General features: G+C 40.2%; 3 protein-coding genes across 20 annotated transcripts; all 3 read right to left on the bottom strand.

Moving 5' to 3' along the window:
• Nucleotides 1-17,276: 17,276 nt before the first annotated feature.
• sertad4 (SERTA domain containing 4) lies at nt 17,277-46,874 on the bottom strand. Its single transcript, XM_054796958.1, has 4 exons — nt 46,347-46,874; nt 25,148-25,319; nt 22,642-22,757; nt 17,277-21,782 (listed from the first exon to the last, which is right to left on the bottom strand). The coding sequence occupies exons 2-4, from the start codon at nt 25,299-25,301 to the stop codon at nt 20,949-20,951; spliced, it is 1,104 nt and encodes a 367-aa protein (XP_054652933.1). The 5' UTR covers nt 25,302-25,319; nt 46,347-46,874; the 3' UTR covers nt 17,277-20,948.
• Nucleotides 46,875-55,841: 8,967 nt separating this feature from the next.
• On the bottom strand, nt 55,842-116,574 carry syt14a (synaptotagmin XIVa). Of its 9 annotated transcripts, none has more exons than XM_054795940.1 (10): nt 94,769-94,862; nt 83,341-83,388; nt 78,695-78,847; nt 75,184-75,408; nt 70,978-71,249; nt 69,186-69,635; nt 66,603-66,792; nt 64,643-64,720; nt 59,506-59,832; nt 55,842-59,430 (listed from the first exon to the last, which is right to left on the bottom strand). In XM_054795940.1, the coding sequence occupies exons 1-9, from the start codon at nt 94,845-94,847 to the stop codon at nt 59,519-59,521; spliced, it is 1,809 nt and encodes a 602-aa protein (XP_054651915.1). In that variant the 5' UTR covers nt 94,848-94,862; the 3' UTR covers nt 55,842-59,430; nt 59,506-59,518. The 9 variants fall into 9 exon arrangements, with proteins under 9 accessions (XP_054651915.1, XP_054651919.1, XP_054651918.1 ...); XM_054795944.1 differs by lacking the exon at nt 94,769-94,862 and adding exons at nt 92,586-92,730; nt 93,940-93,956 and having other exon boundaries at nt 55,842-59,832; XM_054795943.1 differs by lacking the exon at nt 94,769-94,862 and adding exons at nt 92,586-92,730; nt 92,945-92,959 and having other exon boundaries at nt 55,842-59,832.
• Nucleotides 98,002-116,607, bottom strand: LOC129192196 (L-serine dehydratase/L-threonine deaminase-like). 10 transcript variants are annotated; one of them, XM_054795950.1, is made up of 10 exons: nt 116,100-116,430; nt 115,408-115,564; nt 115,288-115,324; nt 115,058-115,197; nt 114,851-114,939; nt 110,330-110,563; nt 110,086-110,216; nt 107,809-107,895; nt 99,023-99,102; nt 98,002-98,947 (listed from the first exon to the last, which is right to left on the bottom strand). In XM_054795950.1, exons 2-9 carry the CDS (start codon nt 115,552-115,554, stop codon nt 99,032-99,034), a joined length of 936 nt encoding a protein of 311 aa, XP_054651925.1. In that variant the 5' UTR covers nt 115,555-115,564; nt 116,100-116,430; the 3' UTR covers nt 98,002-98,947; nt 99,023-99,031. The 10 variants fall into 10 exon arrangements, 5 of the variants coding, with proteins under 5 accessions (XP_054651925.1, XP_054651926.1, XP_054651924.1 ...); XR_008573373.1 differs by lacking the exons at nt 98,002-98,947; nt 99,023-99,102 and adding exons at nt 104,625-104,670; nt 109,715-109,999; XM_054795951.1 differs by lacking the exons at nt 98,002-98,947; nt 99,023-99,102 and adding an exon at nt 103,419-104,670 and having other exon boundaries at nt 110,185-110,216.
• Nucleotides 116,608-117,176: the final 569 nt, after the last annotated feature.

Below are 117,176 nucleotides of genomic sequence, written 5' to 3' on the forward strand. Positions count from 1 at the left end.
TCCAAGTACCCAGGCCACCGGCACAATGGTGTCCGGAGTCGTGTCCACCTCCGCCGGGCCGTAGACTCTGGATAATGCGTCAGGCTTCACGTTGCGGGACCCCGGCCTGTAGGTGATGGTGAAATTAAACCTTGTTAGAAACAGCGCCCAGCGGGCTTGGCGAGAGTTGATTCTATGAGCAGCTCTTATGTAGGCTAAGTTCTTATGATCGGTGAGAACGATGAAGGGTGTGGCTGCGCCCTCCAGCCAATGTCTCCACTCCCTCAACGCCAGAACGATGGCCAGCAGCTCTCTGTTCCCCACATCATAGTTCCCTTCTGCTTTGGTGAGGCGACGCGAGAAGAATGCACATGGGTGGAGCTTCTGGTCGACCGGGGACTTCTGGGAAAGGACCGCTCCCACTCCTGTATCCGAAGCGTCAACCTCAACGAAAAATTGAGCAGATGGGTCAGGGTGAGAGAGAACGGGAGCAGAGGTAAACAATTGCTTAAGCTTAGTAAAGGCTCTTTCAGCTTCAGGAGACCAAATAAATCTTTGATTAATGGATGTTAGCCTCGTCAGAGGTTCCGCTATGGAACTAAAGTTCCGAATAAACCTTCTGTAAAAATTAGCGAAGCCCAGGAACCTCTGTAAAGGCTTTCTTGCTGTGGGAGCTGGCCACTCGACAACCGCCTGGATCTTGGCGGGGTCGGCCCTAAGTTTGCCACACTCCACAATATACCCTAAGAAAGAGACGGAACTGGCATGAAAGTCGCATTTCTCCGCCTTGACGTAAAGTCTATTTTCCAGAAGGCGTTGGAGTATCTGGCGGACCTGCTGAATATGTTCCTGTAGGTTATGAGAAAAAATTTAAATGTCATCAAGGTAAACAAAACAATGCTTATTTCTAAGATTCAAGAGAGTTTTATTGTCATATGCATAGTAAAACAGCAGTTATACCATGCAATGAAAATCTTATTCTGTTCATTCTCCCAAGAAAAGAAAGAAAAACACAAGAAAGAATAAGAACATAAGAAACATAAACACATAAACATATATACCAATAAATTAAGCAACAACAACAGAAGAGACATTAATACAGATATAAATAAATAAATAAATAAATAAAGTGCTATGAGTGTGTGCGTGTGTTGCGTGCGGCGTGTGCGAGTGCTTCGTTGAGAAGCCTGATGTTTTCTAGGTAGGAGTGTGAATAATGAGTGTTGTGGATGTGTGCTGTCCTTGATGAGGTTGTGTGTTCTGCGTAGGACTCTAGTTTTATAAATGTCTTGCAGTGAGGGGAGGGCTGCCCCAACAATGTTCTGTGAGGTCTTGATCACCCGCTGGAGTGCCTTCCTATCACGTGTTGTACAGTTACCGTACCAAACAGTGATGGAGGCGGTAAGGACACTTTCGATAGTGCATCTGTAGAAGCAACTCAGGATTGTGGTGGACATGCCAAATTTCCTCAGTCTTCTCAGGAAGTACAGTCTCCTTTGGGACTTCTTCAGAATTTGTTGGGTGTTGTGAGACCAGGTGAGGTCCTCGCTGATGTGTGTGCCAAGGAACTTGAAGGTTTTCACCCTCTCCACCTCAGTCTCATCAATAAAGAGGGGTCTATGCGGCTCCTTTTCCCTTGTTCTTGGGTCGATGATCATCTCTTTAGTCTTATCTGTATTGAGAAGGAGATTGTTAGCACGACACCAAGCTATGAGGTCCGCCACCTCTCTTCTGTATGATGTTTCAACACCACCAGTGATCAGTCCGATGACTGTAGTGTCATCCGCAAATTTAATGATGCTGGTGTTGTTCTGGGAGGCCACGCAATCGTAGGTGAAGAGCGTGTAGAGGAGTGGACTCAGCACACACCCCTGTGGGGTCCCAGTGCTCACAATTCTTGAGCTGGATGTGCGGTTGTGGACTCTGACTGACTGGGGTCTGCCTCACATGGTCGCTAAGCACATCATTAATTAAATTTTGGAATACGGCAGGTGCGTTAGTTAACCCAAATGGCATGACCAAGTACTCGAAGTGTCCCATGGGAGTATTAAAAGCCGTTTTCCACTCATCCCCATCCTTAATACGAACCAGATGATATGCGCTCCTAAGATCCAATTTGGTAAAAAATTTTGCGTTATGTAAAGAGGCAAAAACTGAGTCCATAAGTGGCAATGGGTAGCTGTTACGGATAGTAATCTCGTTGAGGCCGCGGTAATCGATACAAGGGCGGAGCGATTTATCCTTCTTCTCGACAAAGAAAAAAACGGCTCCCAGTGGAGACGAGGAAGGTCTGAGAAGTCCCGCTGCTAAGGATGAAGAAATGTATTCTTGGAGTGCAGATAACTCCGGTCCGGAAATATTATACAGACGAGAATTAGGGAGCGCAGCGTTGGGTACTAGATTGATCGAGCAATCGTAGGGGCGGTGCGGGGGCAGGGACTGAGCCTGGTCCTTGCTAAAAACCTCACGGAGATCATGATAACAGCTAGGCACGTTCCCGAGGTCAATCTTTTCAAGGGACTTAGCACAAATGGACACTCTGCTCATGGCGGAGCGCAAACAAACGTTATGGCATGTAGAACTCCAATTGGTTATACGGCTGTTAACCCAGTCAATTGTGGGGTTGTGACGTTTAAGCCAAGTGAGGCCGAGGACGACTGGGGCGTCTTGTGAGGGGATAATAAAAAATCTTATTTCCTCATGGTGGTTACCAGACAACTGTAACGCAACTGCTTCAGTCTCGTGCGTGACGACAGCGAGTTGGTTCCCATCAAGGGAGCGAACCTCCTTAGGATCAGGCAATCTGACAAATCTAAGACCTAATTTCTTAGCAAGATCAGTGTCAATGAAGCTGTCATCTGCGCCGGAGTCTAATTCCACTAATTTGGAGTCTCTGCTTAGCATAGCAATCGTCCATAGGAGTGTCCACATACTCACAGTCTGAGCTCGGTTTGCCCTCCTTCTCCATGGTATGAGATGTGGGGATAGCGCGCTGCTCCTCGTGGTTACTGTCCGAACAGGGCGTGGGGCGACGAGAAGGACGTAATGAGCATCTCGCGATGTGATGATCTGGTTCCCCACAGTAGAGGCAGAGGTGAAGGCGGCGTCTGCGAGCCCTTTCCGCGGCGGTGAGTCGGCGTCCTCCAAGTTGCATAGGAACCTCTCCAGCGTCGGAGCCAGCATAGCTGGGTGGAACGTTAGCATGTCGTGGAGTAGCATAAGTCCTGGCGCGCGTGGAAACGGGAACTCCGACTGGCTGGTCTTCCTCGTGAAACTCGCGGTCTCGCTCCCTCAAGCGATTATCCAGGCGGATTGTTAGATCGATCAAGTCGTCAAGTGTCTTGGAGCGTTTGCGCACTGCTAGCTCGTCCTTTAATCGTGGATGCAAAGCCTTACGAAAAATTCCGCGTAATGCGGTGTCGTCATATCCGCTCTCAGCCGCTAAGACCCGGAACTCCACCAAGAAGGCAGCTACAGAGCGTCCCTTTTGTCTTAAATCCAGCAAGCGATCACCTGCTTCACTGCCCCTTATCGGATGGTCGAAGACCTTACGTATTTCCGACAAAAAGTAGGGGTACGAAAGACGTGCGGCGGGTTTAGCCGTGCTTATGGCAACCGCCCATGCAGCCGCTTGGTCGGTTAGCAAGCTCATAATAAAGGCTACCTTAGCTGCATCCGTCGAGTAGGTCGAAGGCTGTTGGTCAAATACTAAGGAACACTGGTGTAAGAACTGGCTACATGACATCGACTCCCCCGAAAAGCGTGGGGGATGTGGAATGTTAGGTTCGTGAGCGGGAGTTGTGGGCGTCTCTACTGCTGCAGGACTCACCGGAGGATTAGCAGGAGAGGGGGGAGGAGGTATGAGAGGTCCGACAGTGAGTGCTTGCTCTAGGCATTGGTCAATTGAACCAACACTTGTGGCTAGTGCAGAAATAGCGTCCATCATCTCGCGCAAAGATTTGTCATGGCTCCCCACCAGCTGTCCTTGATGATTCAGGGCGGAGCGCAGATGTTCCAGATCTGCGGGTTCCATATTGGCCAGTTATTCTGTCACGGGTGGCTGTAAGCCAAGTGTTGGAACCCAAAATGCAGAGGAAACAAGCGCTGGGTGAAAAAATGTATGTTTATTACCACAGGTAATAAATATACAAAAATACAACAAAAATGCAAAAACACACAACTAAAGAGCTCAGGGCTAAGGCCAAAAAGACTAACAAAAAACACTGCAAGGCAGGAAGAAAAGACAAACACGGTAACTAAGGGAGCTGTAGCAAAACGGCATACAGAGAAGGAAAAACACGCAACTAGGAATCACAACGGTAGCAAGGCAAGTAATACTAAAGACCAGTAGGGAGCCAGGGAAGGAAGGTGCAGGAAGCAGGGTTGGCAAAGGAATAACTGGCAACAGGCTGTTGTCTGGCAGCAGCTGATAAAGACCTGGGTAATTGGTCACAGGTGATTCCCATGAGGGATTAGGTATGCGATGCACTGCAACACAAAACAGACAGGCGGCAGCACAGCGACAACACAGAATGTGACATAGACCTTGGTAATGTTATCAACACAAACATCAAACATTGCAAAACACACACCCAACATACCAGAGCTCGAGACATCTTCCATTTCCCATAGCAACCCTCCGAAGTTCACTCTTTCTTAAATGTACATAACTGTTATGTACATAACATGTACATGTACATACATATGCACATGTACTCTTTTATACACAAAAAAATCACTTTAGTTGCAGAGTTGAGTAATTATTCCATGAATATATACCATTGTAATCATCATGGGGTTTGTTTTTCCATGGAATTATGTTCTTCAAAATTTTCATCGGCAGGCAGACACGAAGGTTATCTACTTTTCACTAATGATTACATGACAGTTTTTTTTTTTTTTACACTGAGAATATTTGAATAAAACACATTAGAAACCAATTTCAGACATCATTCTTTTATTCTGAGTAGAAATCGTGACAAAATTATCAGAAAAAATTAATTTCACAACAAATGCTTTACATGTAACATTTCAATGTCCAAATATAGACACTTTTTTACAACATAGCCGTGCTAGCGCAAAATAAAAACATGAACAGGCTTAATTTATGGTTTGGTAAGCTTCCTCACTCTACATTGTTAGAACAACAATTTCAAATACTACTCAAGTGAAGTTGAAGACAGCAAAGGGTACCCTTGATCTGAGCCATGCACATAAGCAATCAACAAACTCCACGGGAACCTTAATATCACACTTTTGAATATTTCTTTTCATTCCCTATATTAAAAACGGTAATATGTGAACATATAAAACACAGGAAGTGAAGAGACTATCAGCAATTGCTGAGGCTCGGAGATGGGCAGCCAGGATTAAATAAACTGTGTCCTCCAACTTATGTTTGTGGATGTTAAAATGCTTGCTGCTTTACTACAGAACCTCCATTTGCTTTGTTGTTTTAGAAATACTTTCATGACTATATTATTACCATTATTATTATTGTTATGGCGATGATGATTGTGACTATTGCACACAAGGGGGAGGTATTGCAACATGCACACTTCCGCAATGGGTTCAGCTTTCATGAACTTGTCTTGAAAAAGTAAATCAGAGCATGTTGTGAAATTTGTAAATAAGTGAACAGTATTATCTTGTATCTCAGCTCATGTATTGGACCTCATTAGATTGTGCTGCTCTTTCATGAGTTCACTTGCTTATGAATGTCCAGGACCCCACTGCCTTTAAATAAAGTTTGTTTTGCACCCTTTATGTTTTTTAATAGACTGATGGCAGCCAATTCATAAATCAGGTGACTGTTATTAAACACAATAAATTAAACCTGTCCTGTCACAGATACACATTTCCTTCTCTGTATAAAGTATTTGAACACAAACCTCTGCGCCATCTTCCAACAATTCTTCCGTTGCGTGTCTGTAGCTCAATTCATCTCAGGTCTCTGAGGTATCAGACTTTAGTGGTAGACAGCCATGCAAGGAGCTGATACATGAAACAGATGTGACAAATATTTGCCAGATGTGGCTGCCTTGATTTTGTTTGGCTTAAGAGTCAAAAGCTGCGCTCTCACTGCAGGGTATGATGTCCGCTTCAGATTTTTTGCTAAAATCAGATCTTTTTATGTAGATGTTCACATGGAAAAAAAAATGTAGACATATTTGTGTGAAAATGTGAATGCAGTGAATTGAGGAAGTGACACACATGCACGTCTAACACAGCGCCACACTCCATGCAGTGTAAACATGGCCTCAATGCATAGTGTCAGTCCTGGTGCTTTAATTTCAAGGATTTTGTGCAACCAGGGTCAACATTTTGTATAAGAGTAGACCGGTCACGATAACAAATTTTGCTAGTCGATGATAGTGCTACAAATTATCGGCGATAATCGATGTTGTCAACAACATTTTTGGGACCATTTTTTATTATTGTCATGAGAGGTGTAATTCACATATGAACCACAATATTCAAGTATAGTGTACCTGTGTGAGACACATTAGCTTGAGACAGAAGTTGCCTGTATGTAAGTTGTTTAAAATTTATGCCATATAACCGTATTGAATGGTTGCGTTTCTTTTGCCGTGTAGCAAGTGACGCTGTTTTTTTGCACTGTTTTGTTTATATTTGCCGACCAAAGGCCTCAGTATGCGTTGACTGTCGTGACGAAGTCTTCGTTGCCCGAGGAACGTCCCCTGGTAGTTTTTTTTCCAGTTGAGAAAACTGTCTGTGTCGGTCATCGGTGTTCATGTGCTCACCTCCCACACTGGGGCTGTCGGCTGTGGCATTTGCCTCAGAAATCGCATCTGCGTCTTCATTCATATTAGCGTATGCTGCCTCACACAGCTAACTGCTAACCCTCTGTATCCACTCACTAGTAGCCCCGCCTCCAGAAATAGGCTGAATGAGATGAGGGCTCACTCTCTCCTTCACTCCACTACAGAACCAATGCGCGCAGACAGATGAGATGAGTGAACCCTCTTGTCATCCAGCCTGTGTGGAACAGAGAGACAAGCAAATTAAACACACACGCACACATGCAGATGTCAGTTTATTGAGGGTGTCATAATTATCTACCTGTTTTTTTTTATTGTTTGATTATGCGATGTATCGATTATCGTGACAGGCCTACATAGGAGATTAAGAAGGAAGATGGCAGCGGCAGTTCGTGGGGAACTTGCTGCGACGTCTGTTACGAGGAGCGTGTGGGTGAGAAGTCGTAGCCAGGAATGGTGGGACATTGACGTGAGCCACTTCACTGACACAGATTTTTAAAGTAATTTTTTGATGACAAGAACTCCACAAATATACTAATAAATATAACAATGTGACATTTTGACAATAAAATGCACCTGTGTTGCGGCTCGAGTGGCCCATGGTGGCAATGGAGTATAGTATGGGCTGGTGTGTGTAATTTGCATTTTGCACTGTTGGATTTTAAGGAAGTTCTAAGTAAAGCTTCAAAATGCAAAAAGAAATGGGAGTGAGACAAAAAAAAATTTTGAGTAAGCCCTTTAACCATTAAAGTGAAATAAACTGTTCATCAGCTGATCAAAGGTTTAAATCCACAGCTCAAAAAGCCTCAAATCCCCCGAAAATAAGGACTCAGTAATGTGTAGCGGTGCCATCTTGTTAATCACCTCAAAAATGAGTTTGGGCATGCTTGATGGGAATGCTACTCCAGGTGGTGAAGGTGGATTCACGGAGGGCATCCATTGTCTGAAACTGATGTACATTTTTGTAAACTTCCATTGCCATACATCCCCAAATGTTCTCGGTTGGATTTAGATCAGGGGACCACGCAGGACGGTCCAAAAGACTGAGGTTATTCCCCTACAAGAAGTCCTTTGTCAGGTGGACATTGTGAACTGCAGCCTTGTCCTGTTGAAAGACCCAGTCATTACCACACAGACGTCATGAGGGATGACCCCTGCAACATCTCCAGATAGTCAGCGGCCGTTTGACGCCCCTGCACAACCTGAAGCTCCATTGTACCATTGAAGGAAAAAGCACCCCAGATCATGATGGTGTCCCCTCCATTTCGGCAGCCTCTTGGATCTTTTGTGTGAATTTCTGTTAATAACTAATCATAATGCCCAAAGTGGGTGCATGAGAAATGATCTTATTCTATGTGTGAGCCTCAGTGTGTGCATGTTTGTGTGTATTTCTACAGTATGTGCATGAGTTGGCAAAGCAGCACAATTGAAGAGTCCCAGCTGTTTGTTTCCCAGCTGCCATGTTGGACCCAATGTGAAAAAAGTGGACACAGTGAAAGAAGCACAGTAGTTTATATGCTTTTATTTAAGTTCTTAGTTCTGTAAGAGTTTCCTCATCCAAGCAATGTGTATAGACGCTTAGCCTGTGTGTTTTGGAGGCGATTTGAAATCTCTCCCTGGGATGGGCCAAGTTTAGGGTCTGTTACCATTTATAGAGTCGTTATAATAAAAGTCAGGGTCACACCAAACACTCGACAGGGATTTTCCAGTCCTGAACACAAGGCAAGGCAATATTTTACAGAAAGGTTTCAGATTTAGAATGCTGTGGCTAGTGTTACACAGAGGGATACAGTCTAATCTGGACAGAGAGCATTCCTTCCCACATGCGTGGTATTTGCAAGTATTAGAAAGTCCACTAGACAATAATAAAAACTTAAGAGAGAAAAATGTGAAGAACACAAAAGAATTTAAGGACATTTGGTCTTTTAGGGTTCACAAATATGACATACTGTAGCTCACTCAGGCAAACAGAAGCCACAAAATGGAATTGTGCTGCATTTTTTTATGCCACACATTTCTCAACTGTCTGAAATGTGCTCTAGGAATGTTATACTGTGTTTGTCTCATGCTACTTCAGCCAAATAACACTGAAAGTGCACTACTAGTGTGGTAATTCAAGCCCATTCTAAACTTAAAAAGCATTCTAGTTTTAGTACGGACTTTTGGAATGGTGGGTAAATTTGCACCTACAGCCATAAGTACATTACGTGGGTATGCGTATGAGCAGGCTGACTTTTATGTGTGTGTAAATGCAGATGACAACATTGTGTGTGAAGAGACATCAGTGCTTACATTGTGTGTTTGTGTGTGAATGGACTGACCGAATAGAAAGTACAGTGTTCCCTTATTTATTGCAGGGGAGAGGTTCCCAAAATAGCCCACAATAAGTGAAATCCGTGGAGTAACCAACTTTTTTTTATTTTTTTTTTTACAATGATTATATATGTTTTAAGGCTGTAAAACCTCTCACCGTACACTTTATACACTTTTCTCAGACAGGCAATAGCATTTTCTCACATTTCTCTCTTGTTTAAACACTCTCAAAAGAGTTCAAACCTTTGTTTGAATTTAAACGATCAACCTACAGGTCGGGCACAAGAAATTATTAAGTCACTCCCGTGACTCGTCCTGGCGCCGTTCTGCTGTACTGTAGCGTTTTTGTATCCGTGTTAAAACATTTTGCTGCAGTACTCCTGTTGCAGTCCCTTTGAACTGAAGATTCATTTACAAGCAAGCAAGACAAGGCAGGGCGGTATGAAGGAGATTGATTGACAATTGTCTACAGCCAATCAGGACACAGAAAACAATGGGCGGTGCAGACAGACAAGAGAGGAAACAGAGAGACACTAAACTTCCCACCATGTAGTTCTTATTAAAGGGCCAGGCTCGGCCTGTAACAGCGTTCATATGCTGTAATAATTTTTTTTTTTTTAAAAAGGAGCACTTAAAGAATTCTGCAAAACAGGGAATCCGTGAAAGGTGAACCACGATGGAGCGAGGGAACACTGTACTCAAATTAGGATGAGGTGCGCATAAACAGAAACGTAAAGGCAGATGAAAATTACCTGAAACAAAACAGGAAGTGGAACAAATAAAGGCATGAACACCAGAACTGAAAAACAAACTGTCAAGCAGATGGTGACAGCCCCACCCCAAGGGGCGGATCCAAATGTCCCAAAGTTCACCTTCATCCATCGGTGCGTGGAGGCAAATCCAGTGGAGGGTCTTTTTGGAGCTGGATCAGTGAAAGCAAAACAAGAAATATGACAAGACTGCAGACAAATCACAGGTAAGTAAAACACATAGGCGGGGAGCTAAGAGCTCATTGGCTGACATGGAAATGGGACGGGGCTAATAAAACTGAAAGGCGAGGACACATGAAACAAACAAATCAGATTGGAGGATGGTTTCATAAATCTTTAGAACAAAAGTTAAAGATTCTAAAGACATAATAAAGTAAGTCCAACAAAGCTAGACTACAGAAGGGACCAAAGTGGTAACAGACAAGTCTGTTTATTTCCTAGATAGTGCTTTCTACTGTAGGATGTATATCATCTATACATATTGTAAACTGTATTACATTATACTTTAAGTACTGTTTAAATGAGTTGGTCGAGTGATAATCACACGATTTATGGTACGGCACTGAGATTATTTTTAGCATTGGTTATTTATGCTTGGTGACATATATTAAATGGGACCAAAACTGTTCAATTTATACATAAACAGCATCTTTAAAGTCACAAAGGACTTGAAACTGGTATTATTTGCAGACGGTACAACCGCATTCTGCTCTGGAGATACCACACAAGAACTAATAAAAAATAATCACAGCGGAATTAACTATACGAAAAAGACGGTTCGATAATAATAGACTATCCCTGAACTTGCGTAAAGCTAACATAATGCTATTTGGTGAGTACAAAAAGGATACATGTACGCAAATACAAATTGACGGCGTAGACATTGAAAGAGTAAATGAAAATACATTTCTCGGGGTTGTAATCGATAATATGAACTGGAAATCTCACATTAAAAATATACAACATAAAGTGGCAAGATACCTAAATACTGGAGTAAATAAATCACTCCATTGTCTCTACTGCTCTCAAGTATTACCATATCTAACTTATTGTGTGAAGATATGGGCTAAACAACTATAAAAGTACACTGCACTCACTAACCGTGCTACAATAAAGGTCAGTTAGGATAATCAATAATGCCGCACAGAGGGAACATACAAACCCTTTACTCTTCAAATCACAATTATTAAAATTTGCTGATCTGATTTTCAGACAACTAAAATTATGCATAAAGCAAACAACAACATGTTACCCATAAACGTAAAACTGTTCTTCTCAACAAGAGAGGAGAAACATGATCTTTGGGAAAAATTCAATCTAAGACACTTATATGCAGAGACAACACTAAAAACAGTCAGCATTTCTGTGTGTGGAATCAAGTTATGGAACAGATTGAGTAAGGAACTCGAACAACGCACTGAAATGAGCGAATTCAAGAAACAGTACAAGCAGTTGATGTTTATAAAGTACAAGGAAGAAGACACCTGAACCACCGTGCACATACAATGCTATGTCTAACCCGTCTTGCACTCACAACAAACTCTTCATTTCTGGTGACTGGTTGTCTGTACTCACTCATTGTCAAAATGTGTCTCTGTCAACTATTTCATCAGCTATTATCAATTTATTAGCATCATTAAGTCGGTTGTACATTGAACAAATGTATTGCAACTGATGTGACACGGATGAGGGGTAGGATTAAATAAGCTTTGCTTCTTCCTACTCCTTTTTGGAAATGCGGAACTGTGAAAAGTGATGTGCCGTGTAAGTTGTGGGCACGTGCAAGATGAATTAAACCATTACCATAAAAACAGACAATATTTACCACTTATTTAACACAAAGGAAAATAAATGAATGGCCATTTAAAAATGAAGAAAGAAATCATATGTGCAAATTACACTGACGCAAAAAAATGCCTCGCTCCCCCAAATCAAAATTGAAGGCGCAAACTCCACCGGAAACAGTGCAAGACTGCTCCCCTCATCTCTCACCTCCGTGGCCATGCTGCTGTTTTGAAACCTGACACCACAGCGCGGCGCCTTGGTTCATTTGCATGCTAGCAGTGATTGGATGACTACTGAGGGGAGGGGGAGCGAGCTGTGCTGTGAAGGCACTTTGAGGAAACACAGAAAGAGACAACTAATGATTAACAACAATTAAAAACAAAGTTTATGTAAGATAACGTATAAGTAAGTGGTGTTATAGTTAATAGATAGCTGTTTTTCCCCAGTGGGAGCTTTTCTCAGCCACACAAGTACAGAGGGGAGACTGCATCAGACTGCCAGGAGTGGAGTCTTCAGGTGGGACAACGAAGTCTCTGGGTAGAGGACTGACAAAGTGCAATCCACTTATCCAGCTTGAAGGCTGGATACACAGCTAACAACCCATGCCGTGAAGAAAACACACATCAAAAAAAGCTTGCTGTTGCAAGGGAAGAAAAAAAGCCGGCCCAGACCGAGCAGGTGAGTTGAAGGGGGAAGCGTTCAGCCAGGCTTGGTTGTGCTGAAATCACTGCTGGTTTCCAGCATTTTGCCTTCTTTCCTTTCACGGTTCCCATGGGCTTAGCTTGCCATATAAAAAAGCCTGGCCGATTCTGCTGTTCAAATCTTAACTCATTCAAATTTTTATAAACCCGAACGCCCGATCCCAACAACGCATTTATACGTCTTATATGAGAAAAGAGGTGATGACACATCTCTCCACTAATGGATTTCACTTCAGATTTTAAGCCATGAAAAAGGAGACAAGGTGGCAGAAGTGCATTGAAAAGAGCTCGGCAGAGATCGTGAGAATGAAAACAATCACACACGACAGGAAGGAGGAAGTGAGAGAGCATGTAGGAGTGTAGCATGCAGAAGGTTACACATTGAAATTTTAATGCATGCATGCACACGCATGTGCGCACACATAGTTCAGTTCCAAATGTGAAAATTGTAAATAGTTCATGGTGTTCTATTTGTAAAGAAATTGTTATTTCGATGTAAAACAACCCTTTTTTGTGTTGTTTATGTTGGTATAGTTTAGATAGTTGAGCTGCCACAAAAGAAAGAAATACTTGTGTCAAAGTGGAACTTATGCTTGAAATGTATCTTTTCACAAAAAGCTGGTTTTCTCCCTTTTCTAGTTGGGAATTGATATTTTCCTGAAACTTATGTATGTTCTACTACCGATTACTAAAGAATGGAAAAAGGTAGAAAATGAAGTTCTTTTTTCCTGATGAAAGACAGGAGTCTAATCTTTCTTTTGGTAGGTTCCATGTTTATAAAGCAATAGAAAAAAATACCCTGTGTGCCTTGAAAGACCAGTCAAAATGGTCTAAAATGGCCGGTACTGAAGAGGTAGTCTTTTGAAAAATTGAGTTAATAGAACACTGCGATGCGTATCAGCTTCTATCAACGGCTCCTGCAGTAAACTTTTCCCTTCACATGTTCACATGTCCCGCTCTGAGTTGACGCCCCCTACCTTACCTCCAGAGTTTGTAAGGTATGACCAACACCCCAGGGATGTGAGGACTGAGTGACCCTGAATCCAAAAACACCAATAATTACAGTGTATTCATTCAATTTATAGAGGATCTTATTTCATTTCACATCTGAGGGGTTTCAAGAAAGTTTTTGTTGGCCAAGTGTAACGGATGCCAGCCAGTGTGGCTCGTGTATGTTGGTAAACTCGAGGTATTCAATCGATCGCAACTGTATCGGATAGAGCTATCCTATGTAGTCTGACCGGTATGTGTGCCACCTAGTCTGTGAGTAAATACCTCACTCCCTCGACCTTAAGAGCCGCGCGGTCAGCACTCTTGTCTCCCACTCCGAAGGTCCTGTGTTCGAGCCCCGGTGCGGGTAGTGTGAGGCAGGCGGGTTACACCAGGCCTGAACCAGTCAGGCCATTCCACAACATTGATTAACTGAATGATAAGTTTAGCAACTCTCTACCCATTGAGAGTTGCCCTGACCCACGCTTGCTAAATGCAAGTCCCTCCCTTGAAGATCTTGTTACCAAAAAAGGAAAAGGGGTATGTACTGTATATCCAGCTTCACAACCACTTCCCACTGATGCAAACGTCCCAGTGAGTGAAGCAAATGGGCCCCTCCTTGTTGTCTACATCTATATTTTTGTCGTTGTTGTGTTGTCCATATTTTTATGTTGTTGATATTGTTATGTTTATATATCATTTTATTGTTTACAAACCCAGAGAAAAGGTCATTGGACACAGGACGACTTTAAATTTGGATTATTATTATTATTATTATTTTTTTGCTTTTGTTTAGTTATTGACTTCATTTTTTATGATTGTACATAACAAAAGGGAATAAGAGAATTTTTTTTATTATTATTTTGATTATATTGTTACAGTGTCTTATAGTGGTGCATTTACATTTATTTTTGTTGATAAAAACATTTTTTTTTCCCGTAAAATCTTTGCCCTGTGTTTTTTACCAGTATCAGAACTGGTATCGGCGATATTGGCCCTTGTTGGTATCGGTTTTTCATTCCAACATTTGCAGCACCCACCCCCACTTGTTATGTAAGCTGAATCAAACTGATCCTATTGGGATCGTCTTGTTGGTCTTGACTTGCAGTGGCAAGGAGGAAAATGTGAGCGCTCACAGAGGGCATCTCATTGGTGTCGTGCTTGTCCGTGAAGTACAAAGACACCGTCACAATTAGCTCGTCTATCTTCACAATGTTTTTTTTTAATAATCTAAAGATGGACTGTTAATAAATAGTAAAGGAATTCTCTTTTTGTGGGAAACAGCCCAAGGAAGAAGACGAGGCAATGAAAGAGTCCTGACATTATGTTAGAATGAGACAGAGGTGAAAGGCTTGGAGGCGTGAGACCTCCGAGCCTTTAGAGCCAATTTGAGAACCTTGTGATGCAAAACCAGTCCTCAGCAACAGACAGTTCCCATGGCAACAGCGATCTGCTAAAGTTCCTTGTTGACAAATGACAGCTCTCCTTTCCTCAGCACTCACTTGGCGATGCATGTGCCTTTGTGTGTGTGTTTTATTTGGCAGGACACCATATGGTGTTCATTTTCGTACGCACACACACATGCAGTCTCGCTCACACAGTGGCGGTTTCCTACTTTTCTTTAATGACCTCAGTCGGCGTTATTAATTTATTAATTCCTACAGTATATATACTGTATATTATATATATATATACTGTATATATATATATATATATATATATATATATATATTCCCCAGTTTATATATATATATATATATATATATATATATATATATATATATATATATATATATATATATATATATATATATATATATATATATATATATATATATATATATATATGTATATATATATATACACAGGATGGTATAATGAGACTACGGATGGTGTCCTGGGGGATCTCCTCCCAGATCTGGACCAGGGCATCAATGAGCTCCTGGACAGTCTGAGGAGCAACCTGGCGGCGCCGGATGGATCTAAACATAATGTCCCAGAGGTGTTCTATTGGGTTTAGGTCAGGTGAAAGTGGGGGCCAGTCAATGGTATCAATTCCTTCATCCTCCAGGAACTACCTCCATACACTAGCCACATGAGGTCGGGCATTGTCGTGGACCAGGAGGAACCCAGGTCCCACTGCACCAGCGTAGGTTCTGACAATGGGTCCAAGGATTTCATCCCGATACCTAATAGCAGTCAGGGTGCCGTTATCTAACCTGTAGAGGTCTGTGCGTCCTTCCAGGGATATGCCTCCCCAGACCATCACTGACCCACCACCAGACCGGTCATGCTGAATGATGTTGCAGGCAGCATAACGTTCTCCACGGCATCTCCAGACCCTTTCACGTCTGTCGCATGTGCTCAGGTTGAACTTGCTCTCATCAGGGAAGAGCACAGGGCACCAGTGGTGTAGTTGCCAATTCTGGTGGTCTATGGCAAATGCCAATCGAGCTCTACGGTGCTGGGCAGTGAGCACAGGGCCCACTACAGGACGTCGGGCCCTCAGGCCACCCTCATGGAGCCTGTTTCTGATTGTTTGGTCAGAAACATTCACACTGCTGGAGGTCATTTTATAGGGCTCTGGCAGTGCTCATCCTGTTCCTCCTTGCACCAAGGAACCGATACCGATCCTGCTGAGGGTTGAAGGACCTTCTACGACCCTGTCCAGCTCTCCTGGAGTAACTACCTGTCTCCTGGAATCTCCTCCATGCGTCCAGGTACCGCAGTGATGCCCTGGTCCAGATCTGGTAGGAGATCCCCCAGGACACCATCCGTAGTCTCATTAGGAGCATGCCCCGACGTTGTCAGGCATGCGTACAAGCACGTGGGGGCCACACAAACTACTGAGAATCATTTTGAGTTGCTACAATGACATTTTAGCTAAATGGACCAGTGTGCTGCATCATTTTTTCACTTTCATTTTTGGGGTGTCTTTGATTTCCCCCCTCTATAGGGTGATCATTTTCATTTCTATCAAAGGATGTGGCATCATTTTGTTACTAATACATCACCCACTTATTATCAGGAAAGATATTCAAGATCATTTTTCCCCCAGTTTAGATCTGATGTGTTTTCGAAGTGTTCCTCTAATTTTTTTGAGCAGTGTATATATGTATGTATATATATATATATATATATATATATATATATATATGTATATATATATATATATATACAAGTATATATATATATATATATGTGTATATATATATATATGTATATATGTGTGTATATGTATATCTATATATATACTTGTATATGTATATATATATATATATATATATATATACAAGTATATATACATAGTACTTTCACAGTAACATATTTGAGCAGTGTAAATATGTATGTATATATATATATATATATATATATATGTGTGAATATATATATATATATATATATATATATGTATATATGTGTGTGTATATATATATACACACACAGTATATACACATAGTACTTTCACAGTAACATATGTTATACCTGAGAGAATGGAAAAGACTTGAGGTAGCAGCAGACAAAGATGGAGGCAGCCTGAGAGACAGGATGCCAGCAGCCCTGCGGCACAAGTGTCATGAATAGATGATCTATCATCCTCACCTCACATCACAGCCGTCAACATGTTCTCACCAGACCCGTGATTTCACCTCCGCACGCACATACAATACGTATCACAATGGCTTAGCGGCTTTCAAGCAATCAGAATTAATGTCACCCAAGACCTGCACAATTCCAGCAGAAATCCAGTAATTAGGGCAGTCATGCTGAGCACTATTACTGGATCAAAGGAACATTTCGCTGTCCAATGTCAGTGAGGCCCATTGCACTAGTAGATAAGAGTATTTTTAACAGCCCGTCATAACAAGTGAGAGAAGCCTTCAAAATTGCCCTCGTCTTGGACCCTTAATTTGCATGCTTGTATGAATAATGCAGGAACACAGAAACACACACGCTTAAGGATAAACATAGTTTTAATAGAGAATAGAAAAGAAACCGGTTTGTTTTTACTTTACACCTATCACAGAACACCACCTAGAATGTGACAGAACTCTTGCTCTTATGTTGTTTTTCATTAGACAGTTTCTTACTTTTTTTTTTCTTTCCTTCAGTACATAGCTTTGTGTAATTCCTTCTGTGAAACAAAATAATACCACTGATAGACACAGGATTTTGCACGCTGTAGAAAGGCATATGAAATCGTTTCGTTTCTTTGCTGGACAATTTGTCAGAGTCACAGTTGCCAAACTAGTCATTAGTGATGTTTTTGTGTTGTTTTGAACATTACATGAGAGGCAAGGAAGACACGCTTAACATAAACCGTCTTGATACCTGTCAAAATAACGGGGGTTTCACTCGTTCTAGAAACTTAAGGTGGCATGTGATCTATTATTTATAGCTTTTCTTTTTACATGGGTTTGTCATCACTGTTAAGGAATGAGAGTGCTTTTGTTCTATACACTTGTATTATCAATTAAAGGTGCTATGGATGTCTTTCAATTTGAGCACTTACATACATACATAGTCTTTTGACTACATGAGTGCTTTCACACCAGCAAGTACAGCAAATTGCAATGATATAATTGCAACTGTAATGACAGTGGAGCCCGCTTAGGTCAGTCCCGTAATGCCATGTACGTCGACCAACTCGTTAAGTCCCGGTCCACCGTATTATTACGTCAACATACACAGTTGACGGCTTTTTGTCAAATAAAATGTGACACAAAGGGGTCATTTGTATGAAACATCTGTCACTTTATGGTGACGTGTCTATATAAGAGTATAAAATGATATGAAAACAAAAGAATCAAAATAAAAACAATAAAAGGAATATTTTCATACTTATAGAAAACCTGTTTACCTTCTGAATAATTATTTTAACATTTGAGCCCTTTAGACATTAAATAACACTCCTATAGTCACCTTTACACTCGTATTATCCAATATAGTAGACATATTGGGCGGCTGTGGCTCAGGAGGTAGAGCTGTTGTCTCCCTTGGCATGACACTTCACCCACCTTGCCTCCAGTACTGCCCACACTGGTGTATGAATGTGAATGAATGTTTGGTGGTGGTCGGAGAGGTGCAAATTGGCAGCCACGTTTCCGTCAGACTACCCCAGGGCAGCTGTGGTTACAGATGTAATTTACCACCACCGGTGTGTGACTGAGGAGTGAATGAATAATGGGTTTACTTCATTGTGAAGTGCTTTGGGTATAAAATCTAATCCATTATCATTATGATTATTATAACATGAGTAAATGATAAGAATTAATAATTTAAGACATAAATAAGACTTGTGCTTGTGTGTGTTGCTATAGATGTGTTCCCTTGGGGAGCTGAGTGGCAGGAGGACAGGGCGTGACGTTTGGGTTTCAGAGTTGAGTTTTAGCTTGCCATGGGTTACTGCAGCAACAGTAGCCTGTCTTTTTATCATGGATATTTACTAGGGATTATTGTGCCCGTTGTGAGATCATTGAAACCTGCAATATAATCCTGTTGTTCTGGCAATCAAGTTTGGTGTTTGTGTGTCTCAGCGAACATTACAGAAACATTACTGACACCTAGTGACTGGTGTCATAGCGTGTTTGAATGTGTGCATGTTTTAATGCTGTGTAACTATCCATCCAACCAGTTTCTATATTGCCTGTCCTCATGGGGGTCAAGGGTGAGCTGAGTTCGCCAGTCAATCACATGCCCTGCAACTGTAGCTGTTGTCGTTTCACAATATAGCGATAACGATGAAGTCAACAATACTACAGCACATAAGTGGGCAGATTTTTCATAAAAATGATCCCTGTGGGTTGCAAATTATATGTCGACAATAGCGGTCAACCACCAACCTTCAGGTTCTGGATAACCTGCTTTAAATCCTCCGCCACTGCTGCCCTAAACTTGTAAATAATAACAACATGGTGGGCCCGACTTGATGAGTTGCTCGACTCAAGATGCGCTGTCGACATAAGCGAGACTGACTTAGGTGGGTTCCACTGGACAGTGTACGTTCACTTGCGCCAATTCACAACAAACCCCCCTTTTTTTAAAACAAAAAAACAGAAAACTGAATTACAATATTGATTACAGATTTAATTCATAATGAATTTGCAGCCAAGATGACAAATATTACCTGTCCATGATGAGATTCAATTATTGTAAGGCAAAACAAGAAAAACTACAGCTAAAACATCCCTAGGAGAAACCAAACTACACTTCATCAAGTAGTAACCGATGTTTCCTTCAAGGTCGGGTCAAGTTTGTCTAAGTTCAGTGCAGACACTCAATCACATGCACTCCAAGTGCAAAAGAACATTTTGGATGTGTCTATCTAGTGTCCTTCCAAAATCCAACATTTTAACCACATCGGAAAACATCACTGCATTTAGCAAAATGTCATTTAGGAGATCGCTACTAAAGAACAATTATATGAACACACAAAATACACGTTTCTGTAAAAACACTAAGGCACTTACACGTGTTTTGCCCATGTTTGTGATTGCTGAATCTTGGAAATGGTCTTGGGAGACAAGACAGTGCAATACGATCGCTTCATATTTAACATTACAGCACAACGTATGAAGAAATGTTGAGGCCCAATTTTTTTCCTCGTTTATTCTCACAATGGAGCGGAAAGAGAGAGCAGTGTTTCCCCTGGGGTTATACCTTTGGGGGGGGCGGAGGGCATCATGGGTGGCACACACATGTGCGCATGTGGCGTAGTTGTCATCGTTCACCGCCAGCTAAATTTGACAGCCCTTCATAGTAGAAAGCAAGATAAAGACTCCAAAAATAATCCACCAAATTGAAATCAAGTGGAGACAGAGGGTTCTGCCTCTAATATAATGGTGTTGGTGGTGTTGGTGGTGTTGGTGGGGGGGGGATAGCTTTGGGGGGCGTCATGGGTGGCACACACGCGTGCACACATGCGCGCATGCAGCGTAGTTGCGATCGTTCACCGCCAGTTAAATTTGACAACCATAGTAGAAAGCAAGAGAAAGACTCCAAAAATAATCCACCAAATCGAAACCAAGTGGAGACAGAGGGGTCTGCCCCTAATATCATGGTAGGGGGAACTAAAGACATTTTTTCAGATCACTGAAATAAAGTTGGGGTTCGAGGTAAAGTTCAACTAAAGAAGTTGTTGTCATGAGTGTATTTATATTCTACAAGACCGAGGCTGTACTCACACGAGGTCGATTGCACCGTGCTCAAGCCCACTTCACACACGGCACGTTTGGCTGGCGTGAGTGCGCTGACCCGTGACCAAGCACGGTACACTACCCCTCCTCTGCCACGGTTGCCACACGTGCAATGTAGTGGAGTCGTGGAATGACTGTAAAGCAATCGTTCCTCGCAAGTTCTTAATAATAAGACACGATACATAATAGAAATAAAATACGAAGGTCAAACCCACGGCGCACTCAATTGCTCCTCTCGCAATTAATGACAGTCGCAACCTTGCACAAAAGCAATAATCAGCCAAAATAAGAACAGTAACACAGCGATGTACAAGTACGAAGCACGGACGCTCAGTGTGAGTGCAGGTCAGATGGGGCCAGGAGGAGGGGGAATGGCAGCCAAGTGCAGCACGATACGAATGGATTCGTGTGAGTACCAATGCAAGCAACATCTCATTGTCTGTGACCCCTTTGGTACCAATAGTGAACACTGAGAAGATCTCGTTCTGAAGCAGGGTCCCATTCACAATGTGTGATGCCATGATCTTCCTCTTCGTCTTCCTCGAGTTCACCATCCTCCTCCTCTTCAATGCTGCCTGTCATGCAGCTGTCCGCCTCTGTCCTTGTGTGACCCAGCAGGCTCCTAGTCCTACTTTTCTGTTTCGACTTGCCTTTGCCTTGAACCCAACCGGAAGAAGGTCCTGCTTGTCGTCTTTCACTAACTGTTTCATCCTCCTCTTCCTCGTCATCAAGCTCCTCCTCCTCCTCAGCCTCGTCATCCTCATCATCATGGCCTTCGATGACGGTCAGTCCTAACTTATGGTGACTGGCTATTTGAAAGACGGAGGATGAGTGCGGCGAGGATAGTTCTGCATCGTACATGGAGAACGGAAGCGGAAGGTAGTGTCCCGCAGCTGCGGCTGCAGCATAGAAACAACAACACGTCTGGGCACAGTCACTGCGAAGGTCCCCCTGTCCCGCACGGACCATTCGGAAGCGCTTACGAAAGGGTGGTCCGGCTTGGGGTGCTAAGCAGATTGGGGTGGGTACAGCCCTGCTTAGTGCCTGATTCGTGGGGTTTGAGCCCGGTGGCAAGATAGTGCTAAGAACTGGGTTGGGAGGGAAGCACCAGTCAGTGCTCTGGAGAAGGATTTCAGTTCGTAGACGCCGAAGGAGGTTATTAACAAGCACTGAGCGTCGCAGAAAAGCCTCGGGGTCATCGATGAATCGCATCTTCTCCAGGGAAAGACGCAGCACATGGGCCCGCTCCTCCAAAACTGGAGCCACCTGAGGTACAATGGGCGATTAGATCCATGGAACCAAGGAAATACTTGGTCAAAACACTGATTCTGATTCAGTAACACAACAAACAATAAATATTGAAAATGTTTAACGCATCATTTTTAGTCCAAATTTACACCCTTCTACACTAAGTTCATATCATTTTTTGTCGCTATTACTAACAGGTGTTAGCTGTTAGTAAACAGGATTCAAAACTGCATAACCAATGTCCTTTGTGGACGGCTTTTAAATTCTGGTGAGAATCTGGATAAAGATGTTGAGAACATGTATTTTCCATCTGTTAATGTGAAGCGTTTAATGCCTCAGGTGTGTTTAAATTAAGATAGCTGTGACGAAAAACACACTTTTCTAGTATTTTCTTCACTCAAAAAAATAATATTTAATATACTAATATTAGCAATAATAATTATATTACTATGAATAATATAATTATATACTAATATACTAATATTATTGTTTATTTGTATTAAGAAGACACACAACTCATCCATGTGTTCATGCATTTTCTATACTGCTTGTCCTTATTGGGGATGGGTGGGTGAGCTGGAGCCTATCCCAGCTGACAAGGAAACACTCAATTGTCCAGAGGTGTGAATGTAAGTGTGAATGCTTGTTTTTATGCGCCCTGTGATTGACTAACTACCAGTATAGGGTGGGCCCAGTCTCTTGCCCAAGGTCAGTTGCCATGAGCATCAGCTCACACGCAGCCTTCATGAGGACAAGCGGTATAGAAAATGGATGGATAGATGGATGGATAGATGGATGGATAGGTGGGTTATCAGTGATGTGCTGATGTGTCATTTCATTTTAAGACGGAATATAAGAAGATGTGATCAATACTAACAGTTTGGCAGTATGTCCTGAAACTGAACGAAGCCTCGTCGTCATCGACAAACTTCCTCTTGAAGAATGAGAGTCTTGACATTGACACGTGGTCAGGAAGTCGCCGAAAGGGAGGTTCTATACAGAAACATGACATTGTATGAACACACATCACACAGAAATCATAAGCAATTAACTTAATGTCAGCCTGGATAGCCACAAGTGGTCATGGCCAAAAGCTTTGGCACCCCTGTGTGTCTGTCAGATAATACACATTTCTCCCTGAAAATTGTAGCAATTACAAATGCTTCAGTATTAACATGTTTATTTCTTTTCTTTCCACTGGAACAACACAAAAAAAGCCCAGCAAAAAAAGCCAAATCTGATCATTCCACACAGAACTCAGACAATTGACTGGACAAAATTATTGGCACCCTCAACTTAGTATTTGGTAGCACGCCCTCTGGAAAAAATAAATGACCCAATCATTTCCTGTAACCATCAACGTTTCTTACACCTCTGTGCTGGAATTTTAGCCCACTCTTCTTTTGCCAACTGCTCCGGATCTCTAATGACTGTAACTTTGAGGAGATCAAACCTTGTAGACATAACAACAGAAAATAGACATCAATAAGACTTGTGCTCGTGTGTGTTGCTGAAAATGTGTTCTGGTGCTGGCGGAGATGAGTGGGGGGCAGACGGGAAGTGACGTCGGGGGTGTTTTAGCTTGGTGTGGGTTACGGCCCGCCGGGAAAATACTTAAAACAAACCTCTTCTCACGATGACAGCATTTCACTCCCACGTCACTTTCTGCGAGATTCCGTGCTTAACAGTTGATTCCGTTTTTATTGGTGAATTCCGTAATTCTGTCCGCAATTCCGTTAACTCACTTCTTCTGACGCACTAGCTCGGCAGCTAATGTGCTATATATTGTAGCGTGTGGAACGTGTTCTGGTGATGTCACAGCCAAAATGGCGCCGGTTCAGAAAACTCAGAGTTTATCGCTGGGGATAGATTCTCAAAATAACCCGCAATAAGTGAAATCAGCGAAGTAGCCAACTTAATTTTTTTACAATGATTATATATGTTTTAAGGCTGTAAAACCCCTCACCTTACACTTTATACACTTTTCTCAGACGGGCAATAACATTTTGTCACATTTCTCTTTAGTTTAAACACTCTCAATCCTTCCTTTCAATTTTAATGACCAACCTACAGGTCGGACCCAAGAAATTATTAAGTGACTCACATGTATTTCACTCCTCTGACCGTTTCGTCCTAGCGCCGTTCTGCTGTACTGTAAGTGTTAAAACATATTGTTGCAGTATTCCTGTTGCAGTCCTCCTCCTTCAAACCAAAGATTCATTGACAAGATAGCTAGCAAGCAAGCTAGCGATGACACAGGAGACACGGCAGAGCGTCACAAAGGAGACTGATTGACTACAAACAATCAGGACGAAGAAAACAATGGGCGGTACAGACAGACGAGCGAGGGAAGAGATGGACACTCAACTTCCCACAATGCAATCCTTCTTGAAGGGCCAGGCTCGGCCTGTAACAGCGTTCATACACTCATTTTTTTTCGCAAAACATCGAATCCGCAAAAGGTGAACCGCGATAAAGCGATGGAACACTGTACTTTCATTTTGTTATTGTTTTTTTTTCAAACTTTTTTTGGTGCCATGAGCACTTTAAATTTACCTTCTTGGGGTTGAGTGTGTGCCGTGCATCGAGTTAATATTGCGTATATAATTTGTGCTTTCTTCAGTTATATTTTTTTGCTGCGCCCACATTATGAGTCATTCAATTTAAAAAATGTTGTTTTATTTTGTATTATTATACAATGATTCCCTTTTTTTAATACTTGTACCTGCTAGAGCTCCACCAGACAATGTACCCTCATATCCAACGTCTCCTTAAAGAAGTTCACCAGTGATGTACAGTATGTTCTCTTGAAAAAGTAAATAATAAATGTTTTTGTCGAAATTAAGGTAACTTTACGGTTCCTTTTTTCATATCATATGTCCAATAGCAGGGGCCCAGCCAGGAATTCTGGGCCTCATGGAAAAAAAAAACCTCTCTGGTCGCCCCCTTTTATTTTTTAATAATTAACTATTTTTTGGTCCCAATGGCAGTCAGGGGACCTTGAAATTGTCTTAACCTTTCCCCTTATATGGCAACCCCGGCCAATAGCACTCGTCACAAATACATTTACAAATTTACAGTCAATTCATGTGATTGGTTTCGGTATCGGCCGAAACTCATGGATGATCGGAATCGGAATCAGCAGCATAAAACCCTGATCGGAGCATCCCTAATAGCAATAGCTTGATGCTGCAACACGACTAAAATCATAATTGAAAAAAATTGAAGGTCGACCAGTGCCACACTACAGATTGAGGTCGACTTTGGAGTTTCCACTGTAATAAACATAAGCACACAGTTACTGAATAACACCACATACAATATAGTATTTGAATCTGTAAAAAAGGCAGGGAATAAACAAACATCAATGTTGGCATGTTTACCCTGTTTTGGTTTGTCTTCAGTGTGGCTTGGTGAGGTGGTGTTTGATAGGCAGGTCTTATTGCAGCGCTCCGTCTTCCATACTGGTTGGTATGTTGAGAGGGGATGTTCTCTCTCTGGCTCCAGGAAAGGATTCATGGACAAGACGAGGGTCATCTCTTTATTGATTAGGGTCTAGAGAAGCAGAGAAAATGATGACCAGCTGTTTGTTTCATTTATAAAAACCGACCAATTCTCTATTATGATTGGATTATTAGTATTTATTTGGATTATTTATGCATATGACTTGACTTTTTCATCATGTCACCTTGTCACCGGCTTTCATCCAGTCTTCTCAAATCAAGACGTTTACCAACAAAATGCATCCATTTTGGATGGCTCAGTTTCCAGTGCATACACGCAGCATGACTCATCCTAACAGTTGGCTACAAGCTCTGTGAGCTGCGTGGGACAGTAACAAGTGGGCCACAGATTGAGAAATTACCACATTCACACCACCAATTCCCATGTGATTAGTTGTAGGAGTTAGCAAGATGCTTGGCACCAATTTGTACGGTGAAATGGATCCCACACTTGGGATTGCATAGGGAAGCTGTGTCAACACTTTGCTTGATAATATGGAGTGCAAAGGCAGTGTGCCAGTGGAAAGAGTGAATGAGGTAAAACTAGAGATGTCCCGATCTGATCTTCAGGATCAGGATCGGCGGCCGATCCGCTGTATTTTGAAGATCGGATAATATCGGCTTACGCCACGAGATGGGGCCGATCTGGTTGCCGTATAACTTTCGTAACTCTGGGCCACACTCCAATATGGTAGGTGTGGTAATGCAGCATAGAGCTGGTTGCCACTCGATTCCCGCCAACCACAAGTCCAAGAAAACGCAACACCACCATTCAGACATGTCACCGGTGTACCGTGGTGAAGTGAGTTTCACGTTGGACGTTGGATATTCGGCTCCCTAGCTACAGCGGTAGTTTCCCCTCACTGAACCCGGACTGCTGTGGCATGGTGTGGGGAGCTCGCACGCAGTGGCGGAGCTACGTGGTGGCCGTGGCCACCCTTGGTCACTCTCCGGCCACCCCACTGGTCATCTAGACATTTCAACTTATGGTCACTCCTATGTGAGTAATGGATATGTGGCTCCGCAACTGCTCGCACAGGAAGTGCTGCTCTAACTGCTGGTTGTTTACACTAGGGGCCGTCAATAAATTACGATTGCGCTGAAGAAAGTTTGTTAAAAAAAAATTAATATATTCTAAATCACACCACAAATTGATCTATAACCATGTCAAATGATTAGTCCTACCCTCAAAGTAGTTTTTCATGTTTGTAACAAAAGCTTATTTAAAAATTGGGATTGCATCGGCAAGACTATAAAAAAAATCAGATCGGAAGCCAAAAAATGTGGCTCGGGACATCCCTAAGGTAAACTGATGTGAAAAGTTGTCTTTTTGACCTATTTGAGTCTCACAGTGACGCCTTTCATTTTCTAGAATAAACTGTCAACAACATGACTAAACAGCATTGAAGAAAGGATTGTTTATATGATAAGTATGCCCATTGGCCCCCCGTGGTGTTGGTAGATTCAAGCATCTATTTTCCTGGTTTCCCCCAAATTCTAAATGTTACCACCCCAAAATTCCCATTGAAATGATTGGAGAGGGTTTTTTTTTTTTTTTTTTTTACAAAATGTCTCAACTGATTCAATTCATTCCAGTGTCAAAACCTTTGCTCAATCAGGACAGTTTTCCCAAAATTCCACATTTTCCATGACAAATAACTTTTCAAATTCTTACACATTTGTCAACGAATCAAACCATTCCAATGTCAAAACATTCAGCTAATCAGTACAAACCAGGGGGTGCTCCTATCAGGGTTTTATGCTGCCAATTCCGATACCGATCATCCATGAGCTAGATCGGACAGTCACTGCTGATACCAATCACATGGATTAACTGTACATTTTTCAATTTATATATGATGAGTGCTATTGGTCAGGGGTGCCGTATAGGCGGGAAACGTTAGGAGAATTCAACAAATAATGAAGCTAATAATTAAAATAATAAAAATAACAAAAATAAAAATTATAAAAAAATAAAAAAGGAGGGGCCCAGTGTGAATTTATTTTAATGGGTCCCACAATTTCTGCTATTGGCTATTTGAGCTGAAAATAGGAACCATAAAATTACCTTGATTTAGAAAAACATATCTGACTTATTTTTCATGAGAACATATTTCACTCGTGAAACTGACAGGTGATGATGTGAGAGTACATGGTCTGGTGGCACTCTAGAAGGACTACGTCTGTGAAATATTTTCTTCCAAGTAGTAGTAGCAGGATAGTGAGAGAGCAGTCGGCCTGAAAGAGCCTGGTCATATATACCAGTGGTTCTCAACTGCTTTGGCTGCGGGACCAACCATCGCCCCTCAATGACAAGCGGCGACCCAAATTGCAGACATTTTTCAACTAAAACTTTGTAAATATCTTTATATTTATAGGGCCTGTTTGCCTGTTTTACTTTCTGAAGTGTTGAAAGCATTACGTCCCGCCTCCTCTTCCCGCTCAGGGACAATGCATTTTTATCCACAAATTCAAAAATTATTTCAAGAAAAAGTGTGTGTAAAGGTTTTCTGTACACAGTATATCATAGGAGTTGAATGACAGCATCTGGACTTGGACCTGGATGAGAGGTGAGACATCTTTAAGAAAATCAAGCGAGTCCAATTGCTTTGATTTACCTCCTCAGATAAACAAAAAGTACAATTCAAAATATACGAATTTAAATTTTTTCCGATTAACTCAGCAGTTAAGTTTAAAAGGAGGGTCATTTTTTTGTAGACCACCCCTTAATAGATGTAACAGAACAGATCAAACTGGGCATGAAACTGTACCTGCGAGTCTTCATGGTGCCCGTAATTCCCTCATATCAACGTGAGCTGGAGCGGTGAGATGCTTGTCTTTTTATTGTGCTTTCTTCTCCAGCAGATATAAAGACGATTGAGCTGTTTGTCGAACGTACAGCACGTTAAGACCACACTCGATGTCCTTCCCCTCCCGCTAAAGCTTGGCCAAGTCCCCCAAAAACATGGCACGCACCTCATGATGCCGTAGGAAGAGAACAGCACAGACGCAAGTTGCGTTCAGGGCCATCAGGCCACAATTTTTTTGGACAAGACCTGCGACCCACTGAAAACTGCGTCGTGGAGCCGTTTTCCGAGTGTCACGCGCATACAGGGTGAGTGTTGCCCAGTGTTGGCTGCGACACACCGTGAGCCTCGAACACTCCACATACTCTGTCAAGTGTTTGTTCTTCCAATGCCGTATTAAGTTAAAGCTTTGGCATGTGTTGCAGGATGCAAACTTTACATCGCTCTCACAAATGGCATAAAAGTTCCACACGGCAGACATGTTTTTTTGGTTTGCCGTGTGAAGGTAAGGGAGGGGTGACACTAGACACAGGGATATCTACAGGCTGAAATTAGTACGAGCCAGAGGTGATGGGTTTTTGTGATCGGCATAGAAATGCATTTATTAGCATATGATCACGTACTTTTCCATGGTAATGGAAAAGTCGATCGATCGGCACACCCTCAGTACAAACAACTCTAGCTTTTTAGCTTTTTCTGTAATTCCACATTTTCTGGAACACAAATTCCTTTTGGCAGACTCAGGCATCTATTTTCCTGGTTTCCCCAAATTCAAAATTTTACCACCCAAAAATTCCCATTGAAATGATTGGAGAGGGTTTTTTTTTTTACAACATATCTCAGCTGATTGAACTCATTCCAGTGTCAAAACCTTTGGTCAATCAGGACAGTTTCCCAAAATTTCACATTTTCCATAACAAATAACATACCAAATTCTCTTTGAGCTTAAAATTCCTTCTTCCACATTTCGCAACGAATTTAAACCATCACCATACCGATCACATGGATTAACTGGAAATTCTTCAATTTATTTATGATGAGTGCTATTGGCCAGGTGTGCCGTATAGGCGGGAAACGGGTGGAGCAGCAGCCTCGCTAAGCAGCGCTGACACACACAGCAGTGAAGACTGAGCAAGACCTCCATGTCAAGACACAAGAGAACAGCGCAAATACAGTCTGATATGAACGATTTCTTTGTTTTTGATATTGCGCTTCAAAGAATGATCGAAATTTAAAAAATATCGCTATATCGAACAGCCCTAATGCTAACAATTGCCCACAAATTTAACTCCAGGCTTGGTCACCATGCTGATTGGCACCAATGTTTTGATTACTAACCCCTCCCCAAGGTAATTCAATTTTTCCTTCATTTTATTTTCTATATAGCACCGGATCACAACAAAAATAAGTGCTTGTTTTGATTCCTTTTGTGTTGGTAATTGTCTTTGTATGTTAGCACAGGTCTTATTGAATGCGGCATAAGAGACAGTATGTCCTTTTGATCGCTGTGAATGTCTGTCATTTGATTTAACGATGAGTCCTCCCCCTCATGCACAATGCAAAGCCAGCTGTTCTAAACATTGGCAGCTGCACTTCCTTGTCACTACATTTTCTCTTCAAAGATCCGTCACTTTCATTCCCTCTCCAGACAGCCTCAACAACAGTAAAGCCCTTTGTGACAGACCCAAACTGAGGTAACACGATCCTCACCCCTACTAAGGTAGCAGATTAAAGTGTCCGTTTCAATAAGCTCCCCACTTGGCTTGACTGAACACATTTATATTTGTATATTCCTCACAAGCATTTATTCTTATCCTCGCGAGGTGCCAAGAGCCAGTGAAGCAGCTCTGAGGACTGCTTACATTCTTACCCCAGTCAACATGCTTATACGCACTAGTTGATCCCCACCTATTCGCCATTCAGCATTCGCTGCCTCACATAGTCGAAGATTTTCTTCCTGCTTTAAATTGTAAGAAATTGTTTTTTTTCATGGTAACCTAAATAGAAAATCAATTTATGGCACTACTGTATCTGCAGGGGAAAACTTCTATGTTCGCTTGATCTAATGTACTGCATTCACGAAAAGGGTATTTTGAATGGTAAGTTTAGCTTCAAAGCCCCCGCAGATGGCTCTCTCAACAAGACCAGTGCTAATTTTATCTATTGTTGCTGTGAGTTGTATTTTCGCCAGAGTACATCGAGTCTCAAACGCCACTTGCTGGACTCAGATGGAAAAATTGAGGTATTTTTTTATTGTCCTTTATACAGTAAACAGTACACTAACAGGTGTTTTTTAGATACTCTCAGCTGCGACCTAAAATTTGGGTTACAAGCATAGTCAAAGACAGCTATTTGGGGGCTTGTGCCACAAAGCTGGAAGTGAGCGAGCACACACACAGACCTTAATGAGATGGCAGTATAGCCTCGCGAGGCAATTTATTAGCGTTATTGTTATTATTTATTAGCGATTTATTAGCTTTTGTGTTTGAACTCTTGTGTTTGTCGAAAAGGACAGAAAAACTTGCATTTTGCAAAACCCGCGGTGTCATACTTCCACACTACTGAAGTTGCCACACACTGAAGGTGTGGAAAAGTGTGTGTAAAAGAGGATTTGTGAGCGTGTTTGGCTCTGTACAAGTGTGTGGAAGTGAAGTAGAATAGCTTGACTGCACTAGAGTATATGGGCGCAGCCCTAGTTCTGTCAACTACTGACTGTTTTTGAGCACTTTCTTTTTTGTAAGTTGTCAGTATTTATTTGTGTAACACCCTGTTTTCATTTCACTTAATTGTTGGGTGTTTTTGCAAACCTTTATTATTATATTAAAATTACATTTTGTGAGATTATTTGCTTGAAGAGAATGATATGTGAGTGATGGACCTAACCAGTGTCTCCTTGGTGTAAATTGTGTTTGTTTACAGGTCCATAGGTTTGAGATCCATTTTGTGTTCAGCTCTTTAAAAAAAAAAACAGAATGTTTAATCAGCAAAAAATTGCATGAAGCAAACATCTTATCCAGTCTCATGTTTATATGTGTATTAAAAACTTTAAAATGATCTTTCAAAGGTACACAACATTCACTTATCATGGTCGGGTCTGGAGCCAATTAACCACGGTAGACGAGGGATTGCTGTACTGCACATTGGTAAAGCTTGAGTTGCACAGAAAGTAGTCAGAGACAAACTTCAACATGCTTGAGGAGCATGTTTATATAGCACTTTATATGCCATGAATATCTTTGATATTTACGCTCACACATCACAAACCAACAGGAGCTCAACCCCAGCTTTTTATCAACCCAAATACCAATCTGCACTCATGGTGCAACCAAATATAACAACAAGTAACACACAATGTAACTGTACCCCACGAACTATGTGGGTATCAAAATGGACGACATTTTATTTTGACTATGTTGTGCAGCTAACTGTATGGCAATTGCTCCTCGGCAGTTACCTTTGATAGTGTTTCATAATACAAAGCAATAAAAAGACTTCCGAAGGAATCCACAAAGTCAAAATAAAGATGTGTCATCAATTAATGTAACATTCACCAAAGTGTTTGTCAGCCACCCATGACACAACTGCAACCACCCAGCGGTGGCAGTGATTAGCTGAGTATTTACGAATTATTGATAAAGCTAACTTCAACACCCCGATATTGCTAAAGTGGGTTTATGTCACTCACTCAAGCCCATACTCGAAAAGGTCAAATTCTTAATGCTTTCACTGCAAATTGTATTGTTGTTGTCCATTGATGCCTCATTCTTTGTGTCCTCCTGTATATACTGTATATTGTTACTGCTGTGCAACTAAACAACCAACAAACATATATGTTGTATTGGTTGTTTTTATCATGTAGGGATGTATGAAATCTGTTTTATTTTCCCCCAAATTCCACTTTTTACGTTTTTTTTTTTTACCTTTTACACGTTTTACTACCACCGAGTGTGTGCTTTTTATGTCTGTGAATAAAGCACTAGCATGCTCTGCTAAACTAAGACGACCCAACTAGCTTCCACCCACGCTCACCCACTTAGCTGGTGTTTCATGTGGCCGCTCCGACATGTTTAGTTTGAGAAGGCGTGGGTAAGTGTTTGTGAGGAGATGCCGCCGCGATTGGGCGGCCCGCTGGGGAAATATTACCCCACACAAACATTCCTTCTTCTCACGAAGACAGCATTTCATTGACATTATGTCAATGAAAAACAGTAGATTCCGTTTTTATTGGCCAATTCCGTTAACGAGGAAATCATAGGGCCCTGATCAAGTATCTCCATTTGCAGGTAGAACTGTCTTTCAAACACATACCGCCACTTACGACCACACCTCTCCAACACAGTTTGTTTTGGAGACAAGTAATATCTCAATCAATTTAAAAGCTGATCACTCTTGTTTTAGCAAACCAAGTGCCAAGCACCTTGGATGCTAAATGTATTTTTTTTGAGCAGCTGACAATCAACAAATTTGCTGAACTGAGTCTGACTGATACAGTCTACAAACCACAGACAACAACTACTGCAGAAGACTCCCCCACCAAGGACCTCCAACTAGGGCCAATTATGTCACTACCATTGAGTGTGGCTGCCATGGTTAATTAGCATCTTTTGCCATGTGTGTTTCCCCCCGGAGCTGCTTTTTTACCCGCAGCTATTTTCTTCTCCATCACCTCCCCTCACGTCTGCTGTTGCTACGTTTGCTCTGGCACAAAGAAACAAGCATGCCATCACTCCCTCTGCCCTCCGTGAGGACCTCCATCTTGACATCCCCCTCCCTCCATTATCATTTCTTTCATCCCCTCGTCTCTCTCTTTCACTCCGTCTGTCTGACATCCTTTCAACAGCGGTCACACTTGACAGCTTACTGAACTACGGGGGTAAAAACAAACAAACAAAGGGAATACAGACTTCCTCACACATTCAGCAATATGTGTTGTTTAAGGAACATGTGGAGGGTAGCTGCAGAGACACCACGTTTGTTCATGTTTGTGTGCCAGAAAGCAAAATAGAAACGTAGGGTTGAGGAGGAGAAGCACAGAAAGAGGAGAGAACAGTTTCGGAGACAGCTAGCTTTCGTCTCTTTTTGTCAGCCTCTGGAAGGAATGTGAGACGATTGAGAGTGAACGCCGGATGTGTAGATGTGTGGGCTTGTGTTTGATGGTGTGTATCTGAGGGGGGAAAAAAGAACTTGCGAGTGTGAAAGCATATGCAATGTGTAAGCGTAAGAGACACCGCTTCACCTGTGTTCAGTCACAGCCCCTCCTGGCTTCATCCCTCTTATCTCTCCTCTCACAGCTTCTCTACCTCTGTCAGACGCTATATTGCATTCTTTCATGACTCTTTGATGATGAGAAGTTAATTGCAGTGCCAGGGCACGAGACAAACTGTGGGAGGGAGACTGATCGGGAATGATAGAGAATAGAGGAGAATAAGGCAGGATAGAATGAGGGCTGAGGCACGAATGGATGGATGGAGTGAGTCAGGGAGGGAAAGATAAGTGCCTTAGGGAACCTTGTCATGAGTGGAAACAAGTCACCGCAGCGATGATTTTTCAGACAGACAGCACACACTCAGACATGCACACATGCACAGCTTGTAGTGTAGTGGAACATTTTGATGGGAAGTCAACCAAGGTCAACTTAGCCAGCCGCACGTGAAATCTGATTCTGTTTTTAACTCTGTGATGTGATTGTTTATGGGCGAGCTTCGCAATGACTTTATTAACAGTGGAGTGTCACATATTAGGGTGGGGGTTTTTGTAAAATTGTATATTATCGTGTATTTAAGTGGCCGTTTACATGGGGTCATGTAAACATAGAACACAACTATCCTTTTGGTTGCTCGCTTATGTAACAATGTTGTTTTATAAGGCAGATGCAACATTTTGACAATACTGAAAGTGGACATTTTGAATAAACAAAAAACAATCACATCTTGGCTAAACACTGAAAAAAACATCTTTTGGAGGGAGTGCCACCTGTACTAATTTGGAATGTCTTGTTACTGGCAGAGGTTGGAATCACTCAAATTTTTGCATTTACAAACGGTAAAACAAAAATGCTAATTAAATACAAACCAATGAAGTACATACAAATATGGGAAACGAGGCAGAAATTACAGTAATTTCAAGTCTCATCATGCGCAGTAGGCGTGTCCCAATCTGATATTGATATTGGATATTGGTCCGATATCTGCATAAAAACAAGTACATTATATCTAAAATCGCCGTCAGCACTCCCAGTACAAACAGTCTATTCCAGACTCTGCTGCAGCGCTTCTATCCAGCAGCGCGCTGGATAGAGCCTAAGTGCTAAACTTGCCATGCATAAGTCCCCGGCGGTGGCACACACATCCAAAACATCTGCAGCGCTTGAGAAAATGAGGTTTTCTCACACCTACCATTATTCTCTGTTTGAGTAAAATCACTTCATCGAGGCTTTTCTAACATTCCACACTACAAGTAATAAACGTTTTAGGGATGTGCCGGATACTCATTTTAGACGAGTATCTGTTATGGATAATGCACTTTTACCGAGTACGAGCATGAAACTTGTACAGCCCGCCATTATCCGTAATTGTGATGAAGGAAAATCCTCATTTAGAAAGTTAATTAAAAAATAAAAATAAAATAAACTACAGTGAACAAAGCTGACAGATTATTTTCCCGGATCACATCACTGGATGTTTACATGAATCATTAACTTCACACGGAACATTAAAAAATAATTATTATAATGAATTTATAATATTAAATTATAATAATAAAGTCTCACAGTACACATATAGCTGAAAAATATACAATAAATAAAGCAACTTCTGATCAATCCATGTCAATTTCAGATTTAAAATAATGTATAAATTTAGGCCCCGACCATCTCCGGTTAAACTACGCCCACTTTCGGTTTATACCCCGCCCACTCCGAGTACAGATACGGATACAGATAATTCACATGGGTGAACATATACTGATACAGATAGTGGTGCAGTCGCTCATCCCTAAAAAATATATATGATTCTTGCCAATATTGGATTGGACTGATGTTGGTATGTTGGTTATGGGTCAAGGCTGCAATATCGGTATCGTATCGGAAATAGTGAAACAGTTTTATCGGGACACCCCTAATGCGCAGCTGGTTGCATCATGTACAGGGTGACATTAAGCAATTGTCCAGTCTCAGTCTGTGTTTCCATTATGTTCTGCCTTCTGATTCACTTTACTGTGGTGGAGTTTATTCATACAGTTCCCAAATTCTGAGCCTTTCCCCTTCACAACATCCACGGGAAGTGGATCAACAGCCTGTGTCAGTGATAGCATCAGTGCAATTGTGTGCACATAAACTGTACAGTATGTGCAAGATTTGTTTTGATGTTTCACAAACGCATTTACAATCACCCACAGGATTTTAGTGGAACAGCCCTGACCCAAGCATTAAGTGTCAGTTATCATCTTTGGATTTCATTCAAGTGATTTTCACTTGGCTCATGCTGTATACTGTATAATGTGACACAATATAATCATGGGAAGCCAGTGTAAAAAGGCTGAAATGACTTTTTGGATCTGGTGGGAAGCCTGGCAGCAACATTCTGAATGAATTGTAAGCACTGCAAGCGTGATTTATTTCCACACGTGAAAAGAGAATTCTATGTGGGAGGACACAAAGACATGTGTCATCATTTAAAGTTGAAAGTGTGAAACTATTTCTTAAATGAAACGTGGACATATTGCAAGAGTGGAAAGACATACTGTACATGGTTAAAGTGATTTTCAGAGCTTACAGATGGATCAAATATGACTACATTTATTATAAATAGCGATAAATACAGTATCTACTGTCAATTTTTTTTCGAGAAATCTGTCTGGGTGTACTGATTTATGCATGATGAACCCTTTCAAAAGCAAAACTTTTTAACTACTATCTTAGCAGCTCGTATAATTTATCAGTTATAGTTTTATACAGGTGTTTTCCTTTTCTACAACTTACATTTAATAGAAAACATCCAGAGGAAAACTGATATATAAGCCAGATGTTGGGGATTTGATTTGTTCGCACGATTTGAGGGAGTTAAAAAAAAATTCCTCCTAATAAACCGAGACAGTATTTTCCTCTGCAACCTCAAATATGATAATGGCTTCAGCGTGTGTGTAAGATGTATGAAGAACCAGTCAGTGTATGTGTATTTAGTGTTTACTCCCCGTTCTCTTGGCCAGGTTTTTACTGATTCCGAGCCTTAGGGGAACAGATTGCAATGAAAAGAGTTCATGTCTGTGGTTTTCACATCAAAATACATCCAATCCACGCAAGAGAGTCAGAGCACGGACGCGCGCACACACACACACACACACACACACACACACACCATGCAATGTGGCATAGCTTATTAGTTCTTTGCACAATGGACTGTAAGTGTGATAGTAAGATTTTGTGTTGGTATCATCCAAGTTAAATGAATCAGATCACATACTGTAAGTATGTATAACAAGGGAAATGCTTGTCCGCTCATAATCAAATCCCCTTGGCCTTTGTTACTTGGTGAGTCCTTGGAATAAAGAATTAAACGTGTCTATGAGTTATTTGTAGACATGGGGGTGTATTGTCATGAGCCATTTCAAAGACAAATACGTTACTATGTAATCCCTTATTGTCGTAATGTAAATTTCAAAATTTCAAGTACAGTGGAACCTCAGTTTTCATCATTAATCCGTCCCAAAATGTCAGACAAAAAGCAAAACGTACAAAAACGGAAGTAATGTTTTTCCATAGGAAGTAATGTAAAGCCAATAAATCCGTTCCAGACACCTAGAAATATGAACAAAATTTTTTTTACAGAGAATAATTTTAGTTTTACATGCAGAAAACAATGTGAAACGCATATAAATGAATGAAATGGATAAATGAACATTTAACATGACTTTTACCTTAATTGAACACAGAGAGAGAGAGAGTGGGGGGAGGAGCGGAGGGCATGGAAGACCCTCACTCTCGTCCGTTACAAACTTAACTTTAAATAGGATACTTGCTCACTTGAATTTTATAGTAAACATCAGCAGCAGATACAATCGTCATTCCACAAACTGGCCAAGCTCACTTACTGTCATGTCTGAAACATCACTGAAACTTGTGTTTAAGGTTCCTCTCTTTACATTACAATCCTATCCTAAACTAGAATCTGTCCCTAGTGTCCCAACACTAAGAGAACCACTATCCATTCTTTAAAGTCACTGATTCACCATTGCGTGGATGCTTTGTTTTGGCACCGTTTGACCATCCAATAACCGAGACTGTTCAAAAAGCGAGACGTCATTCTGGCAATCACTGTCGTAGAAAACCAAATCCTTCAAAAACCGGGACGCAAGGTTCCACTGTATCTTGATTGTTTGTCTGTTGTACTTTTAGATGAGTATTCTGTTTTCAAGTTTGTAACTGACAACATGTAACTAGGTGTGTAATGGTACGCCCTTAATCACAGTTCCGTACATACTTTAGTTTTAAGGTCACATAAAACTGCTTAGCTGTTGTTCTTTTTTATTTGTTACTTTATTATTATTATCGTGAATTACAAATCATCCCATCCTCCAAAATTGCTTCTTTTTTCTTTTTCCCCCTTGGTTTTAATGTTTTATTTAACAAACATGAAAAACTGCTGATCGTTCTCCAATAAATACAATTCTCGGTCTAAAAAAACTTTAAAAAATATTATATAAATAGTATGTATAGATAGATAGGTTTTGTCTTACCCATTCGTCTTTGTCCACTTACATATTTCACAGAGAAGGCGAAATGTTCCCAAACGGGAGACTTTAACAACGTGAGAGGGTTTTGAAGCTGGCTCCTGCTATCCAAAGGCTGGACTGCAATGTATTTTTTTTCCGATTAAAACTGGATTTTGGCCAGTTATACTTCTTGCCCGTCACTTGATGCGTACCATGCGGGAAATCGGAACGCATACACGAATAAACCCCTACTTGTACCTACTTGTACCTCATAATTGTCTTGATTAGCTGCAGTATATGTACTGCATGTTTAAACTTATCATATTTCGAAACATCATCATCATCATTTATAAATGATATTCACACTGAAAAATTCTGAATCACAAGGTTATAAGTATATTCATGAATGTTTGAGTACAGAAATTAAGAAATATTAAAGGAAAACTTATATTAGGACTGTGTTAACCAGCATACATAGAACTGCAAAATGTCATGACTGTCTTGTGACAATGTCAGCTCTTGCCCTTGTGGCTGCCGACAGTTGCACTGACAGGGGCCTTGACAAGATGCTACAGAGCTCTGTGGTCTCACTGCAGGCGCTTGGAATCTCACAGGAGGAGTCATAGTTTGATGGCTTCTACCTCCACTCACATGCAGAATGACAAACACATACTGGTTTGAGGCAGGCTTAATCATTTGGGAAAATAGTAAAATTGCTAATTTTTCCCCAAAATATTGATTGATTTATGATTTTTTATTTATTTATTTCAATTGATTTTCAAATACATTTCATATACAATGTCATTTTCCATAGGTCGAGCCAATTTGTCACAATGAATTAAAAGTTGTAAGTACAATAGGGATGTCCCGGTCCGATCTTCAGGATCGGGATCGGCTGCCGACCAGCTGTATTTTGAAGATCGGATAATCACCGCCACAAGATCAGGCCGATCCGGTTGCCGTATATACCGTTCGTAACTCTGGGCCACACTCCAACACGGTAGGTGCGGTAATGCGCCTCAAAGCTGGCTGCCACTCTGAAGAAAATGCAACGGCAGTTAGGATGTTGGCTCCGTAGCTGCAGCGGTAGTTCCCCCTCACTGTGCCAGGACTGCTGTGTCATTGTGCAGGGTGCTTGCACGGGAAGTGCTGCTCTAACCACTGGTTGTTTATACTAGGGGCCGTCAATAAATTACTATTTCGCTGAAGAGAGTTTGTTAAATAAGTGTCATATGTTCTAAATCCCACCACAAATTGATCTATAACCATCTCAGATGACCAGTCCTACCCTAAAAGTATTTTGCATGCCCATTTTTTCCAATTTTATTTTTTATTAGATGGACTTTTATTGGACCTTTTATTGGATAAGAGACCTGACTCACAGATGTTTGTTACAAAAGCCAAACAATATTGTTGCTCATGCTGCGTAATAAAAAAAAAATTAATTCAGCAATACTTTGGCTGCATTATTTTTAATGCTTTGAAGAGCTATTTTCATAACCATATTCAGTTCCACAAATTCATGTTTGTAACAAAAGCTTATTAAAAAAAAAAAAAAAAAAAAAAAGGATCGGTACCGGATCGGATCAAAGACTATACCAAAAATTGGATTGGATGCCAAACAATGTGGATCGGGACATCCCTAAAATACACTTATCTGCTCATTACAGGAGACATAAGTACAACAATCTGTGGCCTTGCCCCTAGGCATTGACGGCATTTAAATGTTACAAGAAAAAGATACTGCATTGTAGTGACAATAGGGTATTCTGCCGGGTTGCAGCTGTAATGCACCTGCCGTGCATTTAGGGGTATCGGCGCTTACCAGTGGGTTTAGTGCCGGCCCTGTAGGTTCAGAAGAAGTGTGGTTGGTACCGGTTGTTTGATGATCCACTTTGTGGTGTCTGCCGTTTTCTTTCAGGACATTTAGAAAGAGATTTGCCCATCCCTGATCCCAACCTTCCGAGTTGAAAATGAATAGTGGTTGAGTATATCTTCCATTACCCGCTTTCTTTTTTGGGTGGGTGTGTGTGTGTGTGTGTGGGGGGGGGGGGGGGGGGGGGGGGGTGCATCTTAGATTCTGTATGTGCCAGCTTGCAGCCTGTCAAGCAGCATCAGAACAGCTGCTGCAGTTAGCTAAGTTCAGGACCCTCGGGGTTTCACCCAGTGCTCTTGCTGAGCGGTGACACGTGTTGTGACAGAGAAGCACGACAAGTCTTCTTTATTGCTGGCTTATTGTGACTGCTGGGAGAAGGGTCTGGCTATGGCCTGTAGATCACGCAGCATGATGTCAAGGTTCTCACAGAATTGAATCAATCGCCCTGGACTGTTCGGGTTCTCTTCAAAGACGCTCCGTCTCTCATCTGAGCAGACGTCATCAGTTCACGCTCAAAAACTACATAGGCGAGCACTAGTGGACAGAGACTAGATAGGACAACCATAGTCACAAGCTGCTAGCGTCATGTTGGGAGCACACTGGAGTGGTGGTTAGCACTGATCCAGGTTTGAATCTCCATTGGAACGCGTGTAGTTTGTATGTTCTCCCCATGCTTGGATGGGATTTTTCAGAGTACTCTGGTTTCCTGCATGTTAGGTTAATTAAATACTCTAAACTTTGCACAGGTATGAATGTGAGTGTGAATGTTTCTTTGTCTAAACGTGCCTTGTGATTGTACAGGGTGTACCCCACCTGTTGCCCAAAATCAGCTGGGATAGGCCTCCAACTCACCTGTGGCCCTAATGAGAACAAGTTGCATAGAAAATGGATAGAAGGATGGATGGAATAAAGCAATTTCACAAAAAAAGAATTTTCTGTTGACTGTTTCCGAAGCTTAAAACCATTTCCAGACTTTTGTGACAACATGAAAATTATGTAGCATTATCGCAGAAATGTCAGCTCATATCAAGGTTCACATGAAAGCAGCTTGAGGTGTGACATGCTTCAGCTGTATGTCATTCATTGTGAGGGTTAAATGTGTCTCAAGTCACTTAGGGTGCATTTATATGACAACAAAGTATGTGAACGGTTTTTCCTGGGATTTTCAGGTATAGCCAATACCGAGACACTCGCTAAAACGAGACACTCTGTTCATAAGACGAGACGATACAAGGGATTAGGTCTACGAGAATGAGGCAAGAGTTTAACTTTACTTTTAAGGAAAGTACAATGGAAAAAAGTTTGAAAAAATCTATGACAATATATTGTAATCTACTAATATAATTTCTACTATGTTATCTTGCATTGCTCCACACAAGGCTACACTCTTCTGCACTTTGTGTGTAAGCGCTATTGGCCCCGCCTCCACCCACTGAGACAGAGCGACTGTATGACTGACAAAAGGGTCACTCCGTCCATGCCACTACTCTATGGAACAAACGCGCCAAGGTGCTGAAACCAATACAGAGTGAACCCTCTTCATGACTTTTTGGAGGCAAGAGACAAGGAAAACAGACACGCATGCACAAGGCAATACATTGAGGCCGGCAAAATCATCAGGTTCATTTTCATCTATCGTGTCATTAATTAATTTATTTATTATCGTCCCAGTGCTGGTGCTCACGAGGAGAAATCTTGTAATGTTGTCACATTACAACTTGTGACACCTCCAATAGCCAACAATGTTGTCAAAACAGTCACACGGACCATAAAAATTGGCTGAAAACACAGTAATATGTATGTTAGACCCGTCGTTGCTATGCTGATGACACTACACGCAGGAGGAGGAAGAATCCAGCACCGTGATTGATCAAATCATTTTGACAGCGACACACTGCTGCCTCAATATGTTACACTTGAGTACCGAAGGCTTGAGATTGGAATACAGTCACCGCTGCCACCACCACAGTCTGTAATATATTGTTAGCAGAAGCAGTGCTATATGCCTCCTCACTGATAGCGTACAGCAATTACCAGCCTCACAAGCTTTTTGTGTACTTTTGCGTGACAAATCAAATCAAGACCATATGATAAAAAACATTCCTGCTATGTAAAATGCATACAGGTGCATACAAGTCAACAGAAATTACACTTTTAAAAAGAGAAAGTTTTTTATCTGTAGGAAGTGTACTTTGGGAGACAAAAAGTGATATTTTTTCACCCCCAATACTGATACTTCATAGGCATTTGTCATTTTTTCAATTATGACTGGTTTGAGTATGACCGACACAAGATTAGATACATTTAGTATAGAATGTCATTTTACATAGGCTTAACCTTTTTTGTTAGAATCAATTAACACTTTTAAAATAAAATAATTACATTTTTGATTTAACTGAAGAAAACATAAGATACAGAATAATAAAGAAAGAAACATAGAAACATAAGAATAACAAATCCTTGGCTTAGACCCTATCCAGTTAAGTAATTTAAACAAAGTAGAAAAAGGCAAACAAGATAAAGGCATTGCATTTTAATACATATAACTAATATATAATTAACTGTGTTAACTGTGACAGTTACAGTGTTCCCTCGCTCAATCGTGGTTCAACCTTTCGCGGATTTGCTGTTTCACAAATTATTTTTAGTGCTTTTTTTTTTTTTATTACAGCTATGAAGGATGTTACAGGCCGTGCCTGGCCCTTTAAGAAGAATTGCATTGTGGGAAGTTGAGTGTCTATCTCTTGTCACCAACGTGGTTCCCGCGGGCACCAGGTAGCCCCCCACGACCACATGAGGTGCCCGCAAGCCTGCTTTTCATTCAGGTTTTCAGTTAATAATGAAAGAACAGTAGAAAGAAATGCATTGTGAAATACAAAATGTGAGTTGTGGACACCAGCATTTTGTTAATGTTCTGGTAAAACAAGCATATTCGCTTTGTTTGGGTTTAAAATAAGCTCTGAAAATAAATGTTACAAAAATGAGTAGCTCTAGGCCATTTTCATTTTGTAAAAGTAGCTCTCACAAGGAAAAACGTCGGTGACCCCTGCTCTCTATTGTCTCTCTAAGAGGTAGATCTTTGGGGCATGGTCATATTAAAAGGCTGGAAAAGTGTGAGCAGCCCTGTGCTATACAGTATAGATACATGTATAGCCTTTTTTCTCCCTTAATAATAAAAAGTTTCATTTTGAAACTGCATTTTGTCTTTAGTTGTGTTGTCATTGACTACTATTTGCATTTGTTTGATGATCTGAAACATTTAAGTGTGACAAACATGCAAAAAAGTAAGAAATCAGAAAGGGGGCAAGCACTTTTTCACACCACTGTATGTCCATTCATACTGTACAATGTATTACTTAACAACGCGTATAAACAATGCGATTGTGACTGGGCTCCAAATGACATGCTTATGCCAGGGCAGCTGATAGCAGAGGATGAGAAGAAGAAGATGTTGCTTCAGCAGGGCAACAGGTGGTATTACAAGGTAATACAAAGCGGCATTGCCGAGGCAGGAAAGCAAGTTGAAAGCAACAAACGTCTACATAAATGATCATCTAACAAAACGCAATGCTGACATCGCCAAGAAAGCACGCAATTTAAGCAAGTAGCGGAAAATTGAAGGCGCTTAGGGCACCAATGGCAAAATCTACATCAAGTTATCTGGAGGACGGGAAGAAGCCAAAATACTTGTTGACAAAACATTACCTTTTAAAGGCTGCTCGCATTAACGGACAAAAAGGGATGCACAAATCTCCTATGTACTCCCTTTTATTTTTCCAACACCTTCCCTTGTTTTCACACGAGGAAATGAACGAAATTTAAATGACAAAATTTGAGCAAACAAAATAATGTAAGTAATGTAAAAGAAACATGGTGTGAACGAATTATCAGTAATAGATATGGAGACGAGGTAGGATTAAATTAGCTCTGCTTCTTCCTCCTCCTTTTCAGGCATGTTGGATTGTTGGATTAACCACATGATGTTCCTTAATGTAACATTTTAAGCACGTCCATACCACTGTGCACCAAATAGTCCACAGAATCAAAATCAAATACAGTAATTTATGTCAGACCTCCTCCACAGACAATAGACAGCAAATGAAAATTGTAAAGGCGACCTTATAGAGACAGAAATGACATGCTGTTGTGTAAATAAGGCTTGAGTTGCCCCTCGCTCCATCGCAGTTCGAACTTCGTTCCCTCATTCTTTCACAGTATTTCAAAAATTAACTAACAAATTACCTCTCTTTTGTGATTGACTACAGCCTATTATTAGTCCAAAAATGCATATTTAAGCAAATGTTGCGTATTCGTGGCCTAAATTAAGCATTTTCAAGCATACAAATGTTCTAAATGAACGAAAATACAACTACTGTTTTAGGCAATGCATGACATTTCTGAACTGTAGTCCACATTGGCCACTAGGTGTCACTAGTAACATGCACAAGACCTGATTGCCAACGACAGGCTTTTATTATTTCATAATTATTTACCTCACAACAGGCACAATAATAACAATAATACAAATAGTCATCACCATCATCATAATAAGAAGTTGGGCTACTGTTGTGGCTGTTCAGCAGCTAAAACTGAACTCTGAATCTCCGATTCTCTGAGTCACTTCCTGCCATCATGTCCGGAAGACATTTATTGAAACACATACAAACATAAGTCTTATTATGTCTTAAGTGGTTTGTTTTCTCTGATTATATCTAAAATATTGGGTAATATGAGTGTAAATGTGACTATAGGGGTGTTATTTCATGTCTAGAGGGCTCTAAAACCTAAAACCTAATCATCAGGTTAGAAATCTGGGGGTACTAATGGGCTCAGATCTTAACATTAACAACCACATTAAATCAATTGCATCATCATCTTTTTACCACCTAAAAAACATAGCCAAAATCAAGGGAATAGTGTCTGAGCCAGATTTAGAGAGACTAATCCATGCCTTTGACTCCGGCAGGCTAGACTACTATCACGGCCTTCTCCCCAGGCTCTCTAAACAAGCAGTAAAACAGCTGCAGTACATCCAGAATGCTGCTGCTTGAGTCCTGACTAGAACTAGCAAATATGACCACATTAGTCCAGTACTCAGGTCTCTGCACTGGCTTCCTGTCGCTCAGGGAATAGACTTTAAAACAGCTCTGATTGTGTACAACTCTTTTCATGGTGTTGTGCCAAAGTACATCTCTGACATGTTAGACCTACATGGGACTGGTCTCCTACGAGTGCCTAGAGTTAGGACTAAACACGGCGAGGCTGCGATTCAGTTTTATGCTGCCAAAATCTGGACCTGTCTTGCGGAAGATGTGCGACGATCCTCAACTTTGGCAATGCAGAAAACACTTCTATTCAACTGTGCATATAACAACTGAAAGCATTTTATCTGCACTCTTCATTTTTTAATCCTTCTTTTGTTTAATGGAATGCTTTATGGAACTTTATGTCATGATTTTAGAATGATTTTATGTTTTTGTGGAATGATTTTATGAAGTGATTTTACCCTTCTTTTCTGTAAAGCACTTTGATTACTTTGTGTATGAATTGTGGTCTATAAATAAACTTGCCTTGCCTCTAATAATGGTAAAAATCACATTTGCAAGGTTTGAACGAAAATATTACGTTTATTAACACTGAATCCTACAACAATCCCAGTTGGGGTCTGAAACCAATTAACCACAATAGATAGGGATTACTGTATTCATTTTTTTAAATCCTGTTCTACCTGTTCTATACAAATGATGTTGTGATCTGGTGCTATATAGAAAATGACATTAAAAAGAACTTGATTTTCTTTTTTGGGGGGGCAGGGAGTCGCCCACCCCCAACCCTCCCAATATAACGCTAGAGGTCGTGGTGTAATGCTTGTGGTGTAATGCCTAGTGCCGTCTTCAAATTTCCGATCCCTTTTTTGTTTTTCCAAATGTTTCTTATGTTTTGTACCATGTCAGTATCAATGTGGTTGCTGTCTGGGTCTGTGGTGGGAAAGCAGCTGGAGTAAAGCCCAGAATTTCCCCGTATTTTGTAGTCCAACATCATAATCATCAACAGGGGTTAGAACATTATACCATTGTTTCACATAAATAATCTACAGACATTTTTACGATGTGAAGTGGTATTAAGTTCCCGTCAGATAATCAGGAATAATGCATTGTGGGGGGCGCCATGTTTATATTATTATAAATGTCACTTTTTGGACAATCGAGTGGTATTACCACCCAGAGCTGACCAACACTATCTTAACATCACATTGGTGGCCTTCAATGCAAAGCAAGGGTTCTGTTTTCTTTTAGAAAACACAATCTAAGACAAACACAAATACTGTACATTTGTCTTATATCATTACAATTTAAAAGACAGGCTCTCTGTGCGAAATCATGAAGCGTCGGTCTGCATAATGCACTGAAGCAGTCAGTCCATCATGCCACGCATTCATTGACCTGGTTGTCATTAATCATTCATCAATCAAGCTGTCACAGATTCACCCAGAAGTGCACAAACTAAAGGTAATTCAATCAGTGTTACGTTACAATAACATATTGTCTACAAGGCAAAATAAAAAAACGACCCTGCATTTCATGTAAACTTGAAAACAACTTATAAAAGCAAGCTGTATTACAAAGTGATGACGTAACTTTACATGATGCCAAAATGCACAGTATAATAGTAAATAACGTCAGCTTACTTCAGTCGAATGACCTCGTCTTCGCTTTCCTTTTGGATGCCGACCGAAATCCAAAGTGCAACAATTAAAAAAAAACAAAAAAAGAAAAGCAAATGTTGTATACGTTGACCGAAAAGGTCCCAGTGGGTTATATAGTTACTAGTTTCTACATTCGAGCCGCCAAGAGCATCCCCACACGCCGTCCACTGTGGCTGAAAGGTACGACACTCTTGTTATGTTCCTTGTCCTCGGTGAAGAAAAAAAACATGGCATTAATCTGTCATTTTATCCTTTCCTGGTAGAAAACCAGCTAAAGCGGCGGTGCTTTTGTTACAGCCGAGCGGCTAGCGGGCGTTCATCATGTGAATTTGTGGAGAAGAAAAAAACAAAAACACCAACGTCGCAGTTCCATCCCTTCCAGTCAAGTAGTGCTGAGGTATTCAAGGACTGCTCGGAATTTCGCCACGTTGGTCACTAACTTGAGGCATTAAAAAAAAATGACATTGACATGACGTCTTTCTACTCGGCCGTGTTTTGTTTCTTTTTGTTCATTTTTATTACGTTTGAAAGCCAAACTTAAAAAGGTAATTGACATCGTTTTGTGTCGTGAGAAACTAGGAGGTGGGTGAATCGATCCAAATACCGATAGTGTTGATATCATGGTAGTATGAGTATCGAAATTGATACTAGTGATCGATATTTTTTAGTTCTTTTCTGTTTATTTTCACATATCTCTGTTTTTGTTGTTGTTGTGTCGTTCATATTGATACATTGTTGATATTCTTATAAAGCTATCTCTATATATATCTAATATAAAATACAAAAGGGGTCGCCACAACGCGTCAATTGCAGTAATTGTTTTGGCTTAGTTTTTACACTGGATGTCTTTCCTGACACAACCTGCTGGGTGGGAATGAAACCCATGTCCTCTGCCATGAAAAGCAGAAGTGTGGGCCATTACACCATCATTGATAGTTTAGTTGTTTTGCGCTACTGACTTTATTTTTCAAAGACAAAAAAATATATGTAATAAAATAGAATAATTGTCTTATTTTGTTGACATACTTCTCAGATAGTGGGGCGGACCCCCGGGGGGAGGCGGTGAGGTGTAAGCGGTGTAGGGAGCGTGAGAGGCAGAGGGGACGATTCCTATACTATTTGTTCAAGGTTGGCAGGTCTGTTAGTCTTTAATAATCATACTTGAATGATAATATTATTGAAAATATAATAATAATCATTCAATGATCTTGAAAAATTTCAGTATCAGCATCTGCAATACTAGCCTTGTATTTACTTGGTATGGGATCGATCATTCCAGTACAAAAAGCAGACATACTGTATGGTTATAGTAACTGTTATTACCTTTTTACTAGTTTAGTCATTTCCATTATAATTGTTTTCTTTGCAACAACACGGGAATGTATTCTTAAGCACTTTTTTCCGACATCTTGTGTTGGAGATTTGCTCGGCAGGGGTGTGACCGGCAAAGAGAGGAGAGGCAACGTGCCCCTCTCATCTGTTATGCATTTCCCCTTTTTTTTCCCAGCATTTCTTCCCTCAAGCTCTTTGTTCTGTGTTCAGCTATGGAATGTGCAGTTATTTCCTTCAAAAAAAACTCTCTGATCTTAGCTTCTCTCCGTACCTTTTGCTACATGCACCAGCTAAAGGTGATGATACAGCATACGCCACGCAGTGGAACCCGTTTATGTCAAGGCCACAAGGACTGACTGAATGATGTGGACATAAGCGGTCGTGAACATAACCGAAATCGAAACTGAAACTAGCCTTGCTTGCACATTTACTTGTGACTTTCGCCAGAGACATAAGGAGAATGGGAGATAGTAAAGGATTTTTGCATGAATGAATATTCAAATTCAGATTTTTCAGTTTTCATATATTTTATACTCTTACCTAACAGAGCTACTGTGATAATTCCGTTGTATGGAAAAGCTTTATTGCCATTGACTACAATGGCAATAAAACTTTTGTACTGTACATGCGTGTACAAGAGTGTGGAGTCATTTTTGATCAAGAACAAATTTTGCTTTATTCATTATTGAAGTATTTCTCGCCACCTTATGTTGTATATTTTTGATGTGAGATTTCCAGCTCATTTTTTCATCTATTATGATCCCCAGAAATGTATTTCCGTTCACCCTTTCAATGTCCAATCCGTCTATTTGTATTTGGTCGTACGTGTCTATTGCTATTACCAAATAGCATTATTTTAGTTTTACTTAAGTTCAAGGATCTGTTTTTATCAAACCCTCTTTTTAATATGGCCATTTCTTCCGTGACTTTTTAAAATTAGCTCTTGTGTGCTTTCCCCAGAACAAAAGGCAGTCCACACTCCTAGCTTTACAAATTGTTTTCTGTTTGCTAGGTAACTTTGAACCCAATTCAAAACAAATCCTCTGACTCCGTACCTTCCTAATTTTGTTGTTAGGATGTCGTGATTAATTGTATTGAAGGCTTTTGTGAGATCCATAAATACTACAACTGCACACTTTCTGTGGTCTATAGCGTTAGTAATTTCCTCTGTGATTTCCATTAGTGCCATGGAGGTTGAAATGTTAGCTCGGTATCTGTAGAGTATCTGCGCGTAATTTATACTTATTAATAAATTTGTCCAACCTGTTATTGAGTAGCTTCTAGATAAGTGTAGAAAAATGGGGTAATAAGGAAACTGGTCGGTAATTTGTAAATTGATGTTTGTCTCCATTTTTAAAAATTGGAACTACTTTAGCTATTTTCATTTTGTTAGGAAATTTTCAAAATAGTCTGCAATAAGTGAAATCCACAAAGTAGCCAACTTTATTTTTTCACAGTTATTATATATATATTTTTAAGGCTGTAAAACCACTCACCATACACTTTATACACTTCTCAGACACGCATTAACATTTTCTCACGTTTCTCTCATTTAAACACTCTCAAATTTCAAATTTCGTTTGAATTTGAATGATTAACCTACGAAGTTGGACACAGTAATTTACTAAGTGACTCTTGCGTATTTCACTCCTCTGACTGTGCCTCTTCGTCCTGGTGCAGCTCCGCTAAAGCGTTTTTGTATGCTTGTTAAAACATATTGCTACTGTTGTCGTATTTTCCTCCTCCTCATCCACCTTTAACCGAAGATTCATCTACAATATTCCATAATGGCGTCCTACAGCTGCAACTTCTACCGTTCTACAGCATGTCCAGAAGAAATGAACTCATTTATTCGTGTCTTATTCTTGTCAATTTTAATCTATTTTTTAATTGATCATTTAATAACCACCAGGTTGTCCACCAGGTACTACAGATGAACCTGCAGGCCAGCTGTTTTTAAACTATTTTAGGATTTCAGGATTATTATAGGTTTTTCACACAATATAATTTGTGAAGGTCACTGATAATGTAGTCGTGTGAATGGTTGTTTGTATTTAAATATATATGCCCTGTGATTGAGCGGCAACCAGTCTGGGGTGTAGTCTGCCTGTCACACACAGTCAGCTGGGATAGGCTCCAGCTCACCAGTCATCCTGAACTGGATAAGTGGTAGAAAATGAAATACTTTTCATCAGTAGTACGGTACATTGGAAAGGCTGCTCCACCTGTTGGTTGCTTAGTGGTGATGCAGTGTACGGGAGGTCCGCTGATGAGAACTGATGCTATGGCTCAAAAAATAACAGGAGCACTTAAATTACTGTATATGTCCTAAATTTCAATGAATGAAATATTCCAGTTCAAAATCTTTATTCTTTATTGATTACATTGTCGACGTGGGAATTTGATTTTGGTTGGATACAGAGCACAGAAGTGAATCTTCTTCAGTAGTCTTTATTCGATTGCTTATGTAGAGCAGGCAAAAGAAAAAAATACTAAGTACAACATGAAAAACACTCATTCTGAAAAAGCTAACAAATAGCATAAAATGATTTTTTTTTTTAAATTAGAACAAACAGCAGCGTTAAAAGGATGACTGAGGCCAAAGCAACAAGGCGAGCAGAAAGACAGAATAGGAAAATGTGCTAGTAATAAAAATAAAAGAAGCAGTGGCGGAGCAGTGGCCACCCCCATGGCTGGGGGACAATTTTGACAAACGCGGCTCTGTGGTGCAGAACATTAGTTCAGCCTAACTTGGACTCATTTCACTGCAGCACACAACTTTCCGTGTGGAGGAGCTGTCAACAAAAACACGTCATGCATGAACTGCAAGTGGTAGGTAAGTTTTCCATGATTACTTTGGTCGGTTCTGGTCAAGTTTTCTCACTATATTGACTTTGACTTAAATTCTGAAGTGTGATTCAGCACATACAGTAAATCTGTTAATAATGGAAGCTCTCTGTAGCAGTATGAGTGGACATGTAAACCAAGCAGTCAGTTAAAACAGCAGTGCCGATCGGCATCCACTGCGCAGGTTTGGCCGCCATGACGGGGAGCAGAATCCAGAACCTGTGCATTGAAAACGTGTCCTCGGCACACTGCTCAGCTATTAAGTGCTCTAATAGTCAGTCCAAAAGCAATGGCGGAGCTACAGGGTGGCCAGTGGTGGCCATGGCCACCCTGGTCACTCTGCGGCCAGAGTGATTATGTGATTAATGGGCTCACCTTGGCCACCCCAACGAAAATGTTCTCGCTCTGCCACCGACAAGAAGCATGGAAGCAAATACTTAAGCATGACAATAAATACTAGAGGCATACTTGAATAGGATGCAGCTCTCGCAGTAGTTAGGCGTCAGTAGTGAAGCACACACCGGCATCTTCCTGCTGCAGACGCCATGCTTAGAAGCTGAGTGGCTGCCGGTGTGCCTCGTTGCTCCGCCCTGCACCAGAAATAAGGGGATTGGAAACACAAAACCTAAGAGTATAATTAATTGAGAACAAAATAATTAGAAAATAATCTATGGAAACCCAAAATAAAACCCACAATAAAAATTCAATATACACTCCCGATCAAAATCTTCAGACCAGTTTAAAAGTTGCTAGAATTTGCATTTTGCACATTTGGTGAATGCCTGACAGAAAATGAAAATAATGAGCAGATTTTGGCTTTTATAGCCTGTGGTCTTAAACTTTTGATCAGGTGATAAACAACCTATTTAATTTTTTTGTTTGTTTGTTTTGTCACTCCCCCTTTTTGTTTTTGCATATTGTAGCTCTACTTAAAATCTCATTAAGATCCAAATGTGCAAAATGCAACTTCTAGCAATTTTTCAAGAGATTTGAGATTTGAGAGTCTTAAGATTTTGATCAGGAGTGTAATGTCCCTGGGGGCAATTTGTTCTGTCACAGGAGCAGTAGAAAGAAACACGTGCAGTCAACATTGCACAACACATAAGTATTCTCACATGTGAGGGTTAAATGGATGTATTTTGCTTTGCATAAAAGAGACTTGTGGTACAATTTAGCAGTACAAGACACATGATATCCCAGATGTGTTCGCCGCCAATATCATTCACCACATTTATATGCACGCAATATTCCTGTATTCACCGGAGCTGCTTGCCACCAGGCAAGGCAGGCAACTGCTTGGGGCCCCAGCCCAGTTGAAAGCCCCTGAGGGCTGACAAACTTTGAACTTCGACAGCAGTGACGTTATGCATAATGCTGATGAACACTGGCCAATCAGGATGCAGAACACAATGCACGTTCATAAGCTGTTTAAAAAAAAAAAAAAGCACAAAAAAAAATCCTGCGAAACAGCGAGTCTGCGAAAGATGATATAGCGATGTAGCGAGGGAACACTGTATACTAAAATAAAAAAAAAACTGGTCCATTTTTTTCTTCCAGTTTTCTTTATATTGTCAAGAATTTTTACAAATCACACTCATACAGAAGTACAGACACAAAATACATTTCCAAGTACAAGTACATTAAGACAGTATGACACAGGTTGCTGTGTGAGAAACAGTAAGGCACCAATGCCCTTCTGCGGCACAGGTAGTTTCTGTTATGAAGGAGCAAAACGAAAGCAATCACAACCAAACAAGGCTTTAAACTGTGTCAAGTAATGGAAAATACGGTGTACTTCCAACTACAAAGTCAGAAAACGTGAATGACACCATAAGTTAGAGAACCACCAGGTTATCTTTCATTTTTATGGAAGCAATGATTAGGATCATAAATTTGATTTGATTCAAATCTCTCCTTCTCAAAACAATGAATAGAAACATGACATCATTTTCACTCACATTTTAAATTCTTCAACCAATTTTAGGGTTTTCCTGTAATTTATGTGACTATTGCAATTTCAGATCAGTCTAGTTTAGGTCATCAAAAATTTGCTTTCATTTGCATTTTAATGTTATAATATTATAATATTATATCAATTATAAAGTTATAATTCATTGTTGCTATGAAAGGTGCTGTCCCTCTTTGGCTTCAAATTGCACACCACCACTGGCTAGCAAATGTTACCAAAAGCGGATTTAAAAAACAGACTGAACAAACAAATGTCTACAGTTTTCAAAATTCAGAGTTAAACTTTGTAAAAATTTCACTCGCGGCTGTCTCACGTACGTACACACCTTTAGCACGTGCGTGCACACAAAAGCGGTCTCAGAGAGGCAGTCAACAATTTGCAGTCATTGTGTGGTTATGACAGGCTATACATGCAATGATAGCGAACGTTAGTAGCTAAAATCACTATCATTAGGTGACAACTATAGCTAATGCATGTGTGTCTGTGTGTTACACAGTGTGGCTTGCAATTTCAGAGCAGGAAGAGGGCGGGTTTATAATACTTGCAGCCAGCGGCGGCTGCTGATCTTTGAAACAGGGCAAGCTCATTGGGTTCTGACATACATTTAATATGGTTTTAGCAAGGCTGTCTGCTGCCATCATGGCTGGGCTAACTATGAAGCTGCTCCTCCCACAACGGTGATGTGTGTTTCATGGACCAAAGGATGAACAAAACTCAATAACACACTTACAATGTAGTGTGTACAAAGTGAGAAAATAGCTGTAGAATAGAATCGCTGTCTTCAGACTACAGTCAAATCTGCGTGACTGCGTCACATGGGGAAAAGGAGGAAAAAACTCCTCCTCGTCAGTCAAAATCAAGGGCCGCCCCTGCTCCATAGACCCCCATCTTCCCCTGAAAGTGACATTTTTTCAGGGTTATTCAATCAGGATCTGACTTTCTCACTATGAACTTCCACGTGCTAACGCTGGAGCCTCAATGGAGATTTACCATCGCGTCCGTGCTGATGCGGAGGGAAGAGAGATCGCATCAGACAGCAAACTCACTCAAAAGCAGACTAATGCGAAATTAAGTGCATTCGCGCACTTTTAAATCTACACATTAAGTTTAACAATCCATATTGGACCAACTGTTTTATTCAATTGCAGCACATGTGAAACTAAGTGCCCCCCCCATGCAGTACCTACAAAGGCAGACAGCACCTTCAATATCAAACCTCTACTCGACTTTTGACTGTGTCTCAATTTGTGCACTTCCATTCTTACACTTAGTCTTTTGAGTGCATAAGTGCAGTCACTGAAAAGACTGGTAAAAATGCACTGTCAGTACCTGGATGTTGCACTGAAAATGGCCAAAATGGTGAGTGCACACTGATGGACACTTACCACCCTCGATAATCACCATCTCCACTACGTAGGAGAGGGCGGGGACTAATTTAAAATCAACCCATATCGGTGGAAAGTAGAAAACAGAAGAAGAAGAAAAAGCGATCCGGTAAGTGCACAATGCCGGTGATCGGTTTGGGACAGTACTGCACTGTCAAAATTCACGCCCACAAGAAGTACACCGTGTACACAGTATACTTATTTAAGTATTATTTGAGACACACATCTATGGTATAACATTTTAACATTACGTTTTGGCACACACAGTGTGTGCTAATTGTTGATTTGGAAATGTGAATCTATGTATCATGATTCATACTACTGATATCAAATGAACTTCACTTAGTATTTGTCCATCAAAGTGTGAAATTCAAGAGAAAGTGAGAAATTAACGTGTCCAGCGATGACACTGGAGTACTGAGTTCATCAGACACGACCAACAACAACACGTTCACCTTTTCAAATCATCAAACAGGATACTTCAATTCACTAGTGATGACATTATCATTCGTTATATTTGATGAAGTTACATTCAAAGACCACCACAAAGAACCACTGGTTTTGTTCTAGATGCAAGTCATGTGTGGTTTTCTTGTTCATAAATCCATCCATTCGTCTATTTTCTACATTGCATGTCCTCATTTTGCATTAAGGACTGAATAATGAAATTAAGAAATATAAAAATCCTAAATCACAATCATACAAGGGTATCAGTTACAGCAACAATACAGAACAGGGTGGGTTAATAACTGATGCATTATCAACTGTCAAAAAATAGATAAGAAACATTTAGTTCAAATAAAGTACACAGCGCACAATCCAAAAATTGGTTCTTTTTTTTAAAGTGGTTTAAAAAAAGAATCTTTCACACCCAAAACTAAAATACCTAAATCACAGCCTGCAATTGCCCCCTTAATGTACCCCTCCACCAAAATACACACTCATTTTTAAACACAAGCACAGGCACAGTAAAAACTATCTGTAAATGTAAGTGGCGTGCAAGAAGTGACACGTGTGCATCTAATGTGGTTTTCTAACACATATCCTTCCTCAAAATTGAATTTTCTTTGTGGGGGGGTGGGTTGCGTGTGCTTTCTGTAACCGAGGATGCATCTGCGCACAGGAAAAGGGTGTTCTTTCTTTGCTTATTATGTAGCTTCTATACAAATATGTGAAAGGACAACCCCATAAGGCAAGGAATTCTTTGTGTGCCGCAAAGCAGCCACATAGCACCAGGGTGGAATCACTGACTCTGAGTGGGTGTAAGCATCACTGCTATTATATTATAAAGGTTGTTGAGGACAACTGTCTCAAATTCTCTTGAATATTCATGTAGTAATTATAACAGTTTGATGTGTCTTTTCAGTCATGGATGGCTACTTAAGGTGACAAAAGCACCACAGTAGCAATGCCACATCTTTACACCATATATGATATTAAAAAAAGTGAAAAATAGTCTTGATCAGTACTTCGTGACTACAGTGGAACCCGTTTAAGTCGACATCCCTCAGATTGGCTGACTCACGTTGACGTAAGAGGTTGTCGATACAAATAGGTATTGCTTGCACATTTACGCACGACTTTTGCGAGTGACATTGAAATGGGTGCATTTTCTTAGTTGCGGAAAGGGGGATGAAAAAAATGAAGTCTCGTGTGAAAGAGCAAAGAAACTTTGGTCCCGAAGCTCTGAAGGTAAGTGGCAGTTCCTTTTCCTGTTGCCCTTCCCACCCTTTTTCATGTGTTTTTATTGATTTTGACGTAACTACAAAGTCGGAAAAACGCTCCAGCAATACTGATAAAGTTAACAATACAACTACAACCCATATTTAATAGAAATGACACCTTTGGGTCTCAAAGATTTTCTTGCAATGGCAATTTTATATTTTACAAGTACAGTGGTGTGAAAAAGTGTTTACCCCCTTCCTGAATTATTTATTTTTTTGCATGTTTGTCCCACTTCAATGTTTCAGATCATCAAACAAATTTAAATATTAGTCAATGACAACACAACTGAACACGTAATGCAGTTTTTAAAGGAAACTTGTGATTATTAAGGGAGAAAAAAAATGGCCCTGTGTGAAAAACTGATTATCCCCCTCGTTAAAACATAATATTGATAATTGAGATCGATCAGTCTGGAAAAGGTTAAAAAGCCATTTCTACAGCTTTGGGACACAAGCGAACCACAATGAGAGCCATTATCCACAAATCGCAAAAATATGGAACAGTGGTGAACCTTCCTGGGAGTGGCCGGCCAACCAAAATGACCCCAAGAGCACAGTGACGTCTCATCCAAGGGGTCATAAAAGACCCCACAACAACAACCAAAGAACTGCAGGCCTCACTTGCCTCAGTTAAGGTCAGTGTTCATGACGCCATCATAAGAAAGACACTGGGCAAAAACGGCCTGCATGGCAGAGTTCCAAGACGAAAACCACTACTGAACAAAAAGAACATTAAGGCTTTTGCCAGAAAACACCTTGAGGATCCCCAAGACCTTTGGGAACTCTGTGGTCTGACGAGTCAAAAGTTGAACTGTGTTCCATTACATCTGGTGTAAAAGTAACGGCGTATTTCAGAAAAATAACATCATACCAGCAGTAAAATATGGTGGTGGTAGTGTGATGGTCTGGGGCTGTTTGGCTGCTTCAGGACCTGGAAGACTTGCTGTGATAAATGGAACTATAAATTCTGCTGTCTACCAAAACATCCTGAAGGAGAATGTCCGGCCATCTGTTCGTGACCTCAAATTGAAACCAACTTAGGTTCTGCAGCAGGACAATGATCCAAAACACAGCAGCAAGTCCACCTCTGAATGGCTGAAGAAAAACAAAATGAAGACTCTGGAGTGGCCTAGTCAAAGTCCTGACCTGAATCCTATTGAGATGCTGTGGCATGACCTTAAAAGGGCAGTTCATACTGGAAACCCTCCCCCAATGTGGCTGAATTCCAACAATTCTGCAAAGATGAGTGGGCCAAAATACGTCCACAGCGCTGTAAAGAGTTTCATTGCAAGTTATCGCTTGATTGCAGTTGTTGCTGCTAAGGCCCAACCAGTTATTCGGTTTTGGGGGCAATCACTTTTTCACACAGGGTCATGTAGGTTTGGATTTTTTTTCTCCCTTAATAATAAAAAGTTTCATTTAAAAACTGCATTTTGTGTTCATTTGTGTTGTTATTGACTAATATGTTTTTGTTTGATGATTTGCAACGTTTCAGTGTGATAAACATGCAGAAAAAAAAAAGAAATCAGGAAGGGGGCAAACACTTTTTTACACCACTGTATTCCATATGCGTTTTACCAATATTACTGTAGTTTTGCAGGGGTCTCCAACCAGTAGCTTGGGAGCTACCAGTAGCTCACAGCTGATTGAGTAGCTCACCTCTCCTTTCTTTTTGTCACAATAGATCTAATACTGGTGAAAGTTGACCACCCCTGCATGAGAAATGTTAAAATGTTGGCATGGTCCTGTAACCTAAATTATTTTTTGTTATTTGTTTATTTTTCTAATACAATTTTGTGTTGAATCACTATAATGTGCTTAGTGTCAACATGCTATTAACATAAATGCCATGAGGCTATATTTGATGTATTTGCTAATTCTATGCTAAAAACTCCCTCCTGATAGTTTCTGTCCTGTTACGTGAAAGTTATTTTGCCTTTGGAAGTTACACAGTTTGAGTAGTTCAATATGTGTATTATCAGATTAAGAGTTGAAATAAGACATGTTTATTTTCATTTTATTTTAAGAGAGTAACAAGTAAATGGCACGGATTCTATGGAATGTCCCAACTGCAATATTATGATGAAATTTTCAAGACTAGGGGCCTTCTATCTCAAAAACGAGTTCCTCCATTGCATCTTCCCATGTCTTCGAACTGTAAGGAAACACATGTCCTTGTACCTGGTGTTTTTCCCACAACACTGTCGACAAAATCTGTCGACCACAGATGCCGATGTCAGTTTAAGTAGGCATTTTTTTTTTAGTAATAAGAAGAACACGGTGGACCAGGACTTGATGAGTTGGTCAACATGGGCAGGTTGACATAAATAGGGTCGACTTAAAAGGGTTCCACTGTGTAACATGACACTAGTGTAGCAGGGTAGCAACTCCAGTAAACCATTTACTTTTTATATGCTCATCCAAATTGGAATTTCCTATTTATTATTTTAAATTCCTAAATATATTCCCTATTAATTATTATCCTAAACTATCTAGAGCCAGTACTGGGATCATCAAATATAGGGTAACATTCATTCAACATTCAGGCAGTCATTCAGAGTTTGACTTAAATTTTCAGGAATATGCCTGTTAAATCGCTCAAAACCCCGGCAATCAAACAAGGCGGTATTCTTCCCCTGCACTTCCTCTGCATCCATCGTTCATTGTCAAAGATAAGTACACAATTGACTGTTTATATATTTACAGCAATACACTTATTTTTTATGCTTGGCAGTTAGGAACATTAAGATTTTTCTTGAAACATTCCTTGCACAGTTTAGAAATGTTTCATAAAGACGACAGTTTGATGCAGGATCAGATTAATTTAATTTCCTTCATTTTGCATGGATAAATTGTAAACCCTAACAAACAGGTGGTTGACCGGTGTTCCCGAAAGGGATTGTGTTCAATCTGAGAGGTTTCGACGCAATTTCTTAAACCATGCAAATGTGGCTAAACAACAGTTAGTGTAAACATTCAAGTATACCAAGTTATTGTTCGATATGTGGATACACAATTTTACCAATTTGAGTTACAACTATCCAGGTAAGCCTTCTTCGCGGAACAAGTTAAACAGGTACAGAAATGTAAAAAAATAAAAATATAAATCAGATGAAGACAATTTAAAATGCATGATATACCTCATCAATGACCCCCGATGATTTACACACACTAAGCCATTCGTGCCGTGCTAGGTTTGGGTGCTATTTGCGTTCCTTCTCCTGGTCCTTCGCTCACACTGAGCATTCAAGCCATGGCCCATTTGCTTCTCCCATCACTTCTTTGTGCTTTTTTATGTTTCCAGTCAGTATGTTTTCAGTTCTTCTTACTATTTGTAGTGTGGAAGGTCATTAATTACTTACACGGGATCACATTAATGAAATGACTTTGACAATAGTCTCTATTACGTTTACACATGTAGTCAAGGGTGAGTGAATGTGCTGTGGGTTTGACTTTTAGATCATTTTGACTCTTTCTATTTTTTTTCGATTATGAATTGTGTTGATTATCAACAACCTGTGAGGATCACATTACATTCATTCTATGATGCAGCTATGTTGCGTGTAGGTGTGTGCATATGCATAGAATTGTGCCATGCCTCGTATTACTTCTTCCTATTGTGCCAGAGCAGTTTAGTGCGCTCGCACACTTGTCACTTTAGTTGATGCATTTTTAGGTGTAAAGAGGGCCAAGACATGTTGCGGTTGGCCTAGTGTTTGTACGCTGTTACTATCTTTAGCCTATTCAATGATAAACCTTCCCTGGTGTGTACATATGGCTCCCTCAGCTTCATCACCACCACCCTGGTTCTGAGGACACAAATTCAAATGTTTTCACCCAGCTGAGATAACAGCATGTATGACGTTTGTGGTCATACTGTGTACCTTTGTGGTGCTGTTAGGATTCTAACAGACTGTGCCAGCGGCAAACCTGCTGTCCTTTAGACTCTTTCATCAGTGTCCAGTGGGTGAGCTCTTCCTCCCCAGAGCTGTTCAGCCCAAGAGAGATCCAGCCAATCATCTCCTTACGTTTCATACTGCGCTTGTTGTAGACAGAGAGGATGAGCGTGACATCCGATAGCTGGAAAAGGGCTACCTGGAAGACAAACGTCTCTTTGTAGGTCGGGTTGGGCTGGCCTCGGCAGATAGACGTTTTACACTTGGACATCTCATGGCCCATGGAGTTCAGTAAGGTCAGCTTAACATATGTGTCTGAATAAGGAACAAAGAAATGCACAATTAGAAGGCGGACAGTAGTTCGTTAGTACAGTAGTTGTACAGACGTAACATGAAAGCATGAATAAAACACTTTCATCTACTTATAAATAATTTGACTTCAGCAATGGCACATTTGTTCAAAATCTTTCTCTCTCTCCTGTCTGACTTAAATCCTGCTTGCAGCCCTTGCAAGAAAAAAAAAAGCAAGACACATTTTTTTCCCCACATTTGTTCAGACTAACGCCATAGCAGTTGACATCGGAGATCACGACTGCATAGGATGTTTTTCTCCTGCTCAAACGCATAGCACAGCGGTGAGTGTTTCCTGAAAATAAAGACCAGAGCTCAAAGTGTGCAAGAAGTCTTTCTTTAGTCTTGTTGCTATGCAACTGCATCTAACCTGAAGATACTGTTAATGATAAAAATGGACCAAAGTTAACAAAGTCTGCCTATAAGGACACGGTGAAGAGCTCCAGTACCTCTGGCAAGGGCAACTTGCTTGAAAGAACTGATGACTAGAACGAGAACATTAGGCGACTAATACACGTGATTCGAGTGTAGTGTATGTGTGTAAGGATATTGATACTTCTGTCGTCTGTCTGACTTCCTTTTCCTGATGGCTCTCTGTTTAGGCACACAGAGCTGTCAGCTCCGTGTTTGCAAGCAAATTGAGAAAACCTCGTCAGGCATGCTGACATATGTCAGTGTATTAATTAGCCAATGGTGCAGATATGATTAAAAGCCCTACTAAGTGGTGATGCAAACATATACTGTATTGTTGCATCTGCTTGAGAATCACTACAATGTTATTCAATTTATTTAGTTCAGCGCAGAGCACCACATACGATATTGTGCAAAAGTAAGGTTTTGTTCTTTTGTTTTACTGACTTCTTCGTAAGCATTTCATAGTCATTAGGGATTTTGACACACTGTACAATTTTGACGGTAGATAATAGGGCGTACACGGTTAGCAGGATTATGCAAGTGATAAATAAGAAACAATTTTCACAAAATATAGGAAAGAGCTGGTGCATGCACTCAAGGGAAAACTAGGGTTGCCAACTGCCCCTTGAGAATTGTCCTGTATTTCGAAACAAAAGTAAGCGTCCGTATTGAGTTGAAAAGGGTTGCACTTAGTGAGAATCAAACATATCTTGCAAAACGCCAATTGAATTAATGAATGACAGGGCAAGAGTCTTCAACAAAGGTAAAAGTGTTTATTTATTCATTTCATTCATCATTTATATGCATTTTACCCTTCTTTTATGCACACGTCAAACTATCACTATTCTTTGTAAAATGTGTTTTCTGATAATATCATTATTTCTTGACATTTCTTAACATTGATTCGGTTTTCGGACATATCGGTTTTCATTAGTGAAAAAAATCGATACTGAAATATTGATTCCTCCGATACCAGATCTTTACGCCCTAAAATTGATTCTCAAATCAAAATATTGACATTTTCATACGTCAAGTCATTTGAGGTAATGGGAACACAGTGGAAAGTAACTACAAAAAAACGTAAACTCAGTATGTTGTCGTAAACTGAGCCATGTGTGAAATACTTTTCATTCAACTTACCCCACACAAGAATGGCGAGACGACACTGCGCAGACATACGGCGGGAGACAAATATAACGCAGAGCGATTTTGAGGTCAGATTTTTTTTGAGTCGGCATTTTCAAGATACTCCTTTGAACACATATTGTTTTGTGAAGCCAAACTCTTTACTTAAATGTCCCAGCAACTAAGCGGAACTACGTTCCTCTCACGGAAATACGACCAGAACTGGACTTGCGGAACCAGTTGTGGGGTAAGTCATTGTTTATGTAGTGGACTGCTGAAGGGGATGTCATAACTTACTGTCAAAAAATCCGAACTTTCCCTTTAAAGCAAGGGAATCATAACGGCACAGCTCTTCTCTCATCCGCCACGCACAAGGAAGTAGTCATGCTTTTGTTTAACTTTTGCTAACAGTTCAGCACGACTGAGTAACATTCTAGTTGTTACGAATTTTGGTGTCCCCGATTGCACATTACTGTAAATATGCAAACATTTGGCCCTTAGTACTTTGCCATGTCCATACGCCATATCACAGCTCATTTCTAGTCCCTAGTCATAACTAAAGGTTTATAAATTAAACAAATATCCCCTAAAAAGCATTTTCGAGCACTGTCATCATCCACTGATTCAGCATTCATTCTGTTTTGAGTTTTCACTTTTCATTTGCATGTCGAAATTTAAATATAAACTGAAGCCACACATCCGCATGAAAGTAAATGAAACAATCACAATGGGTCTCTAAGAGCATTTCACCCCCGTCTACAACTTTACTTCATAATAATGCTGTGTATTGCGCTCCCCATCTAAGAGGGAGTCGACGGAATGAACTGCTGCGGCTTTCATGCTGTTGAGTGCCAGCTGCCTTCCAACGCCTCTGCGTACAGCCTTGAATCATACATTCACTTGCACTCTTTGACATAAAAGCACAGTGGAAAAAAATAGCCTTGATTTCTTTTGCTGCTGAATGGGCTCTGAAGAGCTGTGGATGTCTTAAGTGGTCAGTAGCAGTGATGTAAGGCTCTTTAGTATTGTTACTGAATGAGAGGGCCTACGACTGATGATTAACTTGACACGCAGGCTTGATACTGTTTTGAAATGATAAAAAAAAAGGAGATTTGAAATTGCTCTGCATCATTCATCAGGCTGCGTCGCCTTTGTAAGACACACAAAGTCAATCAAGGCCTACATCAGGATTTTGCACAAAGATCATTTTTTTCTGCATCACCAGATGTGACAATTTCCTGCATTTAAAAGGACGACTAAACATTATGAAATCTTTCAAGAACATACAACTAATACATACATCATTCGTTAAATTCATTGATACAAGGAGGGCTGTACAGTAGGAAATACATAATTATCAAACTCTTAAACCTTGGGAAATTTTGCTAAAAAAAACAACACATTAATAAAGTAAATAAAATAAAGTTTTGTCTGTGCATCTACAAGGTCTGATATTGGTATAAAAGTCAAGATTTGATGCCTAATGTAGATATGAAAATGTAGACATCTATGCTACCGGGTAAGTGTAAATGCTGTTTGTTCAGTGGGTTTTAGCAGTACGCAAATGATACTTCTTTTTTTCAAAAATATTTTTATTATCAATTTGTCTTTTTTTTAACAAAATAACAAACACATACATACACACACACATTGTACCACTTTGAAGTCTAAAGCACTTGCTTTTTTTTTTTAACAGCGAATGAATGGGCATTGTGTGAATGTGCTGGCCTTGTGGTGTATTAGAGCGATCTATCCGTGCTCTCTTGCATGTGTCTATCACTGTATTTACTACTGCTACCAGTAGAGGGTGTTGTTTACTTATGTGAGAGTTGAAAACAGTGCAGCTCCACCTCTTTTTATGTTTACATGCTTGTGCCAGCATATTAGGAACCCACAGTAGACAATTGCCAGCTAAATATAGAGCCACAACAGTCCTTATTGGCTAAGGGAGAATCCACCCATGGTGTTGTGCGTCCTGATTGGATGTAGACAATTGTCAATCAATCTTGTTCCGCAATCTAAATCATCCATCCTTATTGCCAGGGGGAATTTTCCCAAACAGGAGTAAATTGTGAGATTGTTGGTATGTGTTTAACATGCTTGCACACTGAATGCCAAACCAAGATGTAATTTCTAAGAAAGGTTTCTTTAATGCGTTTCTTTAATGTTCCAATGTCTGACGAGTACATATTTAAATGTAGTGGCAACCCTGCAGTAGATTCTTGCTCTATGGTAACCCAGGCAAGAGGTTTTACTGGAGAAAAATAATATGAAGCTGCGATATAGTACCATCGGAGGTTAGGAAGTTGAAGTTGACCTCACCATAGGGCAGGTATAATAGCTTTAAAAGGAGTCTGTCTCTCCTGTCTTTCCAAATAAATCTGTGAAATATGTCATCACGTTTGCAATCGCCACTGGTACTAGCAGTCATATCGGCATTTCAACTTTTCCCTCACCTTTCTTCTTTGAATACAGGGATTTGTTTTCACTCCACATTATTATAGCATCCATAGAATTATAATGCCCCCGGGGGGCACCTCGGGCAACGTCCCTGAGTAACGTGGACATGTGTTTATTGATATTGAACAATTACCACAGCAACACAGAAAATACCCAGCAACCCCCGGTACAAAGTCTTTGCTGTTTTTAAAGATGAATCCTCTTCTTCTACATATACTGTGAATATGAATTTCTCTTGGCGATGAATAAAGTATCTGTCTATCTATCATATACATCATATTTTTGTCTCTGTTTTGTGCGTGACAGACACAACACAACACACATATTAAAACTATAGCCAAGGCATGCCAAAGTATAGTTAAGCCATCAATCCTCAAGCAAGTTGGACTGAGTTGAAACGTTTCATACAAACAAAAGCTTTTCAGGCATCATGAGGACACGCACTGGGAAGACACCAAAGTCAGTGAAGTAGGTCAGATGGCGACATGCAAGCAAAGCATCAAGATTTATAATGAGCCGTTGTCTTCATGGATGAGTGTGTTAACATTGTGGAGGATTAGCAGATAAAATGTGCACACCCACTGCATCATTTGTGTAACATTAGTTCTTCCATTAATTTGATTATGTTTGATAAACTGCATCCATGAAGGTATATGACAACAGTGAAAGTGACGCATAGGCTCCAGCATACCTTTGACCATCATGAGGACTAGTGTTTTAGAAAATGGATGGATGGATGAAAGTGACACAGTCTGAAGCAGGGATCGACACTCACCTCTGATAATATAAACCTGTCCACCTATCAAGTGTTTTAGGCAACAGAACAGCCCATCTGACAACAAGGGTTGGGCAGCAGTAAGAAAAACAGCGGACCAAGATGTCAAATAGGAAGTAGGATGACAGGCAAAGACAAAACAGAAGATGCAAGGGAAGAAAATCGGGTAAAAAGGCCAAGAACATGACACAAACAGGCCCTTTATGTTCCAACTTGCTGCTTAGATGCCTTAAAAGTGACTGTGGGGGCAAGCAGGATAGGGAAAACAGGGACCAAACCAGACTGAAATAATGTGGATATATATTAATTATATATATATATATATATATATATATATTATATTATATTATATATTAATTAAACCATTAATTTTATGTAAAGTGCACATTGTGGCTAGTTCTATTTGTCTTCTGTTATTTGTATAGTATTTAATGAAATCCTTTGCAAAAAAAGGTGCAAAGTGCACAGCAGATCTTGTATTTATGTAGTAGATGTCCACTCAAACACTGACTATAATGTATTTTATGGTAATCTGTCATTAATAAAATATGTAGTATGTCTGAATTGAATAGTAATCATCCAAATAGATTAGATATAGCTTGGGGGCAAGGCTAGTATATTTAAAGTCACACCCACACACCACAGCGGTCTTAAATTACATTATAGTGTTTGATTCGTTTAAAGGTAAACTGCATTTTTTTTCTGGAATTTTGCCCATCGTCCACAATCCTTATGTGAAACATGACTACGTGTCTTTCTTTTCTGCGTATTCTAAAGAGAGAAAAACAGCTAAGCAACAGCTAGCATGTGGGAGCTAACCATGCACGTAACAGGACACACTTATTTCGACTATAAAGCTCAAAAACGCCAGCAATGTTCTATTTACATAACTGACCTGTTGTCCGCTGGCCCAGTTGGTCTGGAGTGTCTTTCCCGTTTATTTTAGGTAGGTGGAAAAAAGTTTCCATCACTGCAGGGGTTGTTACCGCTAACAATTCTTCATTTGTTGTGATGCAATCTCTTGAAGCAATGTCCTCCTCGCCGTACACTCAAAGCTTTTCCATCAAAGGTAACACTGTATGCCACACTCCATTTGTGTCGGCATGGCTTGACATGCTCCACATTTGCACTTCCAAGTCATGCCTGTGTAATGACTTGCCCCTCATCTGCTACCTTCAAAGTTTCACTCTCTTTTCTTGCGGGCTCAGCTTCTAAAACCTGTAGCTCCATCCATCCATTTTCTATACCGCTTCTCCCCATCCTCCATACATTCAGGCTCACAAAGATAAGCTTCTGGATCCTCATTTGTCCAAAAGTAGTTGGCGGCGGTGACTCTCACAAATTGCCATGATTATTAATGTGTGTGACATGTGCGCCCAGGAAAGAAGTTCCGGTAATGTTTAAAATGATCAAAATACAGTAAAATACTGTAAGTATTGCATGTTATCATGAATGTACCTATATATAAAACAATAAAGCGTTGTTGGAGGTTTTTTAGGTGCGTCCCATGGCATTGTTAGCTCCATCATGCTAACTGTTTTTCTGTCTGTAGAACGTGTAGAAAAGGGAAAAGAGGTGTGCTAATGTTTCACATAAGGATTGTGGATGATGGGCAAAAATGTTTAAAAAGTGCAGTTTTCCTTTAAGGTTTGCTTAGTTGACCATCCAACATCATATAAACTGCAAGCTGAAGGAATTGGTCAGATGCTCAATAATTCAGAGTAACAAAAGCAGTTATATCAAAAGTTAGAATAAAAGACCTTATCACAACTTTACCATCAAAATTATAATTTGCTTTGTAGTTGTTATTTTTCAAGCTGTCAGATAATGTTGCTTACTGAATGCATACATAGTATTGTATGCATAATGGTAAATTGTAAGGCTATACTGTATATGAGTTTTTGTAATATCCATGGCTGATATTTAAGCATGAAATGAAAAAACATTTTTCAATACTTACTGGGTGGCTTATTGGCAGCAAGGTTCTTAAAATGGATGCCTTTAATGACCTCTACTGAAAGACGTCCTGTTGTGGCATTGTACGCCAGACCCACCAGGATCTCAGGTGTGGAAGTCTGACTTACTGACGGAAACGACAAGGCGCTTTCACTGCATGTCATATCTGACAGACTGATCTGGGATTCAGCACCCTGCATGTGTGAAAGCATTGAGATTGGTTACTGATATAACAATACCCATATTCTCTAATATACAGTACCCCTGTTTTGCAATTTTCTGCCATAATGATGGCCGAGAAGTTTTAATAACAATCATTTCCACATTAAACACCGTAATCATGAAAAAATGATCTGATATTTTAACAAATGATCAGCATTTGGAAGATCCTTAAGTCTAGAGTTTAGATTCTTACATTGTCACCCAAGCAAAAAATACTACTAAAACTAAAGTCACTAACACAATGAAACCTCGAAAAGTCGTATTGTCCTGGTGTTCAACAATTCCAGGTTTGGTCAAAATTTTGTGGAGAAACAGGCCGATAAAGTTACATAAAACTTTGGCGTTGAAACCAACAACACGAATGATGTCAAATGAGCATCTCACGCAAGATCTCAGTGGAACTCATCTTAGAAACCATCACAGGATTAACTATTGACTGCGTGACTTAATCAAGAAGCACCACCCTCAACAGGGGGAAGAAGAATGTGAAGAAGTAGTAGGCTGGAATCTGGCAGGGTTACATTTCTCGTCTTTCCTGTCTCAAAATGTTTATTAACATGTAATGTCCTGTCTAATTAAATACAATTAAAATACACTGCAAGTGAAGGACTAAAACTCTAGCATCACAGTATGTACCCTCACTTGTTATCAAAGGTGAAATAGCGTGTACTACATTTTTAAAATGTTTTTATGTTTCACTAATTAAATCTTTACTTCTTTTTACACTGGTGTGACAATTATAAAAATTGAGATGTGTGAGGTGCATGATTTGCCTTTGCATTACGCCTTCATTATTAAAAACGAATTGTTTTTACGTTTAACAGTTATCAGTGATTCTGCGTTTTAAAGACTTAAAGTCAGTTAAAGAGATTCGGAGTTCAGATTTTATGACATGAAGTTGTATGACATCCCCATCAGCAGTGTAGTCCATCAACCGCGACCATTTGGTCCCGTAAGTCCAGTTCTGGTCGGATTTCTGTGATAAAGGAAGTAGTTCCAGCTAGTCGCTGGGATTACACAAGTAAGGAGTTTGGCTTCTCAAAACAATATGCGTTCAAAAGAGTAATACATTTGCGTCACAAAAATGCCTCCTCGAAAAAATAAGACCTCACAAATTGCTCGGCGTTATATCTGTCTCCCGCCGTATCCCTATGCACTGTCGCCCGTCCATTCCTGTGTATGTGACAAAGACGCCGGCATCTTCTTCCACGGCGGAGTGCCGCGACCATCTTACGTGTGTGTTCCACAGCGTACAATTTCATGTGTCATACAACTTCATGTCAAAAAACCCCAACTATCCCCTTAAGAATGTCAACATGTTTTATGATGATGATGTTTGACCTTTTCAGTATTTTATTTTTAAAAAATCTTTGAAATCTGAGCAAATTGGAGGTACAGTACTGTATATACATGCCAAACATCAGTGACGTGCATCCAATGACGTGCAGTCAGAGGAGGCAGGAGGCTCATCATTAAAATTAAAAAACAAATTAAATGAGTTAAAACTGCAATGGGCACATGGCAAGCAGGTCTTGACGAAAGTGTCTTGAGTTTGAAAAAAATTAGGGTTGAGTAATTCGAGTGTTGTGTTGCTTAGCCAGTCATCAAAGGCTCCTCCCACATCTTACGGCACAGTCTTAAATCCTTCGAAATTTAACGTGGGCCATCTGACTAGTATCTCTGATTCTGAATTGGTCTCATTTGGGCAAATTCCCTAGGAGTACATTAAGGTGGTAAACGTGGAATTCTCTTAAAATGTCCACTTCAAAATCAATTTGCAGATTTCCTGTTCAATTTCAGGCACAGATTACAAAGACCTTTTCTGTCCGTACTGTCTTGTTCACATTTTTTTGGAGATTGGAGATTGGTAATTGGTTTATGGGGTCATGATTTTTAACGTATCAAGGAGCACTAGCGAGTCACTTTGGAATGGTCTCATTTGCGAGCCACGCCATATTGTTCAGGCTCGGATTCTTACTTACTGACTTACTTATGAGCAAACGCGCTGTATGGAGGGAAAAGTTCGGACAATTCCAATAAATAGAGATATGTTGAAAACAGCTGCCCAGGGGGACCATTGTGATTTTTTTCTTCATGGGGACCAGAATCCCTGACAAAGTCCCCATGCGATATGACCATATCTAGCCAAATTATGACATTTGGTCAAAGGGGAAGCCTGAAAATTTGCTACCATGTATGCCTTTCATACGTGCCCTACAGTTAAAGTCAACCTGAAAAATTCCCTAGGAAGAGTAGGCTTATGTATGTTGCAAATGTAAATCTGACTCAGAAGTAGTCAATGCCTCACCAGCCATGAACCTCACCGCACATCACTGATGTGATCATGTTCTTTGAAAATACTTACTGGATATGTGCAGCATGGGTCCAATATGACCGGCACAGACATTTTTCCCTGAAGGTTGAGCTTGGTGAGATAAAACACATTTTCCCCGAGTACTTTTTCCTTCTTCATCCGCCGCATGCTGTAAAGGCGAAATCTAATGGCGTAGTTGCCGATCATCTCAGACTCCATGTGGCAGAAGTGAAAGGTCTCTGTGAAAAGAGGGCACGGGCCTCTTTGAATTCCTGTCTTTGCTCTCTGCTTTTTGGAGGGCAGCAGCACCAGGTGGACTTGCCAGGAGATGTTGCCAGTGTGCTTTAGAATGGGGAGGTCTGTAACCGCCATGATGGTCACCGCCAGCTGCTGCTCCTCTGGATCATAGTCAAACACTACATCGAGAGTGCCGTACTTCGCAACTGGATCTGGTTCATAGCCTTTAAGGAGCTGTGCTGCTGAACCACGAGCTGACATCTCCTAAACAAACATTGAGGAATTGTTTATGTTAGAGTTTAATGTGTTCACATCATGATCACGACATCACCCCAAAATATTTCTTGTGGTCAGAAGTTTACAGTGGAACGTCGGTTTTCTAACACCCCAGTTTTTGTATGATTTGGTTTTCGACGAAAATCTTTTCTAAAATTTTGCTTCAGTTCTTGTACATGGTTCTTGTCTCGGTTATCGTCCAATATTATGCCTAACAAACTTGTATCAATCTTGTGGTATTAATAAAGATGTGGACCAACTACCTTGGATCACACACCCGACACGCATGATACTCGTTTACACAATATTACGGTATGCTGGAAGGCAAATTCATTTGGCAAACTCCAATGACAATGTTACACAAACAAACAGAAACTAGTCCGTTTACCCACGTATCATTCTGCAGAGCTTTGAATTTTGTGAATTTCTCTTGGAGATGAATGAAGTATCTATCCATGTATCCATGTATCTATGTATCTATCCATCCAAAGAATCCCACACGTTGGCGACACAGTCTTGTCATGTTATTAATACACTGTTCGTAACGTGTCTTTATGACAAAACGTGCCTGTTAGCCTTCTCTCAACCCCCACAAGGAGGTCATTGTCCCCCAGCTCCGTCGCCCATCTATGATGTCTTCACCAGTTGACTCTGTAGTTCCTCGCTAACTAACACAGTTACACCGCAAGCACTGATGCAAAATAACCCACCATGAGACCAAAGAAAGTTGCAATTACCAGCACTTTAATGAAGAAGGGGAGAAACACGATTGATTTGAAGAAATAACTTGTAGCAAAGCGGGAAGGTGTGTCATCCGTGTGGCTCTCCTATCCTCCCTCACCAATCCTCACCAGCAAGAGTCTTCAGTCAAGGTGAAAGTCACGTTAAACGTTCATTTATCCCTTTCATTTGTCATTTATATTGCATTTATTTTTCTTTTTTGAACATATTAATTGGATTGACATTATTAATCTGGGAAAAACAGTTTTGGTTTTTGTACGATTCGGATTTAGACGGACCTTTTGGAACGCATTAATAATGAAAACGAGGTACCAATGTACAAGATTTGGCCTTGTCAAGTTAAGAAACATTTTTAAATATATACAAATACATATATTTCAGCGTGTATGTATAATTTTGCGTGGATAACAGAAAAGCTACCATAAATTCAGACTTGTGCACCCAATTCTTGTTTGTAAAAATCACTGAAGATGTACTTGTGCAATAAAAATGGCCCAAAATGAATATGACACTCATGCCAATGATAAATGTCTGTAAATATCTTTTACCACAACTGTACTGTATGTCGCTCTGGTGGCACAGAATTTACCTCTGGGCTGAGGACTGCTGTGCTGTCGCTGGGCACGTCCTCCTCGTAGCCCTTGTTGAGATAACTTTCTGTCTCATGGCCATCACTTCCCTCACTAGTGCATTTGTGGAAGGAAAGGTGGGGGCTGCCACTGGTCTGGGAGAGATCACACTTGGCATCACCCAGGTCTGACAGTGTGCAAGACATCCGTGGAGAACCATTCTCATCCTGGTAGGGCGGCGGTTGGAGTTCGTCCAGAGGGGGTGTCCGCCTCATTCTCTGAATGCAGTTGGCTGGTAAGGTATGGAGGAAGACAGGAGAGAGACTTACTGTATGTGCCAGTGTAACACAGTCAAATACTGTATATTTAAGTTGACAACACTCGGATTGGTTGACCCACATCGACATAAGCGGTTGTTGACGTAAGACGTGCAATACCCATTGCACGCGCATTTACTTGTGATTTTGCCAGAGACATAAGGAAAATGGGTGATACTACATCTATTGACTTATATTTGTGCCTTAATTTTGAGGTAGCAAAGGCAGATTTTGAGGGACCAGGGACCTATGCAAGCATCCTGTCTGTGGACTTCAGCTCGGCATTCAACACCATCATCAGATCCTAAACCAGAAGCTCTGCCAGCTCACTGTGCCAGCCTCCACCTGTCAATAGATCACCAGCTTCCTGACTGACAGGAGCCATTGGGGGCATCACATCCAGCATCTGGACCAGAAGCACTGGCGTCCCCCAAGGGTATGTTCTCTCTCCACTGCTCTTCTCCCTCTACACTAATGAATGCGCCTTCTGTGAAACTCCTAAAGTTAGGAGACGACACGACAGGCATTGGTCTCATCCCGGACGGCGAGGAGTCTGCATACAGAAGGGAGGTGGGCAAACTGATCCTCTGGTGTGGTCAAAGTCATCTGGCGCTGAACTCGCTCAAGACCAGGGGTGTCAAACTCGTGCAATGGAGGGCTGAGACACTGCAGGTTTTTTCTCCAACCAGTTTCTCCAGTAGGTGATTTGATTGATGAGCTCCTTCCCTCAAATGAGAGGAGGTGGTGATCATTAAAATCACCTGCTTTAGTGACCGGCTGGAAAGAAAACCTGCAGTGTCTCGGCCCTCCATGGCACAAGTTTGACACCCCTGCTCAAGACTGTGGAGATGACAGTGGACTTCAGGAGAACCACACACACACACTGGTGATTGAATGGTGAATCGCGATCTACTCAATTAATTTCTTAATCATTCAATTGCATACTGGCATACTAAGTGTCTGTGTTACACTGATGAAGAGTCTTCAATAATTTTGTCCTCTCAGCTGCATTCTCAACTCTGGCTTCATTGTTTAATTTCGAGCTGAGAATAATGCTCCCATAGAGACACTGGAAGCTTTCTATTCCAATAAATGAACAAAAAAAGAGAGAGAAGAGAAAGACCTCCCCTTCCGTTTCCTAACTTTTACAGAAAAGCCAACTTAGATGACACAATGCACTCTAACGTATTGTTTCTAGCTCTCTCCCAATTTTGTCAAACTTTCAGTCTCATGTCAGACAGTAAGACTTTACCTCAAAGTGGCACATATCAGCAGTGTGATGGAGGCAAAGGAGTCTTAACTAAGTGTCATGGAGTGCTTGATAAAAGAAGCTATCCCATTTTGACAATTTCTCCCCCTGCTGAGCCGGGGGCGGCTGATTTGATGGAAGCTGCTGTGCAAAAGTATCACTTTTTCCTGCACCCTGCTAATTGGAATGGTTAGAATTCCAATGCTCTTCTATCTCCTTCCCCCCTTCCTTCACAGTGAATCCTCCCCTGCACCTGGCTTTGTTTTCTTCTAGTGAAGCTTGACTGTAATTTTAAAGCAAAATTAAAGACGTAGCAGTAAAAAAATTCAAATGATTAAATTAGTGTCCTTACTATATTGCCTTTGTTGGCAAAGTGAGGTACGCCTACCACCAGAGGTACACCAATTTTAATCGGGGGTAAGTGAATAAAAATGACAAACAATTACGAGTAGTGCCTAACTGTCGTCTCAACCCAATCCACAGTTTGGGTTTTGGAACCAAAACCCTTGAGAGGACTGGACTTTATTCTATGCTGGAGTTGCTGCCAGGTGTTGAGCCAATTTGGGCTAATTAATAGCGTTGTCTACATATTGGTATCTTCCCTGGTTAATGAGAGGGTGACTTCCCTGCTCCTTTGGGTCAAGGCATGGGCTCTGACTGTGATTTGTGCTTATGCAGTTCAGATTACCCGGCCTTGTTGGAGGCGTTTTACAGATATTGCTGGAATTATTCATGTCTTGTATGTTTTTTTATGTCACAAGAACACCATTCACTTTGTTTCTTAGTATTGGTCGGTATGTACTGTTGTATGCTGAAGCCCACCCAAAATACACCCAGATACAGCAATGGATGAATGATCACGCATGATCCACTGACACTCGCCTCCACACTGCAACTTTCTGGCAAGTGTAAAAATTCATTAATGATTCAGACAGGTATCACAAAATCCTCTACAGCTGCAGAATGACATGAGAGGAACAAATTATGTTCTGCAGACCATGTGCCAAAGATAGTATGAGGAACAAACTCATTTTGTTTTTAAAAATTGTGTATATTTTAAAAGACTGCTAATCAGTAACTCCTTGTCCATGAGCCAGGAATCGCTCATCGTCTCCTATGTCATTATGAGGAATTGAGATACAGATTACGCTGAAATGTTTTCAATTTGATCAGATGACACACATCACCAAGTGTAAAAAAAAACTTAAGGTTGTCGTGTTATTATACTAATAATGTATTTAACTCTGATGAGATCAAAAATATTTGTGTGCTCTCAATATGTGTATACGTCCCTCTTTTTGAGGATTACGCTGCAGTTGTTTCAGTAGAATTTCTGCAGATTATCACCCACCATATTCTAACAATGCTTTACACACGCTGAACCAGATTTTCAGTCTTGAAATTCACTTCTTACATAACAGGAAGACAGTTCAGACATGACACAGCCGTTTAAGGTGCCGCCAAAAGCATATCATATTTGCATAGTCATATGATTCAAAACTTAATTACCATGCCAGCATCGATCAGCGTATTTTATGACACTGATGGGAACATCTGAGAGGAACATCTCATCTTGTACATTTGCCGCTAATTAGTGGCTCTTAGACGGTATCATATAACATGTTGTCATATTACTGTCACTTAATGTTACTATTCTATGAAAAGTAAAAGTGTGGTAATTTTACTGCTGTATTTTTTGCATTTTAATGTGTAGTATATGTCATAAAACGCACCATATTTCACATATCTATTCTTAATAATTCAGTACATACTTAGATACAACAGTACTGATAAATGTTGGAAAATAAGCATGTTTGTTTCAATTAACAAAAATTATCTTTTAATAATTTACACATTTTTTTTTACTGTACGCAGGGTTACATTAGTTAAGGTTTCACATTTAGAGGGGGCATCTTAGCTGTTGGTTTAATATATTCCAGACAAATAATGATATAGTATTATATAGAAAACGTTTTCCCCATGCTAATAATAATTTATGGACACTCTTTCAGCCCCTCTTTCAAAGCTGTCCTGTTTTGACCGCTTAAATGAAAATATGAAGCATATATTGTAGCTGCAAGTATTATATTGAACAATATGTTACAAAGCCTAAAAGATTTATTCATTTTTACTGTACACTTGGAGTGCACTAGGCACTTTCCATGTGTCAAACTAACTGCACACACTTTTAGGCAAGTGTCATGTAAAATGAACGCAGAGAACAAACAGACTGACTCAAACAGGCCAGAACTGTTTCTCCTGTGACTCGGCCCATGCTGAAATGGAACCCTGCCTTCTTCCCATCACTGTGAATGACATAGTTTTTTTTTTTTTTTTAAACCAAAAAGAAAAGCAGAAGACAAGAAAAACGGGCTGCATCTGGGCAGATTATGCAGACAGTTGACTGTTTTATAACCCTCCCACAGAGACTCTGCTGAACGGGAGCTCCGCTTTGATCACCTCGCTGAATCAACTGTGTTTATGGATGTGTACATAGCGGGTGAACTTTAGTCTGGAAAGTTTAGTTAGGATGTTTGCCCCAAGTTTATTGGGAATCTACTTAATTACTCTGCACATCCCTATTATATAAATTCGATTTTTTTGCAGAGAATCATGTTTTGTAATCGTCCAGATGGTATTGTCAATGAAAAAGTGCCTACCATCATCAGCTGAAGCATCACTGCAGTAGCCGTCGTATTCCGCCGTCAGGGGACTGTACTTCTGTCGTCTTTCCCACCTGAATCTTCCCGCATGTTTGACATTAGTGGACGCAATGGCTCCTCTGAGACCTTGGGCTCGACTGACTGCTTCTTGATACTGACCCATCAGTTCATCCTCGCTGTCTGATGATGAGCCCTCCTGGTCACCATCAGCATAAACCTTTTCTGTTGGGGGTAATAAGAGATAGTCTTATTTACTGTTAGGCAAAAAAATTCAAGCACGGGTGTCCTGATCCGATATTGATATCGGATATTGTTCCAATATCAGCAAAAAAACAGTATCAGATTATATTGGCCTACAGCTAAAATCTCCGATATTGGCCCTCAGATACAAGCAGTTCATTCCATACTCCGCACCAGCACTCCTACCCAGCAGCAGCCCTTCCATGCAGCATGCACCTGATCACAACAAGTGATGTCAGCTATGTGGTATATTCTTCTAAGCTAAGTGCAAAATCTGTTATGCACAAATTTCCTGTGGTGGCACAGAACCGGGGAAGGTTAATATGAAGCTAAGGTTTTGAAGCAGGATTTTCATGGCTTCCTGAAACATCCGCTGTTTGAAACATTTGCAAAGAATGAGAAACTCCCAAGGGACGGCAAAAACTCATTAGCTATAACATAAGAGAGCCAGCCCTTGTCTGAGGTCAGTAATGTCGGGTTTAAAAGCTTAATTGAGTACCTCGAGCCTCGCTACATTATGCCTATACACCAGATGCTACAAGCCTTTTCTAACATTCCACGCTACGAGGCAAGTAATAAAAGTATGTATGATTCGTGCTGATATTGGATCGATATCGGCGTCGGTCGATATTCAAGGCTGTAATATCGGAATCATATCATAAGTTGTATCAGGACACCTCGAAATTTAAGTGGTGTACAAGATAGCACAATAAATCATCTGAACTGTTTGGTGAAAGGCAAATGATGGCACACGTCTTGCATGAATGATTGATCCAGAAACAAATCTCAAAATTATATTTTGAGTATTTTCAAATAGGACGTTGGTTGGCACTGACATGCACTAAAATAATCAGATTCCCTCAATAGTTTTGTGTGTCTATTATTCACACTTCTATGCAACAGTTTATATGTACTCATCTCTAACTCCATTGTTGGCCAAAAGCTGTGTGCCTCCGAAACGCTTTGTGTCATTTGGGCTCGCTTAGCTGGGTAACTTCGGTATTCCAATAACTCTGCTGCCTCAGCATTGGGAAACATTTTACATGTCTCTCTTGTGTACTTAAAAAACAAGCAATTTTTGTGAGATCCCAAAAATTTTAAATGAAGTAGCAAATTCCTGAAGCACAAAATTCAAATCACTTCCAAAATGTTTGTCCTTGACTGGAAATGAATCATGAAATAAAGTCAGACTTATTGGCATCTTTATTTTGTATTAAAATTTTAATATAAAAATATAAAATTTTTCATCAATCAGTGGATGATAACACTACATACCATAATTGCAATTATGAATGAATGACTATGATTTGAGCAATCACTTTGTGTGATGATGGTGTGTCGTCAAGCGTTCATCCTGCAGATGACGCTGTATGACAGTTTTTACAGAAGGCGACAGTGAAGCTGTGATGTTGTATCAAAATTCCAGAATACATACTTACTGCTATTGATTGCAATAGTCTTTAAAAAATATTAAAAAATAATCATACATGTATTACTGTAATAGCTATACAAACCTTTCTATTACACATCTTTATCATTTTCTTCTGTCAATACAGAAAATTGGTACAATAATTGGTGTATATTGAATACAGGAAGATATCTAATTATTAGTAGGGGTAGGATTAAATGCTCTGCTTCTTCCTGTTCCTTTTCGGACATGTTGAATTGTGTAACTGTAACTCCAATGGAATTGGATGCATGTTCAAACTAAACCAAACCATGACCATTGCCATTACCATACGTGTTTTTGAATGGCAGTTGGCCTCACTGACCTGACTTCTGTGTATCGGTTGAGTTCCCGCTCAGTGACTGTGTATGTGTGAAGGTTGTCTATCTCTGTATGTGCCCTGTGTTCTAACTTCCCGTGACCCACCACAGGATAACTAGTAGAACATTGATGGTTGGATAATGGAAAGATATCCTGTACAACAGTGGTCCCCAACAACTTGGCCTGATTCGTCCAGACTGAACTTTTAGGTGATTAAAAAAACACTACAATAATAAGTAAGTACATCAAATTTTATGTAAATGCATATCAATTTTGGAAATAAGCGCTATTAGAGAAAGTTATCACAGGCATACAGTCATGGAAAAAAATATTAGACCACCCTTATTTCTTCAGTTTCTTGTTCGTTTTGATGCCTGATAAAGCTAAAGGTACTCTGTTGGGACAAACATTATGAATCTTCTCTCTGAGAAACAAACTTCAGGCTCGTACTGATGGTGAGTATGTATTCATTCAAGGGCTTTTAATTTGATGCTGTGCCTGTCTTAGTTTTATGCACAAAACATAATAAATAAATAGCATTACACTGCTATGATGTACGAGCCGGATGTTTGTGGGAAACCGAGCCGCGTTTCCAAAAAGGTTGGCAGCCACTCCTGTACAACACAAACTTTGATGTAGTTTCATATTTCTTCCAGCAAGCGGCAGCAGAGGTTTAAAATGACTCCAGACAGCCATTTACCCAACATTTAAAAATATCTCCAAACTGTTTGTGCTATATTACATAAACCCGGAATAGTTAGGATTGTGACTATTAGATTCAAGTGAATTTTACTTCATTGCTGCATTATACACACATATTAAACGATATACTGTATATAATAAATAATTATACACACACACTATATATACAGTATATATATATATATATATATATGTGTGTGTGTGTGTGTGTGTATTTATATATGTATTTATTTTACTATATATAGCACCAATTCAGTTTCACATTTAGCAGGTCTGGAGCGCCATGAGCAAGCACTTGGCGACAGAGGCAACGAAAAACTCCCTGACTCTGTGAGGCGGCCATCTGTGTCGCCCAGTTGGGTTGTGATACATAGACAGACTCGGAGGGACAAACATGTTTGCATTAAAATGATTAACAGCCAGAAGGCAAACATAGTCACTGATTTTTACTAGATGCCACGGTGTTTTTATCCTTTGCTTTTCTTTTTTTTGATATGATTGTTTGTCTGATGCTTTCACGGTGCAGCAATCCCCTGTGCAGCCTCCCCAGTGGCAACCGTTGACAAGTAAACAACCCTAATTTATCAGCACCAGTTCTTCCTCTGTGTGAGGGGAAACTGTATCAATATATAGGTTGGTTTTTATGTTTCCTCTCCGTACACCATTTGTATTTGCTGAATATGTGGCCCAGAATACAGCCAAACATTTGCTGAAATACTGTACAATCACAGCGGGAATTGGATTTAAACATAATCAACGCAAAGTATTGTAAGCAGTGCATAGATAAATCCTGGTTACCTTGTAACTCTGTATTTTTCCTGAAGTCATCGAGGCACTGAAGGCTCCCTGCATTCTCAAGCATGGACTTGTTGTTGAGGTACCAGAAGAGGAGAGTCATGAGTGTGATGAAGAGTCCGATGGCTGTCAAAAACCCCAGCACCTCGGGAGAGACTGAGAACACAAAAACACTTTCATTTAAATTATGTCAACAAATTGGACACGACATGATTATATGAGTACAGTCGTCCCTCGCAATATTGCAGTTCGATTATCGTTCCCTTGCTCTACAGTACTGCGGTTCACCTTTCGCGGACTCGCTGTTTTGCAAAATTTTATTTAGTGCTTTTTTTTCACAGTGTATGAATGTGCATTGTGTTCTGCATCCTGATTGGCTAAGGGACTGTAGACCATTGTCAATCGATCTCCCCCGTGCCTTCCTATGCAGTACAGAATGTGTTCGGCTTGCCAAATTTACATAAAGGTTCGATCGCTAGCAGTGTGAGTCTGAAGTGCTGTATGTTTGCAAGTTTTAGCCTCGACAACACCCACAATGTCGACAAAACATTCTGTCCCGTCAAAGGCACCTGCGGTCTCACCCAAAAGGAATAGGAGGATGCTAACCATCGTACAAAACGTTGGACTTCTGGAGGAGGAAAATATGATATCGGATACATTTTCTATTTTTCTAAATGTTGTGACAGTGCTGGTTGCAATCTGCAATGTGCTGGCTGTAAGCTTCTTATTTATTAGAGTTGTTTGTTGTTGCGCAATAACTGTCACAGTTTGTAAAAATGTGTGTTTTCTATTTTTTTAAAAAGGTGTTCTGAGGTAGGCTATATAAGAATGAAGTAATGCAGAAATGTATGCACCTTACTTTATGGTGGAAAACATTTATTATGAACAATTAATGATCTGATGTGCCAACGTCACAGCCAGCAAGCGGTGAAGCGTGATGATGAAATGACAATCAAGTGGTGTCCCATTTTTTAGTGGCTCCTTCTCCCCATTGGCCCTCAGTTTGAAGGGGTAGGGGAAGGGATAAGACAAGGGGTAAGACGAAGGGGAAGGGCTAAGCGGTAGAATTGGGCTTCAGCCTTAATGTAAAACTCAAAACACACACTTTTTTCTTGTTTTGGATCTTTTTGCTTTATATTGTATTTACTGACAATTAAAAAAAAATATGACCTAATATTGACTGTTTATTTATATTGCATCAGTGTAGAAATATACCACTCCCCGTGATGCCTGTTTTGAATAAACTACACTGAACTGTAAAATGTTTCAGCACCACAGGAATCTTTTAGTTCTAGGTTTACCTACCAGGAACTAAAGGTACCTGAACTTTTGGTGGAAAAGGGGTTATTGTCTGGTATGCGTCAGAACTGAATTGTATCAAATTAAGTCATTTTGGCACCTTTTGTTATAATAGTCTTCCATTGTTGCACATTTGTATTGTGCAGCCTTTATTATGTCTTATCTGCATGGAACCATTGCCAAGTTGAATATCAAAAAGCTCAAAACCCATCTCATAATCACAAAGACACCCACATACTTCACAGGCAGGCCTAAGCACTCTCACCAGCATTCCTATACACACTCCCACGCATGTTCAGACAGGATTCTGGACACAATGCTACTGCACTGATTAAACACACACGCACGGACACACACAACCATGGACTCACAGTTTGATAGGCCTGGTTATCAAACTGGCAATTTGGCCAAACTGTCATTTGAGGTAGCAGGCTATGCAGTCAGGAAGTGCAAGTTCATATTCCACCAGAAATCACACAGACACAGAGGGGATGAGATCATATTAGTGAAAATTAATGTTGGTAGAGTAATTTGAACTGTGAAACACAAACCATATTTTCTGTACATACTACAATAACCTTACACACTCCCTGATAAATGTCATATACTATAATTAAAAACATGTTATAATTTGTGTAATTTTTTTTTAATATGCTGCAATTAAAATTCTGAAATAAAGGGGAGCAGTGAAAGCAGGCAATATCATTATCGGCCCACAAAAGGACCAGTTATTCACAGGCAAGGATAATTTCACAATCTAGGCAAGGTAAGGCAAGTTTTTTTATAGAGAAGAATTCATACACCAGTGCTTTACAGAGAAGAAGTGTAAAATCCCTTCACAAAATCATTCCATAAAAACATAAAAACATTACATAAAAGTCATTCCTTAAAACAAAAAAAAATAAAAAATGTTTAGAGAGCCCGGTGAGAAGGCTGTTATAGTAGTCTAGCCTGCTGGAGACAAAGGCATGGATTAGTGTCTCTTAATCTGGCTCAGACACTATTCCCTTGATTTTGGCAATGTTTTTTAGGTGGTAAAGAGTTGATGATGTTATTGATTTAATGTGGCTGTTAAAGTTCAGGTCTGAGTCCATTATTACCCCTACATTTGTAACCTGATTAGCTTTTAGAGAAAGAGTCTCAAGGTGACTGATAACTCTTTCTCTTTGTTTCCGTGGACCAAAGACAATGATTCAGACAGTTTTCTCTGAGTTTAGCTGGAGAAAGTTGTTTTCTGTTTGATGCAGTGACAAAGTAAATCTGCAGGACCATGTTCACCTGCCGTCAGTGACACGTAGACCTGAGTGTCGTCTGCATAGTTGTGGTAGGACACATTGCAGTTGTGTATTAGCTGGCCTAAGGGCAGCATGTACAGATTGAACAATAGGAGTCCCAGGTTTGACCCCTGGGGAACACCACCAGTCATAGCCATTTGGTCTGAGACACAGTTGCCATTTCCAACAAAGTACTTCCTGTCCTCCAGATAGGACTTGAACCAGTTTAGAGCAGTACCAGAGATTCCCACCCAGTTTTCTAACCTCTGTAATAAGATCACATGGCCAACTGTGGCACAGGCAACGCTTGGGTCTAGCAGAACTAAAAGTGAGACTTTGCCTCTATCTGTGTTCAGACGGATATCATTTGTCACCTTGATCAGAGCTGTCTCAGTGCTGTGGTGAGGCCTAAGCCTGACTGGAAAGTATCAGACACGTTGTTAAAGAGGAGAAAGTCAGTAAGCTGTTGGTATACAACCTTTTCTAAGACTTTCCCCAAGAATGGCAGGTTTGATATTGGCCGATAGTTGTTCAGTACTGTGGCATCAAGACTGCTCTTATTCAGGAGAGGCTTAATGACAGCAGTTTTTAGGGCCTTTGGAAATGTTCCAGTCTGAAGTGAGATGTTAACTAGATGAGTGAGTTGTGGTAGCAAACTGCTCAGTACAGACTTTAGAACTCTAGTGGGTAACTCATCAAGGTAGCACGTTGATGGACTCAGACTGCAGATGATCACTTCGACTGTATTGTCAATGACAGGTGTGAAGATCGAGGTGTCTTGCTAGCTGCAGAATAGTAATTTGTGTTGTGGAAATGATTGCATTTTTTATACTTTTGAACTTTGTCATGAAAGAAGTTGCAAACTCATTGCACTTAGATGTAGAAATGAGTTGAAAGGGCAGTGAAATTGGAGGGTTTGTTAATCTGTTAAATGCAGCAAACAGTACACAACAGTTGTTACTACAGTTGGTAATGATTTCAGAAAAAATTACTCCCTTGTTTGGTTGAAAACACAAAGCTTTTCTTTGTAAACCCAATAATGAATCTGGAGCTTTGACTTGCGCCGTTTCCGTTCGGCTCTGCGGCACTCCCTTTTCTGTGCCGTGACAAACTCTTCTTTTCTCCATGGCGCCTTTTGCTTACTTTTAACCATTTTCACCTTGACAGGAGAAATGGTATGCAAAACATTTACAACACTTGATGTATAAGAACTCAACAGATCATCAACGTTAGTACACTGGTTTTCAAATTGAATCCTTGCCATAAACTGTGTCCCTGTGCTGTTATCAATGAGTCTTCCCTGAACAACTGTAGAACCATCTGATGGTTTGGGTGTAACAGACAAAGAGTGATCAGACAAAGCAACATCCACAACATTCACATTTGAAATAGCAACACCCTTAGTAAGGGCCAAATCAAGAGTGTGACCTTTGCTATGGGTAGGTTCTGTCACATGCTGAGTTAGACCAAACATTTCAAGGGCAGCAGTGAGTTCTTTAGCATGCCTGTCATTAGCTACATCCGCATGCACATTCAAGTCCCCTGCAATGACCAAACAGTCAAAATCAGTGCAGACAACTGAAAGTAATTCAGTAAAATCGTCAATAAAATAAATTTGTGGTGGTTTGTAAATGGTAATATAAAGTATGGATGTCTGTTATCACACCATTTTGACACTCTACTATTCAAAATTAATGTAAAAAGATTAAGGGATAAAATAAACACATACCCCCCCCCCCCCCCCCCCCCCCCCCCCCCCATGTAACATAATATTTATGTTGATTTTTTTTTCCTGTCCCAAATCTGTTACTCAAGCGAAAAGCTTCAATTCCTTGATTCACTATGCTTTCCACAATTCAACAATGACAGTGCAAATTTAAACGGATGATCTGTCACTTTTGAAGAAAACAATAACAATGTTTTTAGAAGTTACCCATTTCGATTTGTGACAACAAAACAACATAGGCAGAGACAGCACAAAGACAAGGATGATCACGTTGGTGACAGCTCATGACAATGAACAGGGCGGCGTGAGAGGTGCCCTGAGGGGCTCAAAGATTCACTCCCCTGCCCTACCTTTTCTGACGCAGATCAATTCATGTACTCCACAGCTACGCTCACCACCTGGAAAGACAGTGCATTTAAATGAGCCACACTGTGATGGAGGGAACGGAAGACAACATCATGGATACACAGTATAGTATACGTTAACATATTCATGCAAAATAAATCAAGAGAAAGTAATACAAATAAAGGACAATGACAGACTGATGATGGTAAAAGGTTGGCATATGAATGTTAAGTATGTAGTACTCACTGCTCAGTACTGCAATCCCTTGTTTACTGTGGTTAATTAGTACCAGAGCCGACAGTGATAAGTGAGTTTCCGCAAAGTAGAATTCCTTATTTACGAATGGAATATTTTCGCAGTTAGAACATAGAAAGCCTTCTTACGACCTTCTAGATACAGTATTCAACATTATTTAGAACTGTGTGCTGTAAATATGTTCTGGTGTTGGAGTTCTGGAGTTGAGTGGGGGTGTGGACAGAAAGCGATACCGTGGGTTCAGAGTTGATTTTCAGTTTGCCGTGGGTTTTCGACCGCAAGAGTAGCCCAAGTTTTTATTAGAGATTTTTATTAGGAATTATTGTATGTGTTGGGAGATAATTCAAACCTGCAATAAAAACCTGTTGTTCCAGAAATCAAATCTGGTGCTTGTGTGTCTCACCGAAAATGACAGTAATATTACTGACACATAGTGGCCAGTGTAGAATACTACATATCATCACAGCGTGACTGCATCTACTAAATGCCTCATATGTGTATTTTTGTTCATTTAGCCATTTTTATGCTCGAAAATGCTTAATTTAGGCAAAACTTAAGATTTGCTTAAATATGCTTATTTTGACTAATAATTGGCCATAATCAACCACAATTATCTGGATGTCTTTGAAATTATCTGGATGTCTTTGGATGACAAACCAAAGTGCAAAGTGCGTATGGGTTAACAACAGTATGTGTACAGCCTGAGATTTCTCAGATTTTAATAAAACTACAAATGGTCAACATCTGGACTGTGTGTCTTAATCTGTGTCTGGATATGTAATGCACATGACACAAATTCCACTTTGATAATTGAACTGTTGGTACAGTTGTCCCTCACTACATCGTGGTTGGAACATCGCTTCCTCGCTCTATCACTTTTTATCACAAATTAATTAATGTATTAATTAGAGCTGTTTTGTGCTCACTATGGCCTATTATTAGTCCAAAAATATTGAAATATTGTCACTAGGCGTCAGTAATGACACAAAACTTTGAGACATTACCTTAGATTACATTACCGTAACACTGCATCGAGTTAGTCAGTCATAGCATGTTCAGCATGACAGTGAAAAAAAGTTGTCCTCCCATTCCATGTGGAAATGGTACATTTTTGGCTTCTTACTCTGTCCTTCTTCCCCACTTCATTTGAAACACTTTCGTAAGTTTAGAACAAGTACATTGGAGGCTAACGAGTTAGCTCGGTAGCTTGCTATATGCGGCGGCTGTCTCTTATGTCCCTGCAGTGATCCCGTAGCCTGCGCATTAGTGTTGCGCATGTGGTGTAAACAAAGAATAACAGTGTAAATGTGTCTACAGGGGTGTTATTTCATGTATATAGGGCTCTAATAATGGTAAAAACAGTATTTAAAAAGTCAAAAAACATGCTTTAACTACGAAAATATTGTGTTTATTAACAATGAATCCTACTTCTCGCAAATTCACTTATTGCGTTTGAACCAATTAACCACGATAAACGACGGATGACAGTATTTGTCGTTTGTTTTGTCAGACATGGACAAATGACAAGTTTCAGATGACCAATATAATAAAAAAACATTATGAATTGAACCTATTTTAATGAAATTTTTGGCAGATTCATTTGTAATAAAAATTATGGCACAAAATGCAAACTTTTTAATGACAAAATATAAAAACACTAATTATTGATAGTGTCAGCATGGTTAACACATGGTAATCACATCCGTAATTCACATGGATTAGTAGGTAGGAGGGATGTCCCATCCACATTTTTGGATTTCTTTTATAGTCTTGCCGATCCGATCCGGTACCGATTTTTTTTTTTGGTTTGTTTGGTTTTTGTAATAATAATAAGCTTTTGTTACGAACGTGAATTTGTGGAATTGAATACGGTTATGAAAATATCTCTTCAAAGCATTAAAAATGAATGAATGTACTAACAATATCGTTTGGCTTTTGTAACAAACCTCTGTGAGTCAGGTCCCTAATCCAATAAATGATCCAATAAAAGATAAAATTGGAAAAAATGGTCGTGCAAAATACTTTTACGGTAGGACTAATCATTTAACATGATTATAGATCAATTTGTGGTGTGATTTAGAATACAATTTTTTTTAACAAACTCTCTTAGGGCCCTAGGAAATTTGTTTTATTTTTTCCCAAATTCCTTTTTCTCTGTTTTAAGTTTTTAGAATTCAGTTTTTTACCTTTTCCACTTATTTTACCAGCATAGAGTGTGTGCTAGTTGGGTTAGTGAATAAAATGCAAAAATCCTTCCATTTACTGATGCAATACATCACTGGCCCATTTTGTCCAGTAATTGAAAAATGAATGTAGCTTAGCTAACTTTTCTAATGGGATGTCAGCCTCAGCACATATTGCTACAAAATCTTCAACAAACTGTAATGCCCGTGCTTGTGATTAAGGAGGATGTAGTCACAGATGTCATTCCAATCACATTATTAATGTAAGATATTTTAATGACACCCTTATTTTGCTTACACAATTAGACAAATTATAAAATGGTCCTGACATTAAAACAGTAAAACACAACACAGTGATAGGGCAACCAGATCAGCCCGATCTTGTGGCGGAAGCCTATATTATCTGATGTTCACAAATACAGCGGATTGGCTGCCTATCCTGAAGATGGGATCAGGACATCCCTAGTAGGTAGGATTAAATCAACTCTTGAAACTGGCTTAATTAGTGTTGTAATTGCTCAGGACCATCTTGTCAAGCTGACTAATACGCCAATGACAGGCCAACAAAGCTAACAGAGCTAATTGGATTTCTTCGATGACAACCAAATGAAACTGCTTTAGACAATAACTGGCGGTCTGTGGGCCACATGCTAGCACATAGCTTAGACCCCTCTGTCCTTTCTATAGGCTATATAGGATAACTATAGGCCTGTTTAAAACATATTAGAAAAAGTGGTCTATACTCAGTTACAGTCACTTCTTAATTCACTTCTTAATTCAAATGACATCTGTGAAAAGTTCCAATCTGGTTTTAAATCTCCTCACAGTACAGAAAAAGCCCTCTTAAAAATTTTTAATGATCTTCTTTTACTTGCCGACTCCAGCAGTTCATCTGTGCTGGTATTTTTAGACCTGACAGCACCATTTGACACAGTTGACCATCAAATTTTAATATTTCGTCTCGAGCCATGTGCAGGCTTCGAAGGCACTGTCCTAAAATTATTAGAATCATGCTTAACAGGTCCTTCTCCGTCCCTTTATCATGCGGGGTACCGCAAGGCTCAATCCCGGGGCCTGTCCTTTTCTCTCTCTAGTTGCTGTCTCTGGGATCCATTTTTTAAATATAAAATCCCATTCCGTTTTTTTGCAGACGATGTACAATTGTATTTGCCATTGAATTGTGAAACCGACTTGTGTGAACAACTACTTAAGTGTCTTGATGTTTGCAAAATAAAGGGAAGAGGAGTCTTGAATCATTGTGTACAAAAGGCTACAGTATATCTAACCACTACACTCTTCATTCTTGTGAGTTCATTGTCAGTACTCATCCATTATTCCAACTATGTTCTGTTATGTCTATTTATACTGATTATTATTTATTATGATTGTTATATTCATTATTTATGGTGAAAAACATTGACAATTATACTACCACACTGTTACATTACCTTACCATTTTCCTATGTACGAAGTGGTTAAAACCACATTTGGAATACAGGAAGTGAATAAATGTATTGCAATTGATGTGAAACGGATGGAAGGTAGGATTAAATAAGCTTTGCTTCTTCCTACTCCTTTTGGACATGTGCAAATGCAAATTGTACTATGGGACGTATTCCATCGTAACTTGCATGCATGTTCAAATAAAATTAAACCATTACCGTTACAAGACATAAAAGACCGGATGTCCACAAATTTCCTCCAACCAAATGACAACAAGACCCCGAAACCGGTGACCCCGACCTTCTCTCTGGCCTTAACAGTGCCGTTGGCCCACTTTGTTCCCACTGCGGCCCCTCTGTAAAAAGCCTTGGTGTTTTTATTGATAGTTCTATTAAATGTGATAAGAGATCATTTCAGTGGTAAAAACTGCCTTTTTTCAGCTCAGACTCTTGGGGAAGGTTAAGCCATACCTGCGTCCGAACCAGATGGAAACAGTTATACATTCAGTTAAACATTCTCGCCTTGACTATTGGAACTCCCTATACTTTGGCCGTGAACAGTGCTCTACTTGCCGACTACATCTGGTTCAAAAGGCACGAACACATCACTCCTGTGCTCGCTTCTCTCCACTGGCTGCCTGTTATTTTTACAACTCTGTTTAAGATCTTCTTAATTGTTTTGAACATTGACACCACTTTATTTATCAGAACTGCTTGTTCTGCACACTCCAGTCAGAGTTCTGATGTCCTGTAATCAACGTCTATTAGAGTGCCCGAGGTCTTGAGACAGAGCATTTGCAGTAGCAGGGCCTAAACTCTGGAACACTGTCCCCTCCGAACCTTAAAACTTCTACTTCCGTCGAGAGTTTCAAATCAATGCTAAAAACACACTTGTTTGCACTGGCTTTTAACGCAAGCTGAACTGGATATTTTGTATTTGTTTTTTATTTGTGTACTTCTTTGTGTACTTTTTATTGTATTATGTTTTAGCTATTTTTATGGTTTAGCCTCTTTTACCGTTTGTATTTATTATCATACAGTATTTTACTTTCATACTGTTACTCACGTATAGCACTTTGGGGCAGCAGCGGCTGTTTTAAAATGCACCTTTTAAATAAACTTGACCTTTTAGTTTGCCTGTTTTTTGGTATTGACTTAACATGTTATTTCCTCACTTTCACTTTATGCCATCAGCGGCACCGTTACTATAAGACAAGGGCAGCTAGCAAAGCAAGGTTACCACTCTGGTAAACATCCTCATCAACATTCTGTTGGTTAAGTGAGTTCCTGCATGGCTTCTGTAGTTTGCCGATGGCAGTCGAGAGGTTGACAAATGCAAAGTTTATGTAGTGTCAAGCCTGAGTGGTGAGCCAGGCACAGACACGACTTGACAAGCCTGAAAGCACCAGGATACTGCACTGTTGTCCACCACATCAACACACCAGCTGTGTGTGGGAGGAAGCTACCCATGTTCTTTCATTCAACACACACATACTTGTCAAAAATATTTCTTGTGCTTTTTGAGGAAAAAAAGAGTAATAATATTTTTTTTCAAACAAGAAAACTATTGCAAATGATAGGATGCCGTTCCCACAAAGAGATCATTGATAAGCCCTGATTAAAATGGTTTGAAAGTCAACTACAAGGGCATTAAACTAAATTTCAAAAAATACTGATAGGATTTACTAAAAGTTACTAATGGATTTCAAGTTAATTGTACTGCTTCAATATAAAGTAAAATATACTCAACACTACACATAACAACTGCAATATTATTAAATATTTTTACTTAATTTTCATACAGTTGTAGTTACATTTATTTTGATTTTTTTAGGTAAAGTTAACTTACTTTTGTGGGCAGTAGCACTGCTATGCTTCATATATTATGTACTGTAAACATCAAGGGTTTGTGATTTACATTCATGAAGAAACTAAGCACTTTGTATTGTCATCTATCCGCTTCTATCACTGAACAAGTTATCCACAAGCTCAAACAACTGTACTATGAAACATTTTCGGCCTTTTCATTCAGTTTAGAAAATTGGTTTACCATTAGCTGTGCTGTAAAAAAAACAACATTTGACGATAAGTCGACTCTAACAAATCAGATTTTACAGTAAAAATCCTTGATCGAAAACAGCCTAGAACACACAAAGACCTCCAACGGAGACTGAAACCCACTCAGTACATACCTGTATTTTTCACCGTTCACTCCAGTTCACTAAGATTATTTTTACAGTGTATCACATTGAGAAATAACACCTAAAGATTTGAATAATATGGCCACATCACTTAAACTTGCTGAAAAACTCAGACTTCAGTGTTTGTTTCTAGTCAAGAAGCACTTGATGTTTATTTTGTTAACGCGTAAACGTATCATTCCATGGAGACAGAGCTGTTAAAATAGCGTTGTTCAAATTGATATGCATAATTTGTTATTTCTAGGGATGTCCGATATTGGCTTTTTTGACAATAAGCGATATGCCGATATTGTCCAACTCAAAATTTCCGATACCGATATCAGCCATTTTTTAAATATCGGTTTTCATTATCGGGAAATAATCCAATACCGATGTCTACCGATATCACATTTTTATGCAAAATCGGGCCGATATTATAGGTGGGCCAGTATTATCGGACATCTCTAGTTATTACTGTTGTGATGAGTCCCCAAATATCCAACTGGTGTACACGTTTTAGCACATTTATGCTGGGGTAGCAGTCACGGTAGCTATTGTAGGGTGGAGATGACAGTAATGCAGCTATCGTTAAACCTGAATGACATCACACCATCAACACAACTAAATCTGACTGGATACGTTATGTTTGTGTTTTATTGCATAATAACATGTTTATGGGGTAGATAATAATGCTTTCTAACGGCATGGCAATGCGGGGGAAGTGTCATCAGAGCCCCTCTCTTCCCTCACAGATACATGTGCAGTACCTGAGTTTTTCTATTGCATCACTTCAGAAGGAAGCAGGTACACCATAAAAAGATCGCAGACATCTGACAAACTTTTTTCAGGTCTGTCCCAGTTTCTATAAAGAGATCCTCTCAACTTGCTTTGTGTGAGCAGAATGGCTGTCTGGGCTAAAAAAGGATGGTCTCATGCGACTATAAAGAAAGCTGAATCCACGAGGTCAGTGGGCAAATGTGACATTCTAGCACATTTGAATGTGTATAACAGGGGTCATCCACTGCATTTATACAAGAATCACAATATAAATACATACATAGCTATATATTAGGGATGCTCCGATCGATGGGATGATTTCCGTAAAAAATCACATGGTCGGCATATGCCGATCAAAACGCCAGCAACGCCGATCTCAAACGGCAATCACCTGTGGCCAGCACTATTTCAGGTCGCAGCGACCCTTTCGTGCAGTGTGTCTTGACCTAACTCATGTCTTTGGCAGTGTCGTCCTTCCACTTCCTTCAAAACAAAAACAATCATGTCTGCCATGTGGAACCTAACTGCTAACACATGCCACGAAAAATACCTGGCGGGGGTCGCACTTCCGTGAGTTTTGGAGGCTCACGGGTAGGCCACCGAAGGCAGCCATGTGGTTAACACTCACAGGTATGTGTGTGACAGTCAGACAGCTAAGCTAATAACCCGAAAAACAGATGAGCAGGCTTTCTCATCCATGGAAGACACTGGGTTTGCCAAAGTCTCCTTAAAGAAGCCGTCTCGTCCTCTGGAGGTTTCAGAGTGATACATGTTGTCTTCAAAAAGTAAGCAAAATATGTTTTTTTCATATCATATAGCCAGTATCAGGGGTGCACCCAGGAATTCTGGGTCCCATGAAAAAAATCACATAGCCCCCCCACTCATAAATAAATAAAAAATAATTATAGTTAACCCATGTGATCGGTATTGGCCGATTTCAGTCCTGGATGACCGGTATCAGAATCTGCAGTATAAAACCCTGATCGGAGCATCCCTACTATATACAATAAATAAAAGTAATTAAATGAAAATGAACCTCTGCACTGGAGGTACTGTCAAAAAACATTGTCAACACACGACAAAAATATATTGCGAACACGTTGAATAAACAGGGGAAACAGTGTTGAATAGTTTGTGTGCATTTTGTGTAAAAAAAACACGATCTGATGTCAATTTCAGCCCATTTGAGCATCTCTATTTTGTGACATGCAAAAGTCTGAAATAATACAAAACAGTGGAACTTACATTTCAACTGCTGCGACTTCCGAAGTCTAACACCTCATTGTGCATGTAACGTATTTTGCTGCATCCAAAACATGTACTTCTCGGATCAAACGTGTACGCGTCGCAAATGTAACCAGCGTACCAGCCAAGCACAATGTAGCGAAAACTGAATCAAGGAAGACTATATGCAAATGAGCTGACCTCTGCCCTGACATGGGCCAATACTTTGAATGTGCCAGGGATACAGATTCCACTCTTCTTATTGATGGTGTCTTATACTGTATTTGCTTCAGACATATTGTACTGTGGAACAGAACTGCTTTCATCATAACGCAATGGGCACATCGCAATTAGTTACATACCCGGCACGTTTCTTTGACATGACTGGTACATTGCTGATCCATGCCGTATGGTGACGTCCCAAAAAAGGCATTTGGCTTTAGAGGTTCCACTGTAGTCAACACACTGAAGTGGTCCCTGACTACAAAGTATCATTTGGACACAGTCAAATTCTGCTGTGTATTTTACTTGAACAAACAACAAAATGTTCATATTCCCTCACGTCTAGCCCTCCAGAACGAGAAAGACAAAGGAAGGCACAGAAGCGGACCATTTCCAGCGAACAAGACAGACATTTCTGTAAGATTTAGAAAACATTGTCAAGATGTCAGCATTACAAAGCTTGTCCTGTGATGAATTTGTAACATAATGTTTCAGCAGCTCAGCAACATCTGCCGACTATCAACATGGCTCAAGACTTGACAAGGCAGTGTACACAGCACACACGTACTAAGGACAGTGTGTGAGTTGGACTGCTTTCGATTTGCTCAACGGAAAACTTGGTATAACCTGACGACAATACAATTGACGTTGGAATGTAAGGAATAGCAATGTAATTGTAATGTAATTGTAATGGAGGGAATAGCAATTATTTCCCATTGATTTATTATAAAGAAAACAGGTACTGGTCGTTTTTCAGTCCTCACTGTGGTATTTATGATGTCATTTTCCATCTTTTGCAGCCACTGAGCTATAGAGTCTTTGCATTAAGATAATAATCCAACAAACAAAAAATTACCACCCGACCGAAAATAACAGGTATAAACAAACTGAAAAACACTGTTGAAAATATTATAAGCTAAGACAGATGTTAAAATATTTTATATATGAAAGATTTAGAGAATATTACCTTTGTCCATCTCTTGTATTTGTCCGGTCCAGTTGGATATGAGTAGCTGAATATGTTTTGTAGCGCCTCAAATACTGTATGTAAGACGCAGGACTGAGCCTCCCACTGGTAACAACAACTGCTGTCATTTCACAGCTGCAACTGTCTGCGAAGAGACATCAAAGCTGATGGACTGACTTGCAGAAAATTCCACATTTCCACCCAAACTAGGGGTAAGTGAGGCCATTCAAATGACAGGTCGACAAGAGCTTCGTTCAGCAAGCATCAAAGGAATAACTTTGCATGCATTTAGCTTTTTCTTTGTCTTTCGGTAGCTTTTATGGGGTTGGCGAGCTTGACAAACACTGACACAAACACACCAAGTCACAGAACTGACTGTACTGCGATCACTCCACGCCAGTTACAATACATCATCGTCTGTATTCCACCATTTTTTTATTTTGGTCAGTTCCTGTTTCTGTCTGGCATTTGCTGTCTTCTGCTCCATTTTCAAGCAGTTTGGTCTGGTGAGTGGGGATGTAGCAGTGAGGCAAGTGGACTCAATCGACAATTAACACCATTTATAAGCCCTTCGTCCAAACCAGGAAGACGCCAGATTATTCCTCAAGGTACAAGAGTTCCCCCACTCTGTGCCAGCTTCCATGTCACCTTTTTGCTTGCTACCATCTTACATGCTGTGTTGGGTTCCAAGTTTTGTATGTAGGGATGCACATCAAAACATGGTATCATAAATATATGCACTTAAACAACAGAATGTATTATATCATAATAGAATTTATATTATTCAAGTGCTTAAATTTCTCTGTTCAACTTGCATGTCACAAAATTAAAATGCATTGTTTTCAGACAAAATGTGTATGTTTTCTGTTTTGTAAGTACAGATTCACGCACCGTTTCAAAAGTACTTATTTGGCACCGGTATCAGATAATATGTAGACGATACCCAGCCCTACCCAGATGATTATGGGTTCCACCGTATGAATGTATGACACGTCTTGGATTTTACAATAATCCACTTTGACATTCATTCTGTACACTGTAGCAGTTCATGCTGACACCATGATAAGACAATTAACAGGTAGTAATAATAATAGATCAACACAGTGTTTACCAGTGGCTTTACCTTGCCAAATAGTGAGTTCGTACACACCAAAAAGACAATTTCCAATCTTTTATCCATCGTTTTCTACTAAGGGTGCTAGTACGTACTTAAACTGTATGCAAACAGAGGCAACATTTTGGTGTAAATTTTCGACATTAAACCAAAAAACACATTAACCGGGGCATACGCTAGCCAAGGTTTCATTGTACTGACTTATTTCTTTAATTTGTTTCCTCGCTAGCGTAAACATACCCCCTTCCCAATGACTTTGTCTTCTTCCGTTAATTGAATGTTGTGGCGTATGATCCTCCGCAGAAACTGGCGCAAGTGTAGCACGCCGGTGCCGATGGAAGTACACATGCAAGAGGGATCTGGCTTGCAATCGCTTCGTCTTTGTGTGTTAACCTAATCCTTAAACAGTCGAACACAATCTAATTAAGGTTTTTACATATGTTTTTGAAATTTACTTTGAATTTAAGTTGTGCAAAAATCAGGCTTTTGTAATCTGCATGACTACAGAAGAGGTCATTCATTTGGATATTGCTGTCATGTCCTCTTTTCAGTAACATTTCAATTCCATTTATCCAGCCAAGATATTATGCAGATAAAATAAGCTTGAAAACTGCGTATAAAGTTACATAAGCAGACTTCACCAAGGTGAAGAGTAAGAAGCACTGCTGTCATAAATAATGACACCAGCTAGAAATAGAAATAGTGGTCTCTTTGATTAAAGTTGCAAAGTACAGACATGCTGCGAGGCGCCGAGGTGGAGCAATTATTAACACAATCATTATAAAAGAAGCAACAGACATTAGTCCATTTAAATCCCATTGAAAAAAAAAACAGCCTACAATTTAAACAGCGGAACTGTCCTTTCAGCACCAACAACGTGAGAGTCCAACCTAACACAAAATCATCGCGAAAAAGCCCAAAGGCAACTTTCACCGCATTCCACCATGACACACACCAGCCTGTTATCGCTATAACGACATTTGTAACCTTACAAAGTCCGCAACCACACGCGTAACTGCCAGTGGAGGTGAATTTAGTGCGAAGAGAGAGACGTTGCTAGCTGACTTACCATCACCCGCCATGATGTTGGGTTTGGCTTCAACCAAAGAGCGCGAAGAAGGGGGGGGAGGACTACTACAAGAGAGCATAGTGTGGCGGGGGCTGCCAGAGTGTGGTTCAGTCCATTATGAAGCTCTTGGGTATTACTCTTCGTGAGTAAACGATGTCCACCACCTGCTTCCAATCTAGAAAGGATTCTAATAAAGAGTTAATGTAGATACTGTACATTATTATTAAGTATGGTTAGACCCAGTACAAAATGCTGCTATTGATCCGATACCAAATAAACCAGTATTGCCGATACTGATACCGATACCGCATGTTTTTCATCATTAAAAAATTCACACTTTTGTCCTTGAGTTCATCTGCCTCATAAAAAATTAGGATACATTTTTCATGCAAACAAAAATATGATATTATTAAAATAAATGTAAATGTTAGATACATCAATATAAAACAATGCCTGCGAATATTCTCATTCATCCAGGTCATTGTATTCTGGTTGTCTTAGAACAGGGGTCACCAACACAGTGCCCGCGGGCACCAGGTAGCCCCCCACGACCACATGAGGCGCCCGCAGGCCTGCTTTTCATTCAGGTTTTCAGTTAATAATGTGAGAACACGAGAAAGAAAAGTATTCTGAAACATAAAATGTGAGTTGTGGATACCAGCATTTTGTGAATGTTTTGGTAAAACAAGCATATTTGATTTGTTTGGGTTGAAATAAGGTATGAAAATCATTTCTACAAAAATGAGTAGCTCGTGGCCACTTTCATTTTCTAAAAGTAGCTCTCGCAAGAAAAAATGTTGGTGACCCCTGGCTTAGAACAACCTGAAAGTCCAGTTGTGATCAATTCCATGCCGTGAGGATATAAAAGAAGAAATAAAGAAGAAATAAATAAGTCAATAAGAAGTAAACAAAAGCAAAAGCAAAAATTACAGTTGGCTGATTGATATTTTTTAGTTTGTCATCTATGTTTATTTTATTTAGTTTCACAAATGTATATTTTTTGTTGTGTCGTTCATATTGCTACATTCTTGATATTGTTTAAAGGTACGATTGTCTGGTCTCTCGCCCAAAGTAAGACAACGGACAAACGGTACAGAAAATGGATAGATAGACTTTATTTGCTCAAACATTGTATGTGATAAAAGCATATAATGGAATAATTGCTTTAGTTCAATGATATTGTTACATTGTTGAATTTATACATTTTTATTCTGATTATAATCCCAATCAACCAATCAATGACTGAATAATGACTGACCGAAGATATAATGGACAGAAAATTCAGATAACTGAATTCTTAATATGGCCTTTTAACTAGATATATAAAAAAAAAATCATAAATCATGTGTCTTTTTGTTTTTTAATGAATTGGCCACCATATACAATACTAGCAATAGCAAGAACATTTCTATTTGGCCATCTGTAACACCTTCATCTCTATCAACTGGCCTTGCCAACCCTTTTTCTTATTTGAAGTGTTAACCAGGCAGTATATGAACGTCAGGCGATGACAACAATTACAAAAACCCTTTTTATTTGGCCATCTATAACATCTGCAGCGTTAGATAGCATTTTTTTTGCTATCTTTTCTTTTTTTAAATGTTATTTTGACAAGTGGTATGTCGGAAAATATGAATATTGCCTGTGAATTGTCTCATTCGTCCAGGTCACTGTATTCTCAGGGCATTGAATCGATTGCAACTGTTCAGGTTGCCTTAAAAGACAGCTCTTGGCCTAGGAGATCAGAAATGTCCTTATTTTCCGCAAAATTTCCCTTATTTTCATATGCAAATGTTGACAGATATGATACAAATGTGTACAACAGGGTTTCCATATGGTGATGCAAAAGGTCTCAGAAATGTATGTACCCTGTATCCAAGTTGTTGCAATGGCATTAAAGGCAAAATGGCACAATCATTCAGTGATCTTGATAAAAGTCAAATCAAAAGAATCTGTGTTCATATCGGTATTGGCAATACAGTAATGACCCTTTATTTACTTTTGCAGTATTGCACGTCCCTGCTTGAAACAAGCAACATTTGAACAAGATTGGTTGAAAAACACGGCACCGTCAAGCATAAGGTTTTTGTAGGGGCACGTGTAAGACTTAGCAACTAAGTCATCGACCCTAATCCATGACCTTGACCATAAGTCATTATCTATTTATCGAATGATTATAAAACTTTGAGGAAATCTGAATTACATGTATGGTAGCATGTCTTCCAAAGCATTATGACCACAACCCATAGGGGGCGCCACAAATGTCTTTTCACTAAAAACATTTTGTTTGAATTTCGCACATTGGCAGACACAATGTGTGTGTAACAGCTTTATGTGTCAGCTGTCTTTGACAGTATGGAAAGTATTATGATTCATTTTAGTCACGATAAGCGTGCTTCAAAGGTTAGGCGTTTGCTATTGCATGGGAATCAAATATTTATACATCGATATTAATGATGGTAATAAGAATGCTTTGTCGGTGGGAAGTTGCCTTCCAGCTGTGACATATGGAGACACCATTAATTGTAACTCTGCATTACATATTGATTGGTAGATTTTGCTGTTCCCTGGATGGCGTTACTTCCTGGTTATGGGTGGAACGACAAATCACACCTAGGAAGATTCTGGATCGTTTCTTTGCCTCATTCAAGTTACAGAGAGAGCTACTTCATTCTCTGTCCACCTGCAGTGATTGTTATAGCATACTTGCTTCCAAGTGTTACTCATTATTTGCTCTATTTTTTATGGTATTTAACTACTTTATTTTTCACTGTTTGTTGTTCTCTTTTGCACCCTGACTTTTTGTTAGTCCTGGAGATTTTTTTGTTAGTTTGTACTTTGTATTTGAACATTACAGTAATCCCTTGTTTATGGCGGTTAACCGGTTCCTGAGCTGACCGTGATAAGTGAATTGCCGCAAAGTTGGATTTCTTATATCAAAATGAAATATGTTCATAGTTGGAGCATAGAAAACTTGTTTACGACCTTCTAAATACGGTTTTCAACATTATTAGAGCGCTCTAGATATGAAATAAAACCTACAGTCACCTTTACACGCATATTAGCCAATATAGTAGACATGAAAAGGGAAAAAAAAAAAAAAAAACATTCTTGAGCACATTTTGTTAGAAACTTTACTGTATTTTTTATTACATATTGAAAACATTACAAAATGTGGATGCTTCACATTTTTATTACAAAATACTAAAGTTGATGACAAATGCGTTGAAGAGTTTTATTAGAAAATATGACAGCTTATTAGGAAATGCGGTGTTATTACATAATGAGGTGAACATGTATTGCATTGTTACATAATGCACCATTATTACATCATGTGGTGCTACAGTGCTCGGTGGACATTCTCGCTCTACATGAGCAGTCATTAAAAACTCTAGTTTGTGTCCACGCTGTCTCTGCATCTGTGGTCCGAACTGCAAAAATTGTTGCAGACCTTTTAAAAAAATTTTTGTGTGTGTGTGTTTGCTTAATGCAAACTAATGCAAGTTAGTAAACTTTGCAAATGATATCTTTTAAGATAGATTACATTTACTGTGACATGTTTTGACATGTTTGTCACCTGCAGTCTTCCTCAGAGGGGTCAGCGGGCCATGTGACATGGCGCTTATCAGCTGTACTTCACTAAGAGGACAAGTGAACCTATTCAAGCTTCGAAAAATAATGAGATAAGATCAAATGTCAGTGATTTAAAATGACACGCTGGAACACTAGCATGGTTTCAGTTTGAAGGTCAGAAGGAAAAACTGGAAAATCAGTGAAGCCGACTACAGCGGGCTGATTGTAAATCCTGACTGTAAACCAGTGAGTGCTCACATACGAACTTGCATCTCCACGCTAAAACAAACCACGTTTCCTTTTCACTCGGTTTTATTTTTAGCTGCGGCTCCGCTCAAATGTCCTCTGCTGGACTCATCAATGCAACTCTATCCTGTTGTCATAGAAATGGGTTGCCCAAATCCTTTTTTGTGTGTGCCTGCCAAATCATGTTTAGCAGGTAAGAGCATCATGAGAAGTATATTATCACGAGTTAATTATCAAGCGTATTATCTCGAGGACAATGTGAGTAACGCATGACTTAATTATGTTGTTCACATGAGTGATGAGGTCACATTTGTTCCAAAGCCCTTTCCTCGGTGGATCGTCAGATGTTTTCTTTTCACGCTGTACAGTTCAGAGGAAGCAACATTAGCAGTGCAGTCATGTGTGCTCCATGTGTGTGAACTTGTGGTGTTTTACCATGTGTTCTCATTGGAAGCACACATTCATTGGTCCAGGATGATGATTGCCAACACAGGTTTGTGTGTCATTGGAGACGCCTATAGATCAGAACACACAACCTCATCAAGGACAGCACACATCCACAACACTCATTATTCACACTCCTACCGTCAGGCAGACGCTACAGGAGTTTGAAGTCCAGCACCACAAGGCTGGCAAACAGCTTTTACCCACAGGCCATCAGGCTTCTCAACGAAGCACTCACACACGCTGCACGCAACCCACGCACACACTCATAGCACTTTATTTATTTATTTATTTATTTAATTAATTATTCATTCATTCATTGGTATTCATGCCTCTTCTGTTGTTGTTGCTTAATTTATTGGTATTTATGTTTCTTATGTCCTTATTCTTTTTCTTGTGTTTTCTTTCTTTTTCTGGGAGAATGAACAGAACAAGAATTTCATTGCATAGCAGAACTACCTGTTTTACTATGCATATGACAATAAAACTCTTGAATTCTGTTTGTCATTATAGTGGACCCCCACACACTAGTGACTCAGCATTCACCGCCCCGCAAATTTGTTGAATTTTGTTCCAAAAAAAAAAAATCTGCAGAAAACCCACCTCAATCACCTTAAGTCGATAATAATGTGTAAATAAGTGATAATGCAGGTAAAATGTATAGTGTACATCTACCACTGTTAAAAAACGCCTATATTTTCTTATCTTTAAGTTTCTTCAAGCGTTACATTTCTAAAAAAGTAACTGACAACCAATTTTTTTCTTGATTTCTTAAAGCCAGAAAGTTAACATTTGAAATGACTTTAGTTTTGCGTCATGTCTGTGATCTGCTTTTTTTCTACAAAATTAAACAACTGAATGAAAACATCCTCCAAGACTGGTGATTCCATATTTTTTGCCAGGGATTGTATGCAAACATCATACTGAATATTCTTGGCTTTGTCACGGTTTTGTTTCTTTCCCTCAAAAATGTGTTCTCTGTCTCTCCACTGATGTAGACAGACAAAGATTTGTTTCCATAGCAATGACCTCCCACGCATAATGTGAATTTACAGTCTGATATGTAAATGGAAGAACTTATAGGTCTGATTTACATGCAAAAACTCATATTTGTTTTGGTTCCATGTAGAGGTAGCAGTCTATGTACTGTCATCAATAGACAGAGAGTAGATTGAGTGCACATATATTTGGGCGTAGTTTCCTAAAATCAAAAGGAAAGGAAAGAAAAGTAGCACTGACGACTCATAATCGGCGTTGTGAAGGCAGAATAGTGGACTGTTACTCCACCCTGTGGGAACATCTGGTAATTGATATTTTTAAAAAAAACATTATAGGCTCACTCCTGTCCTGCTACAGAACCCAAGTTGGTTTCAGGTTGAGGTCACGAACAGATGGCCGGACATTGTCCTTCAGGATTTTTTGGTAGACAGCAGAATTCATGGATCTATTTATCACAGCAAGTCTTCCAGGTCCTGAAGCAGCAAAACAGTCCCAGATATCACACTATAATCATATTTTACTGTTGGTATGATCGTCTTTTTCTGAAATGCAGCATTACTTTTATGCCGGATGTAATGGGACACACTCATTCCAAAAAGTTCAACTTTTGTCTAGTCAGACCACACAGTATATTCCCAAAGGTCTTGGGTATCGTCAAGATGTTTTGTGGCAAAACTGAGACGAACCTTAATGTTCTTTTTGCTCAGCAGTGGTTTTCATCTTGAAACTCTGCCCAGTGTCTTTCTTATGGTCATGAACACTGACATTAACTGAGGAAAGTGAGGCCTGCAGTTCTTTGGATGTTGTTGTGGGGTCTTTTGTGACCACTCGGATGAGTCGTTCCTGCGTTCTTGGGGTACTTTTGTTTGGCCGGCCACTCCTGGGAAGGTTCACTACTGTTTCATGTTACTGCCATTTGAGGATAATGGCTCTCATTGTCGTTCGCTGGTGTTCCAAAGCTTGAGAAATAGCTTTATAACCTTTTCCAGACTGATAGATCTCAACTACTTTATTTCAATCACTTTTTCCACACAGGGCCATGAAGGTATGGATTTTTTCCCCTGAATAATAAAACCTTTAAAAACTGCATTTTGTGTTCAGTGATGTTGTCATTGACTAATATTTAAATTAGTTTGATGATCTGAAACATTTACGTGTGACAGACATGCAAAAATAAGAAATCAGGAAGGGGGCAAACACTTTAGTGCACGCAAACAAATACACACTAACAGTTCATACCTGTACATACTCAGTGATTTAGTCATGGCTTTGTCATGTTGTTATTTTTATTACAGTGATGGTGATGCTGGCAATAAGATTACTAACAGTTGTCAGTCTTATTATTATGGTTAATATTTTCATTATTACTGTTGCCACAAACAAGTATAACTGTCTCAATACAGTATTATCACTGTGGCTGTTGATATTATTTTGTTATTTCAATTATGGACTTTATGGCTGTCATAGACATTAGCTGATGTCGTCCTGCTTTTATTTGCCCCATTGGCTGGACAGGGCAAGGGAAAAAAATACATGGGTGTCCCTTAATTCTGGACACATAGGTAAAAGTGCAAATATTATACAATTATTACTATATATATATATATATACAGTATATATATATATATATATTTTTTTTTTTTTAAGTCTGTCGTCTGTCATGATTAGGTAATTCAGTGGGGGGGCGCTAGCGTTGGAATGTACTATAGCTCACCTTCTTCCTGCTCAGAGCATGCAACCGGCAGGCGGCATCACACACACAGGAAAATGTGAGGTGAGCTTCTCTGAGACTGCATGTACTGTAAGTGTATGTGCACGTGTATGTGTGTGAGACATGTATATGCAGTGCTCCCTAGCTCGATTGTGGTACACCTTTCCCGGATTCGCTGTTTTGTGGATTTTTTTGTAGTCCATCTGTTTTTTTATTACAATGTATGAACGTTGTTACAGGCCGAGCCTGGCCCCTTAAGAAGAACTGCATTGTGGGAAGTTGAGTGTCTGTCTTCCCTCGCTCTGTCTGCATCATGTTTTCTGCATCCTAATTGGCTGTAGACCATTGTCAATCAATCTCCTTTGTCCCGCCCTGCGTCAGTGTTGCCAACTTAGAGATTTGTCGGTAGATCGGGTGACATTCCAACCCCCATTGACGACACATTTTCTCATAAGTGACAAGCGACAAATCGAGCGACTTTTTCTGACGTTGTTGGGGAGTTTTCTAATATGGCGAAAGCACGTATTGTTCTGCATTTTGTGTTCTCACTGAGCAGCGGCGGGTGCTGTTGAAAGGTCCGCCCCGCCCAAAGGCAGTCAGAAACCATGATGTGGAGCTCTACTATCAAAAGAGCAAATGAATTGCTATTACAAATATTCACAAGAGTGTGCTACTCACAAACCACATCTGTCATGTTAATGTGAGCCATGGAGCAAACACAGCATAATCTGTTATTCACTGCTCAATTTTGCTAATTTACAAAAGTTCTCATTTGCCACCGCATGATGGGAGAACTTTGAGAGGCGCCGGCCACGATTAAATACAAGTTATTTTATTTTGATGGACAATTTGAAATTAACAAACCAAGAATCAAGTTTGTTTGTAGTTCTAAATGTAATAAAGGTGATTTTACTCACTTTTGTCTCTCCTACGAAAGTATGCTTTTTCCTCCAGCATTTTACATCTTATGCAAATGATATGCAAATTAGATGATTACATCATCTAGCACCTTTTAGGACAGCCAGTGGCGACTTTTCTTAATGACAAGTTGGCAACAGTGCTCTGCATGTCTCCTGTGTCATCAATAGCTTGCTTGCTAGCTTGTAAACTAATCTTTGGTTAAAAGGAGGAGGACTGCAGCAATATGTTTCAACAAGGATACAAAAATGCTACAGTACAGCGGAATGGCGCCTGGACGAAAAGGAACGGTCACATGAGAAAGATACGCGTAAGTGACTTAATAATTTCCTGTGTCCTAAACGTAGGTCGATCATTAAAATTCAAACTAAGGTTTGAACTTCTTTGAGTGTGTTAAAACAAGAGAGAAATGTGAGAAAATGTTAATGCCTGTTTGAGAAAAGTGTATAAAGTGTAAGGTGACGGGTTTTACAGCCTTGAAACATAATCATTGTAAAAATAAAATTAAGTTGGCTACTTCACAAATTTCACTTATTGCGGGCTATTTTGGGTACCTATCCTCTGTGATAAACGGGGGAACACTGCGCGTATTTTTGGCCTAAATTAATCATTTTCGAGCATAAAAATGGCTAAATGAGCTAATATACAAATATGAGGCATTCAGAAAATGCATTCAAAGATGTTGAAGATATGTAGTATTCTACATTTGTCACTAGGTGTCAGTAATGTTAGTGTAATGTAAACAAGCAACAGACTTGATCTCATCAATGACAGGCTTTTATTGCAGGTTTGAATTATTGCAGAACAGTCACAATAATCCCTAATAAATATCGAATAAAAACACGAGCTACTGTTGCAGACATAACCCACGCCAAGCTAAAACTCCCCAACGTCACTTCCTGTCAGTCCCCCACTCTGCTCCCCCTACCACCAGAACTACAGCAACACACATGAGCACAAGTGTTCTCTCTATTCTATTCTAGTCTCTATGTCTTAAATGTACTGTTTTAATTAGATTCAATAGTTTTATTGTTTTAATTTAACTTTTCCTTTTTATTATTTATTGCACTGTATTTTTGTACAGTACTTTGGAACCTTGGTTTCTAAAATGGATATTTTTGATTAAATGTCTTATTTCCTCTTTTTAAGTCTACTATGTTGGGTAATACGAGTGTAAAGATGACTATAGGGTTGTTAATTCATGTATTTTTCAAGTTTTAAAGAGGCTTTCTATGCTCTAAATACAAAAATATTCCATTTATAAATAAGGAATCCTACTTTGCGAAAATTCACTTATCATGGTCGGGCCTGGAACAAATTAACCGCGATAAAAAGAGGGTTTATATATACTGTATATAACTTATTTATTTTATAATAAAAAATTTATCAAAACACTAAACTATAGAACACATTTTAAAAATAAATTGATTTATGTGATAAATTTGTTAGATATTATTAAAAAATATCTATTTAGGCCACATGGTGTACTAGCGGTCAGCATGTTGGCACAGTCAAGACCTGGGTTCGAATCTGCACTTGGGCATCTCTGTGTGGCGTTTGCATGTTCTCCCCATGCGTGCCTTGGTTTTCTCCGGGTACTCCAGTTTCCTCCCTCATTCCAAAAATAAGCATGTTAGGTTAATTGGCGACTCAATATTGTCCATAGGTATGAATGTGAGCGTGGATGGTTGTCTATACAGCATGGACCCTGCGACTGGCTGCATTGGCAGTTTTTATCGTCGAAACTACTTACTTCCTAAGACCCCAACACCCATGTTAAATTCTAATTGGCCATCATTTCTGCCATACAATACTATTATTGCAAAACAAGAATTGGGTTCTGCATAGTGCATATGGATATCCATATTCCTATTTATAGCCCTTAATATTACTGTGCCACAAGTTTATATCGCCCCCAGTTTGTGTTTGAGCATGGATAGTTGCTCCATGTTAATGCTGCTGCCTCCACACACAATTACCAGCAGGGGGCCAATGTGAGCCGGGAGACGACCTGAAATGAGTCACACAAAAATGCTGTCAAAACAGCGTCTGCTGTTGTCTTGGTAGCACATCTTATTCTTGGAATTATATAAATACCTTATGTAACAATGTAACAATCCATTGTGCTCATTCATCAGTAGCCTGCCCCTTCATTCATTCAATGTGCAATGTGAACAATGCCAAAGCTGGATAAAGTTCCAGATTATGCTTCCTTGTCACTTCCATATTCCATTTACAACATACTGAAAACCCACTGTGTCAATGGTGCTGTCAGATGGTTTTTACTTGTTTTGGACAAGTTTAACAAGTTACATCACATGGTTACGCTTACACAATTCAACGTGTCCAAAGAGTGCGAAAAAAGCAGAGTCTCCATGTCTCAGCAATTACTGATAATTTGTTCCCACCATGTGTTTAACATGTTGACACTTAAAATCATCATCATCAGCGTAAAATCATTTCAATTATTCACGTGTTTCCTTTATGTCATTAATTAAGTTAATTCACTTCCTGTGTTCAGGTGTCACCATCTTCTAATCGCGCGAGAAAAGAATAGACGACAAAATGTTTAGCAATAGATACTGTAGATAACTTACGCTGTGATGAAGGAAAAGAAAGTGTTGAAAAATACAAATAATAATGGATAAGTAAATAAGAGTGGGTAAAATAAGAGCAAATAAAATATCATAAATATTAAATAAATAAAATACATTTAAATAAAGGCATTTTGTTCGTGACGAAATAAGCAGATAGGAATTTTTTTAAAAAACTACCGAGTATAGCTTGTGCAGTGATGAAGAAAAAAATTCTAAAGATGTAAAGGAGTAAAATATAGTGAAGAAAATGAGAATGAACCAAAAGGAACAGAAAATAAGATTCATCATTATTGTCTTTATTGTCAGTGTAGTGAAGAGTTTCCAATTCCAGATCTTGTTTAGTTATACTTTGTGTGTTTGCAGCCCATAGTTGATGACTTATCAGACTGCATCATTCTTTGCAGGTGTGTTGTACCTTTCATTCTACAACCACTGGCAAAAATTATGGAATCGCCAGTCTCGGAGGATGTTCATTCAGTTGTTTAATTTTGTAGAAAAAAAGCAGATCACAGACATGACACAAAACTAAAGTCATTTCAAATGGCAACTTTCTGGCTTTAAGAAACACTAAAAGAAATCAAGAAAAAAAGATGTGGTAGTCAGTAACAGTTACTTTTTTAGATCAATCAGAGGGAAAAAAATATGGAATCACTCAATTCTGAGGAAAAATTATGGAATCATGAAAAAAACAACAAAAGAATACTTCAACACATCACTAGTACTTTGTTGCACCACCTCTGGCTTTTATAACAGCTCGCAGTCTCAGAGGCATGGACTTAATGAGTGACAAACAGTACTCTTCATCAATCTGGCTCCAACTTTCTCTGATTGCTTTTGCCAGATCAGCTTTGCAGGTTGGAGCCTTGTCATGGACCATTTTCTTCAACTTCCACCACAGATTTTTAATTGGATTGAGATCCGGACATTGACCTTATGTGTCTTTCTTCAAGGAATGTTTTCACAGTTTTTGCTCTATGGCAAGATGCATTATCATCCTGAAAAATGATTTCATCATCCCCAAACGCCCTTTCAATTGATGGGATAAGAAAAGTGTCCAAAATGTCAACGTAAACTTGTGCATTTATTGAAGATGTAATGACAGCCATCTCCCCAGTGCCTTTACCTGACATGCAGCCCCATATCATCAATGACTGTGGAAATGTGCATGTTTTCTTCAGGCAGTCGTCTTCATAAATCTCATTGGAACGGCACCAAACAAAAGTTCCTGCATCATCTCCTTGCCCAATGCAGATTCGCGATTCATCACTGAATATGACTTTCATCCAGTCATCCACAGTCCACGATTGCTTTTCCTTAGCCCATTGTAACTTTGTTTTTTTCTGTTTAGGTGTTAATGATGGCTTTCGTTTAGCTTTCCTGTATGTAAATCCCATTTCCTTTAGGCGGTTTCTTACAGTTCGGTCACAGACGTTGACTCCAGTTTCCTCCCATTTGTTGTGCATTTTCTGTTTTCAAGACATATTGCTTTAAGTTTTCTGTCTTGACGCTTTGATGTCTTCCTTGATCTACCATTATGCTTGCCTTTAACAACCTTCCCATGTTGTTTGTACTTGGTCCAGATTTTAGACACAGCTGACTGTGAACAACCAACATCTTTTGCAACATTGCGTGATGATTTACCTTCTTTAAGAAGTTTGATAATCCTCTCCTTTGTTTCAATTGACATCTCTTGTGTTGGAGCCATGATTCATGTCAGTCTACTTGGTGCAACAGCTCTCCAAGGTGTGATCACTCCTGTTTAACTGCAGACTAACCAGCAGATCTAATCTGATGCAGATGTTAGTTTTGGGAATGGAAATTTACAGGGTGATTCCATAATTTTTTCCTCAGAATTGAGTGATTCCGTAATTTTTTCCCTCTGATTGATCTAAAAAAGTAACTGTTACTGACTACCACATCTTTTTTTCTTGATTTCTTTTAGTGTTTCTTAAAGCCAGAAAGTTGCCATTTGAAATGACTTTAGTTTTGTGTCATGTCTGTGATCTGCTTTTTTTCTACAAAATTAAACAACTGAATGAACATCCTCCGAGACTGGTGATTCCATAATTTTTGCCAGGGGTTGTATACATACATTCTTTTTTCCATTAGTTCTTTGATGTCTTTGACAAGTGCGTTGGCTTCTTCCGGTATTCTATTTAGTTTATTGTCGAGCTTGCAGTTGGTGCCTTGAATTTTTTCCTGCTTCCTAAGTCGCGTGCTTGGTGATCTTGGCCTAAATACTCCTGACCTAAATACTTCTACTACAATTAACTGCTTTATTAGTTTAAATACTAGAAATGTACACGTAACAGTTATATAAACCATTTAAGTCCTGTACAGTCATTGGAGGCACCATTATGTCACCATCCCCGATCTCCTTCTTGTTTACTATAAGCCTGTCTTAGTACACTACCCCACGACTGCAACCGCAACTCCAAACAATACAATGGAAATGCCTTGACCTCACAATGCATGCAGTTGGACAAAGTGCTACAGACATGTGCTTTAGTTCTGGAGAAATCTGTTGGACGTGACAAATTCATCAAACTTACCTTCAGCCTGTAATCTCTGCACCACCCCACTGTAGACAGCTGCAAGAGCTGCTCCGCATGCCATCTCCACCAGGACACGCTCCTCATCTAACAAATGTAGAGTACACTCATACAGGTATATAACATCAGCCACACTCCTTGCGGGTGTGAGGACCACATCTCAAAAATACTTTTCCAAAAATACTTTTCCCCTCCGTGAATCCACCTTACTTCTACGCCCATGTGGACAATGACACTGTGACCTGGAGGGGCGTGATTGGGAGGAACGGCCTCCCTGATCTGAACCCGTGCGGTGTGATGTTGTTGGACTTCTGTGCGACCCACAGTTTGTCCATCACAAACACCATGTTCAAACATAAGGATGCCCATAAGTGCACATGGCACCAGGACACCCTAGGCCGCAGGCCTATGATCGATTTTGTAGTCATATCATCAGACCTGCGTCCGCATGTTCTGGACATGCAGGTAAAGAGAGGGGCTGAGCTGTCAACTGATCACCATGGTGAGGAGTTGTAGATGGCGGGGGAGGATGCCGGCAGACCCGGGAGACCGAAACGTGTAGTGAGGGTGTGCTGGGAACGTTTGGCAGAGTCTCCTGTTCGTCGAGTCTTCAGCTCTCACCTCCGGCAGAGCTTCGCCTGCATCCCAGGGGAAGAGGAGGATATTGAGCCCGAATGGGCTCTATTCCGTGCCTCCATTGCTGAGGCAGCCGATCGGAGCTGCGGCCGCAAGGTGGTCCGTGCCAGTCGTGGCGGCAAGCCCCGAACCCGATGGTGGACACCAGAGGTCAGGGCTGCCGTCAAGCTGAAAAAGTAGTCCTACCGAGCATGGATGGCTTGTGGGACTCCTGAAGCAGCTGATAGGTACCGGCAGGCCAAGCCGCACGCGGCTCTGGCGGTGGTCAAGGCAAAAACTCGGGTGTGGGAGGAGTTCGGTGAGGCCATGGAACACGACTTTCGGTCGGCCTCGAAGAGGTTCTGGCAAACCGTCCGGCGCCTCAGAAAGGGGAAGCAGTGCTCGGTCCACACTGTTTACAGTGGGGACGGGGGCCTGCTGACCTCGACTGAGGATATAGTTGGGCGGTGGAAGGAATACTTTGAAGCCCTTCTCAATCCCACTGACATACCTTCCATAGAGGAAGGTATGTCAAGGTAGAGGAAGGAGGCTGAGGACACGAACACGGACAGTTCCATCACCGTGGCTGAGGTATGTGGGGTAGTCAAAACTAGCTACTACGTGCCATTCAGTCCTTGCACAACCGGACCAGGAGCCTGGTTCGCATTGACAGCAGTAAATCAAGACTGTTTCCGGTGAATGTTGGCCTCCGCTAAGGCTGCCCTTTGTCACCGATTCTGTTCATAATTTTCATGGACAGAATTTCTTGGCACAGTCAAGGTGTCAAGGGTGTCCAGTTCGGGGGCCTGAGCATCTCATCTCTGCTATTTTCAGACGATGTGGTCCTGATGGCCTCGTCGGGCTGTGACCTGCAGCGTTTACTGGGACGGTTTGCAAGTGTGAAGCTTCTGGGATGAGACTCAGCACCTCCAAATCTGAGGCCATGGTTCTCAGTCGGAAAAGGGTGGATTGCTCCCTCCGGGTTGGGAATGAGGTCCTGCCCCAGGTGGAGGAGTTCAAGTATCTCGGGGTCTTGCTCACGAGTGAGGGAACGTTGGAGCGTGAGTTCGATAGGCGGATCGGCGCAGCGTCTGCAGTAATGCGGTCGCTGTACAGGACCGTCGTGGTGAAGAAAGAGTTGAGCTAGAAGGCAAAGCTCTCAATTTACCGTTCGATCTATGTTCCCACTCTCACCTAAGGTCATGAGCTTTGGGTCGTGACCGAAACAACGAGATCGCACGCGGATACAAGCGGCTGAAATGAGTTTTCTTCGTCGGGTAGCGGGACTCACCCTAAGAGATAGGATGAGGAGCTCGGTCATCCGGGAGGAGCTCAGAGTAGAGCCGCTGCTCCTTCACATCGAGAGGAGCCAGCTGAGGTGGCTTGGGCATCTCGTCCGGATGCCTCCCGGACGCCTCCCTGGGCATGGCCAGCCGGGAGAAGGCCCCGGGGAAGACCTCGGACACGCTGGAGGGATTATGTCTCACAGCTGGCCTGAGAACGCCTTGGTGTCCTCCCGGTGGAGCTGGAGGAGGTGGTCGGGGACCGGGAAGTCTGGGCTTCCCTACTAAGACTGCTGCCCCCGCGACCCGGATAAGCGGAGGAAAATGGAATGGAATGGAACTTTTCCAAAAATACTTTTCCAAAAATGTGAAAACTCACCCAGGAATGTCTCTAAAGCATGAAGTGCCTGCTTGTCAGTCACCAGTTCAGAAATGATTGTGACCTCATTGCTTTGAGTGTATTCAAATGCTTTCTTACAGACTGTCTTTGCACCAAGACATACGGCCTCACTGTGGAGCAATAAAAGAAAGGAAACATTCTATTTTAAAGTCAGCGGGGCTACAGTAGGTGCCAAATGAGACATTTTTAGATTTTCAGATAAGCCTGAGAGAAGCAGTTTGACCTGGTGATGTTATCCAAGGTGACTATCCTTCCTGCCTTAACCGAAGCATTCAAAGAGTCGGCCCCAACGGTCTCCATGGCAATGATGGGAACGTCCACCCAGCCTACATCCTTCAGGCCCTGGACGACACCGCAGAGGAGCCCACCTCCACCCACAGATATCAACACTGCTCCAGGCTTGACATTTGGACCCAGAGAAGTTGCAACCTCTGTGATTACACTGGCATGGCCCTGCCTTGTTGCATGTTTATGGGAGAAAGAACAAAGATCGATAGATACTTCATTGATCCTTTGCAGGAAATTACTCAGCAGCCACATTTACAGACAGACAAGAGAAGGACAAAACTAAGTACAAATCTCCTATGGATTATCAATACCACTTGTGTATCATGGTTAATTGGTTCCAGACCCGACAGTGATAAGTGAATTTCCACTTCAAGTTGGATTCCTGATTTGTAAATTGAATATTTTCATGGTTAGAGCATAGAAAACCTGTTTACGACCTAAATACTGTTTTTAACATTAGAGCCCTCCAGACATGAAATAATATGCCTATAGTCACCTTTAAACTCGTATTACCCAATATAGTAGACAAAATAAGAGTAAATAAGCCATTTAAGACAATCTGTAAATAAGACTCGTGTGCGTGGTGTTGCTATAAATGTGTTCCCTACGGGACCTGAAAGAGAGGCTGAAACGAAGTGACGTCAGGGGTTCAGAGTGAAGTTTCAGCTTTGTGTGCGTCATGGCCACAAAAGTAGCCCATCTTTTTAATTAAGGATTTTTTGTGCCTGTTGTAAGATAATTCAAAACTCCAATAAAAGCCTGTTGTTCTGGTGATCAAGCGTGTGTGTCTTGTGTGTCTTCACAGTAACATTACTGACACCTAGTGACCAGTGTAGAATACTACATATCAACTTCTATGAATGCCTCTTTTGAATGCCTTATATTTGTATTTTAGTTAATTTAGTCATTTCTTTGCTTTACAATGCTTAATTTAGGCAAAAAAAGGTAACATTTGCTTAAATACGCATATTTTTAAAAAATAATAATGGGCCGTATAAGCTATTGCATGGGAATAAAATATGTATACTGTATATACACACACGCACATTTATATATATATCTATCATAACCTTGCACAAACGTATACACAGTGTAAATATGAATATTTAGAGACAAATAAGACAATTTAGAGTTCGTGAGCAGTGCAATTCATTCATGAATTCATTTTTTACTGAATCGGGACTCACGGTACATGTCTCCATTACCTCGCTCACTTACTGTACTTCACACCCTTCATTCACAGCCTGTTCCTAGCTAAATTAAAAAAACAAAACCAGTGAACACGTCATTAATTGTGCAATTGTTACTAACTGTGCACAAAAAAGGGGTGAAACGTGCATATGCCAACTCTGGTATTTGTAGAAAGATTCTATGCGGGAATCAGCGATGCCTGATGGTGACGCCACAAAATAACGCTCATACTGACATGAAAAACACAGATTAAGTATAAAATACATGGCACCACTTTGGTTTGTTAACTGTACTTTAAAATAAAAAAAGACAGTCCCAGATTTTGCAACAAGTGCATGTCTTGTATTGATGGGAAAAGGGACACATTTTGTCCTTTATTTCCCACCCATCTACATAGCTGTCTTTTGAAGAAGCGAATGCCAGTTCCATCCCGGCCATGATTGTGTCAGAAGGAGTCATCTGTTTTACTCAGTAAATTGCATTATTTTGCTCTAAAAAATAAATGATTAAACATAAAAAATAAATGATTGTTTCCTGTGTATTCATATTACTTCCAAACATGTGTCTAATTAAATTCATGTTTCATTTCAAAAACAGTATAAAAATAATTTAACATAAAAATAAAAAGGCAAAATTAAATTGACAACACCCGTAGGGGTTGTCAAACAGACAATGTGTGTTCTTCTTCATGTCAGTAACAGTATTCACCTTTGAGCTGACATTAATTTGACTGCTCAAATATTGACATTACTTTTTATTCCATAATCCGCTATTAGCCCTCTAAATTAACTTTATACAGTGTTTGACGTAATGATCGTCTCTATTTCCCAGTTCACCTGCTACAAGAAGTCACTGTATCGAGCTTTCCCTCACTGACAGTACAACACGTGCTCATTAAAAGCATCAGCATGGTCATGAACTATTTAGCATGTTTTCTTCAGTGTTCTGTACGCCTGTCACGATAAACTTTGCTCGACAAGAGTCGTCCAACAAATTATTACATTTCTGAAGCGTATTTAACATTGTAATTGGAATGTCAACAGCTTTTAAATTAAATAAATTAAACAAACAACATAAGAAATTAAAGAAAAACAAACCCCAATGAAAATAAAATGGACTGTCTTTTTTTTAGCAAAAATTGCACTTGAATAAAAATCACAATCACTACAAAAAACAATAAAAAATAGAAACCACACACAATAAAATGAAGTAGCAGGTCTCAGAATTGCAATTCAATGCAGTTGAGGTATCCTTCGATGCATTGTTAGTTTGCACAACACTAACACACTTCAACTTCCACAGAAACATGATGGAAAACAATAGCTCTCCAAAGTGTATTAATGACAAAAAAATTGATCAGGAGAAAACCAAAACGTAACGCTTATCATGGAAACTACGTCATATTTGAGATTTTGAATCAGTGTCACGTTTGTTATTGACTGAATATTGACAAAAAACACAGAAATAAACCGCAAATACTCTGGAGATCACATTGTGTGTCAATGCAGACGTCAGCTTATTTGCGTATAGACTTCCTTTATTCACTTTTAGGAACATTGCACCTTCCTGTCTGATTCTGTAGTCAGTGGCGTAGGGGCGCCGCAGGGGACTGTCGTGTCTCCATTCCTGTTCACTCTGTCCATGTCTGATTTCCAGTTCAGTTCTGGGTTCTGCCACCTGCAGAAGTTCTGATGACTCTGCAGTGGTTGGGTGTATCAGAGATGGACAGGAGGTGGAGTACAGGACAGTGATGGCTGACTTTGTAGAGCAGTCCCAGGCAAACCTGCTCCTGAATCTGGACAAGACCAAAGAGCTGATCGACTTCAGGAGGATGGGGACTCCGGTGGAGTCCATCACCATTCAGGACCAGGAGGTGGCAGTAGTGGACCACTGCAAGTCCTTGGGAGTCCACATGAATAGCATTCTGGACTGGAAGAACAGCAGCAATGCTGTCTACAAGAAGGGCATGAGCTGACTCTACTTGCTGAGGAAGCTTAGGTCCTTCAATGTGTCCAGCAAGCTGTTGCAGATCTTCTGTCAGTCTGTGGTAGCGAAATGATCCGGAAAGCCAGACAAGTTATCGGCACTCAGTTGGAGGCGTTTGTAACAGTGAGAGACAGGAGGACAAAAGAGGAGCAGAGGAGCTCATTCTCCAACAGACTCCTCCAGTTCCCTTCCCACAGTGAACGTTACAGGACTTCATTCACTCCACACACCCTCCAGTTCTACAATACCGCACCGTCTGTAAAAGATAATTCACAACACTCCCCGAATGTTATCAGCATGCAGGCTTTCCCACGAGGGCAAATAGCATCCTGTACCAAGTCTACAGCAACATGAAAGGTGCTTTGAAGGCTCTTCCAAGTCCCCATTTTGGAAAAAGCTAATGTCTCTTCTGTTGTTGTTGTTGCTTAATTTATTGGTAGTAATGTTTCTTCTGTTCTTATTTATTTTCTTGTGTTTTTCTTTCTTTCTTTCTTGGGAGGATGAACAGAACAAGAATTTCATTGCATAGCAGAACTACCTGTTTTACTTTGCAAATGACAATAAAACTCTTGAATCTTGAATGACTCCTTCTGACAACCATGCCCACGATCGAACTAGCGTTCTGTTTCAAATGACAGATGTGCGAACAGGTGGGTAACAAGGGACAAAGTGCGTCCCTTTTCCCATTAATACCAGATGTGTACTTTTGTTTCTAAATACTGGACGATTCAGTTTTTCAAGACACATTAACAACCTGAGTGGTGCTGTGTATGTTGTACTTCGTCTGTGTTTTTTCTCATGGTGACATCGGACATCGCCGATTACCGTGTCTGACAAGCTCTGCGTGAAAAAGTGCAGGTATTACGTTTGTGGTGAAAGATGTGTATGCACATTTCACACCTGCTGACTAGGATCTAGGTTATGATGTGATTCAAAAACGATATATTTTAAAAACAGGCCGATTCAGCAGCAGCCGTTATAAATGAGGCCCCTGGTCCTTGCCTCAAATCAACTCTCCTTTCCCCTTCCTGCCCAAGCTGCATCACAAACTCAACAAACAAACAATTCACACACTCAGCACACGAGTCACACTGACTCACTCAAGAAAGAAAGACTCGAGTTTGACTGAGTCACAGGTGCAACTTGTTGCGCATGTGAGAGTTTCTGCGCATGCACTCTATGAGGAGTGAATTGAGTCCCCGATGTACTTCGGAGTGTGACTCATAAGAACTCCAGTCAGTAAAATGAACAAAGTTGTCCATCACTAATTTGCACCTACCATATCAAGGGATGGTCAAATGGAGACACATAGACGAGTCCTTCTGTTTCAGCAATTCTAAAAGCCTCGGCCTTAGCATCTTCAAAGTCCTGTGCAAAGGGAGGTTGTTATGCCTTACTCCCAAAATCATGTACTAGTTCTTAAAAATACAAATAAAAATGCGGATTAAGATAGAAACGGACAGACAGCAAAGAGATGATGCTCTACCTTGCCCACAACCTTCACAGTTGCACCTTGCTCCTGTAGTCTTTGGACAACTAACTGAGGGCTCGAGGAGGGAATTATGATGGTGGCTGGCAAACACATTTTTCTAGCGACATAGACAGCCGCCATCCCAGCATTCCCACCTGGAAAAAGACATCATGTTACGTTATAGTTCAACTAAGCTATCTCCTGCCACCATGTGTAATCAAAGTAGGCTGTAATTCAGATATAACCTGAGGGACAGACGATTCCTTTAGACCGTGATGCAAGCTGCAAAGTAGAAAACTGACATGAAACAGCGTCCCATGTAGAGTACTGTACATGTTTCTCTGGAGAATGGAGAGTCTTTTTACCTGCTGGCACAGGTGTGCAATGCCACGGAGCTTAAAGGAACCAGAGGGCTGGGAATTCTCCATTTTCAAATACACAGTGGTTCCGACACGTTTGGACATATTGACGCTCTCCAGTAGCGGTGTGTTCACATGCATATGCTGAGCCATGGTGTTAGAACTGAAAAGTAAACAACTTGTTCAACACCATATGTTCATAATTGATGGGAGTTGATGGTAATATTTACGATTAACTGAGATCAAATCAACCACTTCCACACTTACACTCAACCCTGCATCAAAAATAGTACTCTTGGTTTAATATTTGTGTGCAATCAACGCTCAACAGTTTAAATTGCTTTGTATTTGATTATTACTATAAACAAATACAATAAAATAAATTATAAAATTATGGAAGTATTCCACAAACCTGGAAATACCCAGAGGATGAACCATTGGGTGTATTTAATATCTATGATGAATGTTCAAATTTTAACAAGCAACATTGGCAATCACCTATTCAGTAATACAGAGATGGTGTCTTTATCTAAACCATTAATTGACATGGCAAGAAAATATAATGTTAGCAAAATAGGCATAAGAATCCACTGTGATAAACTGCCTGCTGCTGCATTCTTGCAATTTTCGCACTTCACAGTCATCCGAATCTGATGACTGCAAACATGTTACACAAACGTCAAAAATGATATACATACACGTTCAACTGGACCCCAAAAAGCAACGCGACGTTTTCCTCCAGCTACTACTGAGCCACAACTGCGTCAAGCAGAGTCAATGTGTGCAGGATGTACGTTCCTACATTACTTTCAAGACTTGCCTATTGTGACGGTGGAGTGCTGTCCCATACTGTAACTGCCGGTGTAATAGTACACACTTCTACCTTTTATGGCTGAGGGTATCATTTCGATTTCCGGCCGGGGTTACGCCAGAAGGCCATCCGACGTAAAAACGTAGCCAAAACAATTTATTCGACTGAACTGTGATTGTGGCGAAAACTATATAAGCGCTGTCCCAAATCCATTACTGGCGTTGCGCACTTACCGGAAATGACCTTCCAATATTTACCCGAGTCCTCTTTTGTCCTTCACGACAGCAATCACTCGAATCCCTCCCTTTCAGCTACGCAGCGAAGATGGCGATGATTGAGGTTGGTTAGGACCAATGTCTTTGGTTAGGACAATCGCTGCACACTCGCCATTTGGGGATTGTCGGGTGCAACATCCGGGTACTCCTGACGCACTGATTTTTGCCTGCGCAATGTGAACGCACTTGTGTACTCTAAAGTGCACTCGTTTTTTGAGGTAAACATAACATTTCAAAATAAAGCACATACATTCCCATGTGTTCCCATGAGCTATACGTCAATGTCGCCGCCATATTGGATGTGTCAAGGCTTTGTAGAAAGGCGCTTTATGAAAGTAACTACATTTACTTGTATTACTTTACAGCGCAGCCTTGACACATCCATTATGACGGACGGCGACGTTGACCTATAGCAGCAACGGACAAACCCACTCGTTGCGGCGTCTATGTCTATGTCTATGTTCATTCCTGTTCACATCACACGCGGAAGTTTCGCAGCTTGATAACAAACCTTCAAAATAAAGTTGAGTAATAACCAACTAAATATTCAATTACTTCCGCTGGGAATAGGCCCCAGCATACCCCCGCAACTCGAATAGAATTTAGCGACACAGAAAATCAATAAATTAATGAATATTCAATAATTCTTTGAAAAATTCCTCATTATAAGCCAGTAAATCACAATAAAG

The sequence above is a fragment of the Dunckerocampus dactyliophorus genome, chromosome 13 (genome assembly GCF_027744805.1).
Source record: "Dunckerocampus dactyliophorus isolate RoL2022-P2 chromosome 13, RoL_Ddac_1.1, whole genome shotgun sequence".
NCBI classification, from domain to species: Eukaryota; Metazoa; Chordata; class Actinopteri; order Syngnathiformes; family Syngnathidae; genus Dunckerocampus; species Dunckerocampus dactyliophorus.

Coding starts and splice junctions, on each gene's coding strand:
- LOC129192196 (XM_054795948.1), bottom strand. CDS start 115,554: ATGGCTCAGCATATGCATGTGAACACACCGCTACTGGAGAGCGTCAAT. Junction 115,325..115,407: donor TTGCACACCTGTGCCAGCAG/GTAAAAAGACTC, acceptor TCTACTTTGCAG/CTTGCATCACGGTCTAAAGG. Junction 110,000..110,085: donor TGCTTTAGAGACATTCCTGG/GTGAGTTTTCAC, acceptor TCGCGGGGGCAG/CAGTCTTAGTAGGGAAGCCC.
- sertad4 (XM_054796958.1), bottom strand. CDS start 25,301: ATGACCCTCGTCTTGTCCATGAATCCTTTCCTGGAGCCAGAGAGAGAA. Junction 22,758..25,147: donor TGAAGACAAACCAAAACAGG/GTAAACATGCCA, acceptor GTTTCTGTATAG/AACCTCCCTTTCGGCGACTT. Junction 21,783..22,641: donor TCAGGACATACTGCCAAACT/GTTAGTATTGAT, acceptor ATTGTACCTCAG/GTGGCTCCAGTTTTGGAGGA.
- syt14a (XM_054795940.1), bottom strand. CDS start 94,847: ATGCTCTCTTGTAGTAGTCCTCCCCCCCCTTCTTCGCGCTCTTTGGTT. Junction 83,389..94,768: donor CAACATCATGGCGGGTGATG/GTAAGTCAGCTA, acceptor CTGTCTTTCCAG/GTGGTGAGCGTAGCTGTGGA. Junction 75,409..78,694: donor GAAAAATACAGAGTTACAAG/GTAACCAGGATT, acceptor TACCCCCAACAG/AAAAGGTTTATGCTGATGGT.